This window comes from Coturnix japonica, chromosome 6 (assembly GCF_001577835.2).
Source record: "Coturnix japonica isolate 7356 chromosome 6, Coturnix japonica 2.1, whole genome shotgun sequence".
NCBI lineage: Eukaryota > Metazoa > Chordata > Aves > Galliformes > Phasianidae > Coturnix > Coturnix japonica.
The window spans coordinates 15,328,108-15,441,441 of record NC_029521.1 but is presented as its reverse complement, the minus strand read 5'-3'; the positions used below and the strand labels follow the sequence as shown (position 1 = coordinate 15,441,441).

At 42.8% G+C, this 113,334-nt stretch overlaps 3 protein-coding genes across 5 annotated transcripts; 2 read left to right on the top strand and 1 right to left on the bottom strand.

Annotated features, from left to right (window-relative positions):
- Positions 1–2,834: 2,834 nt before the first annotated feature.
- Positions 2,835–20,848, bottom strand: ZNF488 (zinc finger protein 488). Of its 2 annotated transcripts, none has more exons than XM_015866862.2 (4): positions 20,736–20,848; positions 9,297–9,519; positions 5,616–5,844; positions 2,835–4,246 (listed from the first exon to the last, which is right to left on the bottom strand). In XM_015866862.2, exons 2-4 carry the CDS (start codon positions 9,513–9,515, stop codon positions 3,090–3,092), a joined length of 1,605 nt encoding a protein of 534 aa, XP_015722348.1. In that variant the 5' UTR covers positions 9,516–9,519; positions 20,736–20,848; the 3' UTR covers positions 2,835–3,089. The 2 variants fall into 2 exon arrangements, with proteins under 2 accessions (XP_015722348.1, XP_015722347.1); XM_015866861.2 differs by lacking the exon at positions 20,736–20,848 and adding an exon at positions 20,593–20,683.
- A 2,765-nt stretch (positions 20,849–23,613) lies between these two features.
- Positions 23,614–75,773, top strand: ANTXRL (ANTXR like). The gene is made up of 19 exons (XM_015866789.2): positions 23,614–23,930; positions 24,037–24,248; positions 34,906–34,977; positions 35,116–35,187; positions 36,697–36,778; positions 36,882–36,915; positions 38,846–38,925; positions 39,054–39,122; positions 39,328–39,408; positions 39,506–39,566; positions 43,382–43,480; positions 45,347–45,416; positions 47,021–47,099; positions 51,069–51,164; positions 51,788–51,826; positions 54,667–54,765; positions 56,348–56,515; positions 57,626–57,706; positions 70,763–75,773. Exons 2-19 carry the CDS (start codon positions 24,088–24,090, stop codon positions 70,985–70,987), a joined length of 1,668 nt encoding a protein of 555 aa, XP_015722275.1. The 5' UTR covers positions 23,614–23,930; positions 24,037–24,087; the 3' UTR covers positions 70,988–75,773.
- Positions 75,774–86,362: 10,589 nt separating this feature from the next.
- Positions 86,363–99,805, top strand: LOC107315884 (annexin A8 like 1). Of its 2 annotated transcripts, XM_015866791.2 has the most exons (13): positions 86,363–86,598; positions 86,693–86,739; positions 90,448–90,541; positions 90,804–90,898; positions 92,082–92,195; positions 92,975–93,065; positions 93,629–93,708; positions 94,332–94,391; positions 94,892–94,985; positions 96,797–96,892; positions 97,093–97,151; positions 97,293–97,415; positions 98,757–99,805. In XM_015866791.2, the coding sequence occupies exons 2-13, from the start codon at positions 86,719–86,721 to the stop codon at positions 98,811–98,813; spliced, it is 984 nt and encodes a 327-aa protein (XP_015722277.1). In that variant the 5' UTR covers positions 86,363–86,598; positions 86,693–86,718; the 3' UTR covers positions 98,814–99,805. The 2 variants fall into 2 exon arrangements, with proteins under 2 accessions (XP_015722277.1, XP_015722276.1); XM_015866790.1 differs by lacking the exons at positions 86,363–86,598; positions 86,693–86,739 and adding an exon at positions 88,634–88,777.
- The last annotated feature ends 13,529 nt before the right edge of the window (positions 99,806–113,334 follow it).

The window sequence follows — 113,334 nt, the reverse complement described above, 5'->3', positions numbered from 1 at the left end:
TACTCTTTGTGCAATCACTAACCTGGACTCTTCTGAGTTATTTTCGTACTCTGATTTTTACTCAATAGCCAGTTGTTGGATTTCTCTGTGCTGTAGAACCATTTAAATGGATTAAAACTCATACAGCATTTTGTGTGAAGCAGTATCTATATGAAGAATATTAAAGATACTTAAAAAGGAAAAGACTGGGGTAGTCAATGAGTAAACACTGGTGTATTCCTTCTAATGTCTTTTAAGCTTTTTTAATAATCTACATGATCCAGATATATTTCTTTTTCCTCAACACAATCTGTTGTGCTGTTGTATACACACAATGGTGGTTCTCAAATGCAACATTTATAAACTGTAGTCATCCATTCAGAGACCAAATACTACACCATACAGGCACAAATAGCAAATCATTTCTTTGCCAAATAATGTGATTAAATACTTATGAGCAATAGAAGTATAATGATTGGAATCTAGTTGGGAAAACGAGAAAAGAAAATGCATTTGCTGGTGACTCAGTTTGATATCAGTAATGCTGTAATGCTGTTCAATTACTGCTGAGAGCTCTGATGATGCACGTCTAACGCCATTGGATGAGATTTGTAGACTTGGCAGCTTTTTATCAGGGGCCAGTTTTCCATACTTTCTCAAGATGATTTACATCAACCAAAAGTCAATGAAAGTATGCAAACTGTTAGATTTGGTGCAGCTTCAATCTGACCTAGGTGCAGCACACTGGGGAAAAAAAAAAAAAAAAAAAAAAAAAGCAGGTCCTTGGAGTAGGCAGTGATGAAGCAATTCACCAACATAAGACCAAAAAGCGTTACACAGCTGATCCTGTCTTTTTCTAGAAGAATTCTGAATTTTTTAACATACAACTGTTAATAAAACATAATATCTTTCAGTAAGCAGAGAGAACATTTGGCAGCAGTAGTACCAAACAATGTTCAGTCTCATTTATACATGGCAAGACTGATCTGAAAGTCATTGATGTAAATCAGGAGTAGCAACACGGAATTATTCTAGGTTTGCACTGGAGTAAGTGAGATCACAGTCTGGCCTAACTACTAATGGGAACTACAACCCTGACCACATACGAATGCAGTTACAACATGGAGTCCTTTCTTACACTTTATGGACACCAACTTCACAGTAAACTGGCTGGCACCCAGACAAAACCAGATGGAGTGAAATTTGGCCTGTGAAATCTTGCCATAAATATATCCTTTACACAGTGAATGTTACTGGACACAAAATAGAGATTGAAAGATTAGGAGGAAACCACATCATGTCCTTCTCAGTGCAAGGTTGTTCCCTGTGCTACAGATTTCGAAGCTTTTGTTCCCTTTGGTTTTTAATGACTCTGGTGAAAGAGCTTCCACCACTGACATGGAAAGCTGTATTACAATCCAGCCAGACCTCCAGACTCAATGCACTATGTCTTTGAATTCAGAAGACATGAAAAGATTTAATCACTTCATGTTGGGAAATATAGTTGGGGTGCACAGCTAGTGGTTGGCCTACAATATGTAAAATGTTTATGCTAATAGGGAACAGCCATGTATTAATGTTGAACAGCAGTATATTGGGAAGAATACAGTTTCCTGGCTTAAAGAAATCTCCCAAGAGGTGACAGTAAGGATAATACGTTGATCCCAACTGACAGCCTAAGACTTTTGGGCTGTCTTTTGTCACTCAGATGTCTTTACTTCCATTCTGATACTTGCATTATCAACCTAAGCATCATCATAGGAACTCAGTGAAAACTTCTGTCCAGTGTGCTGCAAACACCAGACCATATCGTTGGCATGAAGAGTAATAAGGAGCATATTGCAGTCTTCTATACAAATCCCAGAGGTACTCTTAGCTGTGAAATGAGCAGCTTCTGATCATTATCTGAAAGGGAATAATAGCACATGAGGCACAGAGACTGGCCACAAAACCAGGAGACAACCTTAAAAAAACCTATCATATGAAAGAGACAAATGCTAACTTGAAGAACATGTTGTCATAGACTACCAAGAGTAAGTTCCTAAGTGGATTTAAGAAGTAATGAAAGCCTAATTAGATGAGCTGCAGTAACAACAGGCATGGATGCTGCTTTCTTCCACACAGCCCCCACCCCCCCAAAACCCCCTCCTGAGTAATATAAACTCATCTGCATCTGAGTCTAAGCAGAACACAAACCAAAGGAGACAACAGAAAAACAACACATATGGACTGGCTACAGAGAGGCTTTGGCATCTTCTTTAAAACATCTGGAACCAGCCAATGTAGAAACCAGATGATAGAAATTGTTTCATCCAGCGCAATTCATGAACATCTGTGTTGTTTTGTGAAGGACATTCCTCTTCTAGCTGTCAGCAGAACAGAAACTACCAGCCAGAATGCAGAATGCAGGTTCTATCTAGCATGTACTAGCAGTATCTCAAGCACCCCAGCTGCTTTCTTTATCATATCCATACACTGAAATCCACGAGTGAAACCCTGCTCCTATCAGACCTGCTTGTCTACAGAAGTCACATAGATCTTGCAAGCCCACCTCTGGGAAGAATCTGGGGCAGATGCGGACTGATCTGATTTTGTATACATTGTTTCAACAGTGGCAGAGCTTAGAACTCAGCTCAGACTGAGTGAGAAGTTGCCACAGCTGATTCAAACAGTAAATTTGTTTCTTTTTGTAAACAAGCATATAGATTTACAGATTCCACATTCAGAGAAGGGGTTGTTGCTTCTGTGCGTACTTTGTACAGCACAGACACCGGCGCATCAAATAAAAGCAAAGCAAATTTTGTCTGCAAAATGATACCTTTGTCCCCAAACTTCATTTGCAAATTAATACTGGATGCGCATTCATTTCACAATTTTATTTCCTCAAAAATAAATTGACAAGGGCCAGGCTGAATTTCCAAAACTTACAACCCACTCAGGCTTTTGTAAACATTTTATATTTTTCCAAAGCATCTATTTTAAATTACTGTAAACAGCAATTTTCTGTAAGAAATTAATGTAAACGCAAAAATGAAATGGATACAAGTGAATGATGTCCCCCTACTCTACCCAACCTGCCCAGTCCCTTGGTGAGATCCATCTGCACAGGTCTAATTGTGAGAAGTCATGTGCCGGGATAAATGATGGCGTTCTCGGAAGTACTCATGACAAATGGGACACGTGAGCTTCTCTTCCCGTCTCCTCTTGCTCTGGGATTCAGTTGAGGAGTATTCTTTTTTGTGATGTGACCGCATGTGGAAGACTAAGTCAGAAGTCATGCGAAAGGACAGGTTGCATTTGGCACACCAGTTCTGGGCAGCCACTCCAAAGGACGTGAAGGTGGGGGGAAGAAGAGTCAAGGAGGAGGAGGTGGAGGTGGAGGATGAAGTAGTGGTCGTATTCTGTAACTGTCCTGCTTGCTTGTGCCACGGTTCTGAGGAATATGGGAAAACATTTCCCCGAATGATGCTAGTCTGCAGCATCTGAGCATTACACAAATCATTGACAAAGAACTTGGAACTGAGAAGAGTGCTGCAGCACATGATGTCTGTAGTGGTGATGAAGCCAGACAGCTCCTCCAGGCTCTTTGGTGACTCACTCGTGGGATAAGAATTTATTGCCGCTCTTTCTGCAAGACGCTTACTGGGCTTGCTGAAAGCACTCTTCTGCTCTCCTCGGCCTCTGGTGGGCCACACAAAGGAGAATGCACTACCAGAGGAGTTCAGCAACATTTCCTTTGATACCTGCTCCTTACCAGCGAGAGCTGTGCCATCCTCCTGGTCTGACTCTTTGGGTCTCTCATTCCTCAGCTTCTCCTTCATCCTCCTGACCTCAGTGAAAGCACTCTGCTTCTGCTCGAAAGCCTCCTTTCTAGCTGACTGCCTCCCTGAACTGGGTTTCCAGAAAGAACCAGCTGGTGCATGATCTCCTCCAGCCTCTTCCTTGCTTCCACATTTATGTTCCTCACTCAGATTGTTTGTTTTCTCCAACAGCACTGTTTTCCTGCTCCTGTTGTTCTCAGCCTCTTCTGATTTTGCTCTCTTTTCTCCAGTGAGACCATGGGCATCACCTTTGTGAGCTGTCATTCTGACCTCTAGATCCTTTGCCAGGCTGTGAAAATTTGTGGTCTGCTCTACTAAGGTGCCTTTTTCAGCCTGGAAGTTCCTCCATAGCAGGGCACTCTTCTCTGGGACGCACAGGAAGCGGACATGGGACAGATAGGAATGCTCACCTTTAAAGACTCGATTGCATTCTTGGCATCTCATCTCTGCAGAAATAGACAACAGATTATGAGTTTCACAAAGTTAGAATAGTGGATGGATGCAGATCCTGACCATGTCACTGACACAAACAAAAACACAAAAACATCCCTTATGCCATACAAGGTGATACATGATAAAGCTAAAGCCAGAGTGAGATACCTTGCTGTTATGGAAAATGGTTCAGGTCTGTTTGCCTCCATGTGCTATTTGCAGAAATGCTTCCATTCAGCCCCTCCAGCCATGTTTGAATTTGGTAAAATTGCCAGTATGCAATAGTCTAGACAAAACCATACAAACTTTGGGACCATACCACTGCACTCACCATTTTTAATACAGGCCAAATGTTTATTTCTCTGCACTCATGCGATGAGATGGACTAGAGCTGGCCTAAAAGACTTTGGCACAAGCCTCTAATTTCTGCAGGGGGTACTCTGAAAGTTTAGTACTTTTTACAAATCATTTGATGCTAATACCTGAAGCTCTTATTTATGCTCATTTGGCAAACTGCTCTATGTCTCAAGGCATAGATGCCTGTGGCATAGAAAATATTCAATGTGAAACAATGTCAATCATGAGCAGGATGAATGAGAACATGCATTGGCACGATACCATCTCTTTCTGGCCTTTGGATAGGATGTAACTCAATGACCAAGAAATGTATCAAGCATCTTAACCACTGTGAACAGCATCTGTGCTCCAGTATTCCACAACATGCAGCAGTTTATAAATGCAAATGATGGCAGAGAACTCCTGAGGTCTGGGGTATGTAGAAAAGTTCACAGATTGGCTGGGGAGAATTGCAAAAACCTGAGCTGTAGGTTTAGTATGGTATAGACAACTTCCCAAACAACAGAAGCTGAACTTACTGTATGACAGCATTACCACTGCTTGTTTCAAGTCTTCCATCTAAATACAGTGTTTCTTGTGCAGATAGCACTTTGCCCTGGTAAATTTACAGGGATGATACTGTCTGTCTACATAGAAGCTAACAGAATATGCTGAAATCAGTTAAAATGATTTAGAGGGTATCTGCTATGAAAATACCTATATTAATTTAATGCTAAAATTGTAATAACAAGTATTTGTTTGTATATCATATAAAGTAACAAACCTATAGCTATAAAAACAAAGCTATATAAATTATGTTTAATTCCAGCAAAGGGAATGTAGAAAAATATTTTTTCTACTTTGACTAGATCAAATTTTGAAGCAAATTTTTTCATGCTCTCTGCCTCCAGCTCAAACTCCAAAACAGAAGGTCTGGCCTCTTAACTGCTGAGGGTTTAGACAGCTTTTATTTCCTGTATTACAGGATCAGCACATACTAAATAAAAGTCCTGAGTGACCTCTGCAGAGCCAGAGTCTGGTACTTACCATTCTGAGGACTCTGAGCTTTTATCTCATTGAAACCCAAGAGTCTGGAAAGCTCTTCATCATACCAGACAAACAGCTCCTCATCTTTGTTGATTTTCCTGGTAGAGCGATAATATAACTGACTGTTTTCTAAGTAAGCTTCCAAATTCTGCTCCTTGCTATTGGCAGCTGCTTGTACAAGCCTCATCCAAGGCAGCCCTGTAGGACTGTGCACAGATGCGACATCTACCTGTGGGACAGAACAGAAAAAGAGGGAAATTTCAAGTTCTGGGAACCAAAATAGACATCCAACAAATTAAAAATAAATAAATAAATAAAAAGAGAGAGAAAAAAAGTCTTTTTTTCTGCTTCACACAGAGTCTGAGCCAAAGCAGTGACCCCAGTCCATATCCATATACATTTGTGACCAAAGTCATGGTGGGGAGAAAGATTGGGAGTTTACAACCCAATATTAAGTCTATTGCTCAAATTAAAATTTCCTTCCATATACATGTTACAACACAGCTCTCAGTCACAACAAGGCTTTTCTCCACAGGGCTACTGAGTCCTTTAGTGGCAGGTTGACCATTCTCTGCAAATAATGTAACTGTAAAACATTTGTTTTTGCCTTCATTGTTCAGTGTGTGGCTCCCATCTTATTTAATTGATTGCATTTGCTTTGAATGGGGAATGATTTATTTCTTTATAGGTTTTTCCTTGGTGTTTACCACAGCAGAACTATGTCCTCTGCAGTGTTTGAAAGATGAGGAAGATTTTCATAGCTGGGAGGCCGAAACACAGGGTGATCAAGGGCAACATTTACACACATAAAAAGCCTCAACTAATTTTTGAAGCACTAAGTCATTGTTTTGAAAGGAAGAAGTTTGGAAATGAAAAATGTCTAATGACAAGTATGATCCAAGTTTCACCCCAAGCAATGTATAGCTCTTTGTTTTCCACTAATTGCAGGATGGCCATTCCTTGGTGTTTTGTATCAGAAACAGTATCTAGGTTATTTATTTTTCTGTTTTTAACTCAATCTGTTACCTACCAAGAAAAGTATGACTATAGTAGTCTCTTGGATATGGAAGGAAACATTTAAAGACCATTAGTATAAAAGCTATTTAGTATGAGGGAGAAAATAAATTTCATGCCCTGTAACTGGTTTTCTCTGAACACCATGGTAATTAACAGTGATTGAGAAATCCTGAAGTCTGACAGTAACACGAGCACACCCACCCACAGACAGAGTGGTTGCGATTAATAGCTATGACAGAGGCTGTCATTTATTAGTTTCTGTATTTCAGAAATACCAAGAACCCACCCGGAGCTCTGACCAAAGTCAAAGAGAACACAGCTCCTCCAGGAACCAGACCTCCAGGGCAGAATCGGAAAGAGCTCACAGGAGGAATCAAGGGCAGAACAGTAGACCTGGGTGCACTCAGCTTCAAGTGTGAGCCCACTTCAGCTTTCCCTCTCCCTGGTATGGCAATCCCTCAGATGAATCCTTTGCATCCACACATGAGGGAAGAGTTTTACAGCCCAACAGGCGATGAAAGTAGTCTGACTTCCCTGACACACACTGAAGAAGAAAGGTAAGAATAAGGCTGCTCTTCGGATGCAGAAGGCAAAATCATGAAAAACTACAAGGGACAGAGGAAGTCAGCAGGAAGGATAGGTTTTATAAAGGACTAATTTCTTCGCTGGAGTAAAGCATTTGCTGGAAAGAACCACCTGTGCCAATGGTTGCCCAAGCATACGAATTGGCTCAATGAGCTCAAATTAGGGCCTCCAAGTAGATGAGAGAAAAAACAGAGCTCTCTTTTGAACTAAACATAAAAGCCTAAGAAGATGAAAATGTTTTTGGAAATTATATTCTCCAAAGCCTTGCTGAATTGCTGCTGAACTTGGATGAGCATGAAATTCATCTGCAGAGAATCCAGCTTATCCTTTATCCCTGTGTTTTTACTGTAGCCAGCATATCAAGCCCCAATTATTGTTTTCCCCTCAGTGCCACAACAATGTTGTGTCATCATGATTGTATCATTAATTAATTGTCTGCACACAGAGTTGCAAGCTAAACAATAGTTCCTGATTTCTGGAAGGTTTAGTTTTAATTTTGAGTAGCAAACATGATATGAGGCCAAGGACCGCTTCTGAAAAAGCTACTTGCACACAGTTTGATGCCTTCACTAACAAAGACAGAGAACAGAGTCAATTCAGACATTCAGCGTCATGGCTTCTGTAAGGGAAACTGTTGATCACAGTTTGAACCTCTGATTAACCATCTGAGGCAACTGCGGGAGCACAGGTGAAGGAGTGGAGTCTGACTCCACCTCTCCTAGATCCCATTTAAGGGCTGACCACCATTAAGGCAGTATCTCTTTCTGGAGACTACTCTTTTGTGATATCCTCTGGCTATCCATTTACTCTGTAATTACAACTATACGCTTGTATTATTCCACCTATTTATCTTCATAACAACTCCTAACTCATATGCAGCAAAACACTAAAGGCCTCCCGCTGGAGGGCTGTTCCAATGTAGAAACCCTTTGAGGCCTGAGCAGGCTAATTTGTGCCGGGGACTCAAATGAACAAGCAGCAAAAGCCTGAAGCCTCTTTGTCTATTTGTTGATTTGTTTAAACCAAAAAACATCAAACAGAAACCAAAAAACATCAAACAGGTATCTCCCAATAGATGCATCTTCCATACTGCACTTTCTGCCTGAAATTTCCCTCTAAACTATGGAAAACTTAGAAACTGTTCTTTCTTCATGATGTCAAACATTATGTCCCTGTCTTCATCTAGACTGATAGTGACTGAAATGCACTCTAAGACCCTGAAGGTGGAGATAAAATGTCAAGAGGAGAAACAAATGTCCAAATGAAAATGCTATAATGCATTGGATATAGAACAAATTATTTGGGAACTAAAGCTTGAGATTACACTCCCTGCATTCACTCCATCACCGTTCTGGGGCTCCTGTCCTCTCCAGCGTGATGGTTCCTTTTGTTTCACAGCTCCAACTCTGTGGCTTTCCTGCGGTGACAGCAAAGAGCAGATGCAATGCAGATGTACCTAAGGTAACTTCAGCATACCCATGTACTAATAGCAGTAGGATGTGGTTACCTGAAGAATCTGTGGGCTGACTGCCTGATTGACATCTTCTATGGATCATGCTAAAGTCACTGCCAATTGTGATTTTACTTTCATGGGTAACTGAGAAAATCAGATTTACAGTGCCTCCTAGTAAACATCTCGTGGGTCTTCTCCATGCAAAGAACAAGTGGGCTAAGTGAAGATGCAAAACTATTCATCCCTCTTCCCTCCTCCTTGCAGTCAGTACTGAAAGCAGGTCATCAGTCTCAAGCACAAAAATGGAATTTTTTATTTGTATAGGGAGCTAGGAGATATGGTTTAGGGGTTTTCTGTAGGTATGGTAAAGGGAGGATGGTTGAACTAGATGATCTTATAGGTCCTTTCCAACCTTGCGATTCTATGATTCTTCCTGCAGAGGCAACAGTTTTCACTGAGGTCCCCTTCAGTCTGCAGCCCATAAATAAGCAATATGTTGGCTGCTTTTTGGAGAAGCTGTTAGCTGTGCTGAACAGAGTAAAAATCTACCCCTTACAAAGTCAGGATGGTGTAACCCTGAAGGACAGTGTAACACTGTCTAGCACCAAGCACCACTTTTCCCCCACCTTAAACACATAGTGGATGGTCCGTCTATCAGAACACTTGAGGGCAATAAAAGCTACGGTGTCCAGCAGGGTGTTCTGCAGCATGCATGGGCCAAAAACAGCTTCTTCAGGAATGTCCTGTGTGGTGTGAACAGTAGCCAGTATATCCGGAAAATGGTGATGCAGAAGTTTGTTGTCACTTGTCCAAAGGAATTTAGGCAAAGATGTGAGTTCCATCATAAACCTGTAAAATAACAAGAAGTTACACTTGGAATGCAGATGTTAATGGAAGGAGGCATCACTACTTTAAATATAAAGGCTTCCAGGAACTACAGGTGAATTGTGAGAGCATGCCAAAACATTGTTGGTTAGAGTTTTTACAGCTTTGTTAACATCTTGTTCAGAAAGGGAAAACAACTTTGTAGTAAACCAGAATATGAGATTTGTAAACAAGTTGATTATGTTTTTCTGGAATAGTCAGACTGTCCAGGAGCCCAGCTGCTCAGTACTGCTACTCCTGATGGCCAGGAATAAGAAACATTTGGAAACAGTAAGCTAAATTTTCATCCAGTGGAATTTTGTATACTCTTCTTCAGTAAATTCTCAGATAACCTCTTACTTACTACTGGTAGTTTGTGGAACTGTGAAGAAAGATGAGAAGATGAGAAGGACAGCAACAATTTAAAAAAAAAAAAAGAAAAGAAAAAAAAAAAGAAAAAAAAAGCAGATGGTATCTGAGATTGGTTTTGAAAAAGCCACGATCTTTAATTTGGAAATGTGACATCAGTCTAAGTACTCAGGTATGCAACCAGGAGTAAAATGAGTGTCTGTTCAAACTGAATGTACAGAATCTGTGTAGACTGACACAAGGGTTATATCCTTCCCCTCCCAGAATGTACTTAAGATAGTAGTTATTAGCTGTTGTTAGGAAAATCAAATCAGATTATGACTCTTGCTGTGGTTATACCCTTAGCATAAGATTAGAAGAGATTGGTGTGCTCGGAGACTGAATTTTCTTGCCCAGAATGTCAAATATTAAATCTTTTTAGTGCAGAGGCTATTTCTGCATTACACTCCTCAGTCCAAGATCTGTGTATGCAGTGAGGAGGTAGTTTTGTGTTCTTTGCCATTCTGAGCTTCTCTAGGTTTTTAATAAAGATATTGCCACCTCCTGCTCCCAGCTGGACGTCATGGAAAAACCCTAATTTATGTCATCAAGAGATGGATCAGGTCCATTAGGCACAGAAAATTAAAGAGAACAGCAACAAGCCCTGAAGAGGCCTTAGCCTAATAAATACCAAGATAGAAGGGCTGAAGATCCAGTCTAATCTTTCTCACTCTCTGCCAGCAGAATTGATTTGTTACTCAATGACTCATGACTTAAACTGAAGTGATATAAATGCTCAGGAGAGTCACACTGATTTAACTAAATCAGTTTCTAAATCAGTATCGTTAATTCAGAATAATTTCCACCTCATAGGCAAGGTCTAAGCCCCCACCCTGGAAATATGTAAATGCATGTTCACATATGCAGAAAGTAGTGAATCTCTGAAGGATGAAGGTCTAAAACAGACAAGCAAGACAAAGAGTAGGAGGTAAAAGGGTAAAAAAATGTCAGCTGACTTGACAGAGATTAGGCCTTAAGAGGAGGATGGAACAGGACTCTGCTTTCACTTACTGATGAGTTTCATTGTCTGGTTTCCCAATAACCTGCTGAAGTCACTATTAGTGTGAGTACAAAATGGTGTCTTCTTTGTGCACATCAGTACAGTGCAGGATCTGCCTAAGCAAACACAGAGCATTCCTATGTTTGTATGTTTCAGTTTAAGCTGTGCTGTTTTTTAGCAAATGGAGTGAGGCCGTGTTTTTAAAATAATAATAATGCAAAAAATAAATTTGAGATCTATAACGCTTCAATGTACCCTCTGCATAAGAAAGCACTTAGAAACAACTTACAAGCTGAAACAATCTCTTTTCTAATAGTCTGCATTTGGGGAATTTTTAATTCAGCATTATTTTACTTATTCACATACAACCTCAGTAGGCAAATCTTCTCACTAAGGTTCTCCTTTCTAATTAATCCAAAATTCTCCATATATAGAGAGAGTGTTGAGCATTGGCTACCTTGGTGTCCCATTAGAGGAAACCAAATTTTCTATTTTCTTTGAGGCTCTCAAGGCTGAATTTGCAGTGAGGACATTGCTGATCCTCAGCATGTGAGTACATCCATGTCAGAAGGGGATGGGTCTCTGGCAGTGTGCTGTCCTGACCTCCTCCAGAAATCCTCACAGAAGCATGGATCCTGGGCTTGAAGGACACTGGACCTGCTTACAGCCAGCTCCTGCTGCCCAGTACCTTTCATTGTTTCAGCAGGTGTTAAATTGTGACCACAAACCCCAGCATAACAAGAACCATTTCTCCAAAAACTGACAGTGTGTGGATACCAAGTCTAGGATTTATGTGCAACACCACCACCTAGTGATTTCTGCCAGAACAGATGTCCAAAGAGCAACTGATAGAGTGGCAGGACAGGCCTCAGCACTGCTCTCCACTTGGTTTTTGCTGCCCACAGGATGGATGCAAAACTCCAGCATGACTGCTCTACATTCCTCGGTGCCAGTGCAGCCATTGGCAATGCAGTGCGTGCCACTTGCCTGATGCCCCTGGTCTTGCCCACAGTCCTGAGTGCTGAAGGGCTTCCACATGCCCTAAAGGAAGGGTGGAAATCATTCCCAGGTGCAGCAGCCTCTGCCTGCCCTTGCTGTCCACTGAGCTGCTTGCAGATAATCCTTACTTTGGGGAGCAAATAAATCAAGATATGCACACCTTCTGTTCCATTAAATTCTTCTGAATTGTAAGGATGAAGGAAATAGAAGCCAGTAAGGTGTGTCAGATCACTAACATATCTTTCTTCCATCCAAAGTCAAGCATATATCAAATTCAACAAGCCTTTGTGTTTTGCTTGTTTTCTAAGTGACTTGTGAATTAGTTGTAGATCTGATGGACAAAACAATCCCCCAAGTGACAGAGATGGTCACATTCTTCTCCCGCACAGCAGGAAAAGCTGCATAGAGGAAAAATCACTGGTACAGAGCAATGGGAGCTGCCCTGTGGCAGCTTTCTGTGCAGGAAGATCAAATACTTAGTTGAATGCACCACCTAGTGAAACATCTCGGCATAACACTGAGGCTTCAGACAAAGGGGCAGCAGCACAGGAGCTCTTGCTTAATTCCAAATCCAGACCCAATGTGTTTCACATCCTTGCCAATGGTCTGAATGAAGTTATGATTATTAATGGGAGCTGCAGTGAGAAGTGGTGATGGTTCATAGACTGGTTGGCTAGCTTTGGCAGACTGAAGTAGGTGAATTGCTCACATTCTTCAAGGGGAGCAAAGGATAGAGAAAATGATCACAACTGAGAATTCTTCCAGATTTCACATAATGGATTATTTTTATTTTTTCCTAAAATACCAGGAACTCTTGAGGTTGGCATTAGGCCTTCATTTTCTTCAGTCAGCTTCCTGTCATTGCTGCCTACACCTCTACAGTATAGTCACTACTCCCTTTTCTCCTTGATGCACATACATCTGCAACCACTTGGAATTATGGAATTCCTACTGATGATTTAACCACTTATTTTCCCAAGCTGGCCATACAGTCCATCTTTCATCCTTCTATGCTCCTCAGACACCACCGCCTCTGGCCCTTACGTTGGGAGATATCCTCTTCTCACCTCACTCCAGTACTTAAGGAATAGCAGCTGCACACAACTCTTTTTCAGAGACCTAAAAACCCTCATCAATGTTTTTCTGTGCCATCAGGACAAGCATTACATACAGGTGAAGACACGCGACATTAAAATCATGTTTGTTTTGTGTTACCAATTTCCACATTTTGGCTGACTGCTCTAAGGAGAAGCCATTCTTCTGTACTCTCATTTCTCACAGAGTTGTTCACTGTCTTGTGCATCTGACAAACTCACTCCTCTTCTGCATGGCAAAGTTGACAGACCTCTGTCATAAATCTCCTTGTGAAGGTCACATCTTCAGCTCTGTATTGTGCAAGCAATGACACCCTTGCCTCAAACACGCAGTGCTGAGAGTGCCATTGCCTCCTAGAGATATGATCCCCCTCATACAATGTAATCCTGCTGCTCTCGATCATGTTCTGCATAAGCAGTTCCTATTCCTCTGGGCTCACCCACACACACATCTGAAATGGTGACATAAATTGAATATTTATAGTGCATTAGTAGGACATTAGAGTCAGATCACCTGTTAGACATGGGGTACTCTCCATATTCTATCTGTCACAGATGCGAATTTTCATATGGATGAGTTTAGGGACTTGCAGTTTAATGGACTCTTCATTCCCCAGAGATTATCTGATACACATATACCATGTCCCTGAGTGATGAATTTTGCATCTTTATTTCTGAGAAGCATGACAGATCTGTCAAACAACAAGTACCTATGGGCAGGCAGCTCCCTATGGACTATGCAGTTGTAGATGCTTCATCAAGAAGCACATGAAATAGATGTTGCTCATGGCAACTGCTCCCAGTCTGCTTGCTTCCAGAAGCAGTACACAAATTGTTAGTAAAAAAGGTTCAGCCTGGTGGTTTGGGGACAGTCTATATCAAATCTATGGCTCTACAAAGTCAGAATCATAGAATCACAAGGTTGGAAATGGCCTATAAGGTCATCTAGTCCAACCATCCTCCCTTTACCATACCTACAGGAAACCCCTAAACCATGTCTCCTAGCTCCCTATCCAGGCACTTCTTGAACACTGCCAAGGATAGCGACTCCACCACCTTCCTGGGCAGGATATTCCAGTGCCTGACCACTCAAGTGATGATGCTGTAGGCTTGCTTTGCCTATATTTGTCAGAAGTATTTGCACCCCCTTCCTCCTGGCAAATTCCTGTGTGATTTAGCAGGTGTTTCTAGCAGTTTGCTTTGAAGATACAGTTCCAATATTTTGCCTTTCCCCTCTTTATGTCTACAAAAGACTTCTGTGAACCCATGCTCAATTAACCCAGTTAGCAGAGCAGCCTGATTAAAACACAATCCCTTTCTCCCTTACTAAGACCCATTCCAGTTGTTTTCCTGTACTTCTTTAAAGGAACTGTATGGGGAATTGGTAATCACAGCCTGAACCTCTGATTAATCAGCTGAGGCAAGTGTTGGGTCAGCTGTGGGAGCACAGGTGAGAGTAATTTAGCTGTGCTCCCAGAAGGGGTGGAGCTTGACTCGGCCTCCTCTAGACCTCATTTAAGGGCTGACCACCACTAAGGCAGCATCTCTTGGAGATTGCTCCTTGGTGAAGATTGCCTCAGTGGTTCCCAGCAGACTGAAGGCTTTCATACAGGTGAGTTTTTCCTGTAAATAACCTTTTGGATATTTACCACCACCATCTTTTCATTATTGTCACCATACAGGAACCATTTGGAACTTGCTCTGTAAGATGTGACTTAGCTTGCCTGCAAGTTTGTGCTCAGCATGGGGGAGTGCAACAAAGCTCTCACACAGCTGTGGTGATCATGCTTGGACCACTTCTGGACCACCAGAGTTGAATTCTCAAGTAGAAGGGCAGTGACAGAACAGACAGCAGAGCCCAAAGAAACAGTAACTCCTGAGAAACACTAAAGCAGCTTCCACAGCTTGTGACAAGAACACGCTTCTTTAGAAAAGTGAGAGAAGAGCCTATGAATAGCTATGAGCAGGTTTTCAGATCCCTGATTTTCTACCACATGGCCTTCAGATGTCACTGCAAGCTCTTCTAAGGAATGCCTGAAAAATCCCAAGCATAGAAACTGCTTGGAACACAGACTCCCTGGCTACTTATTGTCATAGGACTGGGCCCAGTTCTCCTTGCCACAGTGATAACATTGAACTGTGGCATCACTCTTTTCTAGGTGGTGATCACAAAAGATGTGGTAGCCTTGCAAGGCTACCAGCACATTATGGCTGGTAGCCTTGCATAATGTTGCTATCAGTGTGCAGGTATGAATGAAACAATGAAGCCATCTTCGCAAGAAGGGGAAGTTTTCAACCAGAACTTGCTTAGTGAGTTCAGCTCTTCTCAATCATAAATGGAAAGGATTCATAATGATTGATTCTCTGAAATGAATTTGATAGAAATACCTGCCAGCAGCTTCTTTAATTTCACCTTCACGTTTTATTTCAGTGTGGTGTAATATGCACATAGCAACAACCCTTTCGAATCAGTCATCCTACTATAGAAAAAGAAAGAAGGAAAGAAAAAAAAGAGAAAAGGAAGAGAGAAAGAAAGAAAGAAAGAACCCACAAAGATATTCATAAAAGTTATTTGGAGGATCTGACCCAGGGGAGCACTACCCCACCCTCCAAAGCCATTTTTACATCTACTCTGACCAGCCTCCCAAGCAGGGATTAATTTGAATTGTAGAGCCCTGCACTTGCCATGTTGGCAGAACTGAAATAAACAATCAAGCACTGGAACCATCACTCCCTTCTCCTTTTAACTTACTCCTCCTCTCTACTCACAGGACTGACAGTGTTTTCCCTGGAGCATATAACCTGGCACTCCTGTGGCCACTGCCCAAACCCCTTTTGATTTCAGAAGGTCTGTCAGCCTGAGGAATCTGTGATCAGACATGCATTGTCATGCACAATAATCTACAGATATTGAAGAACTGAGCTGATGCAGACAGAGTGCTTCTGTCTGCAGCATTTATCATTTTCTGTTGTTGCAAGGAAGTAAGGATTCTTAACACATGAGGGGAATTCCAGGGGAATCAGAGATGAAAAATTGAGAAAATCCACTTGGGTTTCGTACATTTGGTTTCCTTCTGCACAGAGTTTCCTTCTCTTTTACTTATGCTGTGAATTTTAAAGAAGAATCAAAGCTAGAACTGGGAAAAAAAGAAAAAAAAAAAAAAGCTGGCAGGAAATCAAAGGGAAAAAAAAAAAAAGGAGAATTTTTGTTTTGAAAGATATGATAAATAATTGCAAATACCCCCAAACAAATGCTGAAACAATCTGCAACTTGCTTCTTAAATTCATAAAACCACAAACTGAGGAGGTCTTCTTAAAGCACAAAAAAAAGAAATAAAAATCTAAGCAAGCTGTTTCCTTTAGCTCACTGCCACAGCAAAGTATTCTGTGCGTCAGACCTGGCCAGGTCTGGGAATCTCTCCTTTGGGGCCCAGAGCCTTTCCTTCATACCTTTGCTGCTGAGAAGCCTGTATGCATGAAGCCATCCAAACAGATATGGAGATATGAGGCAGCTGCTGCTACCATGTGTTGCCTTTCCCAGCCTGGCTGAGCTACACCAAGCTGTGGGCTTGCTGCCCCTCAAGGAGGTCTTTCATCCCAAGTGGAGTACATCAAAGTCTAGGATGAGCTTGGAAAGGGATGAGGTGCTGCTGGCTGTAAGAGAAAACTAAGCATGTGTCACATTCTGAGTCTTGAGCTTGACATCCTGTTTATTTTCAAGAAATAGCATGTAGATGGTACTCACTGAATTCCTGAGCTTTAAGTATCCTCTTTCATCCTTCTGGTTTCACTAATGGCAAATTGGAATTCCAACAACAATTCTGCACAGAGATCAGGATCATCTGGTTTAAGTAAGGCCTGCTCCTGCCAATGTGCCACTTCCAATCCACAAAGAGTAAAAAGGATTCAATTAGCAGTGATAAACTAAATGCCAGTAAGACCTATGATTTTTCTTACCCAGGGCTACAGTGGGCTATCCTGTGAGTATCTCTAGTGCTGCTGCTCTGACTATATCCCCTTCACTTCTGAGGCAGCTCAGTTTACCTGCACTAGGCATTTGGGGGAAGCAGCAGGAAAAACAGCTTTGTATCAGGGAGGAATGTGCTGGCTACAGTGGTGAACTGAGTCTAAAAATAGTGGAAAAAAACTGGGGCTGAACTAGTCTGGTGCTTGCAAATGGTTTTGCTCAGCATTTAGCTGACCCCAGCTAAATAACACACCTTCCTGCACAGCAGCTGCAGAACTCTGCCTTGACAAGCACTCAAAATAATGGGTACAAGCAGGGAAACTGCACATTCATGAGAAAATCATGAGGCATCTCTGAGCAGAGAGCCTGATACACACACTGAGATTCCAGGAATTGTCTCTTTGTGGAGTTCAAGTCCTATCTGGAATTTTTTCGTCTGAATCGGAGACCTCCAAGCTCACTGAATGCTCACAATTTTGCTGTTCTATTTTCATGGTACCTTCAGGGAGCAGCTCTCCAACCCTTACTATTTTAAGGCTCTGTGGTCTTCAGATTGTCTTCCATCACCTGAAACACACAGTACAGGCAATGCAAGCTGACAGCTCCTGATGAGCCATCATTATATCTTGGCTGGATACCCAGCCTAGTGAATCATGAAGCTGCCAAATCTTTTTATTGTGAAGTATTTCTCAGACTTCAGTGGGAATAATGAAGAAGACAGAGCTAAAACCCCTGCTTAGAAATGAGTAAATACTTCAAGTTCCACATCTGCCTTCAGCAAGCCTTCTGAGATCAGGAGCCACTTGGAAGCAAAGATTAAAAGGTAAGATTCCCATTTCCTTTGCTGTTTCCTCTGGAGACAAGGAAAGCTGAAGAGGACTCTCACCTGATGCATAGTAGCTGCCCTGAAGATGCAGAGATGCCTCTGAAAAAGAGGAAGATCTTTTCTCCCAGGAACACATGGATGCAATTTCCACTCTTTACTTGAAGTTAAGGAAAGAAATGTCCAAAGTTCAGTGCCAGATCTAGGCTGATGAAAACATAATTAAGATTGGAACAAGTTCCAGGAGAGGTTTGTGCACTGCCCCAGTGAATTTCATGAGGAAGCTCCACAGCAAGCTTTGCTCTTTGTCAATTTCCACATCCCTCTACCCGTCACTGCATCAGATCTAATGGGTCTTGGTGGATGGTGTTGGCATGTGCAAGTCATTCACAAGTAGGCAAAGGGAGATGACTAAGGCTCAGTGGTCTGATGCCTTTTAAATACTTCATTTTTTGGGTATAAGGCACTATACTTGAGGGCTGACCCCTCACCAGCCTACACAATACCCACATACCATGTTACCTTTATCTACTACTTTTGATCTTGCATTTTCAAGGCCTGGGATGTAAAAATACAGGGTTCCTGTATTGTAGCTCTCCAGTCATTTTTGAGGATTGCTGGCCTGTAAATCTTATGAATTAGCCTCATTTTAGTGCATGGTGTATTTCATATTCCTAATCTGCACTGTGCCTGTGGTCAATTCAGAGACTGGGTCTGCCTCCTGCCTCTGCTATTCTGGCACTGCTCAGTGTTCTGCAATAGGCACAACGCTCCAAAAATGTCACAGGTATTTTGAATGTTATGGGGCACAACCAGAAAGGGAGGGAAATCAAATCCCAAAGTGCCTCTATTTCCCACACTCCACCAGAAAGAGCATATAGCAAACACGTATGTTAAAGCAACAAAAGCATTTCATGGGAAGCAGAACAGAGAAAGTAATGACGCAAACTTCCCTCTGCTATCATGTCCATTGGGGTGACCCGGGTTGTGACAGTGCATATTGACACATCTGTTCTCACAGAGACTGAACATTTCTTCTTTACACAGGCATCCATACAAACAAAACCCCACTCCCCACTTGCAGGCAGAGAACACTGCAAAACGAGCAGCCAGCACAACCCAGTGCAGCCAGACTGATGCCACAGCATCTGTTACTTGGGAAAAGGGTCACCACCTGTCTCTGCTCTCTTCATACAGTTCAAATTCATGTATCCTTTTCATGAATTACAAGAAATGACTTTGTGATTGCTGTGCAAGACATCTAGGGTTCATTTTCGTTTCACAGTCCTGCTATTCATTTTTGATAGCTCTCAATTGAAAATAAAATAATAAAATGTGATATTTGCTCAACAAGAAACTAATACCTTAATTTCCGTGCTCATATGCACATACACATATATACAACCCTGCACTCACAGTTGTACGTATGGCTACACACAGAGCTGAAGCTAAGGAATCTTTTAAAGGAAAGTGAATTCTGACCTAAACCAATTTGTTTCCCAATAATATGCTTTGTTGTTTGAGCAGGTGTTTATTAACATCAAATACAGATAACAAGTGCTGTAAAAGAACAATATTAAAAGATTCATAGCATTACAGACATGGAAAAACACACGACGTACTGGGATTTAGGTAAGTCATTTCTTCTGCTAAATCTTCCATTCACTCTATAATTCCTTACACCAAATATATTTTTCTTTATTATTATTATTATTTTGTTTTCTCACAGTTAATAGAAACTAAAGTAATATTTTGACTGTATATCAGTATTTCTATGGCCCTGGAGCTTTTCTTTCTTTCAATAAGATGATTTTTCTGTTGAGTTCTGCAGAGCACTGCCCTGCTTTACACACCAGAACGTTCCTGAATTCCACATTCATGCACTTTCTCATCAACAGCGTACAACCATTTGGTGTCACTTTAGACACTTCCTAAAAAATAAACCTTAAATTCAACCTCCCGGTTTTTCTACTGCCTAAATGAATCCCTCTTTCTATCCGCAATTATACCTAACGGACAGAATCGGGAGCTACAAGTCCTACGTTTGGCTTTTTTGAAAGTCACAAAGAAGGGACAGCTCCTCAGCAAGAGTCTGTGAGTTCCTCAATTCAGTGCACGAATGAAACCGCTTCTTATTCAAGAGCAACTACAAGGAATATACAGAATAAGTGAAAACTCGCGTGCTCCCGTGACGTTTCCACTGCCATCTCCAGCAGCAGTACCCGTCCGACCGCAAAGTGAAGACGATGCCTCCCCTCTTTGTACCCGACTCCGTTCCTACAGAAACCTTTCCACGAAGGATTTATGAACGTGAAGACCAAAGTGACATTTCCAAGTGACGACGAGAGTGGTCTCTAACTTAGCGAAACCACTAAGAAATATCTGCTAAGGAGCGCGGATATCTTTACACTGGGTAGAAATACGGATAAGCTTGAAGAGACAGTCCAAAGAAAGTTCGCCTGTTTCTTACAGCGATCAGACCCTAACCAACCACCCCAAAGCCACGACGGTTCCGACCCGTCGCAGTCAGAAGAAAGAAGAGAGAGAGACCAAAAGGGCAGCGGTTGCCCGAGCGGTCCGGGCTGGGGCGAGGGGCCGGGAGAGAGCGGAACCCCGCGGGGCTGCCGTGAGGGCTGCGTCTCTCGCTTCCGAACCCTTGCCCGGACAGCTCCTCCGGGGACGGGGACCTTCGGAGCCGCCCGCCCGGCCCGCCCGCTCCCGTCTGCGCGCCGCTTCCCCCCCCCGCCCCCCGTCGCCCTCTTCTTACCGCCCCGGAGAGCAGCCCGACGTTAGCCGCCCGCTTCGCCCAGTGCCGTCCGCTTTCTGCCGCCGGCAACACGGCCGCCCATGACCTCCCCCCCCCCCTTTGCCGGCCCGCCCCCAGGCCCCCCTCACTGCAGCTCCTCTCACCTCTCCGCTCTCACGGGCTCCGCTCAGCCCTCACCCCATCAGCCGGCTGCGGCCGCCTCCCCGCGGATCCCGCATCCCACTCCAGGGCCGCCCCCCCACCCCACGCACCGCCCCGGCACGGCCGCGTCCCCCTCCCCGACACCACCTCCGCTCCCCGCCCAGAGCGGCCCCCCCTTCTCGGGGACCCCGCCGCCCCCCGCCCGCGGAGCCCAACCGGGCAGCAGCGGGGCCGTGAGAGTAAGGTGGGACAGGTTCCCCGGTGTGATGGTGCGCTGGGTAGAGGACTTTCTTTTAAAGTTGGGGGGAAAAAAGGGCAAAGTTTCCGGATGCATCCATCTCTGTGTTCCTTCACAGCGCCCGATAGCGGTGCCGTTTGGGGCGCCGCGCGTATCGGTGCGAACAATATAAACTCGAAAATTGTTGCTTCACGGAGAGCACCGGCTGGATGCAAAATGCGGGAATGCAAAATGAGGAATTCGAGGTTTGAAGCACAGCTGGTATGGCAAATACAGCCATCACACGTCTTGTCAGAAGCAAATATTCCCCAAATCCGGACAGCAACATTGCTTTTGAAAGATGTCGTTCCATATAAATGCCTTTAACGCCTGGCAGAAAATCCTTATGAACATGTTGACAAAGGCAATAACCCGGCTTATTTGATTAGTGTCCGTGTAATCTGAATACTGGCCTGTATCGACAAAAGAAACGTCAACCCCTTAATGCTTTTGAAAGAACGGATTTGCGCTACAATTAACGAGTAATCTCACACCGATCTTGAGTCACACTCCACGCGCCGCGCTGGGACTGGAGGGGGGGCTGAGCTCCTTGGGCTGCTCCCGACCCCAAAAGAACACCTTGTGGCTGTGGTCAGCCGGCAGGGAACAGAGCTGAGCCGCTGCGGCCCCTGTCTCCGGCGCTCCTATTTTCGCAGCCTTTATTGAACCAACATCTACCGGGGGCTCAGGAGGGGGCGGTGAGGATCCCTCACCCTGCGGAGCGATGCTCTGCGGGCACGCATCCTCCAAGGGGAGCATCGGGAGAGTGCTGGGAAAAAGGTTCTTCAGCAGAAGGCTGTGGGCACGGAACAGGCTGTCCAGGGCAGCGGTCACGGCCCCAAGTGTCGGAGTTGAGGGGGCGACCAGACAACGCTCTCAGTCGTACGCTCTGATTTTTGTGTGATCTGGTGTGGGGCAGGGAATTGGACCCGACGATCCTCGTAGGTCCCTTCCGACTCGAGATATTCTGTTATCCTATCATTCTACGATCCGGGGTTGGGCCCTGCAGCGAGGCTGGTCGGTGGTAGCCCGAGATGAGGGTTAACGCACATTATCGGGAAACAGTCACAGTCATATTTTTCTTTGTAACCTGCTTGGAAGACTGCCATGGTATTTTACGAAACAACCAGAATGTGAAATGGGATCTGGAAGCCCGATGCCCTGTAAGGGGATGCGGGGAGCTCAGCGGGGCAGGAGGTGCGCCAGGACCAAACTGCGGCACAGCCGGAGAGCGTTGAAGTTGGGGGGGGTGGAACGGGGGAAGATTTCTGCTGCCCGGAGGCAGCTTGCTCATTTTTGGTGAATGTCACCAGAGAGGATGTGGGTTTCTAGTATTTCTCCGTGATCTAAGTAATCGCTGGAGCTGGGCTGGCCAGCGCACAAACGTTTTAAAGCGGTAAGCTCGAGCCATTGCGTCCAGCTGGCAGCTGTGCGTAGTCCCAAGAGGACAAGAGGCTGAAATCCTGCGGACCCCTCCTCTTCTCTCTATAAGTCCCCCACAGCCGCAGTGGTGGGATGTGTCAGCACAACGTAAGAACGGGGAACTGAAAGTGAGATTCCCTCTCCCCACTGAGCAGTCTTTATTTTGGACCCGTGGGAAACGGCCCACGTCGCACAAAGCACGCGGTTGCTGAGGGCGACTTGCGGCGGGTTTGGGGCTCCGTGTCCACGCGTGCCCGTGCAGAGTGGGGGGCACTGCCTGGGAAGGGACCACTTTGTGCCAACACAGCACGCTCCCGCAGCGCCCCTAACCGCGCGTCCCCTCGGGTGCCGGCTGCCCGCAGGGAGGAAAGGGCACTTCTTGCTCCTAAGAAAAGCTGTACGGTGCGAGGCGCGGCCGAAGACCCCTACCCAGCGAAGTGATGGGTGGTTTGGGGCAGAACCGGAGAGGCAGCGTGCCATTACCCCACGGGGGATGGATTCCTTCGACCTTGAATCGCGTTCAAAGTCATAGGGAGAATGTCACAGTCCCGGGTCCATCATGCAAAGTGACTCTGCGCTCATCCCTCCCCGTGGCTCTTTCCATTAATTAGAGCTGCAGCGGCAGTGGGGGAGGGAAGAGCGGCTGGAAGGCAGCGGTTATGCAAAGTTTGGAGCCAGCATCCAAAAGAGCCAGGGCGGCTCTTGGAGGCAGCGCTTTGTAACCGGGCGGGCTGAGGTTATGATGCCGTAAGAAGCTCCATTAAGAAATTTTCATCTAATCACAGCTCGTTGCCTGCAAGACACAGTTACCACGACTAAGTCAAACTTTTCACCACAGGGACGAAGCAATGTGCTGTGACACGAGAGAGTCGTGAAAACTTGTCCTTACCCCTACCTCCAGGCAATCACTTCTACAATTACACTCCACAACTCAATTTTGCACAGCTGCCCCCATCCGCGCCCTCCTCCTCCTCCTCCTCGGTTTCTCACAGCTTTTTGCAATGATGCTCATCACACCGACTGCCGCCTATTTCACCCCGCTCCACCTACACAGCCCCGCTGCTGCTCGTCTGGGGTGCACCTCAGGAGCAGACCCCCACCCCCCCCACCCCGTGACCGTAGGGGGCGGCGGTAGGAGCAGCGGGGTCGGGGTGCAGCTCTCTCTCTCTCTCCCTCCCTCCCCTCCTTGCCCCGCTCGCCGCAGCCTTTCCCCGCTCTGCATCCCGGAACAGGAAAGTCCCGGTTCAGCTTTCCCCCATAAGATCCTGTCTCCCCCCGCCGCTCCCCTCCCTCTGCCCCTTCCTGCCTCTGGCCTTGCAGAGGGAGCCGCTCCGCTCCGTGCGGAACCGGGGCCGTAGTTGAGCTCGGGGCGGGTGGCGGGGCGCGGGGACGGGGTTCCGGGGACCCTGCGGCCGGGCTCAGCCCCCAGCCCGCCCCCGGCCCTGAGACGCAACCCGGTGCCCGAGGGTTCTCCGCAGCCTTGTGCCGGGATCCTGAAGTTAGTGGCTTGGTTGTGTGGGTGGTATTTTTGTGTTTGGGTTTTGTTTTTTGTGTTGGATTTTTTTTTTTCTTTTCTTTTCTCTCCTCCCTCGGATCTTCCGAAGAGACAGACTGGGGGAAGGGGAGGGAGGAGGAAGAATTAAGGAAGGGAAAAAATGGCGAGTGGCAGGAGCGGCGTGGAGAGCGCGGCACTTCTGTGCTGCTTCTTGCTGGCTAGCGGGAGCCTGAGCTGCTGCGCCCGGCCCGAGGAGGAGGAAGAGCACGAAGAGCAGCGCTCCTGTCACGGCGCCTTTGATCTCTACTTCATTCTGGATAAGTAAGTGACAGTCACGTTTGAAAATGGTTATTCACCCTTCGCTGCCTCTGTGCTGCTTCCCCTCCTCCTCTCAGTGCCTTCCTCCCTTCTCCCGCAGTGCCAAGATGCGCGTGCAGGGCAGGGTCTTTGCTTTTGTTCCCCTAGACGTACGTGTTTCCCAGGCGGAGCCTTTAGGGGAGTCCCGCGCTTCACCCTGTGTTAGGCATAGGCAGACCCGGGGGATCGGAGCACCCTCCGGTTGCGGTGCCCGGGCTGTAAGCGCTGAGGCTGAGCGGGCGGAGTGCGGTGCTCCCCGCATCCCCCGGTGCTGAGGCTGCAGAGAGGTGCGGGGATGGCACCTGCGGGATTCGGCCACAACGGGGCTGTCCGTGCAGATCTGCCTACAGCTGAGGTGTTGGAGCTTGTATGCAGTGATTGCCTTTTTAACATGATCTCTGTAAGATTTTATGGAACTTGCTTCTGGCCATCTTCTTTGGAGCTGTCTAAACCTGTGTTTGAGTTGTTATGTATATTAAAATATGCTGGCAAACACTTTTCTTTAATACCATGCGGTTCTAATTTAGATATAGCCTGAGGGTCTGAGTAAGCTCGCATCCATGAACACGCCATGACAAGTAGAGCGAAGCCTGTGTGCATAGGTGCACCCACAGGTGGTTCTCAAATAGTGTGAACTGATTTGCTCAGTGCACTGATTTGGCTGAACAGCTAGGGGTTAAAATCCAGGAGGTAACTGTTGGTCTTATGCATGTAGTGAGTGCAATGGTTGTGCTAACCAGTGCCTCCTGGGCTATAGGTGGGGTGTGGTGCTTTGAAATCCTGAAGCCTTTTCTTTGTGACTCTTGCCCATAAGCAAGGTTTGCACTGCGCCAGTTCCCAGCTGGGAAGACTGACCCATCCAGGCTTCCTGCTCTGCCTGCATGGGGCAAACACCACCGTCACTCAGGAGCCAATCCCTGTCTTCAAGAAGAAAAAGGTATCAGTCAGGATTCAGTTTACAGAGCTAAACTGTCTGGAGACTACCAAAGGCATTCTGCCTTTCTGGAAGATGCTCTAGCATGCTATCTAGTGGCTTTGGTGTTTGGTTTGTTTGTTGTATGGGTTCTCTTGGTGGCATGAAATATCTTTCCTTGTCTAAACTGTCCCTGTGCGCTCCCATTTATTAATGTGCTGCATTCCTGTGCCGTTTCTCTTCAGATGATCAGAGAGCACTTTAGTGCTTTACTGAGGTGGTTGCTGTTATCAGATTTCCCTCTACTTGGGGAAATCATGGCAGAGGACAAAGGGATTTGCTTGCAGTTACTGATATGTGTAGCAGTAGAAAGCTGGTTGTGTAAGCAAACCCCTCCTCCGTGTTGTAGACACAAAAGCATGCATTTTCTTTTAGCAGACTACAGGTCTTGCATGTTGGCTCAGGTGCTGTATATTCTGCTCTGCTGCAGATTATACCCAATGGTGGCTGGAGTAAAAGTCATGCACTTACATTCCATTGGGAAAATTCTCTTTAGCTTCAGTTGCAGATTGAGTCTTTATAACCTTCAAGAGTTTGAAAGAGAAACCCATTGGCAGAAACTGCAGTAAATGCTTTTTTGGACCCTTGGTTTTAGAAAATATTCTCAATCCTGTGAGCTAGTGGCAAAGGCAGCAGCAAAGCTGCTTCTGGCCTTAATGAGATTGCGTTACAATCCATAAGGGTAACACTGGAGTGCCAGATCTTTGGAGCCATAGGTCCCTTGTGGCTTTCCTGCTTTAACAGAATGCATGTGATGCTGAGAGGGAGTGCACATAATGGCTGGGGGTGTGTTTAATCCCAGATGTATCCTGTGGCATTTGGCACAACATGAGGACTTGGGTTGGACTCAGTGACCCTTATGGGTCCCTTCCAACTTAGGATATTCTGTGTTTCTATGAAGAGCATTTCTGGAGTCAGGGAGGGCTGTCTGCATGGGCAGATCCTGGACCTTGGGAAAGTTCTTTAGAAAGGAACTAGTAATTGATCAGTGCTGAGAAGAGCTGGGGTGTTTCTGGTAGGGAGGAGGCAGGATGCCAGCTGTAAGCAGCTGGCCAAATCTGGAGATGCAGAGGACAGAAATTTGGATCTACACTGATGCATATCTGCAAAGAATCCTGTCTCTCATTTCTAATGAGAGAATCCCCTGAAAAGCCAATGGGTGTTGACCAGTGGGAATCCCCACATGTCCTGAGCATTGCACACCTTCTAGAACTAGGTGCGTTCAGTCTTAATTTGCTGTGTAACAATGGGATTGAAGCACTGACTCTGAAGACTCCAGGATTTAATTCTGTGACCCTGTGGTACACTCTTTAGCTGAATGACAAATCTTGTCTGTGAAGTCAGTCCCAGTGAATCAAAATGACTTTAAATCTGTTTTGCTTTCATTCCTCGTGGAAAGATGCAATCTCACATCTGTAGGAGGTAAAATGGGGAAGGCAACAAACCTTTCTCCTCTTGCATGTAAGCGCTGTGTTTTACTGCAATGACTTTATTGGGTCATGATTTTCTTTTCCATTCTGCTAGTCAGTCTGTGAGGATCTAATCCTGCAGGCAATAACCTTCAGAGGAAAAAGATCATCTGCTGGTGAAGTTATTGGTATAATATACGTGGTACCCATTAGGAAGGAGAAAAAACAACAGCTTGTTGAGCTCTTGCAGCTTTTCCCTTCCTGAAGTTGATTACAGCCCTTTATATTAACTGTATGGGATAGGCATGATTAGAGCAGTGGAACTAAGCCTCTGGTGTCTGAGAAACTGGCTTGGTGAAAAGGAAAAGCATCATGTGTGGGAGGGAGACCTGCTATCATCCTCCTTAGAGTTTTCTGACCATGTCAGAGCCACGTTAGATCGGCTTTGTCTCTGTGAATGCCCTAAATGAGCAAACGTCTTGAAGCTGCAAGAACTGGACATTTGCTGGCTGCAGTCTTGTGCAGTCTGTATGCTGTACCCCATGAGTTATACAGGCCTGATCTTACTTGGAGGTGCAGTGGAAGTCTTTGAAGTATTGAACAGAAGCAGCAGAAATTTTCCTGTTTGCAGAGAATTGATCCCTCAGCACGAGGCACAGCAATCTACTGCGCCATTAGAGCGCTCACTGCTCCTATGGCATGTGGTAAGATCGGGTTGTGTGGTACCACATATCTCATGTTGGTCTTTAAACAAGCATAGCTGATAAGCTAAAAAAATACATGGGTGAGTACTTTCAACTTGCTTTGGTTCCTCCTCCTGCTTAGTCTGTCCAAGTGCATGAAGACCTTAATTTCAGCCCAGTCCCAAACTACTGAGGACAGGCTGCTTGACTGCTCTGGTCTTGTAGAGACATCCTCGTGCTTGAGTATGTAAACACACTTTCCTTTCATCCCTGCCTTGGTGGTAACATTCAGCTGTTGTTTGTAGTCATACTGAAACACATTTGCACCGCAAAAAGGATGACTGACCTCTAGTGTTTTTAGTGCCTGGCGACATCACTATGGTTGTTTATTAGTGCAACAAATCTAAGTCCTATATTAAAAGAGTTTCCAACTCTCCTGTAAATGCCTTCTCTTGGCAGTGCCTGACATGACAGATGTGAGTGGCAGAGCTCTCTGAGCTCTGTATTTATCAAATACACATAAATGTATTTGGTTTGTTTTTGACCATAGGACAGGATGGGAAATGAAGGGGGGTGGGCGAAGGAGAGTGTGAGATTCTCAAAAGCATTTTCTCATTCTTTTCTTTCTTACTATGTTTGTGAAAATATTGTTTGGATTTAGAGGAAGACTGAGCTGTGCTGCCTTGAGGAAAATATTTTTCTTTTTTTCCCCCCACAACATGGACCATGGCAGTGCAAATGTATTGGGGCCCTGGCTGTCTTTCTTTCAGAGCAGCAATTCTAGCCTTTTTGGGAACTAACCTAGCTATCCTTTTTCCTTTTCCCCTTAAATTAAGGATAGTCCCACTTCACGGCATTCCTGTCTCTTGGGTCCACAACAATATTGCTTTTCACATCAGTTTTGCTACCTCTGTGCTTGGCAGAAGCTTTGCTAAAGACATCAGTGCAGTGTGGCCACTCAAGCCTTTTTTTCCCTTGTAATCTGTTTTGCAGCTGCCTCCCTTTACTCTTGCTAAACTGCTCTCAAGAGGTGAGCCCCTGCTGGTGTGGAAATGGTGTGGAAGAGCACAACCTCTGCCAGTTAGATGGGAAACTAGCAGCCCTGTCTCATCTCATTCTGTGTGATTTGTTTAGGGATATATATATATAATATATATATCCCTAAACAATATATATATATATATATATATATATATATATATATATATATAATATATATATATATATATATATATGATGACCTCAACACTCCTGAAGTTTCGTGAGGTCTGTCAGGAGGGAAAGGAGTTGATACCTTGCAAAATTTGAGGCAAGCCAGAACGCCACCATCAGAACAAAAAGCATTTTTCAGTAGCTGCTATTCTGGGCCTGTTTTTTAGTTGTTTTAAGGCAAACACAATGCATTGAATGCATTGATAATTTCCAGGTAATCTTTACATATTTTTTTTTCTTTCTTTAAATGTGTTTTATTAAAAGCAAATAAAGAAAAGGGTTTGGTAAACACATTCTGTTTCCCTTCTCCTATGCTCCCAAGAAAGCATGGCTTCCTTGCCAAGATTTTGAATGAATTTAGCACTCATGAAAGTAATGAATTATGAGTACTGGTGAGAGTGGGTAGTTCTGGCTTTAGTCACTGCCTGCTTTTGGTAAGCATCTGCCTATTGCAACCAGACTTCAGCTTATCTCGTGGTCTGGGACCTGATGCAGGTAAATGAGATTGAGAGCACACTCTGGATAGAAGCATTAGCTTTGTTCCTTAGACTTCATCCATTGTTATACAAATGTGTGTTCTGTCTGAATTTTCCCCTGTATAACAAAACCTCATCATCTACATGGTACCTCTTGTGGCTTCCAATTGCCTGCAAGCAATATTCTTTATAGTTCTCAAAACATAATCTGTTGGTATTTTGCCTTTACATCTTCCTTTGTTGTGGTTATGTTGCAGGCAGTGCTGGGATTTCCTTACAACCAGGTGTAATTGTGTGGAATGTTCCAAAGGAACTTTTTATCCAGCTGCAGACATACCTATGTTATTGGAACCAGGTTTTATTTGTTTGCATTTTGTCTGATGTCATTTTGCCAGATTTGCCTTTTGGAAAGGAAGAAAAATTTAGGGAACCCAATTTCCTTCCCCACTGCCCCAAGGAAAAAGAAAAATCTTCATAAATCCAAAAACAAAGCTAATGGGTAGTGGTTATTTGACATAAAACATGTACAGTTTACAGGAAGAAAAAACCATGGCGGCTTGTCATTTGCAGTCTATTTATGCATGTAACTAAATCTGATTTATTTGGGGCTTGAGCCAAGGAAACAAACCGTAACATTCCCCCTGACCTGGGGTTTCAGTTTGTGTGTGGTCACTGATGGAGAATTTCATTACTTTTGTAATGAAGCTTGCAGACCAAATGCTGGCATGCGATCTGTTCTGAGTTGTTACAATGTGTCGTAGCACCAAACTTCTTTATAGTCAATGAGTGAGTTCTTGCAGCACCAGAGCTGTGCTTCCATGCCCTCTGTTCTCTCTTGCATCTTGCTGTGAGTGCTGTATTCTGACTGGGTTTGAGGGCTATGCTTCACTCCCCAGGCTGTGTTAGTAGGATTGGGATTCAGAGAGCATTTCTTCAAGGGCTGGAGCTGCTGAGAGCAGTGCTGGAGCTTTACTGGGGGATCTGACATGGTCAGATATCTGGCCTGTGAGCTGCACATTGGGGCCTGCTTTTCTTGTGTCACGAGAGCTATAACACCAGGGGACAGAGCTTGTGGGTCAGGTAGATTACAGTAGGAGCAGTTGGTTATGAGGGATGGTTTACACAAATCAGCAATACTGCTGTAGATTGTCAGTAGTTTTATAAGGGAAAAGCAATGTATAAAAATTAATAGTTTTGGTCATAAAAACCTATTGGATTCAAATGCTTTGAGTCCTGTGTTCAGTGTTCTGTCTGAGGACTAAGAAATCTGTTTCCCAGCCGTTTCATCTCCTTCCCCTCCCTGCTCCAGTGCTTGTCTTGTTCATTACTGCTGTAAGTACTTTGCAGTGTGGACTGTCTTGGAGTGGCTGTCTCTGCCAGTGTTCCTAATTGCCTTTGGAGCAGATAATATAAACTGGTCCTTCTTAGCCTGGATGAGTCACTCACTGAAGGTCCCTTCCATGCTTGCAGGAAGCACTGTTTGAGAGAGGAAGGTCCTTGCCACTTTGAATGCTTTGCTAGCTCTCAGGAAGGGAGCTGAGGGATGGATGAACATGAGTGTGCATGTCTGAAGCCACAACAAACTAGATGCCCCAGGGTCTGCTTTTATTGCAGAGCCATTATTAGCCATGTGCAAGAATTTTCCTACTGTCTGTGATGTGGTTGCAGCCACAAAGATCTCTCTCTAAATAACAGCAAACTGCCTTGTTTCTGAGCAGTGGGCCATACACAGGGCCCCTGCTAGCTCAAGGGGATACTTAGGGACAAGCAGACTTAATTGCTGTTGTGTTCCCTCGATGCCATGTTCAAACTGAACCCAGAGTCAGTAATAATGGACTGCTCCAGGATCTCTGAAAAAGCTGTCACCAGTTAATCAGGCCTCAGAGCCTGTTAGGGCAGAGGGCTATGCCTGCAGCCAGCACATGCTATGATGCCTTAACCAGCAGCAAGGGGAAGGCCCGACTTTGACACGCTTGCTGTGTTCTTCACACTGACACAGAGCTCTGCTAAGCTGCAAAGAGTCACTCCAAAATAAGCAGGAGCTGAATCGAGCCCTGCAATCGCATCACTTCCTTCCACCCCCAGAAATACTTGCTGGCCTCCTTTACCCCTCCCATCCAGCAGTAGCAATGTGAAATTTAGGAAAACGGCAGCGGGAGCAGCAGCTGCTCCTCAGGGCTGTGAGGCAGAGAGTGCATTCTTTCCTATGTTGTGGTTTGCTGACTCCTCTCTTTGTCTCTTGTGTAATGGGAACTGAGCTTGGGGAGCGCACTCCCAGAAATTACTCCTGTGGATTTTCTGCTTTGTTTGGGCCAGTTTTGTAGGCACGAACGCTGGGGGATTCTGGTTTTTTGCTGGCCTTGCTCCAGGCTCTGCCCAGTGAGCCACCAGCAGGAACAGCCCCTGACACATTTTATGTTCAGCAGCTGTTTGTTGCTTTGTGTTTGTCTCTGCCACCAGAACCAGAGGCCTGAGGCTCCGGCTTTCTTTCTGGTTCTGGAGGGCTTACAAGACTCCTGTAAGCTGCAGGCTGGTGTCCAAGGAGATCTCGGTGCTCTGCAGAGCAGTGGGCTGTGTGGGGCACCTGGCTCATCACTGCCCCATACCTTTTCTGTGCAGTGCTGGTCCATGCTTTGCTTATTCTTTCCTTGTTATTCAGAAGTCTTCATAGTTTCTCCAAAATCTTATACACAAAGCATATCGCTCAGTGGCCAATCAGGCCAGGCAGTGAATTTAGTTTTTGGTTTTTGTTTTTTTTCTTGTTTTTTTGTTTTGTTTTGTTTGGTTGTTTTTTTTTACTGATTGTATTTTAAAACATATCACTTTCATTTCAGGCTCTTACTGACATCAGTATGCTGATTAACAGGAGTTTCTTTTTTTCCCCATTTATCATAGGGTTTTAAGGGAAACAACAAAGGCACTGAAACTACTGTAAAAGGCTGTGAGGGTGTCCAGGAATAAACTGTGGTGTAGAACATCACTGGAAAACCTTATACTTTCTCAAGGCTTAGGATCTTGGTGAGGTACAGGCATGAGCTGCCCGGGGAGGTGGTGAAGTCACTGTCCCTGGAGAGGTGTTCAAGAAATGTGGAGATGTGGCACTGAGGGACATGGTTAGTGGGCGTGGTGGAGGTGGGTTGGTTGAACTGGAAGATACTGGTGGTCTTTTCCAGCCTTTGTGATTCTATGAATTGGGGAGCTGAAAATGAATATGACTTTTTAAGTATTGGATATGATTTAAAAAAATAAAATAAAATAAAATAATAAAAAAAAAAAGGATGTGCTTGAATTGTTTCACAGCTTCTGTCTTGCCATGGAGAACCATGGCAAAAAGGTCCTAGTGCCATCAAGTTATGCAGCACAGGGTATTAATTTGTGCTGCCATCACAATTTTACTGTTTTAAAGCTAAAATCCAAAAAGCAGCAAAATGACTTCATATTTTCAACAGTGTTGAGTTGTTTCTGCTTCTGTCAGTGAGTATTATTTGATGGTTGTGGGGAACTTAGTATGTAGCTTAACAAACACAGTGCTGTTGTAACTCTATGATGGAATACTTCCAATGAGGACTAGCCCACGATAAGGACATCACTACAGTTTCAGAGATGGGCAACTGTAGAATTATTACAGTCACTTTTGCTTACTCTTAGTGCCTCTTGTTTTCCCCTTTCCAAGAATAGGGATTTCATTTGCATGGAAATACATAGTATTATGGTTATCTGAGCATTTGCACTTCAGGTCTTTGTGTTTTTTCTAGTATCAGTACTTTATGACTTTCCTAAATATTCAGTATCTATGGTGCTGTTTTACTGAACTGTTCTTTGCCTGAAGGTTAGGTATTTCTTAGAGGAATGGGGGAGCTGGGGGGAAGCGCCAAAATAAATAGAGACACTTGAGAAAGACTTAAGAAGGGACTAGAAATGACAGTTTGTTGCCATTATGAAGTAAATATGCTGCTACTTTGTTTTCTTGGATTGTATCACTGCTATTGAAACTGGCGGTAGAAAACTGATACCTCAAAATTGTGTTTTATGAGTAAGAAACTGGCTACTTTGTAAAGATGTGACCACACTGGAATTTGCATGAGTGGGGCTTAACTGGGAGGTCTGGCTCAGAATGTAACTGGAAAGAGTCAACTTGGGGTGTGAGGACAGAATTTGAAATAGTAATGCAAACTGAAATCTATGAATGTACAGATTTTGCTGCTTTGAATCTTACAGAGATGCAAGAGAAATTTGTTAAAATTCAACCAAATTAGTGATTCAATCTGGGACTTGCAGAAGAACCCTGGGAGGCTGTTGGTACTGGACAGCTTTGGTTCCCTTCTGAAAAAGCAGTTCTTTAAGCACATGTCTTGTGTGGGCTTTTGGATTATTTTTCTGTTTTGAGAAAAATAGTCTTGTTCAATAGTAGTGTGATCTTCTTTTCCTGGTACTTTGCACCAATATGGGAACATGGCTCATCCATTGCACAGCACCTATAAATGGGAGCATGCAGGTCAGTCCTTGGCAGTCCTTGGAGCATTGTTGGCTCTTACCTACTTGCAGGCAACTTAATTTCTTCATTGTTTGTTAACCACATTGTTCTGTGAATGGCTTGCCATTCTCCAGGAGAGCAGTGTCAAGGCACAGGACCAGGTATATTCCAGTGTCAGCACCTCAGTGGCTCTTGTCCCATTCTTTGCTCTCCTCCAGCCCACCAGTGCTGAACACATGGACTTGTTCGCTGATCTGAATCTGGTGAAAGGAGGTAGAAATATCTGGCACAGGTGCTTGGGAATTGTGCTTGGGAAGCCCATAGCACAATTGCAGCTGTTTTCACTTTCGTACATTTATGCAGGAAAACGTCTAATGGCCATCAGAGGAAGCCTAAGGCTTTTTGCTTCTTCAGTAGTTACATTTCAAAAGTATCTTAGTTCTCATTTCTAATCTCCTGTGATCCTTCTTGATATGCTGCTACTTTATCTCTGCCCTTCTCAACCTTTGCCCAAGACAAATACAGGTATTTGCCTGGCCAGCAAGATGAATTAGCTATTTGTTCAGTCTTAAGAGTGCTTTTCAAACCAGATTTCTCATGCTTTTTTTTTTTTTAGCCTATTAAATTACTTGAAAGTGTACAACCTAGATCACATGTAGCAATCAGCTATCATTTAAAATAGATTTGCAGCATGCTGGGCTCTGTTTGGGGTCTGAGTCCCACAGGACTCTTGTGGTGCCTGAGAACCTAAGACTAAACTGAGAAAAGACAGGGAAAGAATAATGGAATTTTGTAGATTGGGAATAGATGCACAAACATAATATAACTAATTGCCAGGCATTTCATGGGAAGTCTGTAACAGAGCCAGGGATTGACTCTCTAAAATTCTAGTCCAGTGTTTGCTATTAGCATTGCCTTTCCCCTCTGAATGTGTACTTCAAACGCTTTCTCTTTTGAAACAAACAGTAATTCATGGAAACATTCTCTCACGTGTTCTGGGAGGGTGGATGATCAGTACAAACTTTCCTCGTGGCTGCAGCAGCATAGCTATGCTCTAGGAAAGTAAACAATCTATTAGCAGATGATTTAGCAACATCAATAAAATGAATTATACTAAAAGAAAATATGTAATAAAAAAAGCAGAGGGAAGAACATCTAGCGAGCTTGTCTTGAAATTGTATTTCTACTTGTATTTGGGTCCATGGGTATTGTCATAACAGCTTGGTTATGGCTTCCAGCACAGCTGCTGTAGAAGCCCCACTGGCACCAGCAGCCTTGCCTCCAAACACCTCTGCCCAGATTGTCCCTCACTACCTCTGGAGTGTCCCACTCTTAAAACTGATACAAGGAATTTCTCCATGAAATGAATGCAATCCATTCTGTTTTGTTCACAGGTCTGGAAGCGTCAGAAATCATTGGACAGAGATTTACTCTTTTGTGGAAAGCCTGGCTGAGAAGTTCATAAGGTAAATTTTTCTTAGATGGTATTTTAATTTGGTTGTATGTATGTATACGTATATTTGTGTGCATTATCTCCCATTCCCTGCTTAATCTGATGAAGCAGTGTGTATGATATATAAATCTGACTTGTTTTTCTGTTTCAGTCCAATGCTGCGCATGTCTTTCATTGTTTTTTCTTCGCGAGGCACTACAATCATGAAATTAACAGAAAACAGGCAAGTACTTCCCAGCTTTCAATCAAAAGCACCTCCCATCCCTCAAGCAGTGAAGTGTTCTGCAAAACCAGGATGCAGAGCTCTGTCTCTGCCCTTGGTGTGGTATCCACTGAAATCCTTCCACTGTTTTCAGGTGCCAGGAGATCCAGAAGGTCTGCTGCCCTCCTCTTAACATTTTCAGCCTTACAAGAAAAATGCAGCACTGGGGTTCCCATTCTTAAAATATTTCAGAAAGGAAATGTGCTTCCAGTCCAGAGTTTGCATACATTGCCCTCAGTGTCCCTAGCTACCCAGATAAGGCAGCTTTTGTGTAAGAGCTCTCAAACCCTGAGCTAAGGAGCTGAAGACTGTGAAAGTCCCACAGTGTTTTCTGAAATAGCTCAAAACTCTGAGCTTGACACCAGCAGCAATCACACCAGGTGGTCCTGGAGCACCACCTGCCAGGCTGTTGCACCCCTGCCTTTGTACAGTGGCTGTGCCAGAAGTGCTTTGTTACTGTGCACCTGGGCAGTAGGTTTTTTAAAGGGAGTCTTTGCCAGATCAAAATTTTTGTTGGCACCTTCATAATTGTGTCCTTGGGCCTCTGTTTTTCTATCTAGGAGGGCAGAGCTCAAGGGTTTGGGGCTTTTTGTTTGTTTTATTTTTGTTTTTCACTATTCCCAGGGAAATTAATGCTTTACAAGTTGGGAAGTAAACAAGAGCCCAGTAGCAGAATGTCAAATGTGATATAAAAATACTTCCTGTCCTCTGTTTACTGTTGGATCTTCATCTGTGCTTTTTCACCTCATTTTATACTGAAAAGTTGCATTTCTTGCCCTAAGGACACTCCTCATTCTAGCTTATTTTACCTTCATCCGCTTTCCCCTACAATTGTTCTTTCAGAAATTGGGACAGTTAATATTAATTTCTCTGAGTGGTGCTCTTTGTCTCCATGTGTTTCTTTGTGGGGCAATAAGCTGTGTATCAGGAGTCATGGTGTCCAAGTTGTACCAGGGAACATTCTGTGCCCGAAAAAGGTTGATGGTCCACTGGTGTAGGACAGGAAATTCTCCTCATTCCCACCCTATTTTCATCTGGTCTCTATCTTTATAATGGAAAAGTCTTAATCCCTGCTGTCCTGATGATTGATTGAATAATGAGCTTTTATCTATCCCATTTTCATGACAGGGTCATAAGCTTTTGGATTCTCATTCCATCTGCAGTTTGTCAGCATTCAGTATCCAGCATTTACTTTAATTCTATCTTGCCCTGGTAGACAGTGTACCAGGGACAGGACTGAAGCCTTAAAAATGGATTAACCCTAACATGGTGACATGCCTAGTTTTGTGCTCCATGGGTGTTGGCTGATGTCAAAACTGCTTTTGGAAAAAAAGATAAATCTTGGTTTTGCTGGTGTTAGTTCATGTGTATGGACAGAATGTGTAGTTTATCTGTTATTTGTGTTATTTGATAAAGCAGCCACCAAAATACATCTAATAAAATTCTTTCTTTCTTTCTTTTTGTCTAAAGGGAAGCCATAAGAAGGGGGCTTGAAATTCTTCAGTATGAAGTGCCTGGAGGAGACACGTTCATGCATGAAGGATTTAAAAGGGTATACACTCCAGAATCTCTTTTCTTTGATTTATACATGTAAACTTTGCTTTCCTTGCTGCTTCTGCACTTAATCGCAAATTATGTTCTATGCTTCACTGCAGGCGAATGAGCAGATTTACCATGAGACCTATGGAGGTAGGTGCTGTGTATTTCTTGTTATGGGTCTGTGTGGAAGAGATAGGGATGACAGATTTACGTGACCTGCAGTAAACTCATTGGAAGAAGTTTTGGAGAAGGGATTGGTGTTACACAATCATTGCATTCCATTTTGACTACAGCCCTACTTTCAGATGTGTGATTCATGGTTTATTAAGACCAGAGTAAACCAGTATGATCCCAGATCTGACCCAGGGCAGAATTTAGACCAGAGCATTGCAGACAGAATGGTTTGTACTGCACCCAGGGACAAGAACTCACACACGTACCTGTACTTCTCTGTTCTGATGCACTCAGACCCATGTGCTTCCTGCTCCCAGCTTCTCTTTCTTAATAGAGTAGGTACGAGTGTGATCAGCTGGAGATTTTTGTGAATAATTTAGGACCAGACTCTCAGTCAATGTACTGCATGTTTCTATTAAATTTCAAGAGGGAAATGTATTTGTGCTTTAATATGTGCCAAAGAGAAAGCCTGGTTTGTTGAACTGAGCACTTTCTGCCTGGTTTGTGTGCTGGTGTTACATTGTTCTTGTTTGTGAGCTGATGGCCTCTTTGGAAGGCCCAGAAAAAGGTCAGTCCCTTCTAATAAAACAGGGTACAAGTGTGGAGTCTTCAGCAGCAACACTGTTATATGGCTCTCCAGATGCTCCTACCTGACAAATACAAGGGTGTTATGAGCCCAACTGAAAATTATTTTCCTCTTCCTAAGAGATTGAGAACAGTTGATTAGTTTTTAGCTAAGTTGATTAGTAAGGAAGATGGAGTAGATGATGTCTGGAATTATAAAATAAACTATTTGGAAAGAAACAAAAATTGAGAAGAAAACAAAGTTCAATTTATTTCTGTCCTTTTTCAAACATCCTTAGCAAAGAAAGAGTAATACAGGAAATATTGCTTTTTTTCCCCTAAGATGCAGGTCATTTTTTAAAAGGTTTTGTATCTGTGTTGACATGACATGGGAAGGACTGCATGGCATAAGAAACCTGTCAGAAGTAATCAGTCTTTAGCTTCAGACAGTATGGGGAAAGACAATTGAAATCATACCAGATTACTTTGAAAAAATGACATAGTTCTTTGAAAGTAGTGTGTGCATATTAGTATGTGTGATTACTGAAGCAGGATGGTTGGTTGAACCATCATTTGTATATCAATTGGGACTTTTTTTTTATAGCATTTTTTATTTTTCTAGGTAGTACTGTGCTCTGTATCATGTTGCTTATCTAGCTATCCAAAACTCATGCAACCTTTTCACGTAAGCTTATGTGGGACTTGAACTTGCTTATCCCAAGACATGAATTTGCTCCAGTGGATTTGGTCTTCCAGTTTTTCAGGCTTAAAATTCCTGTGAACTTCACCGACAATTCTTGTTGCATGAAAAGCATAGGACTGAAGCCCTTGTGGAAGTACCTTTTCATGCTGTGTTCAGTAGGGATTCTCCTTGAAAACCTGGTGGAGGCTGAAGATAGAGTTTCAGGAGAGCTCCTCTTGGAAAGAAAGGTCTTGCACTGGCAGTCTCTGGACAGTGTCCATGCAGATGGGTGTTTGTCAAGAGAAGAGGAAAAACTTATCTGTCTCCAAGAACAGATTTTACCATTTCCCCACATGTAGGGTATAGATGCTATACAGGACAGAGAAGTTTGTACACAAGCCTTGCTTGAGCAGTTCTCCTTCAAGTGCTGCTTGTGTGTTGAAGGTGCACAGTTTTCTGCCTGCCGTATGCTGTCATACATCTGATCTTCAGCTGTGGTAGATGAGTGCACTTCCAACAAAGTCTGCACAAATCAGGCTGAGATTCCAGCCTTGTGATTTTGAGTTTTTGTCAACAAAAAGACATGTGTCACTTCAAACTTATTTGCACTGTCAAATCTTGTGTCATCCATATGCAATCTGTTAACTATTGTCCATGTAGGAGTTCGGACTGCTAGTGTGATTATTGCTCTGACGGATGGAGAATTGCAAGACGTTCAGTTCTATTATGCAGAACAAGAAGTAAGTCACCTTCACATTTACCCAAACTGGCTCAAGTTAAACCTGTGGGTATTCACTGTTGGCTCTAATTTTTTAATATATATATATTTTTTCTTATATGGTTATATATATATTTTTTTTTTATTTAGGCCAACAGGGCCAGAAGTTTTGGAGCTATTGTTTATTGTGTTGGAGTGAAAGATTTCAATGAAACTCAGGTAAGCTTGCTTGCTTTTATTTTGCTATTTTTTTTTCTTTTATACTAGTAGAGGAGTAATAGCATTAGTTGAAGGCATTTATTTAATTACTTGAGGCATAAATCATTTCATGTCAGTATGATGTCTTTCAGCAAGTATGAAGGGGCCCAGTTGTATTCACTGTAATTTTATTTTCCTCGTGATTTATGATTGTCTTTCTTTGCAGCTGTCAACAATAGCTGACAGCATCGATCATGTTTTTCCAGTTACGGGAGGCTTTTATGCCCTAAGAGGAACCATTGATTCAGTAAGTTGGCTATTCTGAAACCTACAAATGGGGTCCCTTTCCTGTGTGCATAGATTAAAAATGATCATCAAAAATGCCTTTACCTTAAATCTTCCAGATTCTCAAGAAATCTTGCATTGAGATCCTAGCAGCTGAGCCATCCAGTGTTTGTGCAGGAGGTAAGCTTTTGCAAGACTGGGGTGGTAAGGCAAGTAAATAACACTAATGAAATGTTGGTAACTACCTAACGTTGTGTCAGAGCTGAAGTCCACTGATGAGTTGGAAAGCATCTCCCAAGGCTGTAGCTGGAGCCATACTGTGTCCCTTCTGAGCTTGGGAGGGAGCTGGTGCTGATACACTTGTGTCCTCAGAATGCAGGCTTGGTAAAATGGCTGAGAGTGCACTGGGGCAACTGGAGATGATGCTCTTTAAGATGCCCAATAGAATGAGGATATGAGTGGTATAAAACTAGACTACTAGGGGCTATTTTTGTGTCTAATTCAACATCTCCCAGATTACTGGAAAGACTTTGTTCATTGGATCTGCTAGGGCTTGTCAGCTGTTAAAACAAGGCTTTGCAGAACATTCACAGAAACTTCAGATTTATTGAATCAGATGTAATGAACTGCCAAGGCAGAGATACCCAGCATGCTTTCCAAAGTGTTACTGTTTAACTTAATTGTAGTGAAAGAACTACTGGTGTACAAGCAAATGTGAAGAATCCCCAGAGAAGCTGCTGGTAACTTCATGCCTTTCCTGTTTAGGATATTTAGCTTGCATTTGTTCTTGTTTATGTTAGCAATCTGCTACAGTTTTTCTACTTAATAGACTATTGCAGACTAATGAGAGTGACAGCTTAAGCTTGCTGGAAGGTGTTGTTTAGAGTGGTTATTTAGATCTCTTACTGTCTTGTGTTCACTTCCTTGTATGCTGAAGAATGAGCGCATACAAATGCAGGTTGCCTGAAAGCTGACCTTGAAAACATGGAACAAAAGGGAGACTTGGGAAAACCTATTAAATAGCATAAAGAAGAGAAATCGTTCACTCTCTATTTCCACATATTTATCACAGCATGGTTGTGTGTGGAGTTTTTAAACTTCAAATGAAATATCCTTGTATCTTTCCAATTAATTCTAAACAGGTGGTTGTGGGGCAGATGTTTCTCAGAATATTATCTTTGGAAAATCTCAAGAAGGAAATATTTTGCTTTTAAAAATTTCCTTTGCAGACTGCAGAATTTATCAAAAAAAACTTAAAAGCTTTGAGTCAACGTTTTTGTTTTTTAATTTCATAGCAATTAATTGTTTTTATTTCTGGTGTTCCAGGCAATTTTTGGATAATAAATTATTACAAGTTTTCTTGCTTGTTAAATATTGCTTTTAGCTAAACAGAAGTGAGAGCTCCAGTAGGGATTTGGCACAATATAAGAATATTGAAGGTTTGCATCTGAAAAGATCTTTTCACATCAGAAGTTTGAAAATATTTTCCAAAAGAACTCTGGAAAAATATACTTTTCAGGAGAAGATCCCACTTCTTGAAAGTGGATGTGTTTCCTCAAAACCAGCAAAACTGTTTTGAAAAAGCAGTATCTCAGTTTTCATGTATTCTGCATGCATGCGTGAATTCAGGAGCTCATTCTGTCTCTGCTGACAACCATCCAGCAAAGGTGGGATCAGGGTGAAGCATGTTGATGACCCACTAGGGCATGAAGATGAGGAACTCGTGTGTGATGGCTTGCTTATAGCAGCAGGGAGCTTAAAAGTAGGAAGGAGCCACAAGCGCAGCTTAATGTGATGCAGGCCGTCAGCATGGGTTAAATTGTCTTTGACACCAAGAACTGAACACATAATTGGTTTTTCTACAAGCTAAGTCCTGCAAGACTTACCTGGAATGAACCTGAAAGAGCTTTTAGAGCACAAAGCTAGACTCCAGGTTGGCTTTATCATCTTGAATAATCCTATTTACTTCAACAGAAACAGAGGCTTCTCTTCATAGATCTTTGTTTGCACCACTGTCTCCTGGAGGGAATCTCCTTAGGCTGAACAACTTTTTTCACAATAGTGTGAATTCAGGTTTTGAATTCAGTTCACTGGACAGTCAGATAATAGCTCTGTGTGTAACGTGACTTATTCAGATTTAAGCACAGGAAAGTCCCAGGGCACTGAAGTCTTAACAGAATTTTAAGACCTTTTAAAAATTTCTGTAATCACTTAGTGGAATTTACTGGTAATGTATATGTAAGAAGTAAGATCACATAGCTGTTAATTTCTATATGAAAATATATATCCTGTACCTTTAGAGCTGCCTGAAATTTAGAACATGGTATTTTCTAGAAATTTAAGGTTGGTCTCCTTTCTTTCTAGTTAGGAACGTTTTGTTGTTGTTGTATTTTTTTTATATTTTTTTATTTATTAAATGTAATTTAAATTTGTGTTTCAGAATTTTGATTAAAAAATTACTCAGTTTTTCAGAAGTGCCATCCATTGTGATATTCTCCAGCAAGGAAGCTTGCTCAGTTGTAGCCTCAAAACGCAGAGCTATCCTTGCATTTTATTCTCACTTGTCTGAGTAAGGAGGTGAAAACCAGTTGGGATTTTGTTCAGCACTTTTCCTAATGTCTAATATCTGATAGGAGAGCAGGAAGGATTCTGGGGTTGGTTACTGGAAGCTGTTCTCGACCAGGGATTAGTGCAGACTGACCCACTCCTTGCAGCTCTTATTACAACTCATAATTACCACTGTGCTGGTAATCACTGGGGTTTTCAGCTTCATTTTTGATTTGTGAGAGATTTAGTAAGTTGCTGATGGTATGGTTTCCATGTGGTTGCAGCTGAATTATGACAACTCCTGTTGGGTCTCTGACTCCCCATGACAAAGATATCCAGCAAATCCATTTACAAATTGATCTAGTTGTGTTATGACAGCTATCTGATGCTTAATGCTTTCTGACCCTGCAAATTTGTCGTCCCCGCTGTAGAGAAATGTAGTTTTGGTCCTTTCTGTTCCCTCTGATTTAAAGTGACCAAGACATGCAGCCTGTAAACAGGCTATCAGTGCAGCAGCAGAGGTGCCTCCTATTCTGTTTGACAGCATCATTGCTTTGATTATGCTTACGGTATGAGGATGTGATTGAAAGGTTTTGTTGGATGTGGCATCCTACTGGCCACATCAACTCCCAGGTGTGGATGCAAGCCGTCAGCTTCTCATCAGAGTCACAGAAGCGGAGCCGACAGCGCAGCCAGTGCACACCAGCTCCAACCTACCATCTCGCTGCCAGCGCTGCCCGGTTATTTCAGTGCTGACCTTTTTCCCTTCGCTGTCTTGTCAAAAGCTGCAATCTGTGAGCTGACGGTAACTAAGGAAGAAAAGGACGCAGCCAGAGCCAGGGCGCAAAATTAAATGGAATTAGCCATTTCAACAGACCATCACCCAGGACATGCTAATGTTTGGGAACATTCGAAGGGGCAGACTTCTCATTGGCAATGAGCAAATCCAGTACTAGCTGTCTGTATTTCCACATGAGTCTGAGATTGTATCTCAATCGCCAGCTTGTGTTGGCAGGCAGGTTACTCTGAAGGCAGTTCTCACAAGTGACTGTGCAGAATGGCAGTGATGGGGAAAAGAAGGGTAGAAGGGGTAACCTGCCCTGACAACAGTAGTCCTCTAGATGTAGCTTTTACCTTTTGATGTTTTGTGTTGAATGATTCAGTTAAATCTTTATGGTTGCTGCCTTTTGGGATTGGGGTGGGAGGGCAAAATCTAGCTGCAATTTTATTTCAGCAAGCTGCTTTCTTGTAAAATTGAGAAACAAAAACAAAATTTCTTATCTGGGCATTTATGTCGCTAGGTGGGCTGGCTGTAGACTACATCAGTGTGAAAATTTGGATTCAGACATAGGGCAGAGGACAGCTGTCATCATGTATTTCAAACCACTCTGGAAAGGAATGCTGTATTTGAGTCATTTTTCATAATACCTCTGTACTTTTATTTACAGAACCCTTTCAAGTTGTGGTAAGAGGCAATGGCTTTTATCATGCGAGAAATATCGACCAGGTACTCTGCAGCTTCAAGCTCAATGACAGCCTTACTATCAGTAAGTCTGAAGGGAGGAGTTCCATATCTCCTGTGGCTGTCACCACACAGGATGCAGCCCCCCTCCCATCCACGTCAGGGAGCCATGCAGTGGCTGTGGGGGGAGGTGGGTGGGGACCTTTATCTGGCAGGAGGTTAAAACTTATCTTTGTTCAGTCTTAAAACCTTTGGGCACTGTGTTGTGAGGCATTATGCAGGAGATGCTGCTGTACAGTGGATTTCAACATTGCTGTAGTGATTCACGTGGGGCATGCATACAACCACTGAGGACTGGGTATCAAGTCTGAACAGGAAGAAATAAAGCTGCTTCTTATTTTCTATTTCACCTTCAGTAAAAATATATAAAGTTACCTTGATGCCTGAAGATGTGTTCAAGCTATTTATTCACTGATTTAGAAGATACTTGCTTGAAAGCAGGACCCTTCTGCCCTGCTTTGCTCCTCTCTGGCACAAGTTGCCAGTCTCATGGCAGAGAATGCTGAAGGTGGAAAATCCCTGTAATTGCTGTGCTCAGTGGGGTTTTTGGTCAGCTGTCTCAGCAGCCAGGTGAAGGACTGAATGGCCAAAAAAGATCAAGGGTACAGTTTCTCAGCAATCTTTTCCCTGAGAAGCAGGGTGTCTGGTGAGGTGGAGCATGGCTTGGAAGGGGAGCTTTGCTCTTTCTGTATGTGCTGCTCTTGTTGGATGGACACAGTAGAGGCTTTCATTCTCTACCACAGCCAGGCTGGTGCCTTCCCTAGCAGTGAATTCACTTACAAGAGGGTGCTATGAATCGCTCCTTCATTTCTCATCCCAGTTGCCTCCATGAAGGCTGTGTTAAATAAACTGTGGTGGTCTCATTCCCATCAGTCTTACAGATGCTCTTTGCTGGGGATTTGTTTCTTGTGGTTTAGCAGATAGCCAGACTTCTGGCTTTTTCTGCCTTGCCCCTCATCTGCTGGCACCTTGACTAGATTTCACACAGCAAATGCTAGGGCGGACCTGGAAACAGTGAGGAGAAAAGCAGCCTTAATTCTAAATCTCTGTGGTGTGTTTTGCTTAGGTTAGCTGATTTCATGAGACACTGATCGATGCCATCCTTGGTGGTTTTTTTTCCCCCTTTCTCAGGCTGGCCCCAAAAAAATACCACTGCAGCTTCCCTTCTTCAGCAGAGATGAGGCCTCAGAAATAAGCTATATTTTCAGGTGTACTGGAGTGGGTGAAGCAGGAAGGATCAGCTCTCATATCTGTTGTTGCTGGAGTTTTTGTTTGTTTGTTGTTTTTTGTTTTTCCTAGGTACAAGGAATGCTCTAGACTCTAAAGTTATAAAATAAGGTGGTAGCTTTTACCAGACCCAAGCTTACCTGGGGTGAACAGGTTGCCTGGGATGATTCCTCAGTGTCTTTCTCTGGCCAGGCACCTTAGAGCTTTGTTGGGCCACTTGGAGTGAAGTTACAGTAGCAACTTGTTTGCTTTCATGCTTCAGTCACTCACTCCTAGGGTTGTTCAGTCTTGTTTATACTTTTGATCCCTTTTGGTCCCTTGAGTAACCAGAGGGGTCAGAGTATTCTGTATAAGTAGGCTTGGCGTGTGCTTTTTAGGTAGCCAAGATGAGTATTGCTTAAAGGTAACTTCAAAATGTCTGAGCACTTCTGCTGGGAGCATAAATATTTCAACTCCTAGCTGTGGTACCTCTAGCCTGATAATACCATATTAGCATCACCAAGAACGATCATCCCAATGCTTGGCTTTATAATCAGTATCACTGGGGAGCATTGATTTTTGCCCTTACTGTGGCTCCCATTAAGGTCAACCCTCCTCTAGGGAATGATCTCCATGAGACAATCTATATTTTTAAATCTCTGACAGTACATTAATTCCTTTTCAGATGAAAAGCCGACTCTTGTTCATGATACTTACCTGCTCTGTCCTGCTCCAGTGATTGAAGATGCCAGACAGTAAGTATTGCACTTGCAGTACGTGAGGGGAGAGGGAGCTTCTGTACAAGGGCATCATTCCTGAGCTAAGGGCTCAGAATTTTGCCTGAAGTGCCAAGCTAAAAAGATTTGGCTTTGTAATGTGAAGAGGGCGATCTCATATGTACAAATACATCTCCTAGGATGAGCCAGCATAGCTCTGTTCAATGCTGGGTCTTTAGCACAGCTTAACCAAATGTTTTGTTAGACTATGGTCCCCTATAGAGGTCTTCCAGTGCTGGAGATAAAGCTGGCATGAACAGTAGTGTTGTTGTTGTTTTTGAGTTCATTGATGCTCTTTGCCAGTCTGGTACTGGTGGGGAGAGACAGCAGTTTTGTATGGAGTTCTGCAGCCATATGTACTGTTGTATCCAACAGGAGGTAAAAAGTAGTGCTGGTGATAAAAACTTCCACATAAGCTGTGCTACAGACTTCTTGCTTCATTGGACAAACACTATGCATGCTATCTCCAGAGGTGCTAGTGATTACGGTGACTCAACATGCCCATGTTAGGCCTCTCTCTGCTTTAGTGCATGCTGGTGGGTGATAAGAACCTGCCCAGGATGCTGATATAGCAAATAATAGCAGGTGTTTCTGCACTGCAGCTCCAGAACTTGAGGGCTCTGACTGAGAAGGGCTAACAGGACTTCATGGTAGTCTCCCTGCATGAACCCAATGCAGCTGAAAAGCTGTCAGCTGTGAGATGACTTGGAGAAAAATAGAATTAATGAGAAGATTGTGGACAGAGGATTTTTGAGTATGCCTATGCCATTTCTCCTCATCTCTATTCCCTTTTTTCCAGACCAAAGGTTAATTGAATTACAACCAATCTTTTCATTTTGGTAGAATATTGATGCTCGGTTTGAATTCCTACACTGCTGTTGTAGTTGTTGCTTCCTGTGTTTTGACCTGCTCTGCTTTGGCTAGCATTTGTATTTTTTGGCTGTCTTACAGACTCCAGGAAGACGTGGCACAAGACTGTACCTTCCTTCTTGGTGATCTAGATCCTTAAATATCTTACAGGGAGACTGAGGGAAAAGCTTCCCTCCACTTCCCTACCTGTGGGGGCTGCTATTTTTTCTTCATACCTTTTCTCTGAAACCAGGGAATGATAAAGGCCAGATTTTGCTTTAATTTCACTGTCATTTAAATCTTTTTCATTTGACCTCGTGCAAGACTCTGACTTGATTTGGATATATTTTAAAACAAATAAAACCAGTCTGGCTCTTTAAGCTGCAGAAGCGGTTTAAGATAAAAGCAAATGCTTCTTGTGCTATCTAGGATAGTATTGCAAGCATCTGAGATTTTGTTTTAGCTCTATCCTAGTGCCTTTTTTCCCAGGTGAGATGAAAGTTTTATAATGAAAAGCATAAGTCCGAAATCAATTAAACCAGTGTAAAAGGGATGACTACTGGGCAAGCAGAGAGATAGAGGCAGGTAAGCACCTGCAGCCACAGAATGCCTTGACTCAGCAGGGAATGTTACCCACGCATGTTCATGAGCCAACGGCTAAAACACAGCCACAACAAAAGGAACAATGGGTATAGATATGACGCTAAAAATAAGTGTATCTGTTTGTGCTTTAGGGTGGTTTTCCTACAAGTCAGCATGAACAATGGGCTAACGTTCATCTCCAGCTCTGTCAGCATCACCAGCACACAGTGTGTAAGTAATTGCAATGGGGCTTGACAGAGAAACTATGAGATCTTGGGAAGTGGTGATGGCTCTTCAGGCAAGCACGGGTTTGACTGAGCACGGGTTCCCTGCAGCTGCAGCACCACGGTTGTTGACTGAATCCCTGCAGTTCTTTAAGAATCAATAGGCTAATTACGACTAAACCATTATTGGTGGTAGCTAAATCATGGTAGATTTACAGGTTGAACAGTTGCAACAGAAAAACCAGCACTCCCTGTCTGTTCCTATTCCAGGAAAAAGAGAAGTCCTTATAGGTAGGATCCTACCTAGAAGGGAACCTACTTAGAAGGGAACCCAGAAAAAGGGGTGAATGAGTATCAGGAAGCAATACCCTGTTGAGTATTGGGTTACCTATGGGATCTGGAGTGAAATGTGTAGCTGTCAGGACTTTCATCTAGAAGGGCCACAGCATAGAACATCCTCTAAACTTTAAGGGGTACTGTCTGTTTGGAACTTACAACATTTGTTCTTAGACCTCCACAATTTACCCCTAGTTCAGGTATTTTTTACTTCCAGTGAGGTGATTGCTTTTCTCTTGGTGTCATGTGGAATATTACAGGGGATGGCTGAAAACAGATAAATAGCCTCTAATTCTGGAGTGAAATTCCTGGTACCAGGCTGCTGCCCAACCAAGGGAGGATTTGCTGCTATCCAGCAGTGGCTGGGATACATATCTCCTGGCTGATGTCAGGTAGACCACTTATCCCCAGGGTAAGGGATTTTAGAATCCAAAACAAAACAAACAAAAAACAAACAAACAAACAACCCCAAACCAACTGATACCAATATTTGTTGCAATCTAACAACAGTTTGCTTTAGCTAAAGATTTGGCCTTGTGCTTGTGGTCTAAAAAATTGCCAAAGAACCTGATAACAAGCAGTTGGTATTGAATTTGAGCTTTATTGTTACTAATGTCAGAAGGACTTTTATAGCCTACACCAAATGCTGTCATATTGGTTTGTAATCATCATTGGCCTTTCTGACAGCTGCAGAGCAGAAGGGCAGGAATGAAGACAAACAGCGACTGGAGCTTGCAGATTTGATTTTTCTAATGTTTTCAGCATTGCAGTTGGGAAATTTTGCATCAGGTTGCTGGAACAGCCCAGGGTGTGTGGATGCAGAGTCCAGCAGAGATGATTTTACTGCTTCATCTGTTTTATTTTTATTATTATTTTACGAACTTTTCTTCAGAATTTTCTATAGTGGAGACTTCCCATGTTTTCTAACCCCTTTTGAGCCCACAGTGAAAAACAAATATTAACTGGTGCATTTAGTTACCCACTTGTAATTTATTCCTGATGGAGGCTGAAGTCTTAGCCCTAGCTAGGATCCCTACAGGCCAGAGGGTGGATGCAGAAAGCTTTCTTCTCAATAGCCTTAGGATAATGAGGGGACTCCAATCTCCAGTCCTGTCAATCTCATGATTTTTGCCCAGCTCCTACAGATTAAACACAAAGGACTCTTGGTTCTTATCTGGTACAAGAAAGACCATCTCACTCCAGTGGCATCCCATAAGTGGGAAGGCTGGTGGTTCACTTTCCAGCTTTGTTCTAATCTCACTCATTTTATTCTTATTGTTTTATAGACTCCCTCCATTTCCTTTCCTCTCCTGCTCTCCTCTCTGTGAGCAGCAGCCAGCTGGCCTGCTTAGCCCTCCTCCCCAGCTGGTGCTTCTGTCCTTTCTGTACAGTAAGTATCTTCTCTTGACTTTACTCCCAAAGCCTCTGTGTGATCCCTGTGCTTGTTTCTGTTCAGCTGCATGAAGTCTGCTATTTCCTTTTCGAAGTCCAGCTTCACTATGATGCTTTGTGTGTTTGATCACTGAAAGAGGACTCTCTAGCTTCTTGCTGCCAACAGCTCCCGAGCTGCTGCTGGCAAATGTCTCAGTGATTTATATGAGCACTTAGCATGGGAAAATCAGTGCCTGAGAACAGGACAAGGAGGCGATGTGTGTTTGGAGTAACAATAGCCATAATATGTACATATCCGTGGCTCATGCACTGCTTTGCTGGTGCTATGCTTGGATCTGCTTTTAAGGAGTGCATGAATTCTTCTTCAAAAATGATGTTTAAGTATTCTTTTATCAGCAAGCTGGCTTCAGTGGGAGCTCATGCTTCCTGTGGGTGTATTAGCGCTACATGTGCCCATGAGTGGATCAGAGATGGGTGGCAGCACTGAGCTGCAGCTGGGTAGTATCTTCTATCAGGACTCTTCCCTGTGCCGGTTGCTACACCTTGGCTTTCTCCTGCTGCCTGACTTAACAAAAGGGGTGAGTTACATAGTGTATCCCAAAACAGAGCAATTTGTTTTGTCAATGACAAGAAGTGACAAAGCAGTGGAGAAATGGTGATTCTACAGAGTTACAGGATCCTGCGCTAAGTACCTAGGAATGGTGTAGGAGCCATGAAAAGGTTAGGCATATCTTGAATATGCCAATCCTAGCACGTCTAGGTTTAGTCCTGAAGAAGAGCTGCGTACTACTCAACAGCTCATCCACATTTCACAAAGCACTTCCCAGATGGTGATTTCTTATTCACCCTCAGCTTCTTTGCTGTCTGGGGAGAAAACAAACCCACTGAGTTTTGCTAGAAGGTGATAAGTATGAGATTTTTGTAGTCTTGTCATTGCAACTCAAGAAGTAGTTAACAAAGTTGAATCTTATGGACTTTATCCTACAATGGAACTTGCTTTCTTTCTGTTTATTCTTTCAACTATCCTTGTTTGAATATGCTGTATAGCTTTCTCTTTTGGCCATCTCCCATTCCCTCAACCTGACTCATAGACTTTTCTTCAAGCTCTCTTCAATTCTTCCTGGTCCTAGTCTGTCTTCCAGTTTGTTACCAGATTTTGTGTTCTCTGGTACTCCTGTTGCTTGTGAATGAACTTAATACTAAAGAGGTTTTCCACAACTCTGGAGCACCAGAATAATTTTAACCCCATCCTGGAGCCCGTTGCAGTCCAAGGAAACTGCTTATCCTTTCATACCACTTCTCATCTGCATCAGATGTTGGATTTTCAAAAGCTATATGCTCTGTATGCTCTGTGGAGGCCAAGCAGCACACTGAAGACCTTCTTTCTTGTAGTCATCAGAGCAGTACTCAGCAGATATTCTGAATGCATTGCCATGAATGCAATGCAAAGTTCCTCAAGATTTATACAGGAAAATCAGAGCTCTGAGTCTCCTTAGTTGTCTGGTTACTCTGGAGGGCCAATTTCAAGTATTAATATTTTTTTAAAATGAAAAAAAAAAATAATTGACCACTGTTTTGTATCTAGGTACTCCCTGACCCCAGGCTCCCACTTGCAGAGTAGTTAGAATCAGGGATGATTGAGTCAAAGCAGTCCTGAGAAGCTCACCAGCAGTATTAAGAACTAGTTTATCTAAGTGGTCTGTCTGGGGTTGTGTGCAGCTCAAGGCAACAGAGGCAGGCTTAGCTGATGAGGCTTAGCTAATAATAAATTTAAATATGATGTTGATATGCTGATGGTTATCTGTATGCTTTTAGCTGCAGCGTTCCCATTCTTAGAGTATCTGCACTGATACATTATGCATCTCTAGTAATGAAATATTATTCTGCACCATTGAGTTTGATGGCGTAGTTTGAAATGCCCTTCTGACAGAACTAAGGGATCACTCAGAACAAGTTTGGGGACAGTTTGTATACAGTTTTATCACCTTTGAATCTAGTGAGCTACAAGCACAGCATATATAAGAATTACACATACCAAAAACAGGAGGTAGTTTCCTGAATCATGACTCCAGGTACAGATTTGTCACACAAAATATCCTAATGATGATAGTAATGGCCTGCACCACCTAAGTGAAGCTGTGTAATGGGGGAAACCTGGCTTGTTTACTAGATCTTCTTGTGTAACTTCAGGCCTCCTACTTCACTTGTGATGTATGCGGATAACTTAAAGGTAATCATCTTTTTGCAGCTGACTGGAACCATCCTTTTCATTGCTCTCCTGATTCTCTTTTTGCTGCTGGCTCTGGCTCTTCTTTGGTGGTTCTGGCCCCTCTGCTGCACTGTGGTAAGGATGGATTTATTTACTTCTTTTTTTTACTTGATATCAAGTTCCATTTCTGACTCACTTCTTTCTAATATGATAGTGATTATTTGGACCTTGTTTTTTAATGTAGTAGTGAGCCAAATGGCTTGATTTTACGGTGTTACTGATCCTGTAATGTGATCCATTGAGTAGTCCAGACAAGATTTAAATCTTACCTAAAGTCAGAAACTTTCATCAGAGATTTTACTGAATGAAATGATGACTAGATACCTTGAGAGATACATTAATGAATTTCTCTGCAAATGTTTTAAAGCATCTGTAAAATAGTACTGCTTAAAAGTAATTTGTTAAACATGTAAATCATAGTGACTGTGTATGGAGCTGAAAACTTTAGGTGTTTCACAGGGTCCAGTAGGCACCAGGCAGGGTTGGAGACATGCATGTGATGGTATTGGTGCTGCAGTGCAGATATTGCTATCAGTGTGAGTAATGGTAGTCTAGTGTTTATGTGCTGTGTGCTTGAACGTGAGGAAATAGAGCCAGGCAACCTATCTATGATAAGCAAAAAGTACAGAGGGCATAGCCCTGATGTGGAAGAAACCCTGTTGTTAACTTAGATTCCTCCCACCATTTGTATATTCCAGGTGATCAAGGAGCCACCTCCACCGCCACCTCCAGAGCCTGTAAGTATGCTATTTCTGATCTGTCACATTGTCTGCAGCTGCTGTAGTGCAGTGTACTGCCCAGGAATGTCACCCCTGTAGGTGCTTTAATGATACCTTGGAGGCTGAGAGAGGAAGTCTCTGGGGTCAGGACAGTTATTTCTGCCTTCTGACCTCTGTATGTATGTAGAGCAAGGTTATTTCCATCCACAGAGAAAATAGATGCCTAACTGAGAAGTCCATGAACACATAGTTCCTGCAGTTTTTTGTTCCTTCTGTTGTGCATCCATCACATAGGTGTGTAGAAAAATCTTTGCTTCTCCAGCAGTAAAATCATTGTGCTGAAAGCTGTCCCTCTTTCAGCAGAGCTGCTGTTCCCAGGAGGCGAGTACAGAACAAAGTCAGGCAGCTGAAAGAAAAGACAGAGAAGGCTGAATTCCTGTGGCTTTGGTACAGGAGAAGGGAGCAGGAGGCGGGTCCTGGCTGTGGTTTTGCTGCAGCCTGACCCTTGGCAGGATGCTTGGCCCTTCTGTATTTAGGTTGTGAGCTGTTAGAGGAAGGGTTGTACTTAACTCTCTTTGAGACGGTAATTCACAGAGGCCTTGATTTCAGCTTTGGATTTACTCTGTTATTATGATAGAAATAATAGCAATAAATAAAAGTATCTCCAGAATGAACTCATGGCTGCATTTACTCCTTTCCTGGGCACAGACAGATAAATGGTGGGAAATTATTTACCTAACCCACAAGAGAAGCTTACATCTTTCTTGCTGTAACTTGGCATGAATATCAGGAGGCAACCACAGCTGCAGTTTTGAGGTTGCCAGAGGCCATCACTGCTGTCTCTGTGATTCTGTTGCTTGCCCTGAGCAGCAGCATTGTGACAATTTAACTTGAGAATATTCACAGAAATCATTCTGGTTTTGGGGTGAGTGTTGTCATGAGGCACATAATCACAGCTATGCTGTGTTTGAGGGAGATTTCAGAGAGCATTGCACCCTGGCAGTAGGTTTCCCTGATGCTCTGGGATTATTCTGATCAGAAGAGAGGTTGAACCAGCACACATCTTCTTTAAGTTTGCTGAAATACCAAAAAAATACAGATGCTGCCCCTCCCTTTATTTGCTTGTGAGTCTACCTTCTGTAGATCATTGTTTCAGGATACGTAACACTAGCCTCCCTATGTACAGCATCCTGCCCTTTACCTAATATAGTCCGGCACTGATGCTATTAAACTGAATATAGGTATCTGAGTCTTATTTGAAACCACAGGTATTTGATTTCTAACACTTCTCAAAATGTACATGGTGGTTTTTAGTGTTTCTTTGCTATACGTGTTTGGTGCACAGGCTATTTATTATAAATGCTTTATCAACTTGAAAAGCATAAGCCATCATTAACAGTCCTGCTACTATCAGGTTTGCCAACACTGAAGGTTGTTAGGTGCAAAGAATTTAGATCTGTTAGATCCGATGAGAAGAGGCAGGGATTTTTAATACGAAACTAAGGTCCACTTTAAGTGAAACACAAATGAATTTAAACTATCGATGTACTGTCTTAGATGTGGCACAAAATGGGTTTGTGTATTACAGACTTCCAAGACATCAACAAAACAATCATACAACAATTTCCTTGTGTATTTCTGTGAGTTGGGGTTGAAAAATCTCATAGGTGCAGTGGTAATGTCAACTCTAGGCTTGCCTGGCAATATGAAAGAATTTGTTTGAGGAACTGACACATGAAACATAGCTGAGAGTTCAGTTGTAACTGAATAAATGATGGAAATAGCTCTCTACAAAGCATGACCTATGAGTTAAGTAAGAATAAACAAAAATAAAGGCAAGCTTTTTGGGAGATCCTATTGGCTTTTGGACTCTTATCTATTCATAGAGATGTGTAAAGGCCACTTCAAGAAAATGTCATTCAGTAACCTGGTAATGAGTTGTCCTCTACTATTTGACTTTCACTTGATTTCTTTTTTATTTTATTTATATTTTTAATAAAATTGAATTCCAAAATGAGTTTCTGGAACTGTACTTATGGTGTGACTTTCAGCTGGTTTGACTCAGTGTAATGACAGGGAGTCTGAGAAGTCCCAGCGACTTCTCCCAACTTGGGATGATAGAACTGCGAAAGTGTTCCCAGGGTTGTCGAACCAGAAATGTTTGCCAGCTTTTAGTTATGCAAGAACAGAACAGTGAACATGAAGTAAAACCCTGATTCAGATTCTCCCACATTCAGAAGAGGGGGAAAAAAAACATAAAAATCCATGGTCTTTATAATTATAGGTCAGAAACACAGGATCTGAACTTCCTGAAAATTTGGAGGTGCTCCAGTCTCAGTTCCAGCTCCAAACTGTTCAGCTTGAGCCAGACTCTACAAAGAATCAAGCAGCACAGAACAACTGGTTACAGCTGCCATAAGAAAAGGGCTTGATGCACATGTTAGAAATCTCACAGTGGTAGCTTTTTCCCTGTTAGGTGACATTAAATTCTAAAGGCACAATTAATAAATGAGTCCTTTGGGTTAGCTGATTGCAGCATTTTCTGCACAGCTTAGTGACAAGACAGCATTATGTACAATTCATCTGCACTTTGCTGTCCCTTAAAAGTCAGATGTGATTTTGAAGCTCAATGCATATTTGATTAAATAAAAGCTGCCTGAAGAGGAGAGGGGAATAGGCAGTCCTCCTTGGCTTGCCCAGTTGAAATCGCAGCTGCAGAGATGAGAGTCTTTTTTGTTTTTTGTCAGCAAGTAAGTGTAATGCACAAAGCCAAATTTCCAAGGACTGAACTGTGGGATGTTCATTTTTTTCACCATTTATATGTGAACAGCAGTAACATCTCTCTGTCTTTCCCACAGGAGTCAGATGATGAAGATGGATTGCCAAAGAAAAAGTGGCCAACTGTGGATGCATCTTATTATGGAGGCCGAGGTGTTGGTGGAATTAAGAGGATGGAGGTACTGTGGTCCTTCTCTTAAATAGTCCCTTGCAAATGATCTCAAAGATATACTTTAATAATGTTTTTGTGTAAGCAAACAAAAAATCCCACATATTAATATATTTTTGTTGGAATACAGGCCAAGATTTAATTAAGGCTCGTCTACCTGATTGCACCTGCCATCCAAGTCTCAGACATTGAGCTGCCACATTTGCATGAGTAATTAATTGAATATAGCATTGTGAGTAGGGGAAAATCTGCAGGTTAAGGAATGGGATAAGCACCAAAAGTTCTAATTTACTGAATCAAACCCTTCAGTTAGCGCAGTTGGCTCTGATTCTGTTGTGTGCTGTGGAGTTGCCCTGGTTTTGAGTATTTGAGTGTGTCATCTATGCTGTGTCTTGGTGGCTGGAAGCTGTTGGCTTTGGGAATTAAAAACAGTGATTTTTATTATTATTATTTTTTCTTTCATTTGAACATTAACTCCTAGTGCACAAAAGCTTGCCAGGGGAAAACTTCACTCTTGGTTCTCTGAAACTGGTCAATAAATCAAATCTTACCTTAGGATTCACACATCATACAGTCTTGATATGTAAGCTGTTGTTGTAAAAGATATTTTCCTTGTATTATCCTATGGCATACATATTTTGGAGAGGCAGCTGATAATGCTGTCATAAAAGGTTAACTCTTGTATGTTACCGCGAAGTTAGTGTAATATACCTTACCAAGGCTAATAGAAGCACAAGGCAGGGAATTATCACTCATTCATATTTGCTGAGGGTCTAATGGTGACTTGTAGGGATTCCAAACCAGGCACTACTACCAGATCTAATTGGCAGCTGAGGGAGATGGGCTAATGTGGGTCAGCTGAGATTCTGATCCAAACCAGAATGAAAGCACTGGCTTTTCACCAAGGACCTGAAAGTCTGCAGTCAGAGTACTGTGTCTTGATATCCTTTAACTGTTTTCCTCTGAAGCATGTTCATACTTGGTGCTGAATAGCTTCATGGATCACATGCTCTTGTTGAACTCAGGTTCACATTTCTGCTTGAGTCAAACTACAAAAGCAGTTTTTTATCTCAAAACAAGAGAGTGCAGTGCATAAAGATAAAGTTACTGACATCTTTTGTGGCTGTATATGGTCCTTTTTAGAAGAACTGTTTTTAGTATGAGCTGCCTATCAAATCCTTGTCTGCTGATCCTATTTTCATTTTGGAACTAATCCACTGGAGCAGCATAGAGCTATTTATATACACTGCCTACCTTCAACTAGTGCAGCTGCTTGCTTTTTAGGTAAGGCAATAGGAATTCACCTGTGTCCTAGTGGAACAGGGCAGAGTGCTTTGGGTTTCATTTGGAAATGGATTAATCTGCCTTGAATGCCTTAACGTCCCACTGCGCATCATGTTGTGCTCACGCTGGTAGTTTGGGCTGCTTTTCAGAGTTAATATATGGCTCTTAAATATATATTTCTGACTATGGTGCCTTCATGTATTTGGCTTCCTGTCTGAGGATATTTGAATTACCTGATGGAACTAGGTAAACACCTGCTTGTGGTGACCACCGCAGTGTCTGTACTTAATATTCTTTCCTGGCTTCAGGTACGATGGGGAGATAAAGGATCAACAGAAGAAGGAGCAAAACTGGAGAAACCCAAAAATGCCATTATTAAGCTGCCAGAGCAGGAGTATGAGCCCTGGGGACCTAAGCCGAAAAAACCCCATGTGAGAAAACCTCCTTCCCAGCGGAAGTGGTACACTCCAATCAAGGTAATGAGCCCATTTCTCAGTTTTATGAAGTCTGCTTTGCCCTGCATGATGCATGTCCTGCCTCCTAAGTGTAGCCTTTCTTATGGTGGATCTGGGGGAACCTATTTAGAAAAGTGGCCAGTATCCCTTAATTTTGCCTTTTCTTGGAACTTACATTGCCCCAGGTCCTGTGTTGTCTCAATTTTTTGAGGAAAGTGGAGAATGTTCGAGGGCAAGAGCAGAAATCTTCCCTCCCACAGCTCACCTCTGTGTTGGTCTTTTTGCACAGTTTGGGTTGCAACAGCAGATATCCCAACTCTTCTGACAGGGGGACCCAGCTGTACTCCATTCTGAGGCATTCTGCAAAGAAGTTCAGATAAAGAAAGTGCTTTGTCCTTTCTTTGGTTATAGAGTGGCTAAGGCTTGGGCCTGGGATTCAGCTCTATTCCCTCCTAGCTCAGCCACAAGACATAGTGTTTGATTTTGGGCTAGTCCCTCAGTCTCTCCATGCTTTTTCATCCTCATTTCTCCTGTATCATTATAGTATCTGATGTCTGCCTGTCTCCAACCTATGTATCCTCACACAACCACAGAGCTGTTATCTCAGCTTACAGCCAAGGAAGCTGGAGGGCTCGTGCTGGTGAAGGCAGCAGCATACCACACTCATCTCAGAAACACATGGCCAAATCCTAAACCAGTGTTTTGTGTGTGCAGAATGAGTCCTCCCCTCCCCATCTTGCTGTGTATGGTTCTCAGATGGGTTCAACAGTACTTGACTTTATTGGCTGGAATGTACCTGTGAGTGATGCCAGCCTAGGTCTTGTGTCTGCTTAACCAGTTCATTGTTCTGTCTTTGTTAACACAGCTCCTAACTTTGCCTCTGTGGAGCTGTTTAAGCTACAGTCGTTCTCATTGTGTTTTGAGCAGAGCGAGTTTGTCCCACTTGGTTATAAGGTCCATGTTACCACTCTGAGATCTGTTCTGGCTGTCCAACAGGACAAGGGCACAGGAGCAATTTTCATTCACTTTGATGCAGAAAGGCTGTATCTGCTCAGCTGTTGTTTAATTTTGTCATGTTCTCCTAAACCTTCTTGGTTATGTCAGATGTTTTTTTTATCTTTTATATTCCAGGGCAAACTTGATGCACTGTGGGCTTTGGTTCGGCGAGGCTATGATCAAGTCTCTCTTATGAGACCACAGCCAGGGGATAAGGTAAGGTGTCACAAATGCACTGTCATGCCATTTCTCTGTTAACAGTAGCATTGCTCTGTCCCTTGCCTTACTCCTTTTTAGGTTTCTTTTTTTTTTTTTTTTTGTGTGTGTGTGTGTGAGCCTTTCTCCTTTCTACATTAACTTGAGGCTAGAAATTTGTCATGAGAACCAGAGACTTCAAATGAGCTAAAATGTTTGCTGTGGCATCTATTTAAGAGTATTGCCCCAAAAGGTCAACAACATCTCCACTGTTATTATTGCAGCAGAGTGAGGTAGAAACTGTCCAGTTGCAGTTGTTTCTGGTTTTTTCAGCACTATAAGTTCTTACCCTTGTAGCTTTGCATTCTTGGGAGCATGTGTTGGAGTCCAAGGAAAAGTTCTTTGTAAACTCAATACTAGCAGATTTGAACTTAATATGTAGTAGTAATGTTGCAACTTCATTTTTCTGATGTTGGGTAGGAGGGATAATTGCTTCTCAGATTTAGTAACAGCACTTAGTGATTGTACTGTCCATAGTTTCTCACAATAGAAGGTGATGAAGAAACAAACTCTAGCAAAGTTAATGAAAAATAGAATTTCTTTAGAGTTCTGTGCAGAGATGCATCTCTTCCTTGTGACCTGTGTGGAGGCATAGGGTATTTTCCTGCCTTGATAAACTCAGATGCAGGTCAGGAGTTGATTCCTTGTTGGAGGAAGCAAGGAGTTTGTTCCTGAGTTACAGAGGTCTGCTCCGCTGTGGTACTGGGAGCTTCCCATTGTCTGTTCTGTTACTCTAGAGGAGCAACCTCAAGGGAGTTGTGTGCTGCTGCCTCTGTCTGTTCCACCTTCACATTTGGCTTTCTGTGTAGGAGCTTTGACATGCAAGTTCCAAGCAGAGATGGCTCTTTCTTTCTCCCCTGCCCCACAGTCCCTCTCTGCCAGAATCTCTACATTTTATCAGTATTGATACTTCAGTCTCTTCCATTTTTCTTTTGGTGTGTATGGACCACTAAAGGACAAACTCAGCTTCCCATGCTACTTTGTAAAATGGCCTTTTAACTTCTTTCACCAAGCTGCATTTTCAGGGCAGCTGTGCTCAAGACACCTTATTTACTTTTTAAGCACGATCTGGAGCTTCTGAATAGGCTCTTTAGTCCCAGCTGTATTTTGATAGCACTAACATTGTATACTACATATCTATCCCCTGCCTTTTCCTGGCTTGGCGGGTACATTTCTATGGGTGCAGAGCACAACAGAGCCTCTGTTATCCTGTGCAACCATGAAACATGCAGGGGCTGGCTCAGAACAGGGATGCTCAGTTACTTGCCCTTCAGCCCTGCTGCGGGGAGGATGAAGGACTCAAAAGGGGCTGTGTAAAACAGAGCAAGCTGAAGAATTATTGTATCAGGGCAAACATTAGAAAATCAAATGTACATCTGGGAAATAGGGTGGAAAGAATCCTATTGAGCCAGATTCAGTGGAAGAATGAGATAATCTGTTCCCTGGTCTGTGAAATTAACTAAAGCTGAAGAATATTGAAAGGGAAACAAGAAAATGACTGGCCATCACTCTGTTGTATAAATAAAGGATATTACAGGCCTGTGTTTCATGGAGAGATCTAGCACAGAGAAGAACAAGATTATTATGGATTGTTCTGTTGACTTTTCCAGTAGCAATCCGTTGGTGGAAAATGAGTTTGAGTTTGGCTTTTGGTGAGGAAGGAATATGTCAGTAAATCATAGAATCGCTTGAGTTGAGAGGGACACTTGAAGGTCTTCTGGTCAAACTCCTCTGCAGTGATTATGGACACCTACAGCTTGTGCAGGTGCTCAGAGCCCCCTTCTTGAATGTCACTGGGATGGGACATCTGCCACCCCTCTGGGCAACCTGTGCCAGTGCCTCACCACCCACATACTAAAAAAAAACTTCTTCCTGGCATTCAATCTAAATCCCCCCTTGAAACCATTTCAAAAATCATAATGTATGTAACATACTCCTGTATACTTGCATGCATAAGTCCTGACTAGAGCACATTAGTGCTATGGGTAACCTGGCTGAATGGACAGCTCTGGCTGTATGGAGCTAGAGGAGCTGAGCAACCCTCACAGCCCAGGATAGAACAAAGCACTGCTGCTCAGATGTGTTGACAGCAGTCAATAAGCGCTGGGTTTCTGCTGGTAGTTCAATGGTAGCACAGTGCCTTGTTTCTTGGTGTTCTTCCAAATAGCACCATCCAGAGGCCAGAGGGATTGCACCGTTGCTTTGCTTTCGCAGGGATTTTTTTTTTCTGGTTTTTCTATGTTTTGTTGTTTGGATTGTAGATTTTTTTCTGTCGGCAGGGAGGTGTGTGCTTTTCTTCCTTTATTTCTTAAAGGAAATTGTATAGTTCTCTATTCAGGAAGACAACATTCAGAAGGCAAAAAACCACAGTGTTTTGGGGACTGGCCTTTGCATTCATGAGGTGGAAAATTCCCATTTCTGAATATCCAAAATTCAATTCAATTATCATTACATTTTCAAGGATTACCAGAAATGTCAGCTAGCACTGGAACAAGGTAACTCACCAAAGTCAATATTCTCCAAACTTTATTTAGTGTAGCCCTAATTAAAAACAAACATTATTTTCCACTTGTATTAGCTCAGCTGGGCAAATTAGTTTTTTGTAGTGGTGAAAAGTAAGGCTGAACAGTTGTTTTGTTGTTTTGTTTTCATTAAATATTATGATGAATACATCCATAGTTGAGGGAAGGGGAAAAGAAAAATCACAGGGTTTTTTTGGGACAGAGTATGATGAGGAATTTTTTGACATTAAAGCATTCTCTAAAAGCTTTAGAAAAATAGTTTTCATCCTTTGGAACAACTAGGTTTCAGAGCTTTTCTTCCTGAAATAATGCTTGTAGAAATACAAGTGTAGTACCCACTGCACTGTGCCTGGTACAAACACCCCCTTTTTCCCTGTGCACAGCTGGAGTTTGGCAGTTCCCAAAGGGCACTTGCGCTGCAGCTGCAGAGAGGCATCCCATTGGGCTCGTTCACCCCAAGGCTGCTGCCCTTCCCTTCCTCCCCCGGGAATCTGGGGCTTAGAGCTCCAGTAGTCACCAATCAAAAGTGAGGTTGTTACCAATGCCAGCAAGTAAATATTAAAAGCCCAAAGATATGTGGAGAGGAAGGTGAGATGCTTGTTACAAATGTCCTCTTTAGTTGCTGCTTTCAGCAAATTCATTCCGTTTTGCATTTCATCACATGCTGTCACAGGAAGCTCGGTTTACCAAAAAATGCAGCTAAAAAATGATAGCATCCCCCCCCCAACCTCCCCAGCAGAATTGCTCTTGTTTATTTAAAGCTTTAGAAAGCAATCTTATTTTTGTCACTGAAAATTACCTAGAGCAGAGTGAGAAGATAAACTGGGTTTTGATATCATCATTATCCTTGTATACCCATGGGACTACCTAGAAAAAGCAGTGCTTGACCAGTTCTAACCTTTGGTTAGCACATGCAAAGGGGGAAAGGGACTTGAAGCAGGCTGTGGTATGAAAACTAAAGCTCTTTTCCCTCCTTTGTCCCCTAGGACTAAAGATAAAAAGGAAGTGCTTAAGCTGGAAATTGCAGTAATTTTGAGCTGCAGGTTGTGCTGGAAAACAGAACTTGTGCTCTTTCAAGTTCTCTGCATTGATTCTCTGAAATGATTCACTGCATGACTTTGAATAAATCATGGTAGCTAGAACTCTAAACACTGGTCTTTGAAATTGGGTAGAGTATTTGGGTTCTGTATTCTGAGTCTCTTTTAAAACAGCTGGTCTTAAGTTGGTGTGTTTGATACTCAGAACATCCAATTACTGGCAAATTTGGAGTAACTGTTTGCAATGCTGACCGTGACATCTATGCATGTAGTTTTCTCAACTGTAAAGTCATGAGAATGCCGTCTGTATTCATGATTTCTCATTACTTTCTGGCTGCTGCACACAGGTGGTCAGTGGTTTGTGAATAGCATACTGAGATGGCAGCACTGCTTTCACTCGGCATGAGTTGCCCTTGTGCCAGCACTAGTTGGAGCTCACATGAATTACTTTCCTTCTAGACCAAGCAGTGACCTCTAGCAGGCTTACCTGCAGCTCTGATCTGCACTGTAATCACCCAGAGCTGCAGGGGGTGCTGGAAAAGCAGCACTGAGCACCTTCAGAATGTGTGTGTCAGGCTTCTGTCTTGTTCTGAGTTTCTTCCCTTTGCTTAATCTTTCTGGAGCCAATTATCTTCATAAGCTGCTGAAAAATTAAAGAGATGGGGACACTGCCTGCCACGGGAGGTATTCTCACTTGGGTACTTTTGATGAAAATGAAATGCATGTAGCCATTGTGTGAATTTCTTTCTCTTTTGGCAAAGGAGACCACTATTTGTAAGGTTCATTCGTACAGTAACAGGCATGTTATGGGGGGAAAACATCTCCTTGGCCAGTATCCTAATGCTCAGTTTCCAGGATGTGCCAAGTGCTGCAGCTGGAAATGTAATCAGTGACTAATGAGTTTACTATCCTGCAAGAAGCCCACATACTGGCATAACTTCTCTTTTGCCAGGATCATATTATTTCTGACATGGAAGAAGAGCTCACAAATTGGTTCTGTGGGCAGATGCTCCCATGTGTCCCCTGAGGGATAGCAGTGTATCCAGGGCTTTGGGAGCCTAAGGCACACAACAGCCACAAGAGGCCTTTCTGAAGAAGGAGTGTAGATGCCAAGTGGTGGTGCTACTTGGCATGAGCTGCACAACAGAGTGAAGAAGGATTGGCCTTAGGGTTAAGAAACTGAGCTGCAACTGCAGAGATCCTAGCTGTAGCTAATGTAGGTCACTTCATGTCTGTTGTACTGCAGCTTCCCACTGATAGAAGTTAAGTTCCAGGAGAGTGAGACTCTGTTCCTGTTGCCACCTTGAGTATGCCAGAGATGGACATGTGCACATGAACAGATATACCGTGGCCAATGCATTTAGTTGTTTCTTGGCAGCACTCTTGGATCAATGCTGATCCTGCATTATCTTCTTTGTTTTGGACTTCAGGGAAATGCACAAAATTCATTGTCTTCTGAGTTGGGTAATAGTCCAAAACTTTATCTAACTGGCCTTCCATAATGCTCTGCCTGTGTACTTCCAGTTTTCATGTGGGAATCGGTTTCTTTGTGGGGAGAATGAGTAGTTTCATGACCTTCCTCAGTGTAAGCACTCTGTAAGATAACATATTAATGTTACTGTTCACACTAAGTTTATTGTACAGAATGTTAACTAAAGATGAAAAGATGTTGCATTTCTGCTGTCTACAGAGGAGCTGTAAGTCTGGATGCCTCCGCTCTTGTATAATCTACTGTGGTTCCTTCTGCGGTAACAGAAGAAAATCTATAATCACTGCTATTATATACGTGGGTAGTACAAATGTACTACCCAACCTGAGAGCATATGAGATGGTTGTTCTTTGTGGTGGGCCGAGATCTTATGTTTCTGGTTAAACCAAGGAAAATTAATAGCCATTTTCACCAGAAAGCTGAGAGTCTCCAGCATTACTCTATACACTAGGCGCGTAAAGAGCCTCGTGCTCTTCTTCTGTGCATACCACAATCCCAGCTAGCTCCTGCAGAGACAATCAAACAATTCACCCTGGAAAGCACGATGACACTTAAATGCAGTTTGAACAAAACCAGTTATGGTCCTTTGTGGTCTCCTTTCCTCCACCCACTAACCCACCAATACCTCAAGTTTAAGACTGTCGTACTCAGTGAATGTTTGCTGCTCTAGTTGCTATGCTCCAAAGCCTTCTCTGCTCTCGGTGGTGTAGAAATGTAGACTCCCTTTCCCTGAAAATGACAAGCAAAGAAAGAAAAATCTTTTGCAAACCAACCACTTTTTTCTTCCCTTGAACCACATACTTGTATTGTCAGCATACAAGTGTGGAAATGTGTGGTGCTGTGGTTGAAATAAGGGATGTGAGTCATGAGTACTGAACTTGTATAGCCCAATTCCTTCCCTGAGTTGCTGCCTGACCTTGGGTAGGTGGCACAATCTAGCAGTGTCTCCTTGCTTCATCCACTAAAGCTGGCAGCAAAGTAGTAAATTGTGTATCACGAGTGCAGGTGTAGGTTTGACTTAAGCAGGATATTTCTGTCAGGTTTGAGTGGGGTTTGGTCTGGCGTGGCTATACTTTGAGGCTGGTAGTGAGCATCAAGTATGACTGATGGTGCATTGCTTTGTTTATGCTTAATGTCACCAATTTCTGTCCTCAGAACCAATAGTCTGTATGGTGTGCGCACTTGGAGTTATTTCAGCCATAACTTCAGCAAGGTCCAAGACATGTGATGTTTTGTGCATTCCTGCAAGAAATCTTGTGACTCTGACCCTTCTTTCAGGGGTGTCTGTAGTCCACTGCTGCATTTTCTTGCTAAGACAGAGGTAGAAAAAACATGCAGCTCCCTGCTGAATGGGGTGTGATAAAAATTATTTAAATAGCCCTGTCTTCATTACTGGGATGGATTCTCCATGTCACCTGCTGTGTTGTCCTTTCCTTTTGTGCCTAAGCTGGATAAGTGGTAGTAGGTATATGGCAGTTGGGTTATAGGGATGTGCTCAGCATGAAGTTTATTTTGCTGATGGAGCCTGAGTCTAGATGAAAAGGGCCAGTTTCCCTGGCTGATCTTTTTCTACACCCAATTCCCAGAACTGGCTGATTGTAGGAGAGAATTGGCCCACTTCTGTCCCATGTGCCGCTGCACTGGATTTTAAACATAGAAGATTGTTCCCAGAGGATCCATCTCTGACTTTAAGAGGTGCCGTGCACTAATGGGACTATGAGCTGAGGCACAGTGTCTGCTAATGTGCACATCCAGCTGGGCTGAAAGCAGATTGCTGCTGCCCCTTGGATCATCTTTGTGCTTTTGCATTCATCTTTTAATTCTCAATTTACTGAATATACTTACAGCCATTATAGGGAGCTCATTGTTAAAATATGAGTGATTTATAAGCCAGGGCATGCTGATTTCTCCTCTTCCAGAAGTGTTACCAGTTCATATATAAAGATGACAGATAATACACTTAATTTAAAGAAAGGAGGGAATGCATCTTTTATTTTAAAAGCAATATTGAAGAAAACTGTATTTTCATTGTTGAGCACCCCTGCTCTATTGAATCTTACTTCTAAAATCCTCTTCCATCCAGTCAATGCCATTTTCTCTGACTGATTCATAGTTCTAGACTGACATCAATTCTGAACTGCCAGGTATACCCCAAGAAAACTGTCACTGAAAGGAGAGGACCTGTCCAACTGGAAGATGTTTTAAGAGCCAGACTCCCATACAAACAAATATTTTATGGTAATTATATTGTTTTGGTTTGAGACTTAGAAGCTGGAAATGGCTACGTATGAAAAGAAATAATTACAAGTTAATAAATTAAATATCAATAATTGATGTTACATAACAATTAAATGTTAATGATTGCCATCCATTATAATTAGAAATTAATTATACATTATATATTTATGGAACCGAAAGCATGACCAAACACCACGCTGCTAATACAGGAATCTCAGACATTTCCAGTATTTCATTTTCCACCACAAAAACAGTATCTCAGTCCCAAATGCAAGAGCAGGATTTAGTAAAAGTTACTGGACTGGGCCTGAAAACCAGGCATGCTTGGGTTTTATGTAAAAAACTGTTTCATTGGCTCACTAATCTCTAGCCTGTGTGCTGCAGGGTAATCAGGGCAATTCCCAGGAAATCCATGAAGGTTTTAATGAGCCATGACATGTTCAGCGCACAGTCAGCATGAAGCAGTGCAGTGCAAGGGAGGGTTCGGCAAAGGCTGCTTCACAGAGGTCCTGGCTGCTGAGAAACCAGCTGCTAATCCTGATATTTGCCCAGTGGACTTTAGTAGGGGCTCTGTACCTCCCTGCATTGACTCTCTGTAATCTGCCTCATTCATAAATGGAGTAAAAAGGCATTATTGCTGGTCTTCTAATTTTTTTTCAAAACTCAACTTCTACATAAGTGATTGGCTTTAAAGGTGTACAGCCTGTCTGTTTCTCAGTCTTTGGGTCAAAGCATTCAGTTAGTTAAACTGACTGGCTCTCTGTAGGTGCTAGCTCTTCAGCATCTTTTTTTTTTTTTTTTTTTTTTTTTTTCTCCCCCTCAGATGCAAAGTTTTAGCATTGTCTTTATTATGCTTTTCTTTTCTCGCTCAGATTTTCAGCAAGCATGCAAGCTCTATTCTGTTGAGTTTTAGAACTCTGCTTTTGCATCAGTAGGCACTTAGGAAATGATGGTAAATGCTAACAAACCAGATCTCTGTGTATATACGCATTTATATATATTTCATAGGACAACAATGTGAGGACCTCTAAACTCTGAAGGAATTATTTTTCAATTCATGCTAAAATGTAAAGGCAAGATTCATGTTTTTCCACAATCAAAGACCTAGAGGTTTCTATAAATATTCAGTTGACGCTAATTGTTCTTCTGTCACGTACCCTCTCTGCCAGTTAAAAATGGGGTGCAGAAACTCCATAATCAAAAATGTAGGTGAATGAAAGCTCAAGTAAAATTTTTAATGGGAATGATATTGTCTATTGGGCCAACTAACTCAGACAAAAAGAAGAAACAGACTGAACTTAGCATGTGCAAGTGCTCCAATATGCACAAAGATGGAACTGGATTTGATTTTTTTGTTAAATACCCAAAATTTTCTTGAAACAAAGAGAAAAGCAACAGATATGGGCAGATGGCTTGGATTTTTTTTACTTACTTTTTCTGGGGTGTTCTTTGTATCATGAGTGAGGTGATGTGCCCACGATACAGAGAATTGCACGGACCCTGTCTCTCGAAAACTTGTGCAGTAGTAACTAAGGGCTTATGGGCAACAAACACTGGGGAGAGTTGTACTGAGCACTGTGAAGAAACTAGCCCAGAAACAAGACGCAGCAGCTTTCAAGAGGTTCCTCTCTTTCTTCCCCCCACAAACCACACACAAAAGCACATCCTAGGTGGTCGAGGAGGCATTGCCTGGAAGTACAAAGTGCCTGAATTGCACATGTGATTGTTACACTGGGATAAAAGCTGGAGTCAGGGCAAGGGCGGATCTCGCTGCTTCAGCATTTGTACTTTTTGAAAAGCCAGTTTGGCAAGCAGCATAACAAGAGCCTAACAAGTGGATGGACATATGGGGAGGCAAAATAATTGTGCATTAGGAAGACTGTGCAGATGTGAGCTGAAGCAAGGGCGTAACTCCATATGGCACTGTGCTGACCTTCGGTTGGTGTCTGAATGACAGTACGTGGTGCAGGTCACACCATCTGAGGGATGTTCTGCTGGGAGAGGGGCTAAAACCAGACAGAACTGGAATAACACAGATCATCTGCTTCCTAGAAAACAATAAGGCGGCTACTGACAGCTGTTGTGCCAGAGATCGCCATAGTATTCCTGTGCCATGCAGCTCTGAGCCCTTCTTGAAGCACTTGGTATACAACATGCTTTTTGGGGGAAAAGAATGTTATTGCTACTAATGCAGTGGCTTTTGATCTCTGTTAATCCCTCATGCAAGGAGAGCAGAGATGAGTGTGGCAGGATACCTTTGGAATGATGTCTTAATAATTCTGTCCCTGATTTCCATGTTTCAAGATCCTTCAAATGTTTTTGGAGAGGAGATTACTAAATCCTTTCAGACACAGAGTACTAAGAGTTTTGTGGCTACTTTAAGAAGCAGCTTGCTTATTCAAGAAACCATCACAATTCTTTTTTATGAAGCTAATCCCAGAGAGACATGCCCACAAGGCAGAAGAATTGCTGTGGCATTTTGTTGTTTGGAAAGTGTGATGAGTGCGGGGCTTAATTCTTCAACCTGGAAGTCCTTTGATGAAATACACCAGAGAAGTTAAAACTGAATTACGATTTATGGTCATTTGTTCCCCCCTTTCCCTTTGGGCTGTTAATCCTAACCCTTGCTCAGAGTTCAGCCTCGATTTATCAATGGCTGCTTGAAGTGCTCGGGAGGATTTGCTCTAGTATTCACCAGAAGTCTTTGATGTATGAGATTGTAGGCTAACACCAATAATCTTTTGTGAGGAAGTGTCACAATGCATACATCGATCAGACAAGCCTCTATCTGTCAGACTCTCCCAACCCAACCGTATTTTTCCTGACACAATGCGGCGCATGGCCTTTAAATTACCCATCTGTCTGACAAATCAGCGAGTGTGGCAGAAACTGGCAGCAGCTTGACGTCGCCTATCACTTTAACTGAAGTGAAAGTAATGCAAACAGATTTATGGAATCCCCTTTGATTATAGACTATGAATATATTTGGAATTGATGTTTGGGGGAAAGACAACAGAGGCAGCAAAGGCTCGTAGGCAAAAGCACTAGTGCTGGGTTCGCGTCTCTGCATTTGTTCTGGGGAATTGTTCTGTTTTCTTTTTTTCCCTTTCCATATGTTGAATCTCATCTGAATATCTCTGACTTTTGTTTTTTTCCTTAAGTGATTATTTTGCCGTTCAAAATTCATAAACTCATAAAATCAAGGTCAAATTTTCTTAAATGCATAGCAGTACAGCTATTAAATTAATCTGTATCGTTCACTGCCTAGCAGTAAATACTACTGATTTTCAAAGTGAGCAGCAGAAGACAAATGACAGTTACAGGCTAACAAGGATGGCTATTCGCTGCAGCACTGGGAAGGACTTGAGTTCTGTGACAGTAGAGCGAAGCACTGACTTGTGAGTTTCTTGATTCAGTTGTCTCTCTTTGCAGAAGTTGTCAAGAAGCAGGCTTTTGCCCATTGATGCCTCCACACATCTGGCCCTAGCACAGCATTGCCTTGAGCCAGGTTCATAAGCAAAGTGTGCTCTAACAAGCCCGCTTTTTCTGAGAGAGGATTTTATCCCATGTATCGAGGTGGTTGTTTAAGTGCAGTGGTGAATTTGTGTTGGTGAAAACTGGGACTGAGTACGTCTTATGTACAGGCAACAACATGTCCATTCAGTTAGCTCTTGGCTGCAGATGAGCCCTGAAGCCCTGAGCCATCCAGTCCAAGTAAGTGGTAGGGTGGTACCATTTGGGTGTTAGTACATCCATTGAATCATTTTCTGAGCTCCCTGAAGCTTGCATAAGCTTCTCTTAATGCATAGCAGAAGTAGCTATTTGCCTTTTTTTCACAGAAGTCATATACTAAGAAGACTATCTTCTTTTTAAAGGAGTAGTTCCACAGACCAAGACACAGGCATTGTAAGTCTCTTAGCAAAACAGATCATTGCTGAATTGTGATGGCCTCTGCCTGGATTCCAGTTGAAATCATGATTTGTGGAGTTGCCACAGATAATCAGCCCATTCTCTGAACACCTTTGGTGTTTCCTTGTGCCAGCAGTGATCTATCCCTTTTATGGACACTTGCATCCCCTTTTTATCACAATCGTCTGTAGCTGCAGGGATCACAGTCTATAGCTGTTTAACTCTGAAAGAACCCTGAGTTCTACTTGAAGAGTATTTGTATACCTTCAAGCTGAATGTTCTCTGTTGAACCCAACATGCAACCTCAACCTCTGACCAGTGCCATAGCTTTGCATGTCTTTGAAAATTATGAAGGGAAGATGCCTTCTGGAACAGATGCTTCCTGACACATCAAACTACTTTTTTGCTTTTCCCTATGCAGTGCTTGTCCTGGAAAGAGAAAAATAGGCAGTGTTCCCCTCCGTGATAAACTGTAGAGGGCATTTGCATGAGGATGGTTGCTTCATGGAACAAAACAGGCATACTGAACAAAAGAAAAAGTGCTGGCAAATGGAGTTCATCACTAATGGCTGGGTACTGTCCAGCCCACAGTTATGTGTATGGAAACCACATCCCAGTAAAGATGAGTGAAAAAAAAACAAAAACATAGCTTCTGTGTGCTTCTGATAATTGCATGGAAGCTGTGAATGACCTCTGTTCAATATCTGAAGGGCTGTTCGTGAAGGGCTACTCTCCTGAAATTATGGGGTTGAATGTAATGGGATTAGCCAGTTCATCACATCAGGCATTGGAAGGCTCCTGTAAATAGGCTGTTGGCAGTGTCACCCCTTCATTTTAAGACTGCCTTCACCTCCAGCCCTTGTGTGTGATGATGAAAGGCCTTTCTGAATTCCAGGCTTCTGCCAAGCTTGTGGCAGCTGCATTGTTGTGTAAGCATCTCCTCCCACCTCTCCAGGTGAGGAGATGGGTATGGAGATGCCAAACATTACATCTCTGCACACAAGTTTGCATGTGCAGGATTTCATGAGGCTTCCACAATGACAGTGGGCTGTTTCGTAACAAAACATGGTGGCCATGGGGAGGAGCAAGTAGAGCAGACAGGTGAGGTCTTGTGACTGATTGAGATTGTTCTGGCTTCTCCCCACAGGAAAGATGAGGTTGTCTCTGGGGTCTTGTCTCTCTTCCTGCCTGGAACCTGTTTGGTGGAATTCTATATAAAGCATTGGAGCTCCCCTTGCACAAGTCCCACACCTAGTAGGCTTTTATGAGGACAATGGGGAAACCACATCTACATTTGGAGCACAGGAGACCATGTACAATCTCACTGTAGTGTTGGAAGCATGGCCACCATCTAGGCTAGCATCTCTATGAAAAGGAAGGCTATAGGAGGTGCCTTTGCTAATGTTGTTCCACAGGTATAATCCTGTTTCTCCTGTGAGCTTTTTCCAGCACAGCTTTATCATAAGGGAACTCAACAAGCAGGCAGGACTCTGTGGGGGAGCTGTGACAGTAGCCATGTTCTGCATGGCTGTACTGTCAAAGAGAGTGCATGTGTGCAAAATCACACTGGGCCCCTTTTTGTTTTAAACCAGTCCCAGGCTATTTTCCATAGGCAGTAACTCTGAAACACAAGGAAGGCATTTGTCTGTAGTATTGATCTTTAGTACAGCATGGCCTAAATGTCATGTCTAGGATCCAGTGAATGGCACTGGATGAAGATCTGTAAGTACATCCTGCCCCTCTGCTTACAGCCCTTTTGTCTAGCTGCTGCTGAGTCAAAACACATACTTCTTATGAATAATGAATTTCTCTTTACTTCCAGGGGAGATGCATAAACTTCACTCGGGTAAAGTCAGACGGGACCTCTGCACCTTACAGCCCACCACCAAAGCTGCCACGACGGGACAATGTTAACCATGCTCCAAGGAGTCCATCTCCTCCTGTGTCTCTGCAGCCCCCTTCAAGGCAGCCACCTCCTGGGCCACCCCCATCCCGAGCCCCTCCTGGACCTCCCCCTTCACGGCCACCACCGCAGCCCATGGCTTAGAGCACAGCAAAATCCTGAGTAGCAAAACACGTCTCTTTGCTGAACACGGCATATTTATTGAGTATTGGTTTACAGTTAAAGATAACAGAATTTGTTGCTGGTCAGCAAAAAAAAAAAAAAAAAAAAAAAGAAAAAGAAATTACCAAGTGTCAGTTTTAGTGTATGAATATATTTATACCACACGTGCTGAGTAAACATTCAGTGGATAGATTCAGAGCTATGGGGTACACAAACAAACCAAAATGATCAGCTAAGTACAGTAGCAGTAGCAGCTTTTGTTTGTATACATTTCAAGATCTATTTACATGCGACATTTGTCTGACTTGTTATGTCAGATCATACATTAGTAACTTTAGCTGGATACACGTGCATCTGTTGTTTTGATAGCTGCCACCTGCAAGTTGGTTAAACATAGTTCATTGAAGTGTTTGCATTCTTTCCCCCAACAGTACTGCATCCAGATGTTAACACAGAACAATGATTACAAAGATAATTTCTGACTTTAGTTCTGCTGGTGGAATTTCCATGGAATTTTATAAGGAGGCGATAACAGCAATAAGGTAAAATGAGACAATTTAGCATGGAAGGGGGGTGTCCTTCTCATGACAAAATCCGTTTTGAACCTGTCATATCTGAATGTGTTTAGATTTGATTGTGTAGGTTTGTCATTGAAGGTAAGATTTTGGTTCCAGAAACCCAAACCCTGAGCAAGACCTGGGTTCAACATTGTCTAAAGTTCAGAGGAATTCCAATGAACTTTTTGGCTAGATATTTTGTTTTCATTCATAGGAAACACTTCAAAACTGAACAAAAATACGTAATTTGAGCATGAATACTATCATATGCAAACTGTATGTTACATAAATCAGGAGCATTGATGGACTGATTCCATTGCTGTTTAATCACAGAGAAGTTTCCTTTTGGTCTTACTGCCAGGCAGAACTGGGTCCTTGTGATTCAATGATTAATCTTTCTGAGTGGCTTTCTTTAGATGGCCTGAATCCCAATAAACTAACTTTGCAGTCTATCTGTGGTCAAGAGAAGCATGGTGGGAAGTATTAGCGTTAGCTTTCCGCTCCCCCTTCCTATAATGTCTGTCTGGAGGATTTCCAGCCACTGACTGCTTGCTCTTGACCTCAATTCTGTGTGTCATCAGAAAGTGATGTGGGCACCTACACAGAGGTAGGAGTTTGACGCGGGACTGTGGGACAGCCCATGAACAGCAATAACTGTGTGGGTTGATCCCAGATCATTCCCTAGTGAATCAATGTAACTCCTGAGCTTGCTTTTCTCTACCAGCACCTATCACATGGTATTGGAAAGGGTGGCTGCAAATCCCTATGCTAGTTAGCTTAGTCACTAGCTATGTTGTTAGGATATTTGTAGAAATAATGCTTAGGTTGCATTATGACTCTGCATATATCTATCTCTTCATCTGTGTGTAGGTGGGGGTGTGTAGCACATCACACTGGTTACTGGCATATAAATCCACGCTAAAGCACTAACTGTATCATGCAGCTGCTCCAGATTTAAGGCCTTGTTATGCAGATTTTACAGGCATATAAATTTGTCCTGTTGCAAACAGGAATCAGGCTTACTATTGCCAGTGGAAGTCCCACTTGCAGAACAACATACCAAGCTCTCATGGGTCTGTGCTGATCACTGTGACATGCCGTGTGTATGCAGCTGAGGCTGTCAAACTCAGAAGAACCACAGAGCCTCTTTCTCTTCTTGCACTGCTCTGCTCTCTTGAGTTACGCCCTTACCTCATGTATATTGGTGCAGGTAGTGGAATCACACTCATGGTTGTCAGCTGGCCTTGGAGCTGTTTCGCATTTAGGCCTGAGCCAGCAAAGCACTTCTGCATGCATTAAAATGTCCTGCAGGTCAAGAGGAACATCCTTATGCCCACTACTTTGCTGACCTGTGACTACGTTGTGATCAGAAAGGAGAACTGGGATGCACCCAATCCTCTCCTCATTCTTTGTGGTCACTTGAATAGGGTTTGCAAAATGTGGTCCATAAGAATGGATTTCTTTTTGGAGGAGAAGTGTGTGTAAGTGTGTATGTGTCTGTGTGTGTGGGAACTGTGTAGGTTTTTTTGTTTGGTTTCTATTCCTTTACAAAAATTGTTCTGAGTAGCATTCCCATGAATGGAAAGGCAACACAGTCATCACTTACCTCCATTTCTTTCACTTGAAAGGTGGAAGTCAAATATGCCAATTTTCCACTGCTTTTCTGGTGAAACTCCACTTTTGACACCAGTGGAAGGAACTGGATGACTCCAGTGAGGGTTTGGGGACCTGGAAGTGGGAGAAGATGCTTTAAAAGCAGAAATTATTAGTTAGCATTTTTTTTTTTCCTTTTTACCTATGGAATCCTATGTGAAACAGATTTGCTAGATTGGGTCTTGTTGTAATGTGAACATTGAGTTGAACTTAACAGCATCTCATATTGTCCATGTAAGAATCACAAGTCAACAAATGCTTGTTAAGAATTGAAATTGCACATAATAATAATAATACAACCCTACCATGGCAAAACATGGCCTCTGAGGCTTATCTGTATGTGGGACTGGGGCAGACCCAAGTCTCTTATCAGCATGTGGTGACTGGATTGTAATGACAGTGGATTCCACAAATGATGTAATATTGAAAGGAAAAATTTGCTTACAGATTTTTTGTCTCTTCACACTAGTGACTAATGGGTCAGAGGTGAAAAAGCCTAGGAGACAGATTCTTTCTTGTCTTGCTTCCCTGTAAATCTCAAAGAGAAGTCAGTAGAGTCGTTACAGATTTGCATTAATTTTACTGCAGAATTTGTCTTAGTTTCAGTGAGAATAGGAGTATTTACTCTACAGAATCAAACTTCCAATATGTCTATCTCTTTGGTTAAGGAAATTAACTTCCTCTGCTACAATATCCAGTTTTGCAGAAACAAGATGCTTTTTTCACATAATATGCAAGTGCATGAAGAATAAGAATGATCTGGTTTTTTAGGTGATCTGTACATGGTAAAGCAGAAAGCACTATGAAAATTTAATTCAGCATAAATGGAGTTCCCACCATCTTCACTATATAAAATTAAGCTTCTTTGGTTGGAGCAGTGAAGGTTTAGGTGATAGTTTACTGGTAATTTGGGAAGAAGAACATGAACCTGACTGAACTGCCTTGCAGTGGTGGGGCAGTAAATATACTGCTCTGGTTATGGAAAGGTCTTTTGTCTTTGGAGAAAAATATCCATTAGCAGTGATTTCATGCACTATAACAATGCAGTAGGAGATATCGGTTGCCATTTTACATTCTGTTGAGCTTGATCCTTACCTGGTGTAAATCTACATAGGCCAACTGAAGTCAAGAAAGTAACATTGGTGTCTCGCAGCTGGGAGCTGTCTTAAAATAAAGGAAGGGACAGAATCCTTCCAACTGGCTTGATATTTGACTATGTTTATTTTGGTATGTGTATATATCAGTTGTGATTGCAGTACTTACACTGCTAAGAAATGTTCTCACATGGGATGATCCAGCTTGCTGTATCATTAGAAACTTACAAAAAATAATATCTATAAATATCTATTGCTTCCCCTCATCCAAGAGAAAAACTGAGGATTTGGGATCTTTAGCACAGATGTTAAATGACACAAGGTGCAAAGATGGGAGGGAAAATCCACGTGTTTAACACTGATACAGAATCACATTGATCAAAGCATATTTATGGCCATATTTCAACCCCAGTGCATGTATTGCCATCTGTGGAAGTAGCCTGCAGAGCAGACGGTCCTAAATGTAAGAAAGAAAAAGAAAGAAAAAGAATCAGCTCCTCATCTGAATGAGTGAGCATAACAATGAATGACATTATTTCATGAACTGTACCAGTTCAAATGCATGTGCACCTGGTGCTCCTAAAGCTTTTTACTCCTGTTGGTCTTTAGACAACATGATCAGTAATATGCTTTCTCTCTTTAATTGTTAGCTGTTTTTATTGCTGTTATTTTGTTTTGTTTTATAAAAAACAACATTTCACTGAGAAGACAGCCCTACTTCTGTAAATATAGAGTTTAATTTGGAGGAGACAGCACACTTCTGGATGTTACTGCTGGACAGTTATTTATTAAAGGGGCTTAAGGTGAATAAATACAGGTGGCTCAGGATGCATGCATGCAAGTGTGATAATGCAGTATAGCATTTTCAGTTCTCGGTAGTTTTGGGGAAGGGGGTATTTTAGGGTCATCGTAGTATGTTTAGAAGTTTGTTAGTGATCTGATACTTTCGATAATGTAATAGAGATTCCTAACATTTAACAGTGCTTGAAGAGATTATCATAGATTTTTCTTTTTTTAAGGGGGGCGGGGGGTAGTGGAGGAGGAATGTTTTTGTTTTTAAGGGAAAAACAATGTACTGTACTAAATCTTTTTCTAAAACAAAAAAGAAAAGTTGTGTGTTTTCAGAAACAGTGGGAATGCTGGCTGACAGGCAGCCGGGGCACAGAGATGAGGGACAGAGGAACCAGATGGATTTCTGATGGACAAAGAGGTTTTAAATGGGGATGTGGGTTTGTTATTGATACATGTGGTACAAATTTCTGTAGCTGACATGCTGCTTCCATGTTATAATCATTTAACCTTTATGCATTTTATGCTCCTGCTCCATTTTTTTTCTGAGAAAACCTTGCAAATGTAATGCCTGCATGCAAATGTGGGAGATGTAGCCAAAGTCTTGTAATCCAACATAATGTAGTCTTAATGAATTCAAAATGAACAATAAAAGTGCTTACTGGTTAAACACTACAGAGAATTTCATTGTAAGGGTCATTTTGAGAGGGACTAATCTTGTCTGTGCCTGGTTGCTCTCAATTCATTATGTGACTAGAGACAAGGGTATGTTCTGTGTTTCAGTTTCCTGTTTCTAGCCTGAGAATTGCAATCCTTGCCTAATTCAAGAGTATGGCATTCCTTTTTTTAACCTCTTCTTGATCTCAGGTTGAAGGGTGAAAATGTTGGTAAGAATTCCACTGAAGCTGGTGCTCAAACTGATTGACACATGGAACGGGCTATCTCAAAAAAAGAAATCTAGTGCATAGAAACAAGATTAAAAGCAAGGTAAGATGCTGGAGCTCAAATCTTCAGCAAACAATGAATCCTATGGCTAATCCTACACACAAGAAAACTCTGTAGACACCCGCCTCCAACCAGGGTTGGGTGTCTCAAGCACAACTGCTGACTCGTAGGAGCCTTGCCTAAGTATGCAGGATCTGATCCTAAATTCTCTTCTTCTTCGCTGTCTCTGAAGCTAGTTTATTTTCTTCCCTCCCTGTTGGTAAGTCTTCCTCTGTATCTCTCCAAGCCCCACTGAGGATTTCAGGGGTGAGGGGCTGGTGGAAACATGATGCAGGCAAGGAGGTCAGGAGGGGTAAGCCACAAAAATCTCCAACCCGAGTAGGCTGCAATTATGGGCAAGCGAGGATGCTGCAAAGCTGCTGAGCTTTGCAAAGCATGGCAGCCACAGCCTTGTGTGCAATGGGAAAGGGAGTTGGTCCTTGCATACACACAGCCCCTGAGCCCATGTGATCTCTACCTGGGGCACACAGCAATACAAAGAGAGTGAGAGCAAGGACACCTGTGACTTCTGACATCCTGTGAAAGCAGCATGTGGCTTCAGCCAGCTGGGGATGTGATGCTCTCTGGACCAGGCTGTCCTGTTATCCCTAGCCTTACTAAGAAGCTGTAATTGGGATGGTCAATCAAGCTAAAGTTCATTTACTGGTGGAGAACCATCTGCAGAAAATGTGGACATTGATTTTGTGGGGCCTGGTTGCCACATGAAGCCATTGTGACAAAGCCAGGTGGGAGCTGTATGTGGCCAAGACAAGTGCCTCCCTCCCGTGGAAGCTCTAATGGGAGCTCAAACCCTCTACCTGGAGCTGTGTTCCTTCTCATGGCGTCAGGGGCTCTGACAAAACATCACTCCCACTGCGCTCCCCAAGCGGGCAGGACAGTACTCACCCAGAACAGTTCTGTGGCCTTCGCTCCCTTTTGTTCCCCCATCTGGTCCTTACAGGAAAGGCAGGATTGAGCTCTCGAAAGAGATCAGATAAACAAAAGCTGTCCTGGAGCCAAAGGCTCTGGGCATTTTTGTTCTGCATTAACAAAAACCCAACACTGGCTGCAGCTGTGGCTGGTTAGGTTTAATGCATGCCTGAGACAACAGAACTCAGATTTGATCTGAGCTTCCCCAGAGACAGAGAATGTGCAGACCCAGGGCTTTGGTTACAGGCTTGTCTATAAATAGCCCCCAGTGCTGATTTAGCACCTTTCATCAAACATACTTCACAGTCTCAGGAGTGGCATTTACATGTGAACATACACCAACACACAGCAAAAACGTTACTGGCTTCAGCACTGAGCTGGTTACTGAAAACTGCCCTTTCCCCTTGTGCTCCCATTCCTAAAGAAACCACAGGCAACCTATGCTGCCCATGCTATAAGTTTTCTGATCTTTACTTCATGAGTGTCTCTTGGTATTTAGATGAGGACTTAGTGCTCCATCAGCTTCTGCAACTATATTTCCCCTTCCCTGCAATACTGAGGACCCCCAATCCCCCCCCCCCCCCATGCTATTTTAAGGGGATGTATGCTGGAAGTCTCCTAGCCAAGAGTTATTCAGATTTCTGAGTGCAGCTCAGAACTGATGAAGACCCCAAAGATAAAACAGCAATAAGCCCTGAAACAAGAGGGAACAAAGAGACACTTTGTTGAAAGGTTTTGCCTGTGTTGAGAAATGATTTTTGTTAAGCTTTCTGAGATGCAGTGTTGGCATGCATGGATAAATACTTCATTAAAGATCTTCAGATAAACCCATCTGTGTCACTGACACCAAGTTTACTAAGGTTTGCTCTCCTCATGTCAGCCCATCACTGCTGTGTAGCAGCTGAGTGGCCCTTTATCCATGCTGGTGTCCCTCTGTGTCCTGCTGAGCCTCAAGAACGTGATTCTTGGGTATAGACATGCAGGAGTTGTACTTGTGACCCTGAACATTCAGCAGTGTTTTTGCCTCTGATGTCAAAAGTATTTTGATTTACAACCTGCATCTTCTCTAAGGGAACTGAGCTTTCAAGACATGCATGTGTAATAACACATTTCGACAGACTACCAAACAGAGCTACCCTTTGCTTAGAGCTGATGTCTCACACACTGTGCAAGTAAAATACTAAGTGCACTCAAGTGTTTTCTAGTCTGCCTTTTTTCAGTACAAAAGAAGATGTTTTGAGATGAAAACATGGGTCCTAAATTTCCCCTATGTCATCAAAGGCATATTTGGCTAACCAAAACCAATGAGAAAATGTGGTGAGCATCTGTGGCAGCTCACTCTCTTAAAAAACACAACTGTGACTGCTTTCATCTCTATTTCCTTGTACATCAGAAGTAGCTTAAGTAAAAGTGAACCTGACAAGTGGCATTGGTTAGCCTTGATCAGCTACAAAGATGTTTTGATACTATTTACTCGATTTCTGTTCCACCTCTCTAAGAAATATTGGGATCTATGGCACTAAGAGGGTGCTTAATGTAATGGTCATGCTGTGGGGCCTGCTGACAGTGGGAAATGATGCGACATCTTCAGCAAAAAGATGCCTTCAGAAGCTAGTTAACAAATCTTACAAGCCATTCTCATCATGATAGCAGACTGAGGTCTACTGTGTATCATCAGGTGACACCTTCTCCAGGAATGCATACAGCCTGTGTCTGAGAATCTCTGAATGCCAGGATATCCACCAGGACAGTCACAGGGAGTTGGGTCTGTCCCACCCCATCTAGTAGGTGCCTTGCAGCACTCATCCCTCTTCTAGGGAGAAACAGCAACCCTGCAGGCTCTGGAGCTTCCCTGCCTGCTGTCTATTTTTGCCAACTCTAACAGTTTCTGCATCCCTGAAGTGACTCACAGGTCAAAATAGGAAATAGCTCATTTTCCTTCCTAGCACGCACAGGAGTAAGAACAAATCTGCCTCCAGCCCATCTGGTCCCAGAATCACTGCAGGAAGAGCAGGCGGGATGTGAACTGAATAGCCTCAGGCAGTGACTCTGGAAGGTCTATGTGAAGGATGATTTTTCTGCACAAGCTTTGGAGAAGCTCCTGCCCCTTGCAAGTTTTCTGCTGCCCAGCCAGTGTGCTGAGGGCAAATGTCAGCCCTGGAAACGTGTTGGCTTGTTGTTGTAGGGCTGCTCGTGGGCCCCAAGATGCTCTGTTCCTGTCCATCTTTAAGAAATGAAGAGGAAGGCAGTTGAACATCTCTGGAGGCCATGTTCTGAGCAGAGCCATTCCAAGCCTCAAGGTGGAGAAAGGACCACAAGCAATTCAGGGTTTGCTGTACCCATGCAGCCACAGCTTTGTGTCCCTGAAAGTCCCACTGAAGCCCCTTGCTGACCTCACACCTCCCCTACCCCTCTGCTGAGGGCTGCTCCCTTCCCATCCCTCCTGCTCCACACAGGAGCTCCTGCCACTGCACCAGGTCAGCCAGTGTGCACCAGGCCACAGCTCTTGGCAGTTCCAGGGGAGGTACACATCATGGCATCATGGCATCATGGCCAGGCTGCTGCTGGAGGGCAGGGCCCCACAGCTCACATCCACAGTGAAGCAGCCTTCCTGGGCATCCTCAGAGCATGGCTTTTAAAGAAAAACATGTGAGTTAAGCTGGTTTTCCTGTGGAAGTCCTGGTTAAACCAGCAGCTCCTGCAACAGCTTCCTGCACCACCCACAAAATGAAGGTGCTCACTTTGCACCTGACCCGCCAGGAAGCAACTCCCTGGCTGTAAAACTGCTGGCCACGTCATCCTCCAGTACTCCTCATCCTCAACCAGCACTAGGTGCCCTGAGCCAATCCGGCTGCCATGAGCGGATATGAAGCAGAGAGAAGCTTGCTGCTAAAAGGATGTGTACATCCTGGTAGGTTGGGTCATGCACACAGCATGAGAGAAACTACCTACACAAAAAAGAGTTGTAAAAGTCTCATGGGATAAGATTGTCACTTTGTTCCCTGGTTACCATTGACCTGTGATGCAATGCAGGATTTTTGTTGCCTGTATAGGAATTGCTCAAACTTTCTGCTGACATTCCAAAAGCTATGACCAGAGCTGGAAATGGCTGATGTGTCCAAAGCAATTCTCCAGACATCTCACAGTTTCTGCAGGAGTGCAGTGCCTTCCCTAGTGTTCAGTGATGAAGAAGATGACAGTCTAAGCCTGAAAGCCAATAGCATGAACTTTGTCATGGTTTAAATGAAAAATGTACCTGCGTCCGTGACAGCTTTCACCAAACTAGATATCTGCAATAAGAGTGGTCTGATGGCTAAGATCTCCACTGAAGTTCAGTACTGGGACCTGGAAGGGTATAGCATCTGTAGGGCATTTCATAGCAGGACTGCAGGTAGGTGACTGTTGGCTGGCAATGCCACTGCTCAGTGCTGTTTCACTGCAGGCTGAGACATGGAGATAACTTGTGGCAGACCTCAGGGCTGCCTCCTTTCCTTCCTCTGGCACTCACAGGCCTGTGCAGCAGCTGGTTCTTCCTCAGCTCCTTCCTGACCCCTTGCCAGGTTTAGTCTCTCTTTCCTGGCCATCTTCTTTGCCTTCCTCAGCATTCCTTTCTCAGCCATGCTTTTGTCTTTTGCAGCCCCCACACAGATCTGGGCAGGTAAAGCAGCAGCACGTGAGACCATGCTGTGTTTTCTGCACTACACATTTTGTACAGGCACATTCACTGGTGTTCTGTGACCTGGTTACACTATCACTGTCAAAGAGATGAAAATCAACCCTGAAGCATGTGCTGAGTAAAATCCTCCAGACGGTAGAGCACTATCAGTCTACTTCTGTTCTTGCATCTAACTGAGCTGGTCTATGAACTAATGACAATTCCATGTCTGAAACATCCAGCTCTCATTTATCACATCTGTGGCAAAAACTAGTGCTGGAAATAGATCACAGTTTGGGCACAAAAGTATTCTGTTGGAGCACAAATGGATACCTCTCACCGTGTCACAACAGAGATGCTGTGATGCTCTGCGTCTCAAGTGAACTTATCTTGATTTCTTGATCACTCCATGATCCCAAGCACATCTGCTCTGGTTTGACCCCACAGCCTCTGATCACCTCTGTATTACAGAGGGGCTGGTCTTATTCTCCCCACTCTACACTAAGGATGTCCCACCCATATCTGGCAGAGATCTGCAAAGAAACAATAGAACATTTGGAAGAAGTTCAACTGGTACAGCTAGGCCACAGCCCTCAGCTTGAGGAGAGCTGGCTGCTTTAGCAGCTCCATTGCTATTTTTAGTGCCCTTGAAACAAAAATCTTCTCTATTATGAACTCATTTACCCTGTTTTAGGTTCTTGTTACAACAAACACAACTTGTGCAGTATTTTGGTTTTCCCTTAGAAAGCAACAGCCTTTGCATAAGCACACAATAAAATGCAAAAACAATCCCCAGCTGAAAACATTTCTAGTTGCTGTGCATTATTCATTGGGTCCCAGAAACTTGTGTCTGGGTGAGTGAGAGGATGGGCAAGCATTCACACCAAGATCTAACTCAGCAACCTTCCTATACATTAGCACAGGCAGTCACATTTATCAAAACCTTGAGCCTGTCCATGAGCACAAGAAAGGGAGAGGAAAGCAATACTTGCTGTTTCCCTGCTTCTCCTTTGTCAAGATTTTGGGACACAAGTGCCTTTGCTACTTCCATGAAGATACTGGAATGTACACAAACAGAAGTCAGGGTACCAGTCACAGTCACCAGTGTAACGTGGCTATGCTGACTGCAGTAAAGTTGCCATAATTCTGCACAGAGGGAGGGGGACTGAAGTAACCAAGAAATGCCAAATGAAATACAGTGACCTATAATCTGAGCTCTTTAAACCATTTAAACCAGAGCTTTTTTGCTCTGAAGCAAGTCAGCAGGGCCTACACTGTGGCATCAGGCAGTCACCCTCAGGCTGCTCGGTGTACATCCTTCTCCATTGAAGGGCCAATTCAAGCAGCAGGATTGTCTTTAATTGTGCATAGACACCTACACTTGTTCTGACATGGACTAAACAACAAAAAACACCCATAGATGTGGCTGAAAATATTTCTGCACAGGCATCCAGAGGGTCCCTGAATGCTGCCTCATTCCCGCTGCTGGCATTTGAACTGCTGGCATCAGCCGTGTCCCTATCAGACCCCACTGAGCTGCTGTTGCTTGCTTTGACACGGAGGGTGCTTTCTTAGTTAGCCTTTGGGGTTAAACAAGAGCAACAGTTGCCTGCTTTGTGTGGGGAGTGGTTGTTAGGGCGACTGGGAAGAATTCCTTGGCGCCAGCGCTAGTGCAAGAAAGGAATGAGCAGAGAAAGCTCAGCCAGAGTCAGAACTGAGCCAAGGGGACGTGCTCTGCTCTGTTTGTGTCTGTGCCTCACCCCGTCCCACCCACAGCCGAGGGGCCCCGTGCAGCACAGGTGAGGCCAGAACACCCTGTGCAAGCATCTGCACGGCTCCTTGCAGCCCGCTGACACTGGCTGTCCCCCCTGGCCCCAGGGTTCATCTCCTGAGCTATGGAGCTGCTAAGAGGAATCAGGCCCTGAAATTTCAATCTGTTGCTGCTTGAATTTCCCTCAAAACATATTTACACAGATTTTCTCCTATGGTATTTGGCATGAAGCTGCTTGCGGTAATAAAGGAAACTTGGAAAATGAGCTGAGCTAGTGATTTTTAAATGGAAATAATTCTATTTTGGGATCATTTTCACTTTGAAAGATGGTTCAAAGGCACAAGAGGAAAGGGCAGGGCGAGCAGTGAACTGCCAGGTATTCAAGTGCATCTTTTTAGGCTTCAGTGATTTTACTCTTTTTGTTGCCTGCCTCCATGTAAAAACTACTGCCTCCATCAGTTCATTTTCCCCAGCCCACACCTCTCTCATAAAGAGACACTAAATTTTATTTGGTTTAGCCTGCTGGTGTATTTACACAGCCTTGCCACATAATGATCTGATTTCAGGTGTTGGTGAGTTGATTAGTTGGTGTTAGAGCACTTGCTCTTAAAAAAAAACTCTGATGGGCGTCAGCTGCTGGTATCTATGTAAGCAGCAATAACGTGTCGGGAAGGAAGAGGAGAGGTAGGAGGTAGTGCTTCTGTTGTGGAGCTGTTTGCTTAATGTCTGTAGGACGAGACTAGTGCAGTTTGTGCAGTGAGGGAATGTAAGCTGTCTGCAAACACAACAGCTGCTGGGGCAAGAGACAGCTGGGAGTGGGGGGAAGGCTGGGTACAGTGTTGTCAGTAATGAGTCAGATCCAAAAGCAAGGAGGAAATGCCTGGTCCTGGAAAGCACAGTTCTGGGTGAGACAGTTTAGTATTGTATAAAAGAAAAAGCTGCTGTTACTATACCTTTATCAGGGCTGTGCAACACTGTGCAGTGTTACCTACAAACTAGATTAGAGAAAATTATCTTTTTTTGTTGCAACAGGATATTTCTCTCCTGTTTGGTCTGAGGGGTGAGTTTTAATTTCCTCAAATTCAGGTAGTCATATCTCATGATTTGTCAGGTTATTGGTTTGTATCATATATCTTTGTGTTCAGTCTGTTTGCATAATGATAGAACTCCTGACTTAAAAGTAAACTGAAATACAAACTTTAGGGTGAAAATACCCTATGTTCTTGTTCTTTTTCTGGTAACAAAAAAACCAAAAAACCCTCCTGTACCAGTCAAAAGATGTGGGGTAAGTAAAACTGCTGAAGAGTTTTGTTTTGTGTAAGCTCTGATGTTCCAATGCAGTCAGCTCTTGGCCTGGAACTTTCTAGGCATGAGGCCAGAATTTTCTAATATACCAATGGGAGAGGGAAGTAGGAGGAAGCCTCTATATTCAAGAAGTCTTTAGCTACCCTCTGTCTAAACTAACGCATCCTTTAAACATCTCTTTCTGGCTTAGAACGAGCAGTCAAAGCTTAATGGGTAGTAAAGGCTAGAAGTAATGCTAGTAATAAGCTTTTTGAAGGCTCCCAATGCTTGAATATTTTATCTAAAAAATCTTTTTTTTAGTAGAGGCAGCTCTGGTGTCCCTGATGTAAGTGTGGAAAGTCCCAAGGACAGAATCAATAGAAGCTAAGTATGCAGCAGCTTCTTTGTTGTGTCTTGTTGAGAATTGTTTTGGACCAAATGGCCTAAAAACACACAAACCAAATCTGGTTACGGTGCATGTGCTGCTGTGGAAGGTTTCTGACCACTTTTACTGGCTGGGGGCTGATTCAGCTAGGCACACTGGCAGGAGCAGGGACTCTCTGAAAGGATGTTTAGGGCTGAGGTTTGAGAAAGCTTCATTGTGGAGACACTCTAGGGATGTCTATGCCCACAACGTGATTGACTCACTGCTCATTTAACCCTCTTGCAGATAACTGAGCAATTATTCTGTGGGGGTACCACAGTACTCCACAGTGCAAGAAAACAGGATCACTGAGTCACGTTAACCACCTTAATGTGTTGTTGGGCAAAGTTTCAATTGGCAGTCTTGTCAGTAGAGTTGGAGATTACTTTACCTGAGATGCAGAAATTATTCGTGTGCGTGTGTGAGATGGTGAGGTTTGGAAGAACCTGTGTGTTGTATTCCATCTCTTTCTGATATTTCTTTTCTAAGGGTAATCACTGAACTATGTGAGGCTATTCTGTTGCTTCAGTATGTGTCTTTTGGATATGTAATAGCAAAGTGCTGGAACCACAAACAAGCTTAGCAGAGCATCTGTGTTAAGTGAGAGCCATGATACATAGCAAAGGTGGGTCTGATAACCTGACCTATTTTAAACAACCTGTTTTGAACAGTGCTTGGAGAGAGATTCCTTAGATTCTCCAAGATTCTCCAGATTCTCCAGACCTTACTTCACCTATCCATGTTGATTTCTTGAAGTCTGGCACTCACTTCTTCGCATTAAATTCTAGTTCTCCTGCTAAAGTTCCTTTGCTATTCCTCTGCAGCTTTTTTTAGTTTATGCTGGCAAAAATGTCTGCTTGGATTTTCTCCCATTTTCTGCCTGGTTTGGTCTGTGGTCCCTCTGTGACTACAGCTCTTTGCTCTAATTCTGATTTTCTGTCTAGACAGGTTTCTTTGTCCCTGAAGTCCTCAAGAGAACCCGACCTCTGTGGCAGGCTGACCTAATTAAATCCCAACACAGGGTAAAGGCCTGTGCAGGGAGCAAGGCACAGCCTTGAGATCCAGTAAAAGCAAATCTGCCCTGCTCTCACAACCCTCCACCCAGAAAGAAGAAAAATGAAGCACTTCTGAGCCCTCCTTGCTGTATGCTGTTGATGACCCTGCCTCTTAAACCAAGACCATACAGATCGTGGTTGCGTACTTCAATACCAAGGGTGATGAATTCTCCACAGCTCGCCTGCCCCATGCGATGGTTGGGTTTGAGCAGGGAGTAGCTGTCAGTGCTTGTTCCAGTAGGAACAAGCAGGGCAGCTTCCCAGGCCAGGGGTGATCCAGCTGGGTTAAGTGAAATAATGGTGTGGGAAGGAAGGGAGGGAGGGCTGTAGTTTGATGTTTACCCAGGGTCCCATGTGGGCCTGTACATGTGAGAGGGGACCAAGTTCCTCTGTAGCAAGGATAAAGAGATAGATGCATTCCCACCAGCTATCAGGGCAGCTTTCCATTTAAAAACAAATAAATAATTCTGGCACTGTGGGTTCTGACAAAAGTCTAGACAGGAAAATATTGCTATGGCTGTAAGATATTTCAGCTGATTTCATAAAAACACTTCTCCATATTACAGTATTGGGAACACAAATGGAGAAAAAAAGAAAAAAAGAAAAAAAAACCCAACATTAAAATTCCCCAAAGCCTTGGTGTGTAATAGCAGCTAGTGCAAGCCTTGTAACCTTGCTGGGGCTGAGGCTCCTGAAAGAAGTTAGCCTAAAATATGCTTGTCCTGCATCAGCCCAGAGATGCTTACTTAGTCGTGCTTTGCAAGTGCAAGTGTGTGACAACGTCAGACCTCTCTACTCAGTGTATGACCTGCTACTTAGCTGAGCTTTACTGCAAGTTGTAGGATATGTTTGAGTGTTCAGTTGTTAGGTTTTTTGCCTTTATTTTAATAGGCTTTTTTCAATTGAAGTAATATGGGAGAAGGTTTAAACTTTGAAAGTCCTGGTTGGCAGTGTTTCATGTTGGTAGTAATAGAGTCCAGAATAACATAAGAGCGGCTTATTCCATTGCAGCAGAACCTGCTGGGTCTCAGAGGAGTTTAATGCTGAGAAATTACCTGGCTGTAATTTGTATGTTGTGTCAGTGCCAAGGGCTAAAGTGTTGGCAGGGAAGGGCGTAGGGGGGGGGAAGCGATGAAAGTATTACAGTGAGCTTTAGTCAGCTGAGGTTGAACGTAGGGCTCCTCACAGGGGAAGCCTGGTTTATTAGGCAACGTGATCTCTCCCTGTGAGATCATTCATCAAAACAGGTTGAGCCATGTCTGCGGGCGTTACCCCATGGAATTTGTAGATAGGGACAGGTTATACCGGCCAGTTCCAGGCACAGAGGCCAGTTATATTCTGCAGCTTCCAGAGGGAATAAGCCTCCTGAGGAGCACAGTTAGAATAACTTTCTTGTGGTAAGTCTACTGAAAAGAACTTCTCTTTCTCTTCTCCACTCCTTTTCAAATCTCAGTTTCCCTAACCATGGGGTGTGATTTCCTTCATCAACAGGCACCGATATCACTGCTGAGATCACGATGGCATGGTGGAAGGCCTGGGTAAGTAAAGAAAGTACTGAAGTAAGCCACCCTGGTTTATTTGGCACTATAATAAGATAACTTATCAGCTGCACCAGACACTGTGTGGAAACGAAGTGTTTCCCTTTAAAAATCAATCCAAACCTGTTTATCAGTTTTCTGATTACAAAGGAAGGTGCTAACATGCTTCTGCCTTTAAGACCAGCTCTCTCTGCTATTGAACTGAGTGGTGCAGGATTATGGCTGTGTACATTTGTGTTATGGGAATATGGCACTAGGGGGTTGGAGCAGCTGAGGTCTGCCTGGAGTTTGAAAGCTGTGAGTTCCTCGTCCTCTTTTTCACCTCTGCAATCAGTTCAGGGCACTGGCTTGACCCCATTTGGTCCCCAGTTGCTCTGGCAGGCTGTGGTCATGGAGGGAAATGTGGTCTGCCAAGGTATTGGGTCTGTCTGTGATGGCTTTTGAACGCTGGTGCAACAATGTGGACTTGGACCCCCTGTCAGTCTGCTAGGAGCCAGAAATACCATGTTTGTTCTTTTCCAAACTCTTGAGGCTTTGGGAGGTGTGTGGTAGGTTGGGGGATGACCATGAGTGCTCATCCTGCACAGCCAAGGCCAGGAGGCAGTGCTAGGGTGAAGTGCCAGCTCTGCAGCTATCAAGGCAGCTATCACACTAGCTTCTGTGGAAGGTTTGGTTTCCCCTGGGAATTAACTCCAGATATCTGGTGCTGAGGCCTTGGAGAGAGCTGATGAAGAGTGGCATGTGATGGGGTGCAGCCAGTACACAGGGCTCTGGTGTGCTCCTCTCTCCCCCAAGGCTTTGCAGTCCTGGTGTTGGTGGCCTCCAAGGGACCTTTGCTGTTGAGGCTGGCAGGAGCCGTGTGCCAGGGAGTGCAGGGGAACCAATGTACAGAGGAGAAATGGCTTCACATGAATGTGACCACTTTTCAGACTCAGGTTTTTGCAGTTGAAAGGTGTGGGGGCCAGAAGAGGGGAAAACACCTTGAGGGCATGGAACACCAAGCTCATTCCAAGCTACTTCCCAAGGCTTCAGATAGAAAGATCTCCTGACCTCAGCTGGTGGGGTTTTTTTGGTTTTGTTGTGTGCTTGTTTGGTGTTTTATTTTAGCCTTAAAACTGTAATTTTCCTTCCTGCTGATCTAACTCTGCCTCCCTGTTTCCTTCTGGAAGTTAATTTAGTAAGACATTATTTTTTTTAAAGCTTGAAGAAGCTTCAATTTTTTCCTTTCTGCTTACTTGTGCCCCCATTTCCCCCAATCTGGAAATCATTTGAGTACATAGTGAGGGAAAAAAAGGAGAGCCATTGAGAGCTCTAGTAGACTTTTTATCTGTGATGTTGTGGGTGGAGATATGAGGAGAAGAGGGGATGGAAATGAAAGGGTGAAAAGGGTGATAGAAATTGTTTTGGTTCTTAAAGTCCTTTGTAAAAAAATGTGATTCAAAAGCAAACAGTAAAAGATAGGAAACCCAGAAGTTTTCCACTGGAGGAAAAAAAAACAGTAAATCTACTGTTGTTTTGGTTTTTGATAAATTGCTCCTATGATTTGAAAGTATTTTGACAGGAAAGTTTTAATTCCCCCTGCTCTACATTTATAGATGAAAAGCTTTTCAAAGCATCAGCTGTAGGATACATATATTTCATTGCTTTTGTTCTAGTTATTCATCTATGACTGGCACAAATGCTTTGAGTAGTTTCAGTTAGATAATTATAACATCAATCCTTCTGGAAAACAAGACCAAACTGAACAGGGTTTCTCTGGAAACCAATTGTGATTGTACCTGTGCTGGAACATGGACAATCAGCCTGTGAATGAGTTATGAGTAAGCTACTTGAGCCAGCATGGGCTGTAATGTTCCTTAGAATTAATACCAAAAAAGGACCATTGTTGATTTGTTTCCGCTGCCTCCAAATGAAAGCTGAGCTTTGCACTGCTTCTCACCCTGAGTCACCAGGCGCAGATCCAGCACATTTTTTACGTGGGCCCTTGACTGCAGCTAGAGTCGGGACTGTGCAGCTTTTTCAGAGCAAAATCAGACAGGTGAGCGTAACCTGCTTTCCAGGAAGATCTTCTGGTACTGGCAGAATTTACAGAGAAGCAGAAAAGGAGAATTTGCACTGGTCTTGCTAGCTCCATCAATCCACTTATTCTGAGCTTATGATAAATATTTGGGGGTGGCTTTTTCTGCAGTGACAGCTTCACTACTGCCATAAGATTGCGGCTCAGTAACCAGTGGGATTCAGAACTGCATTGGGTTAGAAGTTTCCTGTTGATGCTTTCTCTTCCTTAGTGGCTCTCTCTGCCAGGAGCAGGGTGTGGTGGCATAGGAGGCTGACCCTGGACTGCCTGAAAAGCAAACTGAAGGGTTCATTCAGATCTCATTTTCTGCTGAACATACTGCTTGCCTCAAAGTTCATCATGAAAACACCTAGCAATTATATCTGCCAGTAGAGCACTGGAGAAAAGGACGCTTGAGTTGGTTTGCCAGAGCCATCCTGAGCATCTTTGCAGTGCGGTGTGGCTATGCCTTTAACTATGGCATGACAGTGTACATGGTATTTGTTGGCTCGGGGGCACCTGTTAGTAATCTTCCAGAGTCAGGAATGCAGGTCCTGAGAAAATTCTGCAAGCTTTTCCACCTGGCAAGGACTGCTTAAAGGTTAGCTCTGGGGAGGACTTGAACATATTGGAGGGACTCTAGGAGGGAAATGGAAAACCATTCTGTAACATAGGGAACAGGAGCAGGATGGGTCTGCAGCAGAGCAGGAGGTTGCTAGGCGGTACATGGAGGTCAGTGTTATGCAAATAAGATGGAACAACTTTTTCAATTACTTCTGGTCTGTACATTCTGTTCTGAAGGTGACTTTTACCTGTCTGTGAGACTGTCCCCATAGGAAAATTCGAGTCATCCTGATATAATTAGTTCAGTATTTAACATATCCATACAAGTTCAGAGCACATTGCAGCTTCCACTGCCAAGGAAGAGAAAATGGCATCCATTGCTGTAGTAAGGTGGTGATGACTTATGACTAACTATTCACATACCTCCCTGTTTATAGAACATTGTTGGTGGAGGTGTCAATATATTCACGCTCATTCCCTTGATTAATGGTTTTAGTTAAAGTGCAGCTCTGAATCCTGAGTTCTGGTTTATGGCCTCTCTACTTTCTCAGTGTGTGTTTCTGCCCCTGGAAATGGCTTAGGGTTCTGTCTGGAAGTTTTCTGTGTTGTTGGTTCTCAGCTTGGGGAGGAGATATTTTTTTTTACTGCACTTCTCTAGTTAGATCTGCTCCTTCAAAGCAGCCTCTTAATCCAAATCTTTCTGCCAGAGGTTCTTTCTTATGTAAAGCCAGTTGTATTTGAGTGAAGGAGCTGCAGAAAAAAAACTGCTGCCTAGAAAAGTGGTCTCTGAGAACATATGTATTCCACTAAGCCCAAAAAGCTATGTGTTAAACCACTCTGTATTGAAGTACTGGAAAACACAGTCTGGGATAGCGCTGCAGCAGACAGCAGGCGTGGATACTCTGTTTTTCTGCCAGGCTACCTGCAGCTAATGATGGTTGCAACAGCTCTTGACCTCTTTTTTCCTGCCAGGAGCCAGAGGCTGATACAGGCAGGTGGAGGCAAGAAACTTGAGTGTACAATCCAGGGTACCTTCTCTTCAGGTGCTAAAAAGCAGTAACAAAAAAGTTATTTTTCTTATTTTTCAGAGTGAAGAGGAGGGCAAGCCTGTGATAGGGGTTTATTCAAACTTTGACCCTACACCTGATGCTCAAACACTCTACAAGGCCATGAAAGGGCTTGGTGAGTTGACTCCAGCCACATCTGTAAATTCTATGTTGGGCTTATGATTTCTTAGATGTCTGCAATTCTCTTAAGAAATGGCATTCAGGTGGCACGTTCTATGTGGCAAATTCAAAATTAATTAAAAAAATTTTCTACGAGACGTATTTGATATTTCACATCATGAAGGCAATAAGCAAGGGAAGGCTCTGTGATTACTTGAATTGGGATTGTTATTATTATTCTGTGCACTGTGTTTATGGTTTATTGTTGCTCTCCATAGGGACTGATGAACAAGCTATAATTGAAGTCCTAACCAAGAGGAGCAACAGGCAGCGGCAAGAGATTGCCAAATCCTTCAAAGCGCAGTTTGGAAAGGTGCTTCCAAAACAAGGCCATATTCAGTCACTGTTTTATTGTGTGTGGGATGCAGTAAATGGGTGTACAGTTCATCTTGCAGGCATGGTGTAAACAACACGCAGATCTCTTTCAAATAGGCTAATGTTTAATTAAAAGGCCTGAGGTGAATAAGTGAAATTTGCTGTTGGTGGGATAAACTATTTACCTTCCCCCCCATAAGATTGTAATTTCCTTGTAAAAGGTATTTTGACCAGAGTATTCTTTAAAGGAAAAAAAACTATTTTTATTTATACTATAAATTTTTATTGTTTTTGAACCCATAGCAAAAATTCATACTTCTCTAATTGCCTTTTGAGTAGAATATAGGGTTGGTTTGGGGCTCTTTTAAATGATGAGGGAAGTTCAATTTAAATATTTATTTCATTGTATTTATTTGGCAGTTCTGAAAATGAAAACACACTGTGGCTTTTATGTGTCTGTCTTTCTATCTTCTATAAAAGATGTTAGTGCTTCAGACTCTTCCCACTATGGAGCCAATTGTGTGAAAGCTGCTTCTAAAGGAGTGGGGGAAGGAATGTATTGGAAAAGAACAATATAGGCTATTGGGTCAGTATAGAAATAGAAGTAACCAATGGCCTTGATGGGGAAGGAACTGTCTTGCAGTGATCTAAGAGAAGGAAGTAAACACATGTGGTGCTGAGTACATGGCAACAGATAGAATAGTTGCATCCTATGTACCCACTAAAACAGAGGGTGTCATACCCTAAAAACCTATATTATAATGACAGGAAGATTTGAAGTCTGTCCTTAAACAGACTGCATTCTAGATTCTGCAGAAGTCCTGTGTGCATGTGCAGGCTCTGGATATTGCCTATGTCCCCTGCTCAATTCAAGGCCTTTAGTTGCCTCTTCTACTCCCTATCTAAAACAGGTTAGAGGAAGTTTTGTTTTTTTTTCTACTCTGATGCTGAATTAATTACATTTGGGAGAAGCTAGAGCACTGGAGCAGTAAGAAATGTGGATGGACCTAGGCAAAATTCATTTTGGAGTAAGGTGTCCTTTCCATCCTCAAGATCTTTTCTCTAAAAACTAACAACACTGATATCGTTCAGCTTCACAGATGTAGGTCATGGGCATAGAAACTGTACTAGGCAGTTCAGATCTTTTGAGGCTCTTTATGTAACTCGAGTGTGTTCAACAGGATCTGATTGATAGCCTGAGATCTGAACTGAGTGGCAACTTTGAGAGGCTCATTGTAGCTCTCATGTACCCTCCATATAAATATGAAGCCAAGGAGCTGTATGATGCCATGAAGGTAAGATAATTGCATTCTGGTACTTTGGTAGTACAGATAGAGCATTAACTTCCTGTAACTGTGTTTATTAATGCAAATGACAGTAACTAGACTGGTAGGTGATTAAGTTCGTTATCAATAGTACCCTTTGAGAAATACTTTGTTGTACTATCAGTATATATTCAAAATATTGTTGAATTTATTTAGGTATGTTTGTGAGTTTCTGAGCATATTTGTCTCAGAGTCTGGCTAAGACAACAGAGGAACCAAATTCTTCCTCAGCAGCAGATGAATATCCCATAGATGAGATTCTATCTAAACATGTCTTCACCACTTTCTGCAGTGTGACTCTTGTGAACAGACTCAATGACTTTGGGCCTAAGCTACTGCCATGGAACCCCCATCTGAAGAGAGAAACCTTAAAGAAATTAAATAAATTGGTTTCTTCAAAGAAAATGAGATTTCTTGGGATCCTACCTATTGGCACAGTATCTTTGAGTGGTATAAGGATGGACTGAGTAGATAAGCATTGGTATCCCTGCATCCCTCTAATACAGCTCATCATCAAAGGTCCAGATCCATAAATGCACTACAAAAGTATGGGGTGACATGAAATCATCCTTCACAGACAGAGTGCCTCAGTAAATGGTTCTGCATCCAAACCAAATATGCTTTGTGTCTCCACCTTTCATGCTGAGAGTTTCTAACAGCTCAGTACACAGCCTGACATTTTGCTGCCATCGGACTCCTCACTTGACCACCTTTCTCTACCATTTTCTTCACTGTGTTTTCTACTTAAGGGTGTGGGAACAAGTGAAGATGTTATCATAGAGATCCTGGCATCACGAACAAAGGCACAGATCAAAGACATTATCAAGGCATACAAAGAAGGTAAAGTGCTTGGGGCTCTGATTTATGTGGTCAGAGCAACGTGCTGCCTGATTGCACAGCAGCAGGGGTGTTACCAGCTAGCAGTGTCAGCAGGAATATGGGATTTTTAAGAGCAAGAAGGTACAACCTGTCTGCCTTCAGCCTGCCAAAAAGAATGTGGCTATGCTGAGTGAGTCTGGAAATCCCTTTCTTCCAGTCAGAGGAAAAGGAGAGCAAATCACAAATTTTTGTCTGTGGAGCCAAGCCCAATGTTGTCAGGATGTGAATAAAAGTACAGCTATCCTCTTGTGCTTTTTTTCTTTCCCTTAATTGGGCTCTAAGTGGAAATCTATCAAACACATGTTTGTAACTCTTTCTCTTAATGTGTATCTCTAACATCAGTTATGAGTTTGTCACTGGGGCTAGTGGTATACTCTGCTGGGAATGCATGTCTGGGTGTTGCTGAGGGTGTATGCTGATCAGTCTGCATTTTTCACCAGCAACTTTCTTGACTAGTGTCAGGTTGTTGTAGGTACTTATGTAGCATCCAAATAAACACTTCCATTGTCTTTTTCTTTGTGCAGAATATGGTTCTGATCTGGAGCAAGACATAGCATCAGAAACAAGTGGTTACTTCAAACAGATTCTGGTTTGCCTTCTTCAGGTGATGTTAGAAAAAAGGATGTTCACACTTTTCTCTGCCTTCATGGGGAAGACATGCAATAGAATGGACAATGAAGTCATGACCATCACAAACTGTGGGCGCATACATGTCACTTGGACTGGTTCTGTGTTTCCAACTTCAGTATGACTGAGGCAGGGAACTCTCCCTTAGCAGCAAAGGCTAAGAACATGGAACAGTCAGCCCTGCTGCAGGGAAGCACCTCGCTTTTACATATGCACAAAGTCACAATGTTTTACAAGCACTTTAGATATCTATACATTAAACAAAGAAAAAAGTAACTACAGAAAAGCAGCTCTCAGTTCTCCTTATGGTTCATTGCTATTCCAGAGGCTGCTCCTCAATACTGAGAGCATATTTGGATGCACTTATCCTACTAAATTTTCCTGCCCAGCAGTGGAATAATGTAGCAACTTCTTGGTTTTATTTAATATTACTGATTTTTTTTAGTCAAGAAGTTAGCAATCATGTTGCCAGAAACATTAATGGATGAGTGTTCTGCCAAAAACAGCTGAGGAAAAAATAATCAGTCTAGAATTTAATCTGTCTTCATTTCATGGAAGATAACTACTTGCTCTCACGAATTATCTGCTTTCTTCCCATAGGGTGAGAGGGACAATGCATCTCTCTATGTGGATACAGCACTGGCTCGCCAGGATGCAGAGGTACACTCAAATGCCTGTGATCAGTGATATGCTTGCATCTCACCTGCCTTGACTCTGAGGTGATAGAGTTCTGATTAGCATGTGGTTGGAGCAATAATATCTGGGGGAGGGACTGCCTTGCAGCAGTAGCTTTGGTTTCTTCAGATTTGCCTGTATTTCTGAGACTTTCTGCTCCTAGGAGGAGTGATGAGAAATGGTCTCAGGCTTGGTTGCTTTTGACATGTGGAAACATAGACATTGTGGAGTGGGATGTTGAAGGGCAGGAAAGAAATTTCAGTAGCATTGTTGACTGATCTAATTGCTGCAGGAAGGGTGGGGACAATAACTGCCTTCACTAGACGACACAGCCAAGGGTATGCAGTCAACTGCTCCAGGAGAATCCAGTTCATATAATACTTTAGGTTACTTCAAGCTGTCTTACCAAAGCAATATCTTAAGCCAAAATATTCCTTTACCAGCTGCATGAGCAGAAAAAGTAATAATAGTGTGTTAAATCACAGGCTCTCTTTTCTGCCGGAGAGAAGATAAAGGGCACTGATGAGATACAGTTCATCACCATTCTGTGCAAGAGGAGTGCTACACACTTGCTGAAAGGTATGAAGCAGTCTGTGCTGCCAACCTTCTAAAGCAGGAAAAAATCCTTGCCAAAAACAAGAGGCAGAGCTATAGATGTCAAAGCTTGGGTGGTCAGAAATAATCACTTTAATCTGTCTGTAAATACTTGGCTAATTAGTGCCCAAAAGCTGTCAGCAGCTTCTGTGAGAGATTACAAAGACTTAGTGCCACTGATAATCAGATTGCTTATATAGGAGTCCTGATACAGGAGATGACTAAATGATAAAGTTATTTTTATAAGCCACCAAGGAGAGAGTCGCTTACTGACCAGGTAGGAACATGCTCTCATGATTGCTTGGACTTTAGTTCCTTTGGGGGGAAAAAAGTCAATGATAAGTCCTGTTATTGTACAGTGCTGTAGAACCACAGGGCACTTCTTGCAGCTCTCCCCTGGATTCTTCTGAGACCATCAGAGGCTGCTTAGGAGGAAAGATACTAAGCCAGCCCCAGCTGAGGGGGATCTCAGGTCCCCATTGCCTCAAGCAGAAGAGACTTGGTCTTGTCATCTCAAGACTTGAGTCAGTCCATGGCTCATACTTGGATTTTATTATGTACGCTGAATCTAAGCATATCAACTACTGTTTAAATCTAGTAGAGCTCAATTGATAAATTCATCTGTAGGTGAACTAGGGTGCCTGAGCTTTCTTAAGCTGAAGTCTTTTGAGACAGCCTTCTAGTCCCTGGAGGCCAGCTCCCTCTTGTGTTTTTAAACATAATTTCCCAGCAGCTCTGAGAAAAAGAACTAGACTTCTGGTCTGTGAATGTACTTGCCTTTAAGGACTGATTTGCAACAGCTGGTTCAGATGCAGCCAATCTTTGAGGTCTACTCAGTCATCAAGGAAATGAATCTAATTTCGTCTGTACTAAGACTACAATGGTTATTTTAAAAAACATTCATGAACTTGTTGTGACTTGGTTGTTGTTGTTTTTTTTTTAATATGGAGAACAGGTCTGAGTTGACAAGGTTTATATCCATTCATCTATTCTTTAGTATTGCCTTTCACCTATGTATTTGAATGTTAATGTCATAACAACATGACCTCAAATGCTACACAAACTTCATTATCATATACATTGCATTACACAGCACTATTCCTTCTCTGGTAGCTTAAAAGCCAGGAATCAAAATAGAGGCCTGTACTTTAGAACTAGAATTTGAATTCAGTTGCTCTTTCCCTCACATACACCATTGCCAATACTTTACATGGGGTTTTAAGTAACTTGGAATAATAACCTGTTTTCTGTGTTTGTTTTTTTGGGTTTGTTTTCTGAGAAGTGTTTTAAATTGTGGTTGAAATAAGTTTTTCTGGACTGTTGATATAATTTAAGAGCCCACGTCCATGAGGAGCACAGTTCAAGACTTAATCTGATTCTTTTTTAATTTTTTAACTGCTGACATTAAGAAGAATGAGGCAAATGATAGAGTTTGTCTGTCATTCTGTAGCCTACTTCATTGGAGTGGTTAAGTGCAGTGATGAAAGATCAGATTTCCAAATATTAAGTGACTGAACTTGCATTTCCAAATAAAGGCAAAGGATTAAGCCGCTAATTAAGTCATTCTGTGTACACAGAGGTACCTACTTTCTTTGGGGAAGAGTATTCTGTCAATACTATTGTTTTTTTGTAACTGATTTCTGGACTTACCTAATGCTGACTAAAGCTGGTTCAAATGTGGCCATTTCAGAAGGATTTCTGTTTTCATATCGCCATGCAAGAGCTACATCTGAATATTGGGCAAAAAAATGCCCAAGCAGTTGTTTGGTGGAATTTCAAAGTGCTTTGTGTTTCAGTGTTTGAAGAATACCAGAAACTTGCTGGTAAAAACATAGAAGACAGTATCAAGAGTGAAACTAATGGCTCACTAGAGGATGCTATGCTGGCTATTGGTAAGAGAGCTCTCTTTCCCTTTCTTTAGTCCAAGTCTGCTGTTTTTCTTCCTGCAGCAGCTGACAACTATTAGATGGATATACTTTATAAAGCTTTCTAATGGGAAATAAAGAGTCCTTTATGACTGGAAATAGTGTTGTATCTGCTGTTCTGGACTGTAATTAGCATTGATTCTTACTGAGCCTTTTCATGTTCCTAGTGAGATGCACAAGGAACATCCGTCAATACTTTGCAGAGAGGCTGTACCACGCTTTAAAGGTAAGACTTTTCTTATTGCAACAAGCTTCTTTTTTTTATCTTCTGTAACATGTGAAAAATTCTGGAAGAAGCTCCAGAACTGCCTGCAAGAGCTTATCCCTTGAACTTACTAACTGCAAATTGATGTACATGTTATTCTAGGGGGCTGGCACCGATGACGGGACCCTTATAAGGGTGATCGTTTCTCGAAATGAAGTTGACTTAAATCTTATCAAGGATGAATTCAAGCGGCTTGCAGGACAACCTCTTTCCAACATGATTGCGGTAAGCAGCATCTTGATATGATGGTTCTTAGTCATTGTGTGCATTCCTAACCTCCCTGACACTGTGGGATGCTTCCATGGTTGTTTTTTTGTTGTTTTTTTTTTTTTTAGTAAAAATAATATATATATATATTTCTGCTAAGTTCACAGTTCTTCATTAGGACTGTTAGAAATCAACTCATTGATATCTATCTATATAGATATGAAAGGTGAGTCAGACTGTGTGCTTTGTAGGTAACTTGGGCAAAGCCAAACCTGAGAAGAGACTATTCTGGGCTCTTGTGTGCTTCATTGTCTCCTAAATAAATCCTAAATTCATCTAATTTTCCTCTTTATATCTTCCCCATGCTGCTTAGCCATTTTTGCCTCTCTGCTGTCCTTAGCTAACTTAAGCTAGTATGATGCAAGTCAAAGGAGTTATTTTTTGGTTGTTGGTTTTGGGTTGTTTTTTTTTTTTAAGACTATTTACCACCACATGCAGACTTGGTCCACGTTGTGGTGAGATAAGTTTTGTTTATAAACTTTGTCAAAGTTTACCGTATCTTTTGGGGTTTGGTTCTTAGTGAATGACCCTTCCCTGGCAAAAAGCCATGTTTTCTACTAGGGCTGAAATGTGGAGTTTTATCATTTGCTGGGTAAGGACTCTGGGGCATTTCTTTCCCCTTTTGCAAATGGCACAAGAGCCCTATCCTTATCAGTCCCTATGGGAAGTCTCATTCTGTAATGAAGGTTCTGTCTTTTAATTGACACTGTCAGTGTCTGTCACATTGATTAATGATCAGTCTTCAAGGTTCTGTATGGAGTACTCATTCCTTCTGAGAAGCTGAAATGGCTTTACACCTGTCATCACAAAATATTCAAAGGGGGAAAAGTTTTTACCTCAGGACGTGCTCTGCAGTACTTTAGAGCAAAGAGACTATATCTGTGGCTTTCTTAAAAATGCCTTTTTTCAGGGCCAATTGCCTTTTCCCCTTTCTGTAAGGGTGGGAACACTACATGAATACCCTGAATGCAAGTCTTGGTTTCTCTTGTTCATGCTGACCATCTTTGCTGATCTGTGGAATGGAACCCTCATCCACTGATCATCAGGTTTCCAAATAGGATACTTGATAAATATTGTGTAGTATTATTTGCTGGTTGCTGCTTTTTTTTTTTTTTTTTTTAAGGCAGAAACCACATTTCTCTGATCTCTTTTGATGGTTTCAACTGGCTGAAAGTCCAGCTTTCTCTTTCCACTGTGTTTTTCTTGTTGGGGGTATATTCCATCCACTGATGAAGGCAGAAGCCAGCTTGTGCAGGGGGACTTTCATACTCACCTTTTTATTTTTTTTCTTCCTGCCAGGATGACACCAGTGGCGATTACAAGACAGCCCTGCTGAATCTCTGTGGCAGTGACTGACAAAATCTAGGAAGAAGATACTGAAGTGGATACAAAGAGAAAACTACATTTTCAGGCATCTCTTCATTTACATGTAGAAAATCCTTATGTTGTTACAAGTCAGGGAGAAAATGATCAAAATGAAGATATCCAAAGCTCCCTGAGGGCAGAGTTGCTCAGTACCTGTTAAAATCTGTTTGCTTTGCTCACAGTTTTAGAAACACTTCCCATTATGTTTGGGTTTGTTTTATTTTTTTCCAGCTTCTATTTAGATCTGTGCAGTTTCCCTTTTCTTTTAACACACCATGAAGGGAATAAGTTTCTGATCATTTTAAGTGCTTGCTTCTGGTATTTATCCTGATTTCTCACCTGGACTAAAATGCATTTTTAATTTTCAAGTGTATTGTGAACAGCAAGGAGGATTTCCTCACTTATTCTTTGGGGTATGAGGGCCAAATGCACAATTAAGTGCCCCTCAGATAGGAGCATCCTGCTCCAGGTGCTTTGTCCTGGTCTCCTTCACCTGTCAAATCTGATGAACATGCTCAACACAAGTTGAGGTTTAATCAACCTTTAGGTTAGTTATCAACCATAAGCTACTGAGCGTGTTCCTCAAGTACCACCCAGGCATCCTGAGGCGCAGCAGAATCAAGGCTTTCAAGTAGCACATATTTGGTTTGCTACACTTGGTCTTGTGTATCTTTTACTCACTTTCCATATTCTGCCTGAACAAGCAGCTCTGGCACAGGGACAGATTTCTTCTATGACCCCCATGACAGTGCCTTGTGTGATGCTGCTCTGGTGTCTGACTAGGGCTGGCCAATAAAGAAGGTGAGCTGAGGAAAGTTTTGTTATGAGAAATAAGGAGGTGTTTAGAGGGATCACTTTTTCTTTTAAATTGGGATGATGTGTATCTTTGTGGTTTGGGGAGAAAAAAAGTATTTTCGGTAAATATGATGTTTTGGCTTAAACAAAAATGACTTCTAATAAATAGTTTTAAGCAAAGTACAAAACTTCTTCACTGTGTAATTTTCAATGGCCTGGTTGCTGATGTGTTCTTTCTGTTAGAGTCTCTTCTTCCCTTCTAACATTAGAAGTGTCTGATGCAAATACATATCATACATTGAAGAGGGGAAAAGGCTGTTTTCTTTTTCTTCTTGGAAAAATATTCCCTCAGGCTGAGTCATGAACATCCTGGTTGCTACTGGTGAATAAGTAGGTTTTGGGCTGTTTTTACAGATGTTTGGGAAAGAGAAAATTGCCTTCAATGAAGATCTCTGAACTTCCTGGTAGTTTTCTATTGCAGGTTGGTTTGTTTCTTTCTTTATTTTGGGGGGTTTTGTTTGTTTTTTTTTCTTCAGTTCAGTTAACTATGCTGATGCTATTAATTGATGCTGATTGATTGTAGGTACTAGGTCTACAGCCTCGTGTTACCTGACCTCTCCTGGAATATATTTAGTCCTTGGGCAACTATGTAGGAGAAGGGCACTTCTCATGGTTTTAGGGCACCCTCCACTAGCACTTGGGACCTAAATGCTGGGGGGAAATGGCTCTGTATTTCCACTTAAACCTTCTTCCTTAAGGAGAGCAGGATCGGCAGCTGCAGGCAGCTGAAATGCACCTCCTGGGTTCTGCTGGCTGCGGAGATAGCCGTGCTTGCATCGCCACCTTGCGGCCGCACTGCTGCACGGGTCTGACTCCGCTCCGAGAGCTGCCTCGTGGGCCAGGGTGAGAGCTGCTTCCGTGGCATCGGGGTCCCCGTTTGTCAACAGCAGCTGGGGGGAGGCGGGTTCGAGTGAGGAACCTGTAGCTTCCAGGTGATCCGGGAGTAGGTCTGGAAAGGAGGAACTTCTGAGGGAAGCTCATTCTATCAACGTAATTGCTGGGAAACAAAACAATTGTAAAACATCAATAAGGATTTAATTACATATTGATTGCTGCTAAAATGTTCCCTGGGTGAACAGGTGCTTTAATAAAGAGGAATCAATTCCTAAGCTGTTCTAACCAGTCCTTCCCAAACACAAATATTGACTCAGGGTCTTTCTATTCATTCACAGTTTAGGTAACATGATTTTGTTGGACAAAAAATCAAGATAAATGTTTTGCAAAGCAAAACACAATGCAGACTGCGATGGGGCACAGTAAGAAGTGGCTGAGCCTGGTGCCTGCATGCCAGTCTGCCAACTGCCTGTGCTTCTTGCAGAGCTGAGTGCTTGGAATAGGGGGCAGGAGGTCCCTAGGGAGAGGCCACAGATGAAGCACCAGAGCTGGGTTTTGTGGGGCAGCCCAAGCAGTGCTTCTGCTCAGGGCACAGGGTTAGCTAAAATGCAGGACAGCACAGTGTTCAGGGAGCAGCATGGGGACGTGCGTCATACTGGGATGGGCAGCTGCTTTGGTCACTATGAGTTGGGCAGAAGGGAGGGAGTGTCCTCCATGCTGAGCAAATCACTGCTTTTCAGAATGAAAACATGATTTTTTTTATCTTTAACTTCATAAACTTATGGATAATAAGCACTAGTTTGTTAATGTGATGTGCTGTGATGAGAATGTATTGCCTGCCACAAGCATCTAGATGAGGCAATAGCATCTTATAGTGTTGAGGCTCTCTTGAAGGATTCCCTTTTGCGGACAAGGTCACTTATGAATTCTTTCTTGTGGCTTATTGGAAGGTATCTCCCTCTCATGGAAGATAGTATTAACCTGTGAGCTGCAAAGGTAGGACTGCACCTAAGACGCAGCTTGTTTCACTTCAGACTCTGCCCTGTACCCAGTTGACTGAGCTGACTCCAAAGGCTCTTCATTCTTGTAGTGGTCAGGGTCAGTGAGTTCAGTACGTCCCCGTGCTGGGGAGACCACAGCAGCAGTATGGAGATGTTTTGTTCAATGCAGTGCAGTGACCTCTTCTCCTCAGACCACATGTAAACAAGAGCGCCACTCCAGTCTCCACCATTCCCATCACTGCAAACAATACTGGGCTTCTAAGCAGTTGTTCATTCTTCTGGTGTCATACGTTTGAACTCAAGGGACTAATCCCTGAGTTTCCCAGAAATTATCAGTAGAAAACTTGTTGTTTACTGAAAAACCTTATGTTAAGCTGCAGAAAATAAAGAATCATAGTTTGTGATTTATGCCTGACTGGCCTCCCAGAAGATGACAGAAACAGTCAGCCCTGGGGACCTGAGCTCCTGTCTGTTTGGCGGAAAGAATGATTTGTTCAAGCTGTGCTTCTGTTTTCCCAATATCCCTTCCTGTTCCAAATCTCAATTAGTCCATGTGTCTACATCATGCTTCGTATTACTCGCATCCTTAGGAGGCTTGGGCCTAAATTTTTGGACCAAAAATTATGCACCCTGTACCTAAGGGTGGCATTGGTATGGGAGTTCAAATCTCCTAGAGACTGTTCCCTAATGCTTAGTATTTTTTTGAAACTAGAAGAATGTATATTGTGATATTTTTTCTATGACACAGAAGTCCTAAAAAGGCATCCAAGTGGTTCTGTAATCCTGAGAAACCTTTTCTGCATTACTAGCTAGATAAAAGTACTTACTATGGAAATGCAGATTTCAATAGACTCTGTACATTCAGAAATCTAACACTGGATTAATAAATAGCTCTGGAACACAGAGAGGAACCAGCATTGTTCTCCCTGTGGTAATGAAGAACAGGATATGTTGTAGGCACAGTATTATTAATAAATAGTGAGCAATGCAATACGAATCTGTAATTCAATTTAGGACTTCAGCTCAAATTGTTCTTCGGAGTTACAGATGACAGTAAGCTTTGAAATTGAGTTACAGTCCAAGCAGGAACTGAGTCATGTGTAGCAATGTTCTAGAGAAGCTTACAATCACAGTCTGGAGTGGGCAAAATATCACTGAGAGCAGTATATTCGCTGAAAAATGGCATCTGGGGGACGTAAATTAAATTGAACTTACAAATAAATGTCAGACAGCGAAAGAGGGGAAAGTGAAAGTCAACATTTCCACATATTGATTTTTTAAATGGCAACTTTATTTTAGAAACTAGTTCAAGTTAAATAACAGTTGTTTAAAGGTTTCATTTATCTGAACCTGAGACATGACTTTGGGAGAGGAAAACACGGACTATTTCACTTTGCCTCAGAGTATGTTTTTTGTTTTACTTTCCTAAAAATATCCTGATTTTCTATTTTAGTTAAAGCTGACTCATCTCAGTTTTCCTTCAGTTCTGTGGTTCAGTCACTGAGCTGAAAGATCCCTTATTCTTTTGACTGTATAATAGGCTGATAATCTTCATAAGAGAGGAAAGAGTCCTTGCTTTTAACTTCACAAGCCATCTTCTCCAGCAGAAAAGACACAGTAAGGACTAATTTCTGGATGAGTTTAAACAGGAAAAGCAGACCACAGAGGAGCTGGAAAAGAAAGGAAGAGGAAGAGTACAGAAGCTGATGTCAGCTTCTGGCTTTGCCAGATTAAATGTTATGAAGTTGTATCAGAATCACCAAACAGCTCTTCTGTCTTCCCATGATATAGTTGGTTATTTTCTCCTTTCCACACCTTTCATATTTTTCACCTTAACCAGATGTGACTTACTAGCTATTTAATAACAAATTTTCCTAACCTGAAATAAGAAAACATTTGTTTGACACTCTGCTCACTGACTCGGTAGACTCAAATAAAGTTTCCTTCTCAAATGAACAGAAATACTCCTTTTACTGAGATCATGACGATCATTCACATTAACTGAAGGAACTGCTGCTTCAGTGTGACAAGATCTCAATGTCATTTCCATGCCATCACCACCTCAACCTTAGGTCTCTCCACGTGGGCAAGGCCAGCAGGGGTTTCTGAGTTGTTGCATTGCACATGAGATGTGTGGGGCTGGTATGAGAGATGTCCTGCAGATTCTGAAAATCATTATGTAAATCCATTTATTCTTCACTGCTTCTCATGCTTCTGGGACTGAAAGAAAATCCCTGCTTGAGGCAGTTTTCAGTTCTGCAGATGTGCTAGCTCTGTATTTCTAAGCCAGAGCTGTCTCACCATGAGCAATGTGCTAACTGTAAAAGCTAAACTGAGATAGATCTTCACTTCCTGGGACTGCTTGTAATGAGACTAAATTGATTAATTTCAGGAAAGAGTTCAGATGCCATGGTGCAAACTGTTAAATAAACAGCATTTTCAAAGCAGTAAATAACAAGAACTGTTTGTTCTGAAGCACCAGACATCACGTAGAGTAAGAAACTGGTGCATGTAAGCACCAAACTAAGTCTCTAGTTCTCTTCTTTATTTATCTGGATCATCCTGTAATAAATAAATCCACAATCACACTACTTGCCTTTTTTCCTGCCAAGTAACCTTGTAAAGCTGGTCCTACAGCCTAGGACCCTGAAATTCAAGCTAAATTCAAGGAGCTTGACAAGCTCATCTGTCTTCATGTATGCAATCATCTGAGTAACAGCTGCTTCCCAAAGGAAATGAGAACTGACAATAAGCTGGAAGAGCTGTTGGTGTGTGTGTGGCTTTTTTTAATTGATGGAGGGAAACTTCTTCTTAAACTAGCCAAATACCAAGTGGCATTATTACTTTTTTCCGGTCCCCTGGTGAACTTTTCATATATTATACTGGTAGGTCGTAGCCACTTTGCTTGTGTTTTGATGACAGTAAACACAAGAAAAATAATTTTCATGAGTGCATTGTCCTTTAAAGCTCTCTCACTGGTTTAGAAAAATCGTGGTTAAAAGCTGTGGCATTTGGATGACCTTCTGCTAGCTGTTCTTCTATCTAATACTAATACTCAATCCTGGTATAGAAGAGGCAAACATTAGTGATAATAAACATTTAGCCTCGGCCATTGACTTGTTTATATGAGGTTGGTACTTGAGGGATCTAGTGTAATTTAAAAGGCAATAAATTGAAACAAACTCACTCCATTTTGGAGGCTGCTTATGAACTCTTTTAATTTGGTGTCATATTTATTTGGGGAGAATTAGATTATCCTATTCATTAGATGCAGTGGCTGGTGATGAATGGAACAACATTCCACATCAATGGCATTAATTGAATCCTTGCGAGCACAGATAATACCCCAGCAGGAAACAGAAGAAGATGGAAAAGTTCACCAAAGTAGATCTGCATATACTACTGTGAAGAGGGAGGCCTGCTGAACAGCCATGGTTGGTGGCAGCAGTTGACTGCTACTCCTCTTCTCTTCTCTTCTCTTCTCTTCTCTTCTCTTCTCTTCTCTTCTCTTCTCTTCTCTTCTCTTCTCTTCTCTTCTCTTCTCTTCTCTTCTCTTNCTTCTCTTCTCTTCTCTTCTCTTCTCTTCTCTTCTCTTCTCTTCTCTTCTCTTCTCTTCTCTTCTCTTCTCTTCTCTTCTCTTCTCTTCTTTTCACTGCTTGAACAGTATAATGATCTCTCAGCATACAGTGAGAATGAGATCCTCCTGCTGCTATGCATTGCACAAGTGCATGTTAAGGGTAAGCTCCTACTTCAAAACTCAGCTTAGCCAGAAATACCACACAGTGTATGAGGCAGGTGGTAGATTTAGCTATGCAGAAAATAAGTGGTTTAGGATTGGTTTTAATGATCCGCTGTATCCGCTGTTGTAGCTACATGCTGCCCTAGCAGGCCACTGGACCTTCCTTCACTTTGGCTCTGACATGACTTGGTGATGAATTTGTAGAACCTCACCTACTATCCGCAGACTGAGACTGCAGACTTCTTGCAAGGGGCAGCTTGAGCCATCTGAGAAGCCCTTGGTGGTGAAAGCAAGCTGTTACATTACCCTGCTCCCATCTTGCAGCTCTTGCCTGTTATCGGTCCCAGGCCTGGCTTTGACCACATGCTGGTCTCAGTCAGCTAGTGAAACCAGCAGAAAAATATCTTGGCACTTTATTGGTAATTACAGTTTAGAGAATTGCATCAGCTTACCCTAAGATGACAGCCAAGGCAAGGGAGGGAGTCCTTACCAGACCCATGTGGTATGAAGCCTGCCTCTTACCGGCTTAGAGCCCTGCCAGCAGGGTGACTCTGCCAGTACCACTATGAGGGAACAGAGGGGAGGGAAGGGCCATTCTTGGCCCATCGTGAGACTAGCTGCCTAGAGCTTTAGCATGGCATCCATAGGTGTATTTATGGATGGGAGGTTACCTCTTAGGTTGTTCACCAGGCATGGGAAACTCTTTAAATAAGTGTCTTGTCTGGCAGCACTGATGGTGTCTGAGACAGAACCAAGGAGAGCTTCAGGTTAGTGCCATAGTCAAATCCTTTGCCTCAGGGAAATATGCATTATCTCAGAGGGAACCAGTAATCACTGGCAGCCATTTTAAACGTCATGTTTGTAACCAGACCCAAGTGATTTTCTTCTCACTCATTAGTAATATATTAGTAATGCATGCTCAGGTCTGTTGAAAATTTCTCAGAAGCATGTCCTATTGATAAAGCCAGAAGCCAATGGCAATTAATCAGGACATGATGCAGTGTTCAAAAATGAGCATTAGCTATCTGATTCATGTTCTCTTTCAACTGAGAAGCTGCTTGTTATCAACAAATTACTGACGTGAAAGCCAGCCTGAAACACTGATGCAAAAAGGGAATCCAGACTACTAAACTCTGTGTTTCCTGATTGCTTCCCATGGAGAAGCTTCTGCTGTCATATATCCCAGGGGCACAAAACAAAGCGAAGAAACTCTGCCCTGGGAGTGTGGGACCCCCAGAAAACCCTATGTATGGGAAATTGGTAATCACAGCCTGAACCTCTGATTAATCCGCTGAGGCAAGTGTTGGGTCAGCTGTGAGAGCACAGGTGAGAGTAATTTAGCTGGAAGGGGTAGAGCTTGACTCCACCTCCTCTAGACCTCATTTAAGGGCTGACCACCACTAAGGTAGTATCTCTTGGCGATTGCTCCTTGATGGTGAGTGCCTCAGTGGTTTCCAGCAGACTGAAGGCTTCTATATGGGTGAGTTTTTCCTGTAAATAACCTTTTGGGTATTTACTACCATCTTTTCATTATTGTCAGCATACACCCTAACATGCCCCATGGAGCCTACATGTGTAATCCTGATGGATTATTTCTGTCAGTGATGTGCTTTCAGTCCTGGGTCTACAGGCAAAGGATGCAGTGTGTGCTCCAGGATGATTTCCTGGGGAATTCAGGGGCAATAGTTATGGGGAATTTTTCCTGAATGTGTTGGAACACATGCCCCAAACACTCCTAGTGGGTATATGAGAGAAGCAGTAAGCACTTATCAGGACTGATGATTATTTGTGCCATAAGGAGTGACCAGAACTGGTCACTGGGAACACTGGTGGCTCTAAGCTCTCCCATTGCACCCCCTCTGCTAGGGCAATCAGTAGCACCATCCCTATTTTGCTGAGGCAGAAATGGAAATAAGTGTCTGAAAGCAGTGGATAAGACCACAGATTGTCTGAGCCCTGGGGAAATCATTCTGCCTAAAACACCATCTTTCCAGTTGTACTAGGGCATGATTTTCCTGACATGCCCTTTCAATAATGCAATCCTGAGAAGATACTTACAGCCAAGGTCTCGAAGAGGTTAAAGCAGTAATAACCACAAAGGGACCAACATGAGCATCTATAAAACTAACCATTTCAGAGCACTAATTTCATCAGCAAGCTAATTGCACATATTGTATCCAAGAACATTTCCAGCCATCTGCAGGAAGGGAATGTCATAGTGCTTGGAAGGCATGATGTTTTTTATGGTTGTATCTTGCTGATAAATGAATGTGGTGCAGTGAGTTTGGGATGTCACAATGATTATCATGTAGAACAAACATCTCTTGCTGTTATCTGGAAGTGTTTACATAGCACCTTTACCATGGTATCTGAATACTGGTTTGTGTTTCTCATCCTAGTACTCCTGTTACATTTTACCTCTGTTTTAGAGCGTGGAGGTAAGTGGACTTGGGAACTGTTGCTGCTCCCTACAGCAGGGCTTGACTGCACTGTTCTCCCACAGGAAATCTGTGATGCTTGAGGAGCAGAATCACAGTTTCCTGGGTCCAAGGCCAGTACTTTGCCAACTATTTCTCCGTTTTTAGTCTGGGTCCAGCTAAATATTTGCAGTCTCTAAACAACTTCCATCTTAGCCTTAAGCTGACATCAGTGAGTAAAAGATAGTTCTGTGTCCCCTCCCCAAGTAAGAACAGCAGCATGTCAGGAGAGTTTGTGCTGCTTCTGTGATCATTTCATTATAGGTAAATGAAATCCTCTCTCAGAGGTTTTGACAGACACTAGTTCTGCTGGAAGGTAAGGGATGTTTATAAAGCTGATATGGCAGAATTCCCCATGTGGTACAGCTTTGTTTAGACTTCAGTGCTCTTTGACTTGAGTAATGGAGTTTGATCTCGCAAAGAAAATGCTGCGACACTGGGTAGAGCTGCAGCAAGATTTGCCTTTCTGTCTAGTTGGAATCAGCTTCTGAGTCTTGTGAACTGAGTTTTGATGTTTGACTGGTCATCACATACCTCTCAAATTATCTGTTTGTAAGCATCCATTTTCAAGGACTTGTGCATAAACAAAGTTACTTGTATATACATTTTCCTCAAGTGCAGAGGTGGCTTTCACTGCCCTGTTGTGATGGACCCTGTTGTGATGTAGCAAACAACCTGCAAGGCCTAGCAGGCTCACCTCCTCCTGCTCACCAGTGAAACAAAGCAGCACAACCTTGCCACAACAAATAGCTATGTCTGCATATAGCCTGCGGGTTTTGTGGGTTACCAGCCAAGGAACTGAGAGTTCAACAATACCACAGGCCCTATGCTGTGAGAGCTAAAAAAAGCCAAAATTATTTTTAAAAATACTTGCTTGTGAGTCACTTTAATGAATGATGTTATCAACCTTTCTGAGAGATGTATTATTGATCAACGGGACACTTTTCTCACCTGGAGATCACTGGAGACATTATACTCTGAAGCCTCAAAAGTTTATGCTGAGATGGACATCCTGCCAAGTACAACATTTCTGCCTTAAAGACAGGGGTGAAGTTACTACATCTAGGGTTAAGGCCATGTAATCCCAGTGGTCAAGACATTCAGGCTGGACTTGCAACATAGCTCTTAAAATATTTCCCATTTTCCTCTAGAATAAGGCAGTTAAAAAAACAAACTCATGTTTCTTGTTAATTTCAGCATGCAGTTATCAATGAGACTTTGATGTTTTGTGCAAAGGAAATCAAAACCTTACTGCAGAAATAAATCACTTTATGAGGATTCATTAACATCTTGTGGCTTGTCTGGGCTCCAGTCTTGGTAGGTGAACTTTCTAGCACTTAGGACTGAGGACCACGGATTTAGTTGAAGTTTGCTTGGGATGCTGGGGTCCAGTCACCATCTTCTCAAGACCACAATTTGTGAATGGATGCAGCAAGGTGCACAAGACGCTTTTCCCATTGACTTCAATGGGAGGTGTGGAGGCTAAATATATGTAGTAATGAATAAATGTCTGAGTATGAAGTCCTTATCATAGTAAGTACACGGAAGTAAATTCTGAACCACAGCAATATGAAGGAGCACTCTGTGGGGATCTGCCAGAGCAACCTGTGGCAGGTCACTAACTGCATCCTGCTTTTCCTATAGCTTGTGTTATGTGACTGTCCTGCATGGTTTCTCATGGGCTATATAGAGCTTGCTTCAGCTTCTGCTTTAATGCACCCAGGCTACAGAAACAGAAGGTCATGCTTTTCCTGAGTACCAGACCTGCCAAAATCTGAGCTTGGGTCACTGGGAAAGTCAAACTAAAAGCCTAGTTCATGTTGGCTGACATTTTCTTACAGAAAACCTTTTTCTTGTCTTTTGTGCATGTTCCCAAGACAACTGCTGTAGCAACAGCTTTTTTGTCATGGCTCATGGAAGAATGGGGCCCCATTTTGCCAAGGTGTGTAAAGCAGGCAGGAAATGCCACCTCAAATTTTGAAGTTCTTACAGTGTAACAGAAGGCCCGTTGAAGAGAGCAAGACCTGCACAATGTCTTCTGTAATATAATAATGGAAACATTAGCCTTTGTTCATCCTACAAGAGTGGATGCATTAGAAGGAGAAAACTTTGGTCTTTAGATCATGAAATAAAAGGTCAGCTAGAGAAAAAAGTCAACAGATTCACCTGAAGGACAGAGAATGCCTTTAATGTTAATCCCAAATTATAAAGTAATTGGCTCCTTTGAAACTGAAATCCTGATTAAAGGAAAAAAAAAAAAAAGCTCAGCAGCTGTGGAATCATCTAGAAGTGTCCAACTTGCAGTAGGCAGAAAATGATTGCTATTTTGACAGAACAAAAATAGCTTGTAATACGGGTGTACTTGATGATGTATATATGGAAAAAAAATGGCCTGCTTGATCATGCCCAAGTTCCCAATTCAGGATGCCTGAGTGCAGAATGAAGCATCCTACTAATTAGGTGTGCTTCAGGATGCTTCACACCTGGTGGGGCCTTGGCAGTCCCTCTGCTTTGGCCCAGCTTCTCCGATGGTAATAATTTGGCTGAGTGGCAGAGGCCATTTCCACTCACCAGCGCAAAATGCGTTTCACTGATTGCAGTGGAGCTCTGCTGCTTTATAGCAATGAAAATATGGTTTTAATTCAGTCAAATGTTAATTCCCAAAGGCTGGGAAAGTTTAGAGTGCCTGGAAATAGGTTCTTGAAAATAAAAAGCTCTTCCAGCCTCCCCTACTGGGGCAGCTGCCACTTGATCTATCTTAACCTCAGCCCCACTTCCAAGATTGTTGTGAGGCATTTTTGATGCTTCCAAAAGTGCCTCGTGCTTTGCAGAAAGTTGATTTTAAAGCAAAATGGGCTTTTAGTGACGTCTTTTAAAGTTGAAAACAGTCTTAAAATCAGGAAGCACATTGATTGCAATTAATTGGGAAGACCAGGGTATAAAATCATCACTTGACATGAGAAGAGGTGAGAAAATCAAGCATCATGTTATTCCAATTCAAGGTAATTAAGCTTAAGTAGTAACTGCAAGAGAAGGTCCCAGAAAATTTGCTCTTTTTGTTGTTTCAGGGGTTGGGCTTTGGATTCCTGGGTAAGTTGCTGAGGAAAGGGGGTCTGAAAAGAAACAGGAAACTATTTTACTGTGAAAGCTTAGTGTGCTTCCACATAAAGTATTTAGGTCTTCAGCAGCAATTAAAACTTATCTAATGTTTTATTTCAAAGCTTTGTTCTAAAATGCTTGATGCATGTAAGGATATTCTTCTGATGGTTTGGAAACTTGGTGTTGTTCTGTTTAAAAAGGAATTTATTCTGAAGATGAAATATCTCTTGTGCCTACTGGGAGGGAAAAGGATGTAATTACTGGGCTGCTGCTGAAAGATTTATACTGGTCCCTGAAGAGGTGGGCATTCTAAGATGGGATTATCTTGGGGAAGCTTGCCCACAGGTGGCTTCTGTTAAATCAGTATCTTTCTTGTTGTGCATTTCAGAAAGACTTATGAAGGTGCTGAGTGCTTAGTGACCTGGCTGGATGGGTTGGAGGAGAATAACTGGAGGCAGGGATGGCACTGAGTTTGTGGTGCTGTCTGTTGTCCCTACTACTGTCAGCAGAGCACAGGACTGTAAGGGCTGGTCCACAACTATCATCTGCTGCAGTACCAGATAAACTCTTTTACTAGCCAAATAGGCTTTATTCTTAAGTAACATGGCTTCAACCAAAGCCTTCCAGTTTTCAGCCTTACAGTAGTTATTTTTTTGCTAATATTGCCCATTTGCCTTTAGTATCATTTCTTTCTCTGACTTAATCTTCTCAACAAAGGTGTAATCTGTAACTGTGGTCTAAGTGAACAGGCTCTTTTTTGCTCTTTTAGGCACAATTATTTTTTATTTCTCTGACTTAAACAATGTTACTTCCCAGTTTGTCCTGGTTTCTGTAGCTGTTTCCTCAACACGGATACTGTACACTGCATTTTGCATGAGGTCCTTACACAACAGCACATCTGTCAAGTATTGCGGATTTGTTGCTTTAGGATGACTGTGTTTTTCCTTCTCACAGCTGCCTCATGTTCTGAGCCCACATAGTTCTGGGATGGCAATATTTTTCCCTTACACTTGGCAATATCGGGCTTCTGAGCCTTCTGCTCTCTTTCATACAGCTTATTTAAAAACAATTTCACACTCTTTGTTTACTATTAAGTTTCATGGTGTAGCAGTTAAACCCATTGTCCCATCTTTTTTCAGTGTTGCTGATACCTCCAAGTTTAGAGCTTGCACTTGTCTGGACCATAATAGAAAATCTTAAGTAAGCTTGTTCCATTAGTGGAATGTGTTTTGTTTCTACAAAATCTACTGTCTCTATTGGTTATACAGCATGTTGTGGTTTTTTTATGTTTTTGTTGGAAATCTTAATTTTTCTCTATTTTCTTGTTAGCTGCATCTCCTCTGAAACCCTTTGTAATGCTTCATTTAACTGCCAGGATTCTGAATTTGCTACACTACCATGCCCAAATGAAGTTAGTGAGACCCACTAGTAAGAGATGCCAGCTAGTCTGGCACTTGTTCTTATGGTGAATCTGTGTTGTCTCTTCACCTCCAGGACTCAAATTTTGCTTTACTTCAGTTCAGGCTCAGAAATTCCATATAACACTGAAGCTAAACTCATCAACGATTGAATTATTTGTGTCTCTAATTTGGAAAGGAACTAAATATATTTAGTATGCCAAATCTTTTATTGCTGAGGGGTGTGGGTGACTGTTTTCTCCTCTTTTGAGCAGCACCAGGTTGTTTTTTGTCTGAGTTTTCAAACCACCTTTCTGGCAGTAGTGTCTGGTTATCATATTTAATCATCACATCCTTTGCAAATCTGTGCCACACTGTTACTCCTAAAGTAAGTGGTTATAATGTTACAATGTAAGTGGTTAACTTGATTTTTTTTATCAGAAATGGAGTGAATTTCTTTAGTCTCTGTGTTTTCCATACTAAATAGCAGTCATAGAATCTTTAAGGTTAGTAAGACCAATAAGATCATCCAGTCCAACCATCAACCACCAGGATTTCTTTCTGTACTTGCATGAGGTGACAAAATGGAGTACAACTTACTTACATGCTTGTGGGACAAATACTACTGCTGCTGATTTCACTCCAGGATGCTGAACAGATTCGGGACGTTGTTGTTTTCATCTGATTTGTATAAATGCCATTCATACTGAGATGGCTCATGGGGATTTTCGCCTTCCAAGTCGGTTTTGGGTAATGGCAATCCAACCAGATGGCTGGCGTTCCTGAGAATATTAAAATGAGATGGATGGGTCAAGAGTTAGTATAAACTAATTCAGAAACACTCTGTGTATGCTATGGATAAAGCAGTTATCTCTTGGAGAGCAGCAGCGGGCTTGGTACAACACAAACAAGGGGCTGGGGAACGGTTCTCTGGGAAATGCGCTGTAAAAAATCTTGTACTGATTCCTAAGAATGTGACTTCAGGTCTCCAGTGTGAAGTTGTGGTGCAGTTTTAACACTTTTCTGTGCTGTGTATGCCCGCAGAGGGGGTCTAAGCCTCCTTGCCCACCCAATTAAAGCTTCAGCCCTAGCTTAAGCACTGGAGCTAGT

Coding starts and splice junctions, on each gene's coding strand:
- LOC107315884 (XM_015866790.1), top strand. CDS start 88,649: ATGAAAGCTGAGCTTTGCACTGCTTCTCACCCTGAGTCACCAGGCGCA. Junction 90,899..92,081: donor TCAAAGCGCAGTTTGGAAAG/GTGCTTCCAAAA, acceptor TGTGTTCAACAG/GATCTGATTGATAGCCTGAG. Junction 97,416..98,756: donor CTCTTTCCAACATGATTGCG/GTAAGCAGCATC, acceptor TCTTCCTGCCAG/GATGACACCAGTGGCGATTA.
- ZNF488 (XM_015866862.2), bottom strand. CDS start 9,515: ATGATGGAACTCACATCTTTGCCTAAATTCCTTTGGACAAGTGACAAC. Junction 5,845..9,296: donor CCATCCACTATGTGTTTAAG/GTGGGGGAAAAG, acceptor TCTGTCCCACAG/GTAGATGTCGCATCTGTGCA. Junction 4,247..5,615: donor AGCTCAGAGTCCTCAGAATG/GTAAGTACCAGA, acceptor CTATTTCTGCAG/AGATGAGATGCCAAGAATGC.
- ANTXRL (XM_015866789.2), top strand. CDS start 24,088: ATGGCGAGTGGCAGGAGCGGCGTGGAGAGCGCGGCACTTCTGTGCTGC. Junction 51,165..51,787: donor GGCCCCTCTGCTGCACTGTG/GTAAGGATGGAT, acceptor TGTATATTCCAG/GTGATCAAGGAGCCACCTCC. Junction 54,766..56,347: donor GTGGAATTAAGAGGATGGAG/GTACTGTGGTCC, acceptor TCCTGGCTTCAG/GTACGATGGGGAGATAAAGG.